Raw genomic sequence first — 144039 nt, forward strand, 5'->3', positions numbered from 1 at the left:
TTTCGGGTCGAGTGACCCCAATTTCTCTCTGCTGATGCTGCCAGACCAACTGAGCTTTTCCAACTGTTTCTGTTTTTGTGTCTGATTTACAGCATCCACTGTTCTTTTGGTTTTTATTCCATATTGATATATATCACCTGTAATGTTGGAAAATGGCCCATCATTCCCACAGGAGGGAATTGACCAAAAATGAATAGCTCAATGAAGAAAAAGCTATTGGCAAGAGTGAGCGAGGTATGCAGTAAGGGAGGAAAGAAAAACAAATTGAAGTATTGAATTGAAGGTTCTATCATGGATGAATAATTTTACACGTTTATCACTTCATTTGACTCTTTGGGTTCACTTACATTTTGAAGTCAGTTTACCACCTGTATTTGTTTTACTCACTTGTGGTATGTGGGTGTTGCTGGCTGAGCAGGTGAGAAGGTGTTCATGAGCTACCTTCGTGAACTACTCAACATGTAATGTAGTCTGACCCACAATGACATGAGGGAGCGAATTCCAGGATTTTGACCAAGTGGCAGTGGAGGAATGGCGATATATTTCCAAGCCAGGTTGGTGAATGGCTTGGAGGGGAATCTGCAGGTGATGGTTTTCCCACGAACCTGCTGCCCTTGTCTTTCTTGATGGAAGTGGTCATGGGTTTGGAAGATGCTGTCTAAGGATCTTTGGTGAATTTCCTCCATGCATCTTGTAGCAGCGGAGGAAATGGATGCTTGTGGATATGGTGCCAATCAGGCAGGCTGCTTTGTCCTGGATGATGTCAAGTTTTTTGAATGTTGTGGGAGCTGACCCATCCAGGCAAGTGGGGAGTATTCCATCATATACCCTACTTGTTCGTTGTAGGTGGTGGGCAGGCTTTGGGCAGTGAGTTACTTATTGCAGGATTTCTTGTCTCTAATTGCACTTTTAGCCACTGAATGATATGGCTGGCCCAGTTCAGTTTCTGGTCAGTGGTAATTCCTAGGGTGTTGATAATGGGGGATTCGGTGATGGTTACACCGCTGAAGGATCGGGTATGTTTTGGCACTGCCATTTTGGCGCCGATCATTTGGCCCCACCGTTTTAGCTCTAAACTGTTTTGATGCTCATCACTTTGGCGCTGAGCTGTTTTGGCGCCAATTCAGAATAAAAAAAAGTCTTGTTTGGTTAAAGAAGAGAGGATGACTAAGGACCCGATGTAATTTTCTCAACTAGCAAGAGTTGATAGTCAAAGCTGTAATGACCCGTTGTAGATTCAAATCTCGTTTTGTAATCATTTTCTCATTTAACAATTGTTAATAGTCATCTACTGCCTTGATGATACTTAAGCCCTTCCGTCTTCACATTGGAAAGCTGTAATACAATTTTCTTTCTATTTTCTTGTAGAGCCTATACCAGAAATGGCTAAAAACAGGAAAGACAAACCAAAATTTTCATATGATGGTTATCTATGTGTGTTTGATAAATGTAGCAAATTGTAGAAATTCGTTTTAAGAATTAGATTTATTTCTTACAATGCAATAAAAACGAATTTCTTACGGGCTCTACAAGACTTTTTTTTAGGTTAGAGCCAAAATGATCAGTGTCAAAAGGGCAGTGCCAAATAGTCCCATTCCGGCCACTGAATATCATGGGGTGAAAGACTGTTTCTCATTGGAAATGGTCATTTGAGTGATATTTGTGTGGCACAAATGTTACTTATCACTTTTCAGCCCAAGCCTGGACATTGTCCTGGTCTTTCTGCATTTGAATATGAACTGTTTCAGTACTTGAGGAGTCATGAATTGTGCTGAACACTGTGCAGTCATCGGCGAACAGCCCCACTTCTGACCTTATGATGCAAGGAAGGTCTTTGATGAAGCAGCTGAAGATGGTCAGGCCGAGACACTACCTTGAGGAGCTCCTGCAGAGATGTCCTGGAGCTGAGATGACTGACCTCCAACAACCACGATCATCTTCCTGTGTGCTGGGTATGGCTCCAACGAGCAGAGAGTTTGCCCCTGATACCCATTGATTCCAGTTTTGCCAGGGCTCCTTAATACCACAATTGATCATATGGAACCTTTTTGACATGGGCTATCACACATACCTCATCTTTAGAATTCCGCTCTTTTGTCCATGTTTGAATCAAGGCTGTAATGAGGTCAGGAGCTGAGTGGCCCTGGCAGAACCCAAACTGGATGTCACTGAGCAGGTGCTGCTTGATAGCACTGTTGATGACACCTTCCATCACTTTACTGATGACTGAGAGTAGACTGATGGGATGGTAATTGGCTGGGTTGGATTTGTCCTGCTTTTTGTGTACAGGACATAACTGGGCAATTTTCCACGTTGTGGGGTAGATGCCAGTGTTGTAACTGTACTGAAACAGCACAACCAAGGGTGTGGCAAGTTCTGGAGCACATGTCTTCAGTACTGTTGTTGGAGTGCTGTCAGATTCCATAGCCTTTGCGGTGCCTCCAACCATTTATTGATATCACATGGAGTGAATCAAATGGGCTGAAGACAGGCCCCTAAGATACTGGGTTGACAGTGTGTTGCTGGAAAAGCACAGCAGGTCAGGCAGCATCTGAGGAGCAGGAAAATTGACATTTTGGGCTGGAGTCCTTCAACAGGAATGAGGCTGGGAGCCTTGGGAGTGGAGAGATAAAAGGGAGGGGGGTGGGGCTGGGGAGATAGTAGCTGAATGTGCAGTAGGTGGCTGGAAGTGGGCATAAAGGTAGCTGTGATACTGGGGACCACTGGAACTACAGTTTGTGTCTAGTATGCTCCCGCAAACAGCAATGGTAATGTCAAGCTCATTATGTGCAGATGAATGCAATTTAAACAGATGTGAAGTTAACAGCTCCTGCCACAGAGTTCATTGGTATTTCTTCCATATGTCTGAAGGAGAGTGACATACCTCAGTTTTGGACCCACCCCAGGCACTTGTAGAGGATGCTGAGAGTGAGAGGGCTATTGTCACCCTAATCAGAGAGAGTGTGGCCGGGGGTGGAGCTTCTTCTCCCCAGCCGGGAGGAGAAACCAAGGAATAATCCCCCTCTACACGTGGAAACAGGACATGATGCGGGACTATATCCTGAGGGACACATCAAAGCTCGAGGAATCTGCCACCAAAGCACAGCGGAGAAAAACCACCGTCGAAGATCTTTCTGCAAATTATAGTGAGGGTCTGTTGCCTTTCGAGATCCCCTCATAGCCTTAATTGGGAATGTAGAGTTTCCTTTCATGTTTTGCAAATGCCTTTTGTTGTTGTAACTGGATTGAAGCTGTAATGAGGAATGTCAAAATTCCAATGCATTTTCTGCCAAGTCTGTATGGGCTTGTTTTGTAATTGTTATATTTACTTATAAATTATGAATAAAGTATATTTTTGAAATTTAAAAGAAAATGATCATGCCTGGGACAAAATTTTTAAAAAAATGAAATCCCTCTGGACCAGTGTAAGAACAAGCATACTTGTGTGATCTTTCAGGAAAAGCCCATCAGAATCCTTTCGTTCGATTGCATTTTGCAGCTTCTATCATCTGGCAGGTGACTCTCTTTAATGTTTTACCCTGTTTATTAAAAATAAGTTAATGGGTGCTGCTGACTGAGGCAACACTGGCAAATGGAACAGGAATAGCAGCCTGTATTGGTATAACCTGTCTTTTGTATTTTATTGTTTGTAAATTGACCAGTATCAAAAGGACAGATTTTTTTCCCCTCTTCATATATTGAGTAATTATTGTGAAGCCAGGAGTAGGAGTTTTCTTTACAGTTACCATTTGCATTCTGAATAATCCTGAAATACTTCAAACTCCAGATACCACTTTACAAAGAGAGCGATTTACTCTTTAAAATTGAAAACAGTAGGGCCAACATATCCTTCTGAAAATATTAGCATTTTCAAAAAATTAAAACAATTAACGTGAAATGAAAACTGTTTAATCATAATTCATTATGAGCACAGTCTTATTAAAAAACATACTTTAAAGCAAAGGAATAAATGTTAACTTGAATTGAACATTATTTAATCATGATTGATTTTAGGAGCATTAGCCAGTGAGACATATGAATCTATCCGTATCCACATTCCAAAGCACTATGACAAAGCTAAAACTGAATTACTGGAACTTCTCCAAAATTAAACACTGACATATTTTGAGCTGAAGGCTAAGGGTGAAATAACGAAGTGGGGTGACCCAAATTTATTAGTGGGGGTGGGATTAGTCTTAGAAATTAGAACCAGGCCTTTCAGGCATGAAATCAGGAAATGTATCTCCATACTGTGTAAAAGATGTGAACTCTCCTACAAACAGATGGTTGCTAAATCAATTATTGAATTTAAAGTTAAGATTGTTTGATCTCTGTTAAGCAAATGTGTTAAGGAATATGGAGTCACAGACTGACTATGAGCTTACTGAATGGAAGAATAGGCCTGAATGGAATGCTTGCAATCCTTTAAGAGGTTTGGAAAGATAGGTTTAAACCAAGGTGAACAAAAATGAGTAAAATCCAAATTATGATTGTACAAAGTGAAAAGAAATCAAAGGTAACTCTAACCTAATCTGAGAGGTAGGAGACTGCCATCATTACATTGGCTGCTCGATGTCACCTGACGTTAGTATCAATGCTGCGCATTGTTATATCCCAATCTGTTCGTTCTGACTTTTCATTCTATAACTGACTTTTGATATTAATTTTCTAAATGTTTATCAGAACAGACTGGGATTCTGCAAAAGGTTCATGATTCAGTTGCTTTCCCTCCCCGACTTGGGGGTCCTTTCCTTGGGGAGAGGAGGAATCCACACAGATCAGGATCAGCCATGATTGGTCATAGCCGACCAAAACTGAGAGGGAGTTGAATCCTATAGTCTCGCAACTGGTACAGAAAAAAAAGCCACTAAAAAGAGAGGTAATATGCAGGGAAAAACAAGGGGGTGCAGTCATTAAGGCAAACTTTACAGTCCTGTGGAGAAAGTGAGGATTGCTGATGCTGGAGATCAGAGTCAAAAAGTGTGGTGCTGGAAAAGCACAGCAGGTCAGGCAGCATCTGCAGAGTGGGAGGATCGACATTTTGAGCTTAAGCTTCATCAGGCATCAGGTGGGCACAGCTATCCTGAGATCCAAATACCCTGAGTGAACTTTTCCACCTTTCTCTCACTCTCTTTCCCTATTTTTAACCCAATATCTTACCTCCACTGCTAACCTTTTGGCTTGTTTATCAGGTTTAACTGCCAGCTTAGGGGGATTTTGAGGTAATAGTCCAGGTAGTTAGTGGTTTTAAGCATTTGTATCATTACAGTCCTTAGGATTTTGTAAAGGATGTTTTGTTAGTAATAAATAGTTATTGCAGTTTTACATAAGACAGTGTCACAAGGCTTCACATGAGGTCCACTGAAGATGTTATCTAGTAAGGTAACAAAACGTCTGGAAATGAACCTTTCAGCTCAGCGAGCAAACCTACATCCAGTGTCCGAAGTCTTTATGATAAGTAAAGCTCAGGGGCAGCAAATTGAGGGACAGGTCAACTGGAAGACGTTATTGCAATAACTTCACAAAACTTCCATCACATGTTATGGTCCTGCGGTTCTCCATTTGGTGGTTGTCATGTTGTTGATTCATGACAAGGGGGCCCTTGTCTATGATATGGAACAGTTCGACATCAAAAGTGACACAGGAACTACTGTCTGGAAAGTAGAAACTTCTGGCACTGAGTTTTTTGATGTATGAAATGGCCACAGAAATGGAAGTATCTAAGCCAGCTTGGGACTAACAGAAATCTTTGTTGATACACTGAAGGGATGAAATAGAAAGGATGTGTCAAAAGCTGCAGGAGATATAGGGTTAGCAATTCCAACAAAAACACAAGTCCAAGTGAAGCAACGGAACTGAGGTTGGTAGTGTGAGGGAACGGTAGAGTTGAGTCACTACGATAAGGAAATTATAATGGGAAGCTTAGGAAAGAAGAGAAGAGAGAACACACCATAGAAAGCATTCCATCTAGTTGCATCACAGCTTGGGAAGGCACCTGCTCCACCCAAGACCACAAGAAACTACAGAGAGTTGTGAATGCAATCCAGTCCATCACGAAAACTAGCCTTCCATCCATTGATTCCATCTGCACTTCCTGTTGCCTTGGGAAAGCAGCCAACATAATCAAAGACCCTTCCCAGACTGGGTGTATTCTCTTCCACCCTCTTCCATCAGGCAGAATATAAACAAGGTTCGAACACATCCCATCAGATTCAAGGAAAGCTTCTTCCCCATTATTATGAGACTTTTGATTGGACCTCTCATTTATTGGAGTTGATCTTTCTCTGCACCTTCCCTGTAGCTGTAACATTATATTCTGCATTCTGTTTTGTAACCCTGATATAATTAAGTGAGGTAGGCTTTGTCTGGTTAGCACACAAAACGTTTTGCTGTATCACAGTACGTGTGATAATAATAAACCAAATTAAAAAAAAAATAACAGCACTAAGAAAAATGGAGCTGGAGGTTGAAGCCAGAGAGAAAGAGAAAGAAGTTAAAGTGAGCAGAGATTAGGCTCAAAGCTATGGCAAGGACAAACATAGAGAATCCTGGATGGAAGCTCAATTTTGTGCCAAGAAAATGTTCAAAGTAGTCCAGACACTGCAAGATTTGAGGATAAAAATGTGGAAGTGTTCTTCCTATCTCTGTAAAAAGTAGTGATCTAGATGGAGTTCCCTCAAGACTTCTAGACTTTGCCTCTAGAGCAAAGTTAATGGAAAAGGACAAGCTGTGATTGCATCTTTGTCAGAGGAGTACACAAGAGTTTATGAGAGTGTTGAATAGTGTTTATTACTTAGTAGGAAAGTACCTTCTCAATTGTATAAAGGAGCATAAATGCAAATTGTAGCTTCCACCAACACGCAAATCTCTTATAGTTGAAAAGCAAGATTGTCAAAGGGAACCTGTGTTGTTTGCTTGTGCCTCCTGAGTTTAAGTCTGATGAAGTGATAAAGTGCAGTGAGTGGAATAAATATAGAGGACAGTATGACCAAGAAAGCACAGATAAATTCCACCCAACCCGTGTATTCCTTTTCTTCCTTCTTTGGGAACTCCACCTGTTGGTTTAACATAAATAATTAGAAAAGCATTCATGTATTTTTGAAAACGTTACTTTGTCAGAAACAGCAAGCTAAATGAGCTATCATGCCAACTCCCTTTGTTAACCTGGGCCATTTTTTCTTTTAAGTTCAATGCCCTAACCTTTCCTCATGTCCCTCAATTCCTTTGCACATTTCAAATCTCGGTTATTTGCATCTACACTCAGTATAGAATCACAGAAGGTAACTGCAATAAAAAAGGCCAGTTGCCCCATCATATCTGTCCTCCCTCACTGCAAGAGCAGCTCACCCATTCTCATTCCCCTCATCCTGCCAATTTATTCTTGAGTCCTCATCTGAAGATTCGTTTTTCTTTAGAATTTGTTTTATCACTGGTGTAGTTGGAATTTTAATCATGAACCCTTACCCCTCTAGTGCCAGTAAGAATTATTCACCATTTGCATGCTAATCCCCTACTTATTTTAGGCACCACAATCAGACTCCACTGAGGTCAAGGTACAATAACCAAGATTAAAAACTGAGGTTACTCCATCTCGTCATTAACTATCTCTGATTTCTTTCCAAATAAAGGTCAAATTGCCATCATCCTTCCAGACCACAGGGCTGCTGTCTCATTAGAGAGAGATGACTGGTGGCAGTTCAACTGGGGGGGGGGGGGGAGGGGGTCACCATGCCTCAGGTGAGGGAGGGGTTGAGGAGAATTCTTCATGGTAACCTCAGCTGGTTTAGGAATGGAACACGAGCCATTGTTATCACTTTGCTTTACCAAGTGACCATATATTCTCTGAGGCTAGGATTTCTCCTTTCTAGATCACTTACATTATCTTCAATCAGTTCAGAACTCGATGCGTACAATCTTTCCACTGCTGTGTTCTTAAGAACGGGGGATCTTGATCTGATTGGCATTCTAATTAATTAGGAACAGTCAAGGACTCACTTAGAACCATAGAATCGGGCCCGGGTGTCCTTGGAGAAGGAACACGCGGTGTCCACCAACACCCTGGAGTTGTTCAGGGAGAGGTGGGCGCCGCAGGGAGTGGAGTGCATCATTTCCCCCTCCAACGCTATTTTGATTTAGTCCTTGCCCTCCCCTTCACTGTTTTGATCGCACAGCATTGCCCTTTGATGTGAAGGGCACTGCTTGTCACAGGCCACTCGGGTGTTTTCCTACTTTTCCTGGTGGTGGAAATTGAATAAAGATTTGTACACCTTGTGTCTCACTGTGTCTCACACCTGCACACACGCACCATGGGTGCTGGGGATAAAAATAATAAGCACTACCGCAGTTAGGCGGTAGTGTGCGGGAAATTAAAAAAAAATATATATAAAAAAATTAAAACCAGGTGAGCATTGCCAAAAAATAAATTGGACTAAAAAAAATAGAACCATAGAATCCGTATAGTTTAGAAGCAAGCCATCTGGCCCATCAAGTCCACACCGGCCCTGAAGGGAGCATCACACTTAGACCCAACTCTGTCCCCCTATCCCTGGAACCCTGCATTTCCTATGGCTATCCCATCTAATCTGCAATTCAGCATGGCCAATCCACCCAACCTGTGCATCTTTGGACTGTGGGAGGAAACCCACACAGTCACGAGGAGATTATGCAAACTGCACGTAGAATCGAACCTGGATCCCTGCTGCTATGAGGCAGCAGTGCTAACCCCCCACTGTGCCACCAAGCTGCCCACTTGGAGCAAAGATGCTCCATTATCAGGACAGTCCACCCCAACCCCTACCGCCCACCCTCTCCCCAAAAATGGCGAGTCATCAGGAACAGGGAGGTGGCATCCTGGGAGTAGGCTTCAAGCCACATGAATGCAAAGACCACAGCCTGGCCTTCAGCATTCCTGTGGAAGGGATGCCTGTCAATATTGTGTCACTAATGGATGTGCCTCTTCTGAATTTTCAATTCTGAGACAAACCTCCATTTTTGAATGCTTGCCTTTCTGCCTTACCAGTGCATTCTCTCTCTCTCTCTCTCTCTCTCTCTCTCTGCTGTCATCTGGCCATTACCACAGTCCCTCCCTCTCTCAGCCCTCGAACGTAGAGCCTGCTTGTTGTTTGTAACAGGACAGTGACCCAACTGGTCACCTCCCAGGAGACCCCCTGACTCACACAGGACTGGGATCTACAATTGCCCCAATTTCTGAAAATTTTCAGACAATTCCCCCCATTACTACTGCAGGCATTGACCTGTTTTTCAATTCAGTGGTTCACTTAATGTAACCTATGATCTCATTTAACTTGTTGAATCAGCAATCTGACATTTCCCTACACAACTACTTGAAGTCTTAATCCATTTGTTGTCTTTCCCCTCCTTCTGTCCTTCCCATGTCCTTAATGATGGCAGACCCTTCAATCACCTCCGAGGGACTTGCCAGAACTTGAGACCCTGACCCCCATTCCATTTGGATTACTACATTCAATTCTGGTCTCTGCTATGGGAAGGATGCTGTTAAACGTCAAGGGTTCAGAAAAGATTGACAAGGGTCCTGGCAGGATTGGAGGGTTTGAGCTATAGGGATAGGATGATTCGGCTGGGGTTATTTTCTCTGGAGTGTCAGAGGCTGAAGGGGTGACCTTATAAAGATTTGTAAAATCATGATTTATAGATACCTGTGTTGGACTGTGGTGTACAAAGTTAAAAATCACACAACACCAGGTTATACTTCAACAGGTTTAATTGGAAGCACTAGCTTTCAGAACACTGCTCCTTCATCAGGTGGTTGTGCATAGCTACGGTGAACAGCAAAGGTCTTTTCCCCAGGGTCAGGGAGTCCAAAACTAGATGGTGTCAGTTTAAAGTGAGAGGGGAAAGTTTTAAAAGGGACCTAAGGGATAAGGTTTTCATGCAGAGGGAGGTGCATGAATGGAATGAACTGCCAGAGGAAGTGGTGGAGGCTGGTACAATTACAGCATTTAAAAGTCACCTGTATGGGTATATCAATAGGAAGGGTTTAGAGAGATATGGGCCATGTGCTGGTAAATGGGACTAGATTAATTTAGGGTACCTGGTTGGCATGGACGAGTTGGACCAAAGGATCTGTTTCCATGCTGCACATCTCTATGACTGTAACTCTCCTCTTCATTAGCTGCTTTTAAAAGCTGTGCTTTTAATCATGTTTTGATCACCTCCATTAACATGGCCCAGTATTTGTCCTGTATCCATTTATATTTCTCAATCCTATGAAAGGCTGCTAAACATTTTCCCAATATTGCATATAAGCATTAGTTGCTATTATGTATTATTTTCACAGTTCAATGCATGGTCTGTGTCATACTGCCTGCAAGAATGAGGGAGGTTGATAGATTTATAGATTTCTTTGACAAGGGAAGGATGTCTGTCTATCAAGGAAAACTATGGACATTAATATAAACAACCAGGCAGAAGGATTCATTGAATGGCTTTTTCAAAGAGCTAGTATAGTCACTATGGGGAGAATGGACCTCCTTCCCTGCTTTAAGATCCACTGACTGTGCTGAATTTGATCTGAGCAATCTGCATACCTGCAGAACATGGAAAAAACTTTGTTTGTTAAAACAAGGAGTCTCAAATCTTATCAATACAAATGATTGCTGATCCTGAAATGCTAATTCAGAAGCCTTTGGTGTAGACCCAGGACAACAATTTGAGGATGTTAGGAAGGGAAAGGAGGTTAAACATGAGCTGGTCATTGAAGATAATGGTTTTGCTTTGGGTTTGAGGAACAGGATGTTAATCGGTGTCTTGCAAAGAGAAGGGTTGACAGTTGAACCCTAGCACCACTAACAATGTGGACTGAAATCACGAAGGTGAGTGAACAGAGGTTTAGTGGGAAGGGGTTTGAAGTAGCAGGAAGAATTTCCAAAGTAAGAAGTAAGCTTTGAAAGGGTAAGTGAGAGAATCTACAGGGTCCTAATAAAACTGGAAAGGATGTGACAGGTTGGGGATAGGTCTCAATTTTAGAGAAAAATATTCATAAATTGTTCCCAAGTATTGCTAACCATCACCATTTGATCAGGAGTGTGAGAATATACATTAGACTATCGACAAAGCGAGGTGACCCAACATTACCCTGATGTAAATTCCAATTGCTTCTTTGAAATCATTGACGTTATATCACCCAAAGTATCATGGATTGGAATGATGGAATATGTTTGGTTTTGTTTACAGAAGTGCAGCTTCCAAATTGATCTGTGAGGAGCACAAGGGCAGCAGATGCATGGCAATACCATCACCTGCAAGTTCCCCTCCAAGCTACTCACCATCCCTATCCTTCAATGTTCCTGGGTCAGAATGCTGGAACTCCTTCCCACCATGCATTGTGACAGTTCCAGCAAATGGCTCACCACCACTTTTTGAAGGGACGATTAGGGGCGGGCAATCAATACTGAATTCAGCAGCCTTGCCCACGTCCCCATGAACAAATTTAAAATAATAACTGAACTTACTGTAGCTGTACAGCATGGAAATAGACCCATCAGTCCAACCCATCCATGCTGAACAGATATCCTAAATTAATCTAGTCCCAATTGCCAGCACTTGACCAATATCCCTCTAAACCATTCCTATTCATAAAACTAATCAGATGCATTTTAATATTGTAATTGTACCAGCCTTCACCATTTCCTCTGGCAGGTCATTCCAACATGCACCACAGTCTGCATGGAAAAGTTGCCCTTTAGGTCCCTTTTAGGTCTTTCTCCTCTGACCCTAAATCTGTGCCTTCTAGTTCTGGATTCTCCCACCCCAGGGAAAAGACCTTGTCTATTCACCCTATCCATGCCATCTCATGATTTTATAAACCTCTACAAGGTCACCCCTCAACCTCAGATGCTCCAGGGAAAACAGTCCCAATCAATTCAGCCTCTCCCTATAGCTCAAACCCTCCAACCCTGGCAACACCCCTGTAAATCTTTTCTGAACCCTTTTAACAAACATCCTTCCGATAGGAGGGAGACCAGAATTGAACACAGTATTCCAAAAGTGGCCTCACCAACGTCCTATACAGCCGCAACATGGCATCCTAACTCTTAATGCACTGATCAATAAAGACAAGAAGAAAGTTTTCTTGGAGATATTAAATAAAATACTCAGGCTGTATCTCAATAGGCAAGGTACATACGTAATTAGGATCCCAGGCCTCATACGACAGGTGAGATTGAATTTCAGTTGCAACAAAGGTCACAAAGACTGAAAGCAACAGTAAAGGGCTGATAAATCTCCAGGCCACTTGCCAGTAAAAGTTCGGTCGTCGACCAGTCATAAACTCCAAATCATCACAGAATCTGAGAAGAGAGAGGGTATAATTTTCCCGACATGTTTGGTACAATTTCAAATAAATGGCTTATTCTGTTCTCTCTCTGTACATTTGATAATCCAACGTAGCCAATTCAGTGAGATATAGTTTTTGCAATTATCTTGCCCTGCACGGTGAGGTGTAACCCACATTACCAACATTGGTTGATTTGGTTTCAGGAGAGAAAGGACACAACAATGTAAGCATTAGGAGGAGGAGTAGACCATCCGGCCTGTTGAACTTCTTCTGTCATTCAATATCATCATGGCTGACTTCACCTCTAATTTCTTGCATACTCCCAGTATTTTTTGATTCTCTGAGAGACCAAAACTCTGTCTCAACCTCTTCAATATACTCAATGGTGGAGAATTCCAAAGATGCACACTTTGAGTGAATTCATTTTCTTCATCTTGGTTCTAAATGATTAACCCCTTCTCCAGGGACCATTCCATTTGTTTTCGATTCTCTCAAATAGCAGACACAATCACTCAGCATCTAACTAGTCAAACGCCTACAGAATTTAGCATGGCATGATGGCTCAGTGGTTAGCACTACTGCTTCATAGTGTCAGGGACCTGAGTTTGATTCCATCCTTGGGTAACTGTCATTGTGGAGTTTGCATGTTCTCCCCGTGGTTATGTAAGTTTCATTTTGCACTTGGTTTCCTCCCAAGGATGTGCAGGTTAGGTGGATTGGCTTTGGCAACTTTTTTTAAGATTAGATTCCCTACAGTGTGGAAACAAGTCCACACCGACCTCCAAAGAGTAACCCACCCAGACCCATTCCTTCTGCCTAATGCACCGAACACTATGGGCAATTTCCCATGGCCAATTCACCTGACCTGCACATCTTTGGATGATGGGAGCACACTGAAGCACCCAGACACAGGGAGAATGTGAAAACTCCATAAAGAGATTTGCCCAAGGCTGGAATCAAAACTGGCGCTGTGAGGCAGCAGTGCTAACCACTGTGCCACTGAGCCACTCTTGTAGTATCCAGCGATGTGCAGGCTAGGTGAGGTAGCCATTGGAAACACTGGGTTATGGGGATAGTCATCTTGCATGGATCTGGTGGGGATGCTCTTTGGAAGGTCAATGCAGACTTGATGAGCCAACTGGCCTCTTTCTGCACTGGAGGTATTCTAGAGCCTTGTATGTCTCAATGCCATGGCTGGAAATAAGAACTACAAGGAGGAGAGAGTGTTGTGATTCTTAGATGATTGGGCCGGCAGTTTAATCTACAATAATCTGCCTGGGAAACCAGTATTTGTCACTTATTTTATGGGATGCCTCCTTGTTTTCTGAGGGAGGTTATCGGCCTAAATTACAGAATGCTGGAGGCAAGCCTCCAATCCTTTGTGGATACAGAATGCTGCCAAATTTATTTAAAATTGCAACTGTTTGAGAAATGGAAGAAACTGGCCAATAATTTTAATGTAAGTGGTAGGGAATTTTTTAGAAATGAGAATCCGGCCTGTTTGATGACCATGGACTTGTAAACAATAACTAGTGTGGACTTGTTGAGCAGAAATTGTGTCTGATGAACTAAATAGAGGTTTTTTCTATTAGGTGATGTGGACAGAGTAGCTGATATTGATTTCTAAAGGTATTTGGTAAAACAATCAGACATTAAGCTTGTTAGCAAAGCTGAAGTCAACGGGATCAAAGGAAAAATAGAAGAATGAGTTGACAAATTGGCAAGGAAATAGGAAACAGAGAGTTGTGGTGAATCGTCGTTTAACAGTCAGTGGAGGCATATACTCTGTCTCCCTATGATTCAATACCAGGACCGCTCCTGTTTCTGATATCGATCAATGAGTTGGACTTGGAAGTCGAGGACATGTTGTGATATTGGGAGATGGCATACAACTTGAAAGTGGAGTAAGCACTGAGGAGAATGGTAATAAAACCCATTGGCTGATGGGATGGATGGATATATGGAAGATGAAACTCAGTGCAGAAAAGTGTGTAAGAGAGATAATGGAAACATTTTGGACTCCCTGCTTTGGAGAGATGTTGTTCAACTTGAAAGGGTGCAGAAAAGATTTACAAGGATATTACCAGCATTGGGGAGTTTGAGTTATAAGGAGCAGCTGAATAGACTGGGGCTGTTTTCACTATAGCATCGAAGGCTGAGGGGTGAACTTATAGAGATTTATAAAATCACGAGGATAGGGTGAATAGCCAGGTCTTTTCCCCAGGCCAGGGGAGTCCAAAACTAGAGAACGTAGGTTTAAGGTGAGAAGGGAAAGATTTAAAAGGGATCTAAGGGGCAACTTTTTCACGCAGAGGGTGGTGCATGCATGGAATGAGCTGCCAGAGGAAGTGGTAGAGGCTGGTACAATTACAATGTTTAAAAGGCATCTGGATGAGTATATGCATAGGAAGGGTTTAGAGGGATATGGGCCAAGTGCTGGCAAATGGGAGCAGATTAATTTAGGATATCTGGTTGGCATGGACAAGTTGGACTGATGGGTCTGTTTCTGTGCTGTACAGCTCTGTGATTATAAATGGTACAACGTTAACGTGGTTGCTGGATTATAGAGAGTTCAGACAATACATAACCTATTGAGGACACCAGGACAGTTTCATAAAACAGTTAATAAATCCAATGGGATTTTAGCCCTTATAAGTCAAGGTAGAGAGTACAAAAGCCTGAAAATTAGGTTAATCTCATATAAAACATCAGTTTAGCTTAGGCTGGAGCCCAATAGTGGGCACCAAATTTTAGGAAGGATGTTTCTGGAGAGACTATGGATCCAGGTGTAAGGGATTGCTGTCATTGATAGACTGGAGAAGCTGGGGCTGTTATTTTCCTTAGAGCAGAAAAGGCCAAGGATTCATGATTTTAAATATACAAATGAGAACTTTGCATGCAGATTAGCAATAGGGAAAGGCCATTCCACCCCTTGAGTCTGCTCTGCTGGTCAATAAGATCATGACTTGATCTGTCTGTGTTTTGAATTCCACATTACCATCAACTCCCAATAATCTTTGTTTCCCTTGGCTAACAGAACTCTTTAAACCCTGCATTAAAAATATTTGATAACCCTGCCTCCTTGAGAGAGAGAGAGAGAGAGAGAGAGAGAGAGAGAGAAGATTCCAAATATCACAACACTCTCAGGGAAGAGAAACACACTCCTCATCTCTGTCCTGAAAAGGTGAAACCTAATTTTAAAAGTCAAAATTAGTGTAGTGCTGGAAAAGCACACAGGTCAGGTAGCATCCAAGGTTGAAAATGTGTTGCTGGTTAAAGCACAGCAGGTCAGGCAGCATCCAAGGAACAGGAAATTCGACGTTTCGGGCCAGAGCCCTTCATCAGGAATTGACCTGGGGGGTGCAGTGAGAGTGAGACTCACTGAAATCCTTGTAGAGGGAGGAAGAGAGCTTCTTCAAGGAAGGCATCCTTGCAAGAGGATTCGCAGTAGGTTAAAATCTTCGAGTAAAAAGTGAGGTCTGCAGATGCTGGAGATCAGAGCTGAAAATGTGTTGCTGGTTAAAGCACAGCAGGTCAGGCAGCATCCAAGGAACAGGAAATTCGACGTTTCGGGCCAGAGCCCTTCATCAGGAATGAAGCATCCAAGGAACAGGAAAATTGAGGTCTTGGGCATAAACCCTTCATCAGGAAACTTTCTTCATTAGGAGACTTCCTGATGAAAGGCTTATGCTCGTAACGTCGATTCTCCTGCTCCTTGGATGCTGCCTGACCTGCTGTGCTTTTCCAGCACCATACTCTCGACTCTGATCTCTAACATCTGCAATTCTCACTTTCTCCTGCTTAGAAGGAGGATATGTTACAGTGTGACATTCCTAACAACCTACTGTTGGATGAATCAAGGGCTTCAGAAGCTAACAAGGTTTAAGCAACTGATAGTTAAATGATATTATTGTGACATTTAATCCAGCGAGAGCTGTTTAAGGGGAATGGGATTAAATTTCCGATTTAAAAAAATTAAAGATCACTGTTTGGAAACACCGTCTGAAAGAAGTGGTAAATAGTGACAAGTAGGTTTGTTACTTACTTACGAAACCCATAAACATAAATCACCCCAATCAGCTCAAAGAAGGCAACGATCAGAAGAGGCAGAGCAGTTCCATAATTGTCAAAAATTGTCAGCCAGTAACTCCCAGATGCTGTTGTGAAAGTAAGTGCTACTGAAAAGCATATCAGGCATATTATGGCTAAAGAAAACATAAAAACAAGAGTTGATTAGAACATACATTGCCGAAACATTTTCTTAGCAATGTTCTTGAGGTAGCAAAACAACTAAGTGTTAAAAAAATGTACAGGCTTAACCTGGGTGAGTGTTTCCTCCACGTTAAAGGAATTGAGAAGCAGAAGTCAACAAGTCTAAAGTGCTTTGGAAACGAAGCAATTGCACGGTTTTTCATGCATCAAGTAGTTAGGGTCTGGAATTGTGCTGGAGGCACATTCCGTTGAGGACATCGAATGTTCATTTTAAATGGAAACAGTGACAGAGTTATGGGAAGAGTCAGTGCAGAGTTGATGGGCTGAATGGCCTCCTTCTGTACCCTCACAATTCTGTGAAACTTCAGTGAAAAAGCTGAAAAAATGACGTAAATGGTTTCCATGGTTGAAATTCATCCCTAAGGAGTCATTGTAGCTGAGTTATAACTTTTTTAGGAATGTAGAGTACAGCTGGACACATCCCCACCCTCCTCTAGGTAAGAGGAAGATTTGCACTGGTTGGGATTGTAATAGAAATGCTGGTTAAAGTGAACAGTATTGTAATTTTGCTGATGAGAAAAATCTTCAGGAAGTAGAAGGTATTTTTCACCTCAGCATAAAGGTCCAAGAGCGGTGTGAAACTAGGCCTCAGGCCTCAGTAACTGTTGGCCTGCCAGCCTCTACAAGGAGTCCGTCCTTTTGAAGGCCATTAGTGTCAAGTCCTTTCTCCTTGTTAGCTGTGGCCTGACGGTCGGTCTTCAGCAGTGAGATGGAGTGGTGAAAAGGGAAAGGGGCAAGGGAGAGGGAGACCACAAGGCTGTATACTTCCTAAGCATTATTTCATGAATGAAAGTGCATCTGTGTCACACATTTTGATGTGTAAGACCACACTGGACCTGAACCATGTTCCCTTGAGCACTCAGTTGTCAAGATGGATGGAATTTGTGAATCCTAATATGGAGTGGGTTTGAGATGGCTCTCACATATGAGGTAATTGGCAGCAATGGAAGAAGGCAAAGTTGACCATAAGTTTAAATAAGAATCCTCTGACAAAATAGAAATGGTGAAAGTGAGAATATTTCAGCTCTGTCAGAAATAAGACCATTCAGCAACATGTAGGTTGACAGGAAGATACTGTAGGAGGAGATAGGTTCACATTCATACACAGATTGTGGCAGATTTGCTAAATGCCCTGTATGTCTTCGGGCTATATCTTCAATAGAGGTCAGGGAGAATTCCTGTGGACAGGTGGCTAGCATATGTTATTCCGATATTTAAGAAAGAGGTCAAATTACAGCCAAGGAACTACAATGGCATCAATTCTCCCTCTTCCTCTGGGAAGATGTTTGAAGGGATTCTAAGGGATGCCATGGGAATAAGAAGGGACCTTTGGAAATGCACAAAATGGATTGTGTAAAAGAAAATCACTTCTCATGCAAAAAACTAGGTTTTATAATGCACAGATCACTCCAAAGATTCATGAATAAAGATGGAGATGTTGGAATTAAAGCTAAGAGGGTGCGAAAGTCATTCATGATGAACCAAAGGAGAGCATTCTGTCATGACACAGGCCTCTGGTTAGAATACTGGAGTACAGTATCCAGCTGTGGTTCCTCATAATGTGGGTTAAATAGAGGCCGTGGAAAAGGTTCAGAAGAAAGATTAGATTAGATTAGATTAGACTTACAGTGTGGAAACAGGCCCTTCGGCCCAACAAGTCCACACCGACCCGCCGAAGCGCAACCCACCCATACCCCTACATTTACCCCTTACCTAACACTACGGGCAATTTAGCATGGCCAATTCACCTGACCCGCACATCTTTGGACTGTGGGAGGAAACCGGAGCACCCGGAGGAAACCCACGCAGACACGGGGAGAATGTGCAAACTCCACACAGTCAGTCGCCTGAGTCGGGAATTGAACCCGGGTCTACAGGCGCTGTGAGGCAGCAGTGCTAACCACTGTGCCACCGTGCCGCCCATAGACATTAGAATGAATCCAAACTTAAAAAATGTTGTGTGAAGTTGACTTGTACTGAGTTCCATGAAATATTGAAAGGACCTGTAGATTATTCCAGTTTAACAGACAATAGAGAACCATGGCAGGGGATCTTAATGGACCCCTGGAACATCTCCCCACATGTTGGAAAGAAGCAACGCTACAAGATTAGGGCAGAGATTGCATCATAATGTCATTGAATGGTTTTACAGGCCACACTGTTCATGTAAATTGTGCAGTAAGAATAACCAATTACCTGAAATAATTTCTTTGGGAACACATTTTGGAAACACCTTTAGATCTAACAACGGAGTAAGAATGCCCACTACATTGCCAAACATGGAAGACAGTCCCAGGTTGAATAGCATGACGAAAAACAGAACCGCCCATATCTGGGATACAGGCATTCGAACAATCGCTTCAGTAAAAACTATAAAGGCAAGGCCAGTACCAGACGTACTCTGTACAGGAAAAGGAAGAAAAATAATATCAAACTTTTTATATCTTGCATGAACAAATCAACAAGAACAATGATTGATGACAAGCTTTGGTTGTTCCTTGCCCTAAGACAAACTATTTCCCAGGTGTGACACTCGTTTAATGTCCCAGACTTTGCGTGGCCCCTGATCAGGAGTTAACTTCAGCTGCTGTGGGGAGTGGCGACATGGAAGGACAAGTTCAACATGGTGAGAATTTTTTAAACTGCAAGGTTTTGTTTGCTGAACAAAAACCTACCTTTCCCTGGCCTTTATTTATTACAAAAGCAATTAGGCCTGTCCACTAGGCCACAGGCACTAAAGAGACACCCAAGGATTTAGAGGGGCCTTGACACTGTTTTCGTTCAGATCCTAATCTATGTTGCTGCTTAGCAACAGCACAATTCAGTCATGTGATCCCATTAGGGGTCATGATCCACTGTTTGGGAACCAGCTGCACTAAGACATATAGCAGTTCAGCTTTGAAAGGGTTGCTTTAATAAAGCAAGAAAACAAAGTTTATCTTTGCATTTCTTCACAGCGGTCTGTGCATTCACCTGCACAGTATTCTTCAATATCCTTCTGATAGCAAGGAGCTATTGCTGCAGACCTTATTTCAACTAAATTCTTATGAAGTTTGCATTTCTGGAGCGAAGGAGCTCTGACACTTTGATGGGATTCAGCATTTTTTTACTATATTCCTTATCCAGAGGCCACCCTAGTTAATACATTTGGATCCATGCTATAAGAGCATAAGATATAGGAGCAAAATTAGGCCATTCACCCCATTAGGTCTGCTCCATCATTCAATTATTTCTCAACCCCATTCTCTTGCCTTTTCCCCATAGTACTTGTTCCTCTTACTAAGCAAGAATCCATCTATTTCTGTCTTCAATACACTCAATGACATCACCTTCACAGCTTTTAGTGGCAATAAATTCCACAGAATAACCACCCTTTGGCTGAAGAAATTCTTTCTCATTTCCGTTCTGAAGGGTCATCCCTTCATTCTGGATCCTTGTCTCTCCTACTAATGGAGATATCTCCTCCAAGTCCACTCTGAGCAGGCCTCTCAATATTTTGTAAGTTTTAATGAGATCCTCTCTCATCCTTCTAAACTCCGAGTATAGACCTTGAGTCCTCAACCACTCCTCATATGATAAGCCCTGTATTCCTGGGATCATTCTTGTGAACCTCCTCTAGATCCCCTCCAATGCCAACACATCCTTCCTAAGGTATGGGGCCTAAAATTGCTCACAATATTCCAAGTGTGGACTGACCAGAGCCTATACAGCTTCAGCAGTACATCTCTGCTCTTGTATTCTTGCCCTCTCAAAATGAATACATATTGCATCTGCCTTCCTAATTGCTAGCTGAACCTGCATGTTAGCCTTGAGAGAATCCTGAAACCAGTCTCTGGTTGTGCCTCATATTTCTGAAGTCTTTCTCTTTTTAGGAAATAGTCTCCACTCTTCCTGCCAAAGTGCATAACCTCACACTTTCCCAAATTGTATTCTATCTGCAACCTCTTGCTCTCCTAGCCTGTCTACGTCCTTTCGCAACCTGCCCACTTCCTCAACACCACCTGTCGATCCATCTATCTTTATGTTATCTGCAACCGTAGCAACAATGCCCTCAGGTCATTCAGATCATTAATGTATAACGTGAATAATTGTGGTCCCAACAGTGAGGTGTGCAGAGCTCCCCAAGTCAACGGCTACCATCTGAAAAATACCCCTTTATCGCCACTCTCTTCATTCTGCCAGTTAGCCAATCTTCTGTCCATGCAAGTGCCTTGCCCCTAATACCATGGTTTTCATTTTATTTAACAGTCTCCTGTCTGGCACCTTGTCAAAACCCTTTGAGAAATCCAATTAGATCACATCCACTTACTCTCCATTATCTAACGTACTCATTACCTCCTCAAAGAATTCTATCAGATTTGTCAGGCATGACCTCCCCATGATGAAACCATGCTGACTCTGCTCTAGTTTACTGTGTGCTTTAAGTACTGCATAATCTTATCCTTAATAATGGACCCTGAAATCATCCCAAAAACTAAAGTCAGGCTAACAGGCCTATAGTTTCCCAGCTTCTGCCTTCTTCCCTTCTTAAACATTAGCCATTTTCCAGTCTTCTGGAACCCATCCTGACTTCAGTGATTCTTGAAAGATCACCACTTAATACCTCCACAATCTGCTCAGCTAGCTCCTTCAGAACCCTGAGGTATAGTCTATCTGGTCCAGGTGATTTATCCATCTTCAGAACTTTCAGCTTCCCCAGCACCTTCTCCTTAGTGATGGCTACCACATTCACCTCTGCCCTCTGATTGTTTTGAAGTTCTGGTATGTTACTGGTGCCTTCCACCATGAAGACTGATGTTAAGTATCTATTCAGTTCCTCTGCCACTTCTTTGCTCCCCAGTACTATGCCTCCAGCCTTACTTTCACACAGTCCAATAAGAACTCTTGCTCTTCTCTTATCTCTCTCTTTTAATTTATGTAACTAATTAAACCTCTTGCTCATTTCTTTTATAGCACTAGCTAGCTTGCCTTCAAATTTCATCTTCTCTCTCACTTATTGCTTTTTTAATTGTCCTCTGCTGGTTTGTAAAGGCTTCCCGATCCTCTGACATCCTACTAAGCTTCACCACATTCTTTTTTATGCTTTCCTTGACTTTACTTGTCAGCTTATGGTTGCCTCATCCTCCCCTCACTGAGGAATGCTCTGGATCTGACCATAGCTGTAGGATCAGGTAAGGAAGAGATGTTGAGCTGGGTCAAGGTGAAGGGTTGCAGATCTGATTGAATGAAGTGATGTTGCAGGGCATCCAATCCCTGATCCCAGAGATAGCTACATTTCCAATGGGCATAGTCCTCAATCCTAAAGTGAGAGGGAAGGGAATGAAACGGATGGTGTTTGATTTCAGGCATGATATTTGGTAATCCAGGCAAAAGCACTCCTGGTCCCCCAAGCCCACTCACAGGATTACTGGGGCACATCACCAGCTTACCTCTCATCAGGTTAGGGGCAGCATGGTGACTCAGTGGCTAGCACTGCTACCTCACTGCGTTAGGGACCACGGCTCGATTCCAGCCTCAGGTAACTGTCTGCTAAATTGCTAACAGTGTGCAGGGATATGCAGAGTAGGTGGGTTGGTCATGGGAAATGCAGGGTTACAGAGATAGGGTAGGATGGCGAGACTGTGTGGAATGCCTTTTGGAAGGCCGTTGTGGACTCGGTAGCCTGTTTCCACACAGTAGGGATTGTATGATTCATCCTTTCCCCAAAATGCTCCATGTCTCCCTTCAGTTGCCAGATTTCCCAAGGCCTGGGAAACAGGGCCACTCAACAGTAAAACTGATTTAATACGAGGTTCCCAGCGTTATCGTAACATGTAAATATCTAACCTGCCTCCTGAGAGTGGATGGATTATCTTGAACATTCCTATGAAAGGTGGAATGGCTGTGTTGAAGGCAGGTTGAGGTTGAGTTTGAACCTTTCCTTGTTGCTACCCATCACTCAACCCCAACTCACCCATTTTTACGGGTTAAAACTAAAGCCCACAATGTTACTATGTGGAAATAATTTCCCATAATGCTCGCTTCTATTCACAGATTAGCCATTCATTAATATTCCTTCAAATTCTCTGCTCCCAAATTGCACCCAAACATTTACAACACTGATATAATTCCAATCTTCACCTCATCGTTAGGCCTTGTTTCTCACCATGTTTATTCTGCTCCTCCTCTTCGACCCTCTGCTGAACAGTAATAAAACCCAGCCCTACCTTTTTGTTGTCAGGGGGGATGAAAATGATGCAGTCATACAGCACTTTTCTAGATTTCAGAAGGTCTCAAGCAATCTAAAGGCAAGGTGCTTTTGAAGTGTAGGTGCTGTGGAAACATCACAGCCAGGTTGTACACAAGGTTCCATGAACACCTTGAGATAAATTTGAGGGTCAAGTTCCAACATGTCAATTGCCTGTGTCAAATCTAAACTGGGCTGGACTCAGGTCAGTCTGTTTTGGTACAGAGATGAAAAGGATTTTGAGAAGCCTTTTGTTTATATGTAAACAGATGAGACTTCAGGCCAAACTGGTCATGTTTTAGATGTGACCTGTATAACGAGAGGGGAGTGGTCAGCTCTCTAGCTGAGCTGAGCAGTTTTAGTTCAATCTTGAGCTGGGAAGTTCAAAAGGGAATTGTAAGGAAACTCTCTCTATCTGCCTTCAACTTCAACCTGTATGCATGTGTTCCATTTATACTGTTTTTTAAAGGGAATTTGCTGATTGGGACTGTTGTGTGCATTCAGAACAGCATGATTAAGTCTAGCTGGATAGGTTGAATTCTGTAGGGGTCCTTTATTCTGTTCTTTGGGTTTCATTGTGTAATTTTGTGAATACATTTTTAGTCTGTCAACTAGCTATCTTACTCCAGGAAATTTTCACTGTACACCTACTGAAACAAATTGCAAAGTTAGGTCTAGGGCTGCCTGCTTAAGAATGTTTTGAGTGGTCTTGGTAGGCTAAAGTTAGGAAACACCCCTTCTACAAGCATGCACAAGGTGGGAACAGGGTTGAGTAGATGTTGAGGTTCAAGGTTTGAGCGAATATTTGTAGCTCGGGTGCTCGTTGTTGTGGTTCTGTTCGCCGAGCTGGAAGTTTTTGTTGCAAACATTTCGTCCCCTGGCTAGGCGACATCACCAGTGCTCTGGAGCCTCCTGCGAAGCGTTTCTTTGATGTTTCTTCCGGTATTTATAGTGGTCTGTCCTTGCCGCTTCCGGGTGTCAGTTTCAGCTGTCCGCTGTAGTGGTTGGTATATTGGGTCCAGGTCAATGTGTTTGTTGATGGAGTTTGTGGATGAATGCCATGCCTCTAGGAATTCCCTGGCTGTTCTCTGTCTGGCTTGCCCTATGATAGTAGTGTTTTCCCAGTCGAATTCATGTTGCTTGTTGTCTGCGTGTGTGGCTACTAGGGATAGCTGGTCGTGTCGTTTCGTGGCTAGTTGATGTTCATGTATGCAGATTGTTAGCTGTCTTCCTGTTTGTCCTATATAGTGTTTTGTGCAGTCCTTGCATGGTATTTTGTAAACTACATTAGTTTTGCTCATGTTGGGTATCGGGTCCTTTGTTCTAGTGAGTTGTTGTCTGAGTGTGGCTGTTGGTTTGTGTGCCGTTATGAGTCCTAAGGGTCGCAGTAGTCTGGCTGTCAGTTCTGAAACGCTCCTGATGTATGATAGTGTGGCTAGCCCTTTTGGTTGTGGCATGTCCTCGTTCCGTGGTCTGTCTCTTAGGCATCTGTTGATAAAGTTGCGCGGGTATCCGTTTTTGGCGAATATCTTGTATAGGTGTTCCTCTTCCTCTTTTTGCAGTTCTGGTGTACTGCAGTGTGTTGTGGCTCTTTTGAAAAGTGTCCTGATGCAGCTTCGTTTGTGTGTGTTGGGGTGGTTACTTTAATAGTTTAGGACTTGGTCTGTGTGTGTTGTTTTCCTGTGTACCCTTGTGGTTCGGTGTTCTCTGTACTATCATGTCTAGGAATGGGAGTTGGCTATCCTTTTCTTCTTCTCTCGTGAATCGGATTCCTGTGAGTGTGGCGTTGATGATCCGGTGTGTTTTTTCTATTTCCGTGTTTTTGATGATTACGAACGTGTCATCGACATATCTGACCCAGAGTTTGGGTTGAATTTGTGGTAGGGCTGTTTGTTCTAACCTTTGCATAACACGGAAATAGAAAAAACACACCGGATCATCAACGCCACACTCACAGGAATCCGATTCATGAGAGAAGAAGAAAAGGATAGCCAACTCCCATTCCTAGACGTGATAGTACAGAGAACACCGAACCACAAGGGTACACAGGAAAACAACACACACAGGCCAAGTCCTAAACTATGAAAGTAACCACCCCAACACACACAAACGAAGCTGCATCAGGACACTATTCAAAAGAGCCACAACACACTGCAGTACACCAGAACTGCAAAAAGAGGAAGAGGAACACCTATACAAGGTATTCGCCAAAAACGGATACCCGCGCAACTTTATCAACAGATGCCTAAGAGACAGACCACGGAACGAGGACATGCCACAACCAAAAGGACTAGCCACACTACCATACATCAGGAGCGTTTCAGAACTGACAGCCAGACTACTGCGACCCTTAGGACTCATAACGGCACACAAACCAACAGCCACACTCAGACAACAACTCACTAGAACAAAGGACCCGATACCCAACATGAGCAAAACTAATGTAGTTTACAAAATACCATGCAAGGACTGCACAAAACACTATATAGGACAAACAGGAAGACAGCTAACAATCTGCATACATGAACATCAACTAGCCACGAAACGACACGACCAGCTATCCCTAGTAGCCACACACGCAGACAACAAGCAACATGAATTCGACTGGGAAAACACTACTATCATAGGCAAGCCAGACAGAGAACAGCCAGGGAATTCCTAGAGGCATGGCATTCATCCACAAACTCCATCAACAAACACATTGACCTGGACCCAATATACCAACCACTACAGCGGACAGCTGAAACTGACACCCGGAAGCGACAAGGACAGACCACTATAAATACCGGAAGAAACATCAAAGAAGCGCTTCGCAGGAGGCTCCAGAGCACTGGTGATGTCGCCTAGCCAGGGGACGAAACGTTTGCAACAAAAACTTCCAGCTCGGCGAACAGAACCACAACAGATGTTGAGGTTAAATGGTCTGTCTCTGATATAACAGCCCTGTTCTACACAAAAGTGTTAAGCTCTTATCTCTCACAGTCATCCCATTTATCATGGCCCTCTATACAGCCATGTCCCTCCATGTTCACTCACTCCATATGCCAGGAGCTCTTCAGCTCCATAATATCCTTGGGAAATCTTTAGAATGGTTTCACAACAGTCAAAATAAATAATTCAAACATAAGCCATGCAAAAATCTCTTCAAAGGCTTTGTTCCTATCATGGCTCATAAAACTGTCATACAAACATAACTATTTAAACACCCTTTCAAAAAGAAAATTGCCTACACCTCATTTGAAATACTGCCTCAATAGTGCATTGAATAGTCAGACTTGGTGCAATGCTATAGAGTGGAATTTGAACCCATGACCTCCTTCTTTAGAGGTAGGTAGCTTCCGCTGAGAGAAGGCTGGCACCTCATCATCTGCTTTGCTCACTGACATGAACAAGTTACATGTTAAGGACAAGGCAAACTCTAACCTCTCTCTCCCCAATGCTTTTCCTCCCATTCCCTACTTTCTCTATCTCATAGATTGCTACAATGACTCTCTAAATGTTGTTTTGAACACACATATTTTAGAAAGGATGGCATTACGATAGTATCTTGCTATGTGGGTCAGGACTGCTACTAATAATAGCTTAATGTTCCTTTTACTGAGGGAAAATAGGCAGGGTAAAAGTCCTAGAGATACAATGCATACGATGTTGCAACCTAATGGTTATGTTATGATAATTTATATTGCTTGACCTTCTGGTTTATGACATTGACTGAACCTTTGACTTAGTTACAGTCTAATTTCAAGGCCCTAGCTATTCTGTTTTAAACAGACAAGAAAGACTAGCATTTAACATGCACTTTCCATGACTCCTGGACAGCCAATGTGTTTTTCAGCTGATGCGACACTAAGTGACTTATGGTTACTATTATAATGCATGAGACACAGCAGCCATGGTGTGCACAACAAGCTCCCAAACCCAAAAAAGGGATAAAGACCAGATAATCTGATTTGTGGAGATGATTAAGAGATAAATATTAACAAGATAAATTTTGTACAAACTGTTCAAATATGTTCATCAGTTTGTTTGATATCATCATCAGAGAATCACACAATGGTACAACACAAAGGGAGGTTAATTGATTCTGAATTTACGTTTGTGAAGTGTTCAGGGTGAGGGTGGCTTTTGCTTGGGAGCACATTTTTAATATATTTTCTTGTATTCTAGCCCACTGATTTCACTCAAAGCTGAAGCTCTGCATTGATGGTTCACAGCCATCGCACATCACCTGCGCTTCTAACCTAACAAAGACACACGAGTTGTTTACCAGTCTGAGTTGGAACTGGGATGAAATTCTTCTGTTTCACGTGAATTCCTTGCAACCAGCAAGATGTGTGCAAAGTTCCATCCTATGAGTCAGATTAAATGTTTGGTGAAGTAGTAGAGAAGACTAATGAGGGCAGAGCAGTTGCTGTTGTGTACATGGACTTCCAACAGATGTTTCATTAAATTATAGACTTTGTGTATAATAGACTCATTAGCAAAATAGAAACCCGTGGGGTTAAAAGGGGGGATTGCTGCATGAATATGAATTTGGCAAAGGAACATAAAGTAGCAAGTCATTGCGAAAGTTGCTTTATAGACCAGAGGTTGTGTGTTTCTCTGCGTTTGGAGCTGGGATAATTTTTCTACCTATTACTGATCTGAACTCTAGGGTATAACTTCAAACTTTTCATGATGTACTAAACTCATTAACAATGAGAATGCTAGTAACAGATTTCAGGTGGATGTAGAAACACCGGTGAAATGGGGAGACACAAGGCAGATTAAATTTAGTTTTGGGAGTGTGGTGCTGGAAAAGCACAACAGGTCAGGCAGCATCCGAGAAGCAGGAAAACAACGTTTCAGACTCTTCATCAGGAATTAGTGCAGAGAAACATGATTCATTTTGGTAACAAGATTAAAGAGAGGTCATGCGAAAAAAATGGCCCAATCTTAAAGGGGTGCAAAAAGAGAGAAATGTGGGACTGCATGTGCATAAGTCTTAGAAGGTGCCAAGATAAGGATGAAAAGTCTGTAAGAGAAGAAAGGTGAATGGAGTCTTGGCTTTATAAATAGAGGCATGAAGTAAAAAACTAAGTACGATAGGCTAAATATTGATAAAACACCGTGTAGTGATTGGTACAAGGCAGCCAGGTGGCCCTCACAGAGTATGAGTTCCCTGACTGGGGCTACTAATCTGGTCAAGCATATGGACATACATGGAATAGTGTAGGTTAGATGGACTTCAGATTGGTATGACAGGTCAGCGCAACATCGAGGGCCGAAGTGCCTATACTGCGCTGTAATGTTCTATGGTCCAATCAGGGAGTCCTGACTAACAGCTATAAACAGGAGTGTCAGACAATCCTGCACATCCTGAAGGCTGGTTTGGAGGAAGCTGGATCAGTGTCAAATGCTTTGCAGGTGTAAATAAAGGGTGACTTGGTGATAGGATACTGGCTTCTGTGGAATGTTTTCACACTGGGTAGGCCCCTGCTTGAATACTTTTGACAGCAAACTTTAGAAAGCATGGCAAAGGTTTAGAGAGGCTGCAGAGGAAATTTATTAAAGTGGTTCCAGGGAGCAAAGACCTCAATTACACAGAGAAAGCAGAGAAACAGGGACTGTTCTCCTTAGGGAAGAGAATGCTAATGGGAGATTCATCATAGGCATTCATAGTCTGAAAGGATTTTGATAGGTGATAGGAGAAATTGTTTTCAATACCAGAAGATAGGTAATCAGGTTTAAGATAATTGGCAACAGAACCAGAGATGACATGAGAAAAACTATTATTATAAAATAAGTTATTACAAGTTTGAATGCACTGCCTGAAAATACATTGGAAGCTATATTAGCTATCAAAAAGGAATTAGATAAACACTTGAAGTGGAGACATTAGGGAAACAGCAGAAGATTTGGGCTCAGAGACAAAAATTGCTGGAAAAGCTCAGCAGGTGTGGTGGAGAGAAATCAGAGTGAACATTTTGGGTCGAGTGATCCTCCCTCAGAAGTTGAAACGTTAACTCTGATTTCTCTCCACAGATGCTGCCAGACCTGCTGAGCTTTTCCAGCAATTTCTGTTTTGGTCTCTGATTTGCTGCATCCACAGTTCTATTTGTTTCTATAAAGGACTTGGGACAGATTGGATTATTCTACCTCCTCCTGTGTTGTGCCAATTTGTGACGTGAACAGACAAGCATTAATCCTATCTAACTTCTGATTCCAGGGTTTCAGATTTTATAAAACAAACTTAACATCGGCAAAATGTTGCTAAGGAAAAATGAATACAATTACCTGATCAAGAAAGTCTTTCAGGACACAACTTTTCAGAGGAAGTGCCAAGATTCTGTCATGATGGGTAACGTTTAGATCATTCATCCAACTAAAGTAATTATCTCGTGTAACATTTCCATCCTGAATTTCAAATTCATTTGAAATAAGCAGTATATTGCTGTGGACAGAAATCAATGTCAGGACACAAACATTCATTGATTTAGCAGCTGGAAGTCTAGCAAGACCCTTGTCCCCACCTTCCATCCCCCACCAACCCACTTAGTACAAATAATCGATGAAATAAAAAAGCAGGTAAACACATCCATCATTGTCTTGTTGATGAATGATATCTTTCTCTTTAGAAAAAGAACTGCTATCAAGATGCCTGATGTGGCCAAGATTTTGGAGATGAGGAATTTATGGATTTTTCATTGCAGAGATTGTAGCATCCATTTGACTATCCGGTTGCCTGTTTGCTCCCTCAATCTGGTTTGTCCTTCAGCCTTCTCCACTCCATTGCCTCCAGGCTCAGAAAATATTTACAAAGATGTTGCCAGGGTTGGAGGATTTGAGCTATAGGGAGAGGTTGAGTAAGCTGGGGCTATTTTCCCTGGAGCATCGGAGACTGAGGGGTGACCCTATAGAGGTTTATAAAATCATGAGGAGTGTGGATAGAGTAAATAGACAACGGGGTGGAAGAGCCCAGAACTAAAGTGCAGAACTAAGGTGAGAAGAGATAGATATAAAAGGGACCTAAGGGGCAACTTTTTCACACAGAGAGTGGTGTGTGTATGGAATGAGCTGCCAGTGGAAGTGGTGGAGGCTGGTACAATGACAACATTGAAAAGGCATCTGGAGGGGTATATGAATAGGAAGGGTTTAGAGGGATGTAGGCCAAGTGCTGGCAAATGGGACTAGATTAGGTTGGGATATCTGATTGGCACGGATGAGTTAGACTGAAAGGTCTGTTTTCATGCTATACATTGCTATGACTCTATGACTATATCATTTCACTGTACCTCCATCAGCCATTCTAAGCTCATACCTTGTGGAGATGTGATTCATCCCTCAGCCCACCTCCCAGTCCATCTGGTCAGACAAAACATGTTACTCAGCTCACTGAGTTCTGTCTCAAAGAGCCCATAATTTGGACACTGTCGAGTAAGTTTGCCAAGACTGGTGTTAATCACCTTCCCTGAAAAATCTTTCCTGAATCCTTCAATCTTCTCCAACCTACCCTGCCTTTCAAAAATCCTACGTTGCTGTCACTTGACTCAATGCAAATCCCTTTCATTTATTTCTTTCTGAGTTCTGTAAGTTTGCTTTTCAGCATGCTCTCATCATCTGTCAAGGACACTTATAGCGACTGGATTTCAGCACTGTATCTTTTTCAATTTTCCTTGGCTGCCTTGAACCTAACATTGTCACTCCTTTGCAGTGGATAAACTTCCAGCCTTTTCAATCCAAATCTATAATGGTCATAAAATGCTAAGTAATATTATAGTGTCCTGCCTTAGTACCCTATCATCAGCCATATTCCAAAACTGCATCCATGACACCATTTTGTCCATTGATCTTCCACTGAAGTTATAGTGAGCGATCTGAAAAAAGCTGCACAGAAATTCAACTGTTCGTAGTTTAAGAACCCAGCAGGACACTAATTTAGGATCCTAAAGGCTACTATAGGTGTTAAGTCTGGAAATCCTGCTGTGACATCAAGTGTTCTTCAGGGTTAAGGGTAGAAAAAAAAGTACTAGAGTCATAGAATCATCCAGATGCACAGCATGGAAACAGATCTTTCAGTCAACTGGTCCATGACAACCAGATATCCTAACCTAATCTAGTCCCATTTGCAAGTTTTTGGCCCATGTCCCTCTCTAAGTCCTTCCTATTCATATACCCATTCAAATGCCTTTTAAATGTTGCCAGCCTCCACCACTTCCTCTGGCAGCTCATTCCATATACGCACCATCCTCTGCGTGAAAAAGTTGCCCCTTAGGTCCTTTTTAAATTTTTCTGCTCTCACCCTAAACCTATGCCCTCTAGTTCTGGAAATCACAGGAAAAAGACCTTGTCTGTTTATCTTATCCATGCCCCCCCATGATTTTATAAACTTCTATAATGTCACCCTTCAGCCTCCGACGTGCCAGGGAAACAGCCCCAGCCACCCTCCATAGCACAAAGCCTCAAACCTTGGCAACATCCTTGTAAATCTTTCCTGAACCATTTCATGTTTCGCAACATCCTTAATTAGGAACACAGAAAATTTACGGCACAGAAAGATGCCATTTGGCCCATTGTGCCTATACTTTCAGAGCTTCCAGTCCCAGAGTCCAATCCAATCCCACTTTCCAGTGTCAGCCCATTGCTGTGTACTCTGTAGCATTTTAGGCACATACCCATTAGCATGAAAGTGAAATATAATAATTTTATATTATGTCTGATATATAAGGTTCTGAGGTATTACATTTTTGATTAAACTGGCTTGCTTAATGTGAAAGTACACATTAACATGAAAGTATGTTGTGGAGTTTTACTTACGAATCTAAGCAATCCCAATAAGCAGTGGTTGCCTTAAACCCAAGAACGCAGAAGATGGGGACTGAAGCAAAAATCGATGTAATGCTGTTGACAACAGCTACTGTTACCGCATCCACCTCACAGTCATTTCTGAAAAGCAGAAGAGATTCTTTTTTGAAACTATCCATCTAATCTTTTGTAACCTGTTTTCTGTCCTGTTTTACCTCGTTTATTCATTCACCAAAACAACTACCTGACAGAAAGCATTCAAAGACATTCCTATTCAATTGACTGCCTGGTCTATATCATGAAATTGCTTCCTAACCAGGAAAGATAAAGCAGTCAATATTGTATTTAATGCATTGTGGTCAATAGGCATCACTGGTGACACCACCATTTGTTGTCCTTCCTAGATTGCCTGTAAGAAGTGTTTGGTGAGCTGCCTTCTTGAACATCTCGAGTCAATGTGGTGCAGGAACACTCACAGTGCTGTCAAAAAGAGAGTTCCAGGGATTTCACCAAGGGAAATTGAAGGAACAATGATGTGATGCGAGGTCAAGGTGGTTCATGACTTGGAAGGACCCTTAAGATGACGGAGTGCCCAATTGCTTGCTGTCCTCATCCTTTTAAACAATAGAAGTCACAAGGTTAAGAGGTGCAGAGGAAGAAGTCTTGGCAAGTCACTGCAGTGCATCTTGTAGATGGTGTACACTGCAGCCACAATGTGCTGATGGTGGGCATAATGTGGACAATGGATGTGTGATAGATTACAGCCTTCTGCAGTCAATATTGAGTTCAATAACTTTAGGGCTTCTGCACTTCTTAACCTTGTGACTTCTATTGTTTAAAAGGATGAGGACAGCAAGCAGTTGGGCACTCTGTCATCTCAAGGGTCCTTCCAAGTCATGAACCACCTTGACCTCGCACCACATCATTGTTCCTTCAATTTCCCTTGGTGAAATCCCTGGAACTCTCTTTTTGACAGCACTGTGAGTGTTCCTGCACCACATTCTTACCTCGACCTCCACACACCAGGCTTTGTTATCACATCGTCTGCTATTAAACGCACCCATTGATAGCCACTAACAGTGTCCATTAACAGCTATTCACCCTCCTAGCCAGATCGCTGACCATTCCTTTGTTTGTCAACTGCTCTTCTCTCTCTTTGGGCTCTATCCCCACCTATCATTTACTCTTTACCCCAATCCCATCCCTATCCTCTGCAAATAAACCGTCATTGTCCGAGCTACTATCAGTTCTGAGGAAGGATCACCTGACCCAAAACATTAACTCTGATTTCTTTCCACAGCTGCTACCAGACTTGCTGAGCTTTGCAAGCAATTTCGACTTTTGATTCCACGTTCCTGAATTGTGCCTCACAAATGCTAGAGAGAATAATTCAAACTATTAAGTAGTTTAGTCACTATTATGTTTATTCATCTCATCAGTTCAGTTGTCAAAGTCCATTTAATGGGATCTAGAGTTCTAGACTTGGTCCAGAGTATGAGTTGTCATAGTGATAGGTGCAAATCACAGTAATTGTTCAGTTCGGTTTCCATTTAAGATTATGATATACTCCTTATTGCCATTCGGAATGAATGTCCTGTTAAAATAATAACAGACGAAAAGTTGCTTTCTATTATGATCCGCTGATATCATTCATTGTATATTCTGTTTGAGAGATTTCTAGTATGTCAGGAAATGAAGGGAGTGGACAGCGAAGTAGAGTTGAGGGCAAAGATTGACCATAATCAAGTTGAATGGTGGAGCAGGCTCAAAGGGCAATATAATCTTCTTCTATTGCCATTTGCTTCATTCTTAAGAATAGCCCAAGGTATTATTGAGTGCACCCAAGTACTCAAACACCTATTGTAAGGTCATTTTCTAAAATTGGACTTTCTATCCCAAACTGCAGTGACTCAGTGGTAGAACTCTCCTCATTGAATCAGAAGGTGTTGGTTTCATATTACACTCCAAAGATGTGAGCATGACATACAGCCTAGCGTATCAATCTGACTTTAAACCAAATGACCATCTTCTCAATCAGTCAGAAAATGAAGACGTTTTTCTAGTATCACAGTCAGTATTTAGCTCTCAAACTAAAAACATTAACATGAATTCCCCAGTTGTTTATTGTGTTTATGGGAGCTTATTATGGGGAAATTGGTCACTTCACTTTTTATATTAAACAATGGCTGCATTTCAACGTACAATTGATAGTGAAATGCACTGGTACGTCCTGAGGTTGTGAAAGATCACACTGAAATGCAACTTATTCATATTAATTGCTCTTTAATTCGATTTGCTCAAGTCCATACAATTTGGTGTGATCTATAAGTTTAATTTGTATATGTCCTCTGCCAGATAAACATTATCAATAATGCAGAGCTTGCACTGGAGGTTGGAGGTGTGATGAAGGCACTTGTGATGGGATATATTGCACTGGGAAACTGCCTCATTTAAAAAAAACCATCTAAGATTCCTCATTTGTTTTGTCTTCAACACCATGATACTTCACATTGATGGACAATCTCTCAGGTGGCACTTTCTTGAAAGATTGTTGGAATTTTATACATTGTGAGATATTAATGTACGGGCATCTAACTCATTTATATGAACTTACTTGGTCTGCAATGCCTTCTTCCACAGGCATGGCAATCTATAAAAGTGGCATGAACATGATAAGCTAATGTGACACAGTGTATTTTCCAAGTTAACTCTGAGAAAGTCTTTACTTCTTGTAATAGTCCTCCTTCCCTTCTGGTGTGCAAGTTTCTTTACTTGAGGAGCTGAATACAGGAAAGACCATTGTTACATTCATGCTTACTTTGGTGAATTATAGCTGGAGAATGCAATAAGTCCTCCAAAACCCAAAGACAACGAGAAAAATATCTGGGTTGCTGCATCTAACCACACTCTTGGCTGGGTCAAAACCTTCAGCTGGAATAAAACAAAATAGAATGAGATACAAAAGGCACTTGCTAGAAATAATCATCGGTCATTAATATCAGTTGTTATCATTAACTGACATGCCCAGTACATAAGGACACTCATCACAATCTCAAATCTCAAAATATAAGACAGTAAAAGCATACAACTGGAGACCTTAGTCATGGTTTGTCAAGTTTCAGATATCTGAATTGTAGGCAGTTTCTTACTGGAGTTTGTGACTGAAACGGTAAAGTTTACTAGCACAAAGCAATGGAATATATGAACACATGGTCTCACTGGACTCTAAATAAAAGTCTGATGAAGAGAGGTAGAATAGTTTGGACCTGTACTCATTGGAATTGGAAAGAATGTCACGCAGCCTCGTTTAAACATATGAAATTCTTAGGAGGACTTGACAGCGTAGATGTGGAAAGATTGTTTCCCTTGTGAGAGAGTCGAGGACCAGAGGGCAAAATCTCAGGATATGGTTTCATATATTCAAGACAGAGATGAGGAGGAATTTCTTCTCTCAGAGAGTATTGAATCTATTGAATTCTTTATTGCAGAGGGCTGTTGAGGCTGGGTCATTAAGTATATTCAAGGCTGAGATAGACAGTTTTTTAATCAGTAAGGGATTTCAGGGTTATGGGGTAAAGATAGGAAAGTAGAGCTGGGGATGATCAGATCAGACAGGATCCCACTGAGGCAGACCAAATCTGATGGTCGAACGGCCTACTTCCACTACCACATCTTATGACATTATGGTCTATAGTTTTCACTTGAAGTGTCCTTCATATGTGAGGACATCAGCCTTGAGTATAGTGAAAATATCTACAAAGGGCAGTTTGAATTGTATAGTTGCCTCCATGTTTTACACACCAGACCGAATTATTGCCACCTGCTATACTGGATTTGCATGTAAAGGATTTAACTAAAGAGATACAACTGTTGTAAGGCTGACTCCTTCTCCCTCCGACTTCATGACATTTCATTGCTCATCAGGATCTTAGCTTCCTTCTGGATAAAGCTGTGCTTTAGTCCAGTTGGACAGAGTTTAGAGAAATAAGCTAGTGAGTTGGTCTGCTTGTGTGTCTTGGAGAGACAGAGAGAAATACTTGTGACTTCCTCAGTTGAGTAAGACATTAAACAGTGAGGATAGAAATGGAACTTCTTTGGTGTTGAGTATCAATAAAGTACATTGCTGGGATAAAAAAAAGGCTGACTCTTTTAGCTGTTCATGATGTGATCTTTCCAAAATTGTCTTTTATAAATGGGGTTATTTTCTTTTTTATAATAAACTTATGTTCTTTTGTTAAAAATAGATTGGCAGCTTCATATGAATATATTCAGGGACTGATCACCATGAGAACCAAACTACAAAAATAAAACTTATGATCTATCAAGCCAGGTGTTACTCTGAAGCTGATCTGTCCAGTACTAGCATTATCTGGGATCATAGTAATGCCTTTTGTTCATCTTGATGTTCTCTAACTTCACTATTTGGTAATGCTGATAATCTACTTCAAAAATATTTCAAGTTGTTCCTTCCAGATTCTTCACCTAAAACATGTCAAACATATTTCTGCCTTAACTCCTCTTCCTATCCTCTCATTCTGTTCTAGGTTGGTTGTGTCTGGGAGTGGGGCTGATCTGGGAGTGGGGCTGCTCATGATTGCAGGAGGGCGTTGTCTTTTCTTTAACGTGCTAAATGCTAACTAAGAATGGGAGAAATCAAGAGTGAACCAGTTCCCAGTAGCTATGGGATCATATACATCTTATTTACATATTCATACTAGCTCTTTACACAATAACTATTAATACCATCCAACTATCCCATTCTTTAGTTGTTCATATTCACCTGACCTCTTTTTCATCTGATTGCTGTGTCCACTTCCTTATCCTTGCTCTCCACCCTGTTCCTTCACTACTAGCCAGTCCTCTTGCCTTTGCCATTCACCATCTCCTATTTATACTCATCCTTTCTGCTTCTCCTCCTATCTATTACTAATAGTGTACAGTATCCCTGAGCAGAGCCACATCTTACTTCTCTGCCAGTTCGTGAAACCTCTTTTCACTCCTAACCTCTCCTTTCTGTTTTGTCATTACCTTGCAATCCACAATCTCTGTCATGATACACAGACTTAGCAAGGATCTCCCATAGGGGATGGGCTTAGAAACAGCAGAAATGTAACTAGATCTTTGGACAGTCCTCCACTTTTGCTCTGTCAATGAACTCACACCTTACAAAAGAAAAGTTCATTATCTATTTAAAACGAGATGTAAATGTAATGTGAGTATAACAGATTGGCACTCTAACACAAAGGAACCTGGTTTCATTGTTCATATGGGATGTTTTTCAATGCCATGTCTTTCTGTATGCTTGGCTTTGCATCTGAATACATATAGAATGTAATTTATCACAGAGATGTCCTGAGGCAGCCCAGACACTCATTAAAAACAATTATATCTACTTACATCTGGAGTAATTAAGTAGGTCAAACCATGAATGGCCCCAGGCAATGTTAATCCTTGTGCAAGAAGAATGATTAGTACAAGGTAAGGGAAAGTTGCAGTGAAGTAGATCGCCTGCAATAAGTAAGAAGTAAGTTTTGAATCATTGATAACATTTTCCCAATACTTGAGCTCGATTATTGATCTTGGAAGTAAATGCTGGAATCATGCCTGGCTTTGCCTCTCAAAACTGAACCTATTCACATTTTGGGAAGAGTGGGTGACCACTTAATCATGGCATCCAGTTGTGTAAGTCACTTTGAGCACATCTCTGGTTCCACAGTGCACAGTGGTTGCAGTATGTACCATCTATAAGATGTACTGCAGCAATTCACCAAGGCTCCTTTGACTGCGCCTTCCAAAACTGCAACTCTAATTACCTAGGAGGACAAGGAGATCTGTTGCATAAACACAAGACCACTTGCAAGAAACTCTCCAAGCCAAATGCCACCCTTGATTGGAATTTTGTTGCTATGCCTTCACTGTCACTGGGACAAATTCCTGGAAGTAGTCCCAACACCCCACACAACAGCACTGTGGGTGTACTTACATCCCAAAGACAGCAGCGGTTCAAGAAGGCAGCTGACTATGTTGTTGGCAGGGTGGTTAGCACTGCTACATCGCAACATCAGCAACCAGGGCTCGATTCCAGCCTTGGACTGTCTGAGTGGAGTTTGCACATTCTCTCTGCATCTGCATGGGTTATAGGGTAGGGGGATGGGTTCATGTCGGATGCACTTCAGAGGGTCAGTGTGGACTTGTTGGCTCGAAGCGCCTGTTTTCACACTGTAGAAATGCCATGTTTCTATATCCACAACTGACATCTGATTCTACTGGGACTTCCTTTGGGTAGATTTGCTGCCACCAGGCCTTCTGTAAGAATAATCTAAGGGACTCTCTCATTTTAAGTAGTGCTAAGTTAACCACTCATAGAGCTTTGCCAGAAGAGATACACTTGATTAACAAGTAATTTACTACACAATAATTAGACAACAGGTTGCATTGGTTTAAGACTGGTTAACCACATTAACACTAGCAAGGGAAAGTGTTATCTTCTAAGTGATACTAACTAGATCTTTACTACATTGGCCGTAGACTCTAGAACCAATAAACAATTTACAACAACTGAACAACTGACTGTACCCCCACCCAGAATGTTAGGAACAGCTATGGCAACCTTTTCAGATCAATTATCAGACACAACAACCATCACCTTCACATGGCCAAATTGTAAAGGGCATTAAATGGAGGCCTAGCCAGCAACATTCTCATCCCATGAAGGAATTAAAACAAAACTCAAATGGTGTTTTGAAAATACTTACCTTTCCCATAGTTTCAATTCCTCTTATGACACAAGCGTATACAATCAGCCAAGCAGCAATAAGGCATATAACCAGCCACCATAGTTGGCCATCTCCTTTCGTAGTAATTTCAGGACTGATATTCAGAGTGTTTCTATACCAGAAGTAGTCCACTGGAGTGCTCTGCTCGCACTCTTCAACAAAGCCTGCAAAAGATATGAATTAGTTTGAGTAAAGGTCTCTAAAAGTAAGGAGTCAGAAACATTGCTTATTGATGGAGGTTTAAAATGATGTGGACTTCATATTAATATAATTATCTACAAGGGCTGGGAATTCTGTGGTGAATAAAGCTCCTCCTGTCTACAATCTATAAGGCACAATTCAGGATTGTGATGTGATACTTTCCATTTATCTCACTAAGTGTGAATCCACAATTCTCAAGAAGCTCTGTACTATTCAGGATAAAGCAGTTTATTTAATCAGCATCTCATCAACAAGTTTAAACATGCCATCGCTCTACTCAGCACTGCATAATGGCGGCAGTATACATTAGAAGAAAGATGCACATCAGCAACTTGCCGAGACTCCTTCAACAGCATATTCCAATGTCATGACCTTTACCACCCAGCAGGACAAGGACAGAAGATGCCTGGGAATCCAACCACCCACTAGATCCTCTCCAAGCCAGAAGATGGCTTACCATTGCTTCCAAATCACAATCCTGGAAACCTCTTCCCGAACAGTGGCAAAATAATTTGTGAGTACCACTATGCTAAAACATTCTTTAATGTTCAACATACAAAATCTTGGCTCGCTTTGAGTGTGGATAATCTCATCATCCTTATCATCTGACAGGATAACTTTGCTAGACATTTTTAGATATTGTTGTTATGATATTTGGCATGTGCTCTTCATTGGTTGGAATACTATATCTCCTAACATTTTGATGTGGCTTCTCATAACATGAAACACTTGGATTGACCTTTGTTTTCTGTATTGAGAGCTCCAGTGTCTTCTGGTGCCACTTGTTTTGCACACACGGTAGATTTTCTGGACTCATGTTTGCCCACAGTGCTTAACAACTTGCCTGCATTAGCCAATGTGTCAATGGTGGACAATTAGGCACACCCTGGAGACTAGGAGAAAGTGAGTTGCTGGAGTACCAGACTTGAAAAATGTGGTGCTGGAAAAACACAGGCAGCATCAGAGGAGCAGGAGAATCGACATTTCGGGCATACGCCCTTCTTCAGAAATCACCCTGGAGATTGTCAATCCATTATTATAACTTCCTATTATGTCCACTTTGTAATAATGCTGCCAAAGTTTAATCTTTGAGAGGGCCCAAAATGTCATTGTCACTTCCACTACTATCATGAACTTGATTGTTCGGTCAGCTAGTTCTACTGCTGTGAACACAAAACCCCTTGTTTCTACATCTACTTACAATATGGTCAATGGCCCCTTTAAGGTGTCTCAGAAACAAGTGCTCTATTCTGTGTATTCTGAAGTCAAATTTCACTTGTAGTTGATCTTTGAATGTTGATAATAATTTTTCTGGATTTTTAAGATGGTAGACAGACAGACCTGATGCATGCAGTCAGTGGAGACATTGATTGCCTGTAGTAATTTTAATTCTAATGTTCTGTTCTATCTGATTTTGAAATAATAAAGTCAGAAAGCACAGACTGCATGCTTTCAAAACAAAGTAAATTCAGATATCTGATCCAACACTTCCGTCTGAGTATTGGAAATTTTGTGCTAATTTTGCAGCAGTTTTCAGAATTTTAAAAATGCTTTCTGGAGCGTTTGACAGCCACACTATTCTTTGTTAAGCTTTGTTGGATTTAAATTCGCTCTGAGCTGCAGTACCTTTAGTGGCCACTGCCGTATTTAGTTATAGATTCCTTCTTGGTTACAATGATGGTGTTGTTGAGTTTTTTCACTTAACTCAGTTTAGCTCTGAGGCCTATCTACGCAATAGTGAGTTGGTGAGAAATTAGTCACAGGATTAAAGAATTAAAGCAAACAACAAACAATAAAGATATTTTTACAGACTTCTTCCATGGTTTGGGAACTACTGGGTAGATTCTTCTTCCCAGCCCAGTTTATTTTGGTTCAGCAGTATGATTTCTCTTTAAACTGAGACCAGAGGTGAAGTTACCTGTTTAGTTTCTGTTTTTGCTTAACCTTTACAGGAAATCTATTTTAGCAGATTTGAACATTTCTAGAGAGGCGTGAAGCTGGCTGGAGTGCTGCCCCAGAATGATGGTACAGTGTATCGAGTCCCTACAAAAACGCCAGATTAACTCCACATAATTTGGAGATGTTGGTGTTGGACTGGGGTGTACAAAGTTAAAAATCACACAACACCAGGTTATAGTTCAACAGGTTTATTTGGAAGCACAACCACCTGATGAAGGAGCAGCGCTCCAAAAGCTAGTGCTTCCAGATAAACCTGTTGGACTATAACCTGGTATTGTGTGATTTTTAACTCTAACTCCACATAGTGATGCATGATAGTCGTTTCACTCACACAGGAGCTCCTTACCTCTGTCCTTACCTCCTTAATTCTGCTTAATCAAGTCATACAGCAAGTATGTTACAGATGGTGCAATCATAAATTAAAAATCTCCAGACAGCACAAATTGCCACAATATTATATATGGTGTACTTAGGCAATAAAAATCTTCAGATACCACAACCTGCCACCATGTTTCATTCTTCTGTTAGTTGTAAATGTATCCTTCACACACAAGGATTGTGAAACTATAATATGGTTTCTTTATTTTGAAGATAAGACTGTACACAGATATTATTCACAGGAAGAGAGTATAGTAAAACTGATCTCTATTACTGCTGCTCCAGCCTGACTAACAAGTAATGGAGCAATTTTATCATATTGTCTTGATGATGGTGGAGATTGACAGTAGTTTAAGATATGCATCCTCAAAGATATATCCACATCATATCACAAGAAATGCTGACCCAGACTTTATGTTCAAAGGTAAAGAACACTCCTCATTATGATCAGGAGCCAAAGTGAATTATTTGGCCAGGTCAATGCAGAAGGGCCAGTTATTTTTACTGGGTCTTGGAATATATACTTGGGAATGACAGAGCTCATTCATAGTCTTGGACAAGATATCAAGTTCTCCACAAACGTTTTAATTTTATGGGTTATTTCTTTGGGTCACTCACCTTTCGTTGATCCAACCCTTTAGTTTAAACCTCCGTGCAGGACTTTTTTAAAATCTCCTACCAGTAAAGGAATGTCATTTGAGTTCAGGATCATGCAACTAAAGTTAGATACGAGATCTCATTTTATGAACATTTACATTCTGGCAGATCTTAAAGCTGTGATAACTGATGTAAAAATGACTGAATCATCCATTCCAGAGTGTGAGCATTTGGCACAACACGCCTGTACGGGCACTTTCAGAGAGGTTATCCAATTATTCCCCACTGACCTTTCATTTTCCCATCAGCCTGCAAAATGTCTTTACATATTGACATATTTACAGAGCAGGCCATTCAGCCCCTCAAGCCTGTTCTTCCAGGCCATTTTATGGTTGATCTATACCTCTCTTGACATTCATATTGAACTAAGTTCAATTTATCTCAGTTTGCAAAATTTCAATTAACTCAGCATTTGTCTCAGTTTTGGGTGGAGAAAGTTCCAGATATCTGTGTGTGTGGGAAAGTGTTTTTCAGTTCACTTTGAATGGCACAGCACCAGTTTAAGATTTTGCCCTTTGTTCTGGACTCATTCCTGAAAGAACAATCAACTCTATTAAAACCATTATCAGCTGAAAGACTTTGACTGGATTCTTCCTTAACCTGAGGGGACACCAAATGTGTTTGTAAAGCCTATATGCAAAATTAACATTAGGATTTGGAAACAAAATTCAGCTGTTGGCAAAAATCTTCTGCCCCTGCAGGGGGCAAACTAACAGTTGGGGAGAGCATTTATTAGTGGTGCCATATGTAAATCCTACAACAGTCAGAGTTAGCGTCTGGGCCCCACAGTCAACTTTTTGAGATATTTTGAATCAATCTGGTCATACAAATTACAAAATGCCTCTACAGCAGGTGGGGCTGTAATTCAGACCTCCTAGCTCAGATTTAGGAATGTTACCACTGTTTCAGAAGAGGCCCCCAGTCAATGTTTTTAGATATTGTTCTATTCAGCCTGTTCAGACAAGTTATGACACCTGCAGTGAGTGGGACTTGGAAACCAAGCCTCCAGGTTCAGAGTTAAGACACTACCACTGCACCAATTGAGCCTGCAACCCCCCACCACCGTCAACTTTCCTGCTCTGCTGCCAATTGAGGCCCTTGTAGAGGCCAATGGAGAACCACTTGGGGCCTTATCTGCCTGCTACTGGGACTGAGCTCTCCTATCACCATGGTGCTACTGAGCACAAGAGCTTTTAAATTAGATTAGATTACTTACAGTGTGGAAACAGGCCCTTCGGCTCAACAGTCCACACCGACCCTCCGAAGAGCAACTCACCTGGACCCATTCCCCTACATTTACCCCTTCACCTAACACTACAGGCAATTTAGCATGGCCAATTCATCTAACCTGCCCATTTTTGGACTGTGGGAGGAAACCAGAGCACCCGGTGGAAACCCACGCAGACACGGGGAGAATGTGCAAACTCCACACAGACAGTTGCTTGAGGCGGGAATTGAACCCGGGTCTCTGGCGCTGTGAGGCAGCAGTGCTAACCACTGTGCCACCGTGCCACCCAACCTCTGATTGGCTAGCAACCTCTGCCTGGCAGGACCTCCACCACTGGGGTCTTGATTCCAAGGGGAGGCCTACTGGTGACCTCACCACTGCCCGATTACCACATGATTCAGCGGGTCTTCCCAAAAAGGTGCATTGTGGGTCTCTCACCCAGAGCAAAGTTCTACCTATTCTGGTTATTTGCAATCTAGTGAGGATCAGTGTTGACAGCGAAGGCAACTTAGCCAGCAAAGGCGTTCCCCAGACCTAACAGATTCAAGGTAGAAAATATCTACCTGACTCACCACCAACTGATAGATTGATTAAATGAATCAATATTGTTAACCTGTTCCGTTGTTGTTTAAAGGACAGTTTTTCCATGGCAATGGTTCCTCGACCGAATGAAGAAGGTACCAGAGTATCCAAGCAAGGATGGTGTTATAGTACATGCTCAGCAGAAAGGAAATCAGCAAGGAAGCAATGCCTGTAACATGGTAAATCATAGAAAAATGATCAAATGAATCGTGAGTGCTTCTTCAATGACTTGTGCTAGAAGTAATAAATGACCAGCTTTAAGCTGGAATTGGAGATTAAAAGTACAAACATAAACATGCTGTAGCATTAATTGCTCTTAACATTAAGTGATAAGCTGCATTTCAGAAACCTGGGCTTTTACCTCACTTTAATGGCTATTTGGTTTGTGGAATATATCAACTAATGGCCAGGGAGGACCTACTTATCCTCCTCATTTCTGCTATAAAGCTTTCATTCACATGAGTGCACAGCAGATCTATAAAGTGTTTGGAACAGGGTCAATGTTTACTGCACATCGTTCAAGGAATCAGGGTTGACAGGTATTGAAATTGGGAGTTTTCGATTTTTACAACAGAGAGCGTTCCCAATGTAGTTATACATTTGAGTAATCTGATACAGATTACCCAGAAATGCGCAAAGTTTCTCAATGACAAGTGAAGATACATTGTCGTTTATGGAGTAGACCATTAGGATTTGAGACTAACAAGAGACACACTTGAACCTGCACCAGCTTCTCCTCTTGGGGTTCTCCCACAAGCTTAATTTCAAAAATTAAACCAAGTGAGGACTAATGGTAGCAACTACACAAGTGTTTCCTTTTAATTTATTTAGGGGAGGTGGGCTTCCCTGGCTGGGCTAACATCTACTGCCCATCCTTGGAATGTGGTGGTGAGTTGCCTTCTTGAATGCTACAGTCTATTTGTTGAAGGTAGACCCACAATGCCATGCAGGAGAGAATTCCAGGATGTTGACCCAGCGACGGTGATGTATTTCCAAGTCAGAATACTGAGTGGCTCAGAAGGGAATTTGTAGGTGGTGGTGTTCCCTATATCTTGTCCTTCTGGAGGGTAATGGAAATGGGTCTAGAAAGGTTGCCTCAAGAGCCTTTTCTGTACTGCCTCTTGTAGCTGATAAACACTGCCGCTACTGAGTGTCGGTGGTGGAGGGAACAAGTACTTGTAGATGTAGTGCCAATCAAACATGCTGCTTTGACCTGGATGGTGTCAATCTTCTTGAGTGTGGTTGGAGTGCACCCATACGGGTAAATGAGGAGGATTCCCCACACTCCTGACCTGTGCCTTGCAAATGACGGACAGGCTCTAGGGAGCCTGGAGGTGAGTTAATCACTGCAGGATTCCTAGCCTCTGGTACGCTCCTGTAGTCACTGTACCCACATGCTTGGTCTGTGCAATTTCTGTCAAGATTAGAGTAGTGCTGGAAAAGCACAATAGGTCAGGTAGCATCTGAGGAACAGGAAAATTGACATTTCGACATGCTCATTCCTGATGAAGGGCTCCTGCCCAAAACATCGAATGTCCTATTCCTCGGATGCTGCCTGACCTTCTGTGCATTTCCAGCACCACTCTAACCTTGACTCTAATCTCCAGTATCTGCAGTCCTCACTTTCGCCAGTGCAATTTCTGGCCCATTATAATTCCTAGACTGTTGATAGTAGGTGATTTAGTAATGATGATGCCATTAAATGTCACAGGGTGATGCAAAGATTCTCTTCAGTTGGAGATGCCTGGCACTCATGTGGTGTGATTGTTACTTGTCCCTTATCTGCCCAGGCCTGGATATTGTCCAGGTCTTGTTGCCTTCAGACATGGACTTACTCAGTATTTGAGGAGTCGTGAATGGCGTTGAACATTAAGCAATCAGCTGTGATCAACTACTTCTGATCTCAGGATGGAGGGAATCGGCTGCTCCAGTGAGTTGTTTAATTTCTCCACAACATTCACAACTGGGTGTGGCAGAATTGCAGAGATTATGCTTGACCCACTGGTAGTGGAATCATTTAAATCTGTCTGTCATTTTCTGATTCTATTGTGTGTTACACCAATGATCCTGCTTTGTAGCTTCACCAGGTTGACCCCTCATTGTTAAGTATGCCTGATGCTGTTGCTGGCATCTCCTTCAGCACTCGACATTGAACTAGGATTGATCCACAAGCTTGATGGTAATAGTAGGGTGGGGCCATGAGGTTGCAGATTGTGCTTCATGGGTACCCAAACATCGGTGGTTAAACTATTCGAAATTTTACTGATATGGTCATGGACAGGTACAAATGTGGCAGGCAGACTGGCGAGGATGGAGTCAGGTTTGTTCTTCCCTTTTGTAAGTACTTTCGTCATCTGCTGCAGACCCTGCTTAGTAAGTATGTCCTCTGCGTCAGCAGCACTGTTGCCAAATCTATCCTGGTGATGGTCATTGAAGGCTCCCATAGATCACACTTTCTGCTCTTGCCATTGTCAGTACTTCCTCCAAATAATGTTGAACAAAGAAACACTGATTTATCAGCCGGGGTGGGCATGTGGTAATTAACAGGAGGTTTTCTCATCCAATATTGACTTGATGCCATGGGGGCAATGGGCATCCAGAGTCAATGGCCAACTGTATGCCACTGTTCCACCAAGTCTACTGGGTTGATCCTGTATAGGATAGGACACACTCAGGAATGGCGATGGTGGTATTTGGGACATTGTGAGTAAGGTATGTACCCAAGTGTATGAGAATGTCAGGCTGTAGCTTGGCTAATCTGTGAAACAGCTCTCCCAATTTTTGGCACTAGTCGCCAGATGTTTGTAAGGTGAACTTTGAGGAACAATCATGTTGTGTTTGCTATCGCCAATATCCATTCAGTCTCATTCTTTTCGAGTCATAAAAATATACAGCATGGAAGCAGAATCTTTGGTCTAACACACCCATGCTGTCCAGATATCCTAAATTAATCTAGTCCCACTTGCCAGCACTTGGCCCATATCCCTCTAAACCCTCCCTATTCATATACCCATCCAAATGCCTTTTCAATGTTGTAATTGTACCAGCCTCCACCAGTTCCTCTGGCAGCTTGTTCCATACATGCACCACCCTCTGCGTGAAAAAGTTGCCCCTGAGGTCCATTTTAAATCTTTCCCCTTTCATCTTAACCTATGACCTCTAGTTCTGGACTCCCCCACCCTGGGGAAAAGACCTTGTCTATTTACCCTATCCATGCCCCCCCATAATTTTATAAACCTCTGTAAGTTGACCCCTCAGCCTCCAATGCTCCAGGGAAAACAGCCCCTGCCTATCAGCCTCTCCCTAGAGCTCAAACCCTCCAACCCTGGCAACATCCTTGTAAATCTTTTTTGAAACCTTTCAAGTTTATGACATCCTTCCTATAGCAGGGAGACCAGAACTGCATGCAGAATTCCAAAATTGACCTAACCAATTTCTGTATAACTGCAACATGATTTCCAAACTCCTACACTCAATGCACTGATCAATAAAGGCAAACATACCACATGTTTTCTTCACTATCCCATCTACCTACAACTTTACTGTCAAGGAACTATAAGCCTGCACTCCAAGGTCTCTTGTTCAGCAACTCTCTCCAGGACCTTATCATTAAGTGTATAAGTCCTGCCCTGATTTACTTTTCCAAAATGCAGCACCTCACATTTATCTGAATTAAATTCCATCTTCCTCTCCTCGGCCCATTGGCCCACTTGATCAAGATCCCATTGTACTCTGAGGTAACCCTCTTCGCTGTCCACTACACTTCCAATTTTGGCGTCATCTGCAAACTTACTAACCCTACCTCCCTATGTTCACATCCAAATAGTTTATATAAATGACAAAAAGTAGAGGGCCCAGCACCGATCCTTGTGGCACTCCACTGGTCACAGGCCTCCAATCTGAAAGGCAACCCTCCACCACCACCCTCTGTCTTCTACCTTCAAGCCAATTCTGTATCCAAATGGCTAGTTCTTCCTGTATTCCATGTGATTTAACCTTGCTAACCAGTCTACTATGGGGAACCATGTCAAATGCCTTGCTGAAGTCTATATAGATCACGTCCACTGCTCTGCATTCATCAATTCTCTTTGTTACTTCTTCAAAAAACTCAATCAAGTTCATGAGACATGATTTCACATACACAAAGCCATGTTGACTTTCCCTAATCAGTCCATGCCTTTCCAAATACACGTAAATGCTATCCCTCAGGATTCCCTCCAACAACTTGCCCACCACTAATGCAGGCTCACCAGTCTATAGTTCCCTGGCCTTTCCTTACCCCTTTCTTAAACAGTGGCACCACATTACGCAACCTCCAGTCTTCTGGCACTTCATCTGTAGCTACTGATGATACAAATATTTCTGCAAGGGACCCAGCAATCACTTTCCTAGCCTCCCACAGAATTCTAGAGTACGCTGATCAGGTCCTTGGATTTATCCACCTCTATATGTTTTAAGATATCCAGCACCTCCTTTTCTGCAATATGGACATTTTTCAAGATGTCCCTATTTATTTCTCCACATTGTCTATCTTCCATACCCTTCCCCACAATAAATACTGATGCAAAATACTTGTTTGGTATTTCCCTCATCTCCTATGGTTCCACTCATAAGTTGCCTTGCTGATCTTTAAGGGGCCCTATTCTCTCCCTAGTTGCCCATTTGTACTTATTGTATTTGTAGAATCCATTTGGATTCTCCATAACCCTATTTGCCAAAGCTATCTCATGTCCCCTTTTTGCCCTCCTGATTTCCCTCTTAAGTATACTCTTACTGCCTTTATACTCTTCTAAGGATTCATTCAATCTATCCTGTCTATACCAGACATATGCTTCTTTCTTTTTCTTGACCAAACCCTCTGTTTCTCTAGTCATCCGGCATTCCCTACCAGCCTTTCCTTTCAACCTAACAGGAATATACTGTCTCTGGACTCTCATTTTTGAATGCTTCCCATTTTCCAGCCATCTCTTTACCTATGAACATTTGCCCCCAGTCAGCTTTTGAAAGTTCTTGCCTAATACTGTCAAAATTGGCCATTCTCCAATTTAGAACTTTAACTTTTAGATCTGATCCATCCATTTCCATCACTATTTTAGAACTCTTAGAATTATAGTCACTGGCCCCAAAATGCTCCCCCACTGACACCTCAATCACCTGCCCTGCCTTATTTCCCAAGAGATGGTCAAGTTTTGCACCCTCTCTAGTAGGTACATCTACAGACTGATTCAGAAAGTTTTCTTGTGCACTTAAATTCCTCTCCATCTAAACCCATAACACTGTGACTGTCTCAGTTGTATTGAGTCTTTTTATTGGTTAAATGCAAATGAGTGTTTTGCTCAGCCATTTTAGAGGGCATTCCAAAGTCAGCCACATTGCTGTGTGTCTAGAGAGTCGTGTAGGCCAGATCAGGTCAGGATAGCAGATTTCCTTCCCTCAAGGACATTAGTGAACCAAATGGGTTTTTAATGACAATAGTTGTACGGCCATCATTGGACTTTTAATTCCAGATTTTCAAAAAATTCAAATTCTGTCATTAGTTGTGGTTAAGAAGTTAACAAGCCCACCAACATAACACAATCATAATGCCATGATATGAGGGAATTTCCTGGATGGAGAAATCTCCACGTTTCTCCTCCTGGCAAAAAGTAAGCAAACCTGCAGAACAAATGGAGCCAGAGGTGTGTCAATCTTATGTTGTGCCTGACTATCAGGATGTTAGGATGCCATTAAGAGATATGGTCATGATGTCATCATTGAATCATAGCCTATGACCTCAGGGTATAAAGGCTTCGGACTCCATCTTACCCTCAATCACTGGAAGCATGGCACTCTACTGGAAGCATGCTGCTCTGTTGTAAAATCGAGTTACTATGTCAGGTACTTATGTACATAATATTTGTACATGATAGCTAGTTGTAATAAATGTCTGTTGGATTCTTTAATATCATGATGTTGATAGCCACTTTCTCATATTGTGGACTACAAAGTAAACTCCATTTTCTGAACGACAAGGATGGGGAGTATTTCATTTGGTTAATTGAATTTCGGATAATCAAATGCCGGATAACATAGTTTAGCCAAGTATCAGGAGCATAAGATCTTGCTGATCTGAACGGTGGCTCAGTGGTTAGCACTGCTGCCTCACAGTATCAGCGACCCAGGTTCGATTCCCGCCTCAGGTAACTGTCTGTGTGGAATTTACACATTCTCCCCGTGGCTGCATGGATTTCCTGTGGGTGCTCCGGTTTCTTCCCACAGTCCAAAGATGTGCAGGTTAGGTGAACTGGCCATGCTAAATTGACCATAGTGTTCAGGGATATGCAGGCAAATAAAGGGTAGGGGAATGGGTCTGGGTGGGTTACTCTTTGGAGGGTCAGTTTGGGCTGAAGGGCCTGTTTTTATACTGCAGGGATTCAAATTCTAATAATCCAATATCCGGATAATCGAGGTTCCTCTTGTGTAATATAAACATTGCTGCATCAAATAAAATGCCTTGTTTGAGGCAAGCTCACATCACTGACCACTCTCCTAATCCTCTCAATGGTTATTTCAAGATTTCTTCCATTTCCACACAGTTGCTCAGAGTTAGCCAGGAGGATCATGACAGTCTCATGATGCTTGTTATTAGTACATAAAAACTACAGGAATCTGTGGTGAGGGACAGGTAGCATTGAGGAGGTGGGAGGCTGCAGAAGGATTTAGAGAGTGGGCAAAGAAATGGCAGATGGAGTACAACATGGGGAATTGTGAGGTCATGCACTTTGGTCGGAAGAATACAGGCATGGACTATTTTCTAAATGGGGAGAAAGCTCAGAGTGCAAAGAGGCTTGGGAGTTCTAGTCCAGGATTCTCTCAATGTAAACCTGCAGGTTGAGTCAATAGTTAGAAAGGCAAATACAATGATGGTATTTCTTTCGAGAGGACTTCAAAATAAGAGCAAAGGTGCACTTCTGAGGCTTGATAAGGTTCTGGTCAGGCCACATTGGGAGTATTATGTGCAGTTTTGGGCTCCATATCTCAAGGAAGGATGTACTGACTCTGGAGTAGGTTCAGACGAGAAGAAAATGATCCCAGGAATGAAAAGCTTATATGGGGAACACTTGAGGCCTCTGGGTCTATACTCAATAGAGTGGGGTGGGGAATCTAATTGAAACTTACAGAATATTGAATGGTGTTGACAGAGTGGGTGTTGGGAAGATGTTACCATTGATAGGAGAGACGAGGACATGAGGACATATCTTTAGAATAAAGGGAAGACCTTTTTGAACAGAGATAACAAGAAGCTTGCACTTCTAAATAAACGTGTTGGACTATAACCTGGTATTGAAAAGCGTGGTGCTGAGAAATTATAGCAGGTCAGGCAGCATTCAAGACAGCACTATAACCTGGTGTGTGTGATTTTTAACATTGATTTAAATGACAAACAGCAGTGGACCCAGAACCAGTCCTTGCCGCACACCGCTGATCACAGGTGTCCAGTCAAAATGACAACCCCCTACCACTACTCTCTGTGTTCCACCATCAAGCAAACTTTGTATCCTCTCTCTCCCTGGATCCCATGTGATCTAATCCTACTAATCTGTCTACCATTCAGGACTTGCTAAAGACCATGTAGGAGATCTCCCACCCACAGCTTCCTACCTCATAGTCCGAGAACCCCGCACTGCCCGGGTCTACCTCCTTCCCAAGATCCACAAGCCTGACCACCCTGGCCAACCCAATGTCTCAGCATGCTCCTGCCCCAATGAACTCACCTCTACCTACCTCAACACTGTCCTATCCCCCCTAGTCCAGGAACTCCCCACATATGTTTGAGACACCACCCACGCCCTCCACCTCCTCCAAGACTTCCGTTTCCCCGGCCCCCAACGCCTCATCTTCACCATGGATATCCAATCCCTCTACACCTCCATCCGCCATGACCAAGGTCTCCAAGCCCTCCGTGTTTTCCTCTCCAGACGTCCCCAACAGTACCCTTCCACCGACACTCTCATTCGTTTGGCCGAACTGGTCCTCACCCTTAACAATTTCTCCTTTGAATCCTCCCACTTCCTCCAGACCGAAGGGGTAGCCATGGGCACACGTATGGGCCCCAGCTACGCCTGTCTCTTTGTTGGCTACATAGAACTGTTGATCTTCCCTAATTACACCGGCACCACTCCCCACCTCTTCCTCCGCTACATTGATGACTGCATTGGCGCCACCTCGTGCTCCCGCGAGGAGGTTGAGCAATTCATCAACTTCACCAACACATTCCACTCTGATCTTAAATTTACCTGGACTATCTCTGACACCTCCCTCCCCTTCCTGGACCTCTCCATCTCCATTAATAACGACCGACTTGACACTGACATTTTTTACAAACCCGCCGAATCCCACAGCTACCTGGATTACACCTCTTCCCACCCTACCTCCTGCAAAAATGCCATCTCGTTTTCCCAATTCCTCCGCCTCTGCCGTATCTGCTCCCAGGAGGACCAGTTCCACCATAGAACACACCAGATGGCCTCCTTCTTTAGAGACCGCAATTTCCCTTCCCATGTGGTTAAAGATGCTCTCCAAGGCATCATGTCCACATCCCGCACCTCCGCCCTCAGACCCCACCCCTCCAACCGTAACAAAGACAGAACGCCCCTGGTGCTCACCTTCCACCCTACAAACCTTCACATAAACCAAATCATCCGCCGACATTTCCGCCACCTCCAAAAATACCCCACCAGCAGGAATATATTTCCCTCCACACCCCTTTCCGCCTTCTGCAAAGACTGTTCCCTCCATGACTACCTGGTCAGGTCCACGCCCCCCTACAACCCACCCTCCCATCCTGGCACTTTCCCCTGCCACTGCAGGAACTGTAAAACCTGCGCCCACACCTCCTCCCTCACCTCTATCCAAGGCCCTAAAGGAGCCTTCCACATCCATCAAAGTTTTACCTGCACACCACTAATATCATTTATTGTATCTGTTGCTCCCGATGCGCCTCCTCTACATTAAGGAGACTAGGTGCCTCCTAGCAGAGCGCTTTAGGGAAGATCTCCGGGACACTTGCACCAATCAACCACACCGACCCGTGGCCCAACATTTCAACTCCCCCTTCCCAATCTGCCGAGGACATGGAGGCCCTGGACCTCCTTCACCGCCGCTTCCTCACCACTAGACGCCTGGAGGAAGAACACCTCATCTTCCGCCTCGGAACACTTCAATCCCAGGGCATCAATGTGGACTTCAACAGCTTCCTCATTTCCCCTTCCCCCACCTCACCCTAGTTCCAAACTTCCAGCTCAGCACTGTCCCCATGACTTGTCCGGACTTGTCCGACCTGCCTAGCTCCTTTTCCACCTATCCACTCCACCTTCTCCTCCCTGACCTATCACCTTCATCTCCTCCCCCACTCACCCATTGTACTCTATGCTACTTTCTCCCCACTCCCACCCTCCTCTAGCTTATCTCTCCATGCTTCCAGCTCGCTGCCTTTATTCCTGATGAAGGGCTTTTGCCCGAAACGTCGATTTCGCTGCACTTTGGATGCTGCCTGAACTGCTGTGCTCTTCCAGCACCACTGATCCAGAATCTGGTTTCCAGCATCTGCAGTCACTGTTTTTACCATGTAGACAATGCCTACAGCAGTAAGTGTTCTCATTGTCAATTTACAAAATTTAAGAGTCTCTGGGAATTAAAGATGCAACTTAGTTAATAAAAGAAAAACTGATTTCTTTTCCAATGTTAGAAGATCTTACCGACTCCTCCCAGGTAGGGGGAGATGGAGTTCCAGACACCAAAACTGCCTTTCCGGAGTCTCTGTCCAATTGCCAATTCAATGTGAAGTATTGGAATCCCCTCAAAGATCAGTGCAATAATGTATGGGATTAAAAAGGCTCCTGTGACCACAAAAGAAAGAATTTCAGCCTTTCTTTCACTTTTCTCTCCACAAGCCTTCACCTCTTCGATATTGTTACCTTTTCAGCGTTTTTGTATCACTATTTTTGACCACAGGAGGGATTTGATAAATGTAGTTATGTTTTAAAGTCAAGCATGTTTCCACAATTTGAAAAGAAACTGAAAGTCAGTAAAAAGCCACCGAGCTGCAATTTGATTGCTTTCCCCAAACACAGTCATTAAGGAGCATTTTAAAAAATCTATCATCATAATGGATAAACACCTCACAACCACTGTGTCGGGAAGTCTCAGATCCATTTTGGCTACAAACTGAGGGGTATTAAAAAAAGAGATGCAAAGGAGCTGGCAGTTAGTCAGGATTTTTAAACCAAAATGAAGGCTGTGAATCCTAGCGGAGGTTACAGAAATGGAGGGAACCAGGTGGATCTTGTTTAAGCACTAAATAGGCATTTGGATGTGAATAGCTTTCTCATTGTTTTATGTTATTATAAGATACTGCACTGTTACTGAAGAAGTGTCACTGCACTCAAAATGTTGACTCTGCTGTCTCTCCACAGATGCTACCAGACCTGCTGAGTCTCTCCAGAACCTTCTGCCTTTTTCTAGACTTACAGCATTCACTGCTCTGAGTTTTATTACACTATTTTCTATTCCCTTTTGGACTATAAACCAGACTACTGTATACCTAAACATACCAGGAGAGGTTTTGCAACTTGAAGATCAAGTGGAATTGGGTGATTTGTATGTTAGCTGCACAAGGTTATGTACGTTGGATACTCTGTGAGATAGAATGGCACCATGAGTCTTGAATTAAGGAAAACTGCCTAGTGACAGCTTCAGATTGATCTCGCTGCATTTGTTATGGACCTGCGCAGACACCCAGAAGCTGGCAAACAACAGCATATCTCACCATCCCTCTCTGGGAGTGAAAAGACAAAAATTGAAGATTAAAAATAAAAGAATTTGAATACAAGGGAAAGTCCAGGTCCACCCAGTTTGCTAACCTTTGTAGTTATAATGTTCACAGGCCGGTCTGTTTTGACTTTCCTCTTCCCCTTTGAAGACTTCTTGTTTGAATTCCCTTTGCATCCTTAGGTGAGGCATTCTGTGAGTCTCACTGTAGATAGTCACTTCAATTTTGATTAGATTAGATTCCCTACAGTGTGGAAACAAGCCCTTTGGCCCAACAAGTCCACACTGACCCTCCGAAAAGTAACCCACCCATCCCATTTCCCTCTGACTAATGCACCTAACACTATGGGCAATTTAACTTGACCAATTCATCTAACCTGCACATCTTTGGACTGTGGAGGAAACTGGAGCACTCGGAGAAAACCCACGCACACACGGGGAGAATGTGCAACCTCCACACAGACAGTTGCCCGAGGCTGGACTCAAACCCAGGTCCCTGGTGCCGTGGCAGCAGTGTTAACCACTGGGCCACCGTGCCGCCCGTCTCTTTTTGTTAACAAACACATTTTGGAAGCCCAAGTTAAAAATGTCGATAGTACTTTGGTTCAAGCTATGGTCATGACACCAGTACAGCAGTCCATCTGGTAAACTGATCATCTTGGTGATTGAATTGGGAGATGGCTTGTGGGATAGTGGGGCCTGATTACCGGCACTCTCTTACCAATTGAGTCACAATATTATTCATCTCATATAAAGTCCAGCCCCCTGCTATGCTGGATTTGAACCCATGTCCTCATTAAGGCCAATTGGAAGATACAAATCAAAACCAAACTGTTGCCCTGCGCATTTACTTTGTATAAACTAGCAACCAATCAATTTGCATCTGTCCCTATCTCATTGGTCATCGTCAGAGATATCATCTCTCTCTACCCTCAAACTACTTGGAGTCATTGTCATAGAGTTGTACAGCATGGAAACAGACCTTTTATTCCAACTTGTCCATGCTGACCAGATATCCCAAGTTAATCTAATTCTATTTACCAGCAATTAGCCCATATCCCTCTCAACTCTTCCTATTCATCCAGATGCCTTTTAAATGTTGTAATTGTACCAGCCTCCATCACTTCCTCTAATAAGGAACCCTGATGAAGGGCTTTTGCTTGAAACGCCGATTTTCCTGCTCCTCGGATGCTGCCTGACCTGCTGTGCTTTTCCAGCGGCACTATAACCTTGAGACTTATATGTGTGTTGAGAGTGTAAGGGGCGGAGAGAGAGAGAGAGAGCGAGAGAGAGAGTGTGTGTGTGTATGTGTGTGTGAATGTGTGTATATGTGTGAATGAGTGTGCGAATCTGCATACTTGATAGTGTGTGCAAGTGTGTGTCTGAGACAGAGCGTGTGTATGAGAGAGGGTCTGTGTGAGTGTGTAAGAGTATGTGAATGTGTGTGTATGTGTGCATGCTTGATGGAGTGTGTGCACGAGTGTGATGGAGTATATGCCTGTGAGAGGGTGTGCGCATGAATGAGTGTGGGTGTGTGTGTCTGAGAGAGAGTGTGTGTATGAGAGATGGTCAGTCTGAATGTGTAAGAGTGTGTGTGTGTGTGAGAGTATGATAGAGTGTACAGTGTAGTGGGGTCACCTGTAGTGTGACATGAACCCAAGGTCCCGGTTGAGGCCATCCCCATGGGTACCAAACTTGGCAATCAGCCTCTGCTCGGCCACTCTGCATTGCTGTGTATCCTGAAGTCCACCTTGGAGGATGGTCACCCGAAGATCCAAGGCCATGACCATTGATGTGTTCCCCGACTAGGTGGGAACATCCCTGTCTGCTGATTGTTGCATGGTATAACTCAAGGATGGGATTCCAACACACTCTTACTTCACACCTTTAATGCATTGTCTGAGCTGAAATGTCACCATTTTTTTTGTAAAACCTTAAGTTATCTCAGGAATGTGACTTGAACAAAGTTCTGGGATTTACATATTTATCAGTTGAAACCTGCATCCCCATTCAAAGTGATTAAAGACTAAACAATGATCTAGGTTTGTTCAATACATCACATCAGTTGTATGACACCATGATCTTTTACTATAAATTCTGTGTCCTATGACCCTGACCCAGTAGCTACATGGTGAAGGAGCAGCACTCCAAAAGCTAGTGCTTCCAAATAAATCTGTTGGACTATAACCTGGTGTTGTGTGATTTTAACTTTGTTCACCCCAGTCTAACACCGGCTGCCCCACACCACAGCCTGAGAAAGGCAGCTCCTTGGTGACTGTTCACTGAACCAACATGTTTGCTGCAGGAAGGGCTAGGAGATATATCCCAATCCCAATTCAGTCGGGACAGGAATTGAATTCCCCTCTTTGGGTGTTGCATGTATGATGTACAAGCGCAGTATCTGAGTCCCTCAAGCCTCCTCAGCCTTTGGTTAAACCCCTTCTAAATTAAACATTGGAAGAATAACGTTGCCCAGTCATGTATTTAGTTCAGGCCACTCATGCAAGTTATGAGCGCTGCTGTGCCCAAGAAAATGCCTCAGGCAAGACTTGAGATTTATATCAGGAGAAAGTGAAGGCCACAGATGCTGGCGATCAGAATCAATAAGTGTGGTGCTGGAAAAGCACAGCCGGTCAGGCAGCATCCGAGGAACAGGACAATCAACATTCCTGATGCAGTGCTAATGCTTGAAACGTTGACTCTCCTGCTCCTTGGATGCTTCCTGACCATCTATGCTTTTTCAGCACCACACGTTGAGATTTATAACAGCGCACTTTTGGCTGGCCTACCCTGTGTACCCTTGTGATAGTAATTCAAAATCAAAAAGCATACTGGGCAGGATTAGTGACAGTTCAAACACCAAAGAATACTTAAACTTGACTGTCCAAGGAAAAAGAGACCTGCACCTGAAAGATAGTTTAACTCACGTCTGAAACAAGAAAGGGAGGAAAAAGCCTTTTCCCTAGATCTGATCGCATGAATGAGATTGGAACTGGATGAGTGCGTTCCAATCCAGCTGGACAATTGTGGAGAGATGGTGGACAAAAATAGTACGATCAAGTCTACGGGCAGTTTGAGCCCATGAGAAGGGAGTGCGTGTCTTATTCAGAGTCATATAGGATATAATTTATGTTTTTGACTCAGTGGTTAAGACATTAGATCAGACGTAGGCTATTTGAGCCACCAGGTCTACTCCACCATTCACTGAAATAAAAGCCAATCTGATAATCTTCAGCTATTATTGCCTGCCTTATTTCCATAATCCTTAATGCCCTTAATAACTAAAGATCGGTCTGTCTCAGCTTTTAATATAGCATTATTTTTTATTGTTATGATTTTAGATTTTATTGTCTCGTGCATTCAGGAATACAGGAGCACAATGAAAAGTGTATAATGTGCACTTTTCGGTACCAAGGTACCTAGGTACAAAGAAAAACAAGGTACAAAGTAGTCAGAGAAGCAAGAGTTTAAAAGTTAAGTATTACTTCATAAAATGTAGAAAAGTAAAGAAATAAGGTAATAATTAACATTAAAGTCTTTTGTAGTTTGAACGAGGAAAATAATGGAATAAGTTAAAAGTTCAAGAGTCTTTGTTGAGTCCTCCATTTAGCTCACTCCCCAGGAGACCTCAGCTGTCTGTTCTTGATATCACCACCACAGATACCGTCACTGCTGCTGAAACTAATATTCCTCATGTTCTGGCCTCAACACTCCTTTGTGGTAAATAATTCCATAGATTCACAACCCTCTGAGAGAAGATATTCCTCCTCATCTATGTCTTTAATGGGTAACTCCTTACTCTGAGCTTATGTCCTCTGCTCCTGAACTCTCTGAGTGATTGTGGTAAAGGTGGGAGACTCCTTATGGAATTCAAAAAAGCAGCTCCAGCCCAGCAGTACTAATGCTTGAAATGTTGACTCTCCTGCTCCTTGGATGTTTCCTGACCATCTGTGCTTTTTCAGCACCACACGTTGAGATTTATAACAGCGCACTTTTGGATGGCCTTGGAGAGGTGACAGCACGGCAAAGAAATTTGGTGAGGAAACGAGGTTGGAGATGAGGCAGAAGGTTACAGGACACAGTGGGTCAGGTTTGTTTTGAGAAGGATGATGGTAACACATATAAAGGACTGTGGAAAAACACTTAAAGTGAAAAAAGCATTACCAGCATAGTCTGACACAGATAGCAGGAAGAGGATTTGGGTCATCAGTAGTTCAGTGAAAATAAGGGTGAAACAGCAGTGAATGGGTCTCATGGACAAGATGAAGGGGAACAATTCCAGATTCTTTCTCTCTACATTACTGCAATCCCTCAGCTCTGACATTGCTATTTTGAATTGGTTTGTAACCTCTCCAGTGCTTTGAACTAGCTGCCTAAAAGGGAGGTAGAGGCAGGAGCCATCTCAACATTTAAGAAGTATTTGGATGAACACTTGAAATGCCATTGCACAAAGCTTATCGGCGAAATGCGGGATAATGGATTGAGAGTAGATAGGTGCTGGATGACTGGTTTGGACATGATGGGCTGAAGAGCCTCTTTCTGTGTGGTAAAAAGAAAGAAATTGCAGGACCCCTAGCAGAGATATGGGTGAAGTGCCAGAGGACAGGAAGGTGGCTAATGTTGTGCCTTTATTTAGGAAAGGCAGTAAGGAGAAGCCTGGGGACTAAAAACCAGTGAGTCTGACATCAGTGGTGGGTGAGTCATTGGAGGGGATTAGATTAGATTACTTACAGTGTGGAAACAGGCCCTTCAGCCCAACAAGTCCACACCGACCCCCGAAGCGCAACCCACCCATACCCCTACATTTACCCCTTACCTAAGGGCAATTTAGCATGGCCAATTCACCTAACCCGCACATCTTTGGATTGTGGGAGGAAACTGGAACACCCGGAGGAAACCCACGCAGACACGGGGAGAACGTGCAAACTCCACACAGTCAGTCGCCTGAGTCGGGAATTGAACCCGGGTCTCTGGAGCTGTGAGGCAGCAGTGCTAACCACTGTGCCACCATGCCACCCTGAGAGATAGGATTTGCATGCACTTGGAGAGGCAAGGATTGATAAGGGATAGTCAGCATGACTTTGTGCGTGGGAAATCAAAACGCACAAACTTGATAGAAGTTTTGAAGGACATAACCAAAAAGATTGATGAGGGCGGAGACGGTTATGTTGTCTACATGGGCTTTAGTAAAGCCTTTGACAATGTTCCGCATCATAAATTGATTAGTAAAGTTAGATTACATGGCATTCAGGGAGAACTTGTCAATTAGATACGAAATTGGCTTTATGGTAGGAGACAGAGGGTGAAGGTAGAGGGGGATTGTGTGTTGGACTGACGGCTTGTGACCAGCAGTGTTTCACATGGGTCGGTGCAGGGTCCATATTTATACAAATGGTTTGTGTGAGAATTTAGGAGGCACGGTTAGTAAGTTTGTAGATGACACCAGAATTGGTGGAATAGTCGACAATGAAAAAGGTTAACTAAGATTATAAAGGGATCTTGATCAAACGAGTGAATGTTTTGAGGAGTGGTAAATCAGGTTTAATTTGGATAAATGCAAGTTATTGCACTTTGGTAAAGTAAACAAGGGTAGGATTTATACAGTTAATGGTAGGGCCCTGGGTAGTGTTGTCGAACAGAGAGACCTATAGATTCAGGTACATAGTTCTTTGGAAGTTGCATTACAGTAGCCAGGGGGTGGGGGTGGGAGGGGTTAAGAAGATGTTTTGCATACTTGCCTTCATTGCTCAGACCATTGAGTATAGGAGTTGGAATGTCATGTTGAGGTTGTACAGGACATTGTTGAGGCCACTTTTTGAGTGCAGTTTTGTTTGCCCAGCTATAGGAAGGATATTACTAAATTGGAGAGGGTTCAGAAAAGATTTACCAGGATATTGCCAGGACTGGAGGGTTTGAGTTAGGGGAGGCTGGACTTTTTTCACTGGAGTTTAGGAGGTGAGGGATGATCTTACAAAGGTGTGAAAACTCATGAGAGGCAAGGATAAGGTAAATACCAAAGGCTTTATTCTGCCCTCATCAATCTTTTTGGTTATGTCCAGTCTTCAAACTGACGGACATATATTTAAGGTGAGAAGAGTAAGTCTTAAAAGGGATCTGAAAGGCAACTTTTTCCCACAGAGTGGTTTGTATGCGGAATGAACTGCCAGAGAAAGTGGTGAATGCGGGTGCAGTTACAACATTTAAGTGACATTGAGGTAAGTACAAGGTTTGAAGGGGTTTTGATGAAATGCAGGCAAGCGAGACTAGTTTAGTTTTGGAAACTTATTCAGCATGGGTGAGTAGGTCTAAAGGGTCTGTTTCTGAGCTGTATGTATGATTCAATGACTCTATGATTCCATGATTTTATGGCTCAAGTTCATCCTGTCTATAATTCTTCAGCTGAGGCACTTTCCATTTAGCTCTCCAGGATGACCAGCTCACTGGGAGAAAGTGAGGTCTTCAGATGAGATCAGAGTCGTGAGTGTGTTGCTAGAAAAGCACAGCAGGTCAGGCAGCATCCGAGGAGCAGGAGAATCAATGTTTCGGGCCAGAGCCCTTCATCTGGAATGCGCCTGGTCATTCATCAGCTCACTGGTCAAGTGCAGTTTTAAAGTTGGTCCGACCCATTCCGTGCCACCCACCATGTCACCTAAATCTGCCGGAAAAACTGTAAGCTGAAATAAAAGCGAGCTGTAAAGAGCAGAACCATGTTAATATTTTACAAAATGGTGCACAAAAGGAACATGCATTTTTGTTTTCCTTTTGTGCTGGATGTAAATCAGAACCAACAGCTCTGGGAGCAGGAATTAACCCATCCATCTTGCGATTTGCCAAGACAGTCATGTTGAAGATGTTCTGCTGGATTGTGGATGACATCAAGGGGAGTTCGCAGGCCCCATTGCGTCAAACAGTAAATCTCTTTATTTGGCTAAAGAAACTGCCAGGTCAGTGGATATTTTGGGCAGAGTCCATTAAATGCTTTGAGGTGATGTGGATGAGAGGAAATCCGATCAGATCAATATTCTCTGCTCCTGAGAATAGTAAGATTTCTATCAGCTACTAAACTGAACTGATACTTCCGTAAGTCATTCATTCACATTTGTTAATAATCATTTACAAGCTTCACACAACAAACATTTCAGTCTTCGTGGATTTCATCACCCACTCCTGTCCCTCACCAATTGTAGGGTCAACTGAAAGTGAATAACTCACTTAAGTGGAAATTTGAGAAAGACACTATTGAAGTAGAGTTTCTTCAAAGGTGTTTCTGCCTGCTTTCTGACAAAGCTACTCAAGTCAATCAGCTTGAATAACTCTAGCCAGAATTGTAAACAATTGCCTGACAATTTCTACTTTGTAAATGTAATTTAAGTCATGGCTATCACAGCATCAGGTAAAGTAACAGTCCCATTTCCACACCTTTATGCCGGACTGCCTCTCATTGTTGGAACCTTCGACATGGACCAGAAATCATTGGAATTAAAATCTGAGAGAAATGTAAAATGTGCTACTGATTTGTATTACTCTCACACAAAATCAAAATTGCCTCAATAACTTCTAACTACCCTTTTAAACCACCATGAAACTCATCAAAACCTGACTCCCGGTCTGTGTCTGTCTCTACTTTTTAATCTATGTCCACTACTTGTATAGAAGTTTTATAACTGACAACCCACACAGGAACAACACTGCCTCCAACACACTGACTGTGAGGTATCCATCATTTACCAAGACAAGCTGATTAAGCATTATTTAGAGTCTATCAAAATAACATTAAAACCTTATTAGTTAGTACTTCACCCGTCTTTCATCTCAGTACCTTTTTTAAAACTGCCATGTAAATATATTCTTTGTTTCAAAACACAACCTTTAATTATAATTTTCAGCTTTTAAATCTTTTTCCTGGCATGATTGTCAATGATGTATGAGGATGATTGAGGGTAAGAAACGATGGACTAACATATGTACATCATTAAAACATGTTAAATGTTTATATATTGGGTCAAATTAACTCCTCATCATCACATAAACAGTCACCTTTTCTTAAGTTTATTAAACAACAATTTGTCGACAGACCATCAGTTAGAGGTTGTCTAATTCACAGAGACAATCACATTAATAAAAACTGAAAGAACTGTGGATGCCGTAAATCAGAAACAGAAACAGAAGTTGCTGGAAAAGCTCAGCAGGACTGGCAGCATCTGTAAAGAGAAATCAGAGTTAACCTTTCAGGTCCGGTGATCCAAGAGTCTTAGAATCATAGAATGCCTACTGTGTGAAAACAGGCCATTAGGCCCAACAAGTCCACACTGACCCTCCAAAGGCTCTGCTGAGCTTTCCCAGCAACCTCTGTTTTTGTTTCACGATCACATTGGTACTAGGTGGAAGAATCGTCATTGTTTTACAAAAATGAATTCATGAAAGTTACCTCATTGTAGAGTCTCGTAACATTCTGAGTATACTTAGAAAAGTATCAAGGAATTTGTAAATTATACTCAAAAATAACCAACTGAAAATGACCATTATTTCAAAATAATGATTGGGGTTTCTTCTAGGCAGAAGACGGCTTGATGATCACAGCACTTCAGTCAGGTTGTCATGCGAAAAGCCATTATTGAAGACCCTTTCATTTTGAAGTACCATGGGGGCTATTGATAGGCAAACACTTACAGTATTTTATTGATGCTCCTTTGTGCATTATTTCTATGTAGACATTAAACCTCTAACTTTGAGTGCTTCACTGTCTCTGCTAAAACAGTGAACGGAAGGATATTTTCTCCCGTGCTAATGGTCATTCTCTATCCTCTAACTGTGCCGTAACACAAAGTGACTTCGGAACTAGAAATACCAAAAACTCAATCAATTCGTATAAGCTTCTCTGCAGAGAAGGTGCTTGTGTACTCACCACCTCCATACGTCTGACAGAGGTTGGGGAACCTCCATACATTTCCCAGTCCCACAGCAAGTCCTACACAGCTCAGGACATATTGGAACTTATTGTCCCACTTTGGTCTCTTTTCCTTCAGAACATCATTGGCTTCGCCTACAACACAATCATTCTCCTTTCCTGCTGCCATCTGGTCCAACTGAGGTCAAGTGAAAGGAAACATTCGGATAGCCAACTACCTGGTTTTCTTTCATTTAATGTGTCATGTATACTGGATAATCTGGCACTGAGAATAATCTGAAAATTATATGCAAACAGAGGACAACAGAGGGTCAATGCCATTTGCTCAGACATCCTGAATAAACACTGAGAGTATTGTGTGCTTAAGTGCTAATTAAAATATAACACTCTGCCAGAAAAGACAGCTTCAGGCTGTCAAATAAATAATGACATTTGTTAATGGATAACAAGGTGACAGAAAGTTAAAACAGCACGATGGCTCAATTGGTGGCACGGTGGCTCAGTGGTTAGCATTGCTGCCTCACAGTGCCAGGGACCCGAGTTCAATTCCTGCCTTGGGAAATTGGCTGTGTGGTGTTTGCACATTCTCCCTGTGTCTGCGTGGGTTTCCTCCCACAGTCCAAAGATGTGCAGGTTAGGTGAATTGGCCATGCTAAATTGCCTGCAGTGTTAGGGGCATTAGTCAGGGGTGAATGTAAGGGAATGGGTCCAGGTGGGTTGCTCTTCGGAGGGTCGGTGTGGGCTTGTTGGGCCAAAGGGCCTGTTTCTGCACAGTGGGGGATCTAATCATCTAATCTAAACCTATTTCTGAGAATAAAACGGGTGTGAGGTGGGGAATATTTAACAAATCACATCTTTGAAGATGTTCTTAACTACCCCTTGCATGTAAATTCATTCAAACACTAGCAAGTACCCCTAAAATGTGCCTGTCACCAGATTATCTAGTTCTCTGTGATGAAAGAAATATGTTAAGAAAAGCAGATGAGCCTTAACCTCAGGCTACTTGGCTTGGAAGGTTAGAGACACAATCACTGCACCACAAGAGCCCTTTTAGGCCTTGGGATTGGAATGGAGTTCATGTGTTTCACGGGAAGTATTTTCAGAGACTGTGTACTGCAGGATTGAGCCTGCCACAGCCACCCTCAGTATAATTTGCCAACTGCTGAATCTTTACTTTTGGATGCTGTTGGGTATACTGATAACTTTGGGATCCGCTGATAACTTTGGGATCCGCTCAGATCAAGTGCTATGACCAGATTCCAAAGTGCATACACATGTAAATACTTACACAATGGAAAGGTGCCTTTTTAGAATCAATATTCCTTGCTCCTGGAGGAACTCTCCTGGTCCGTCAAAGGTTCCGTTGAGAGGCTGGGCTGGGAGTAAAGTTGGAAAATAGGCCACCGGGTCAGCGAACCAATGCATTCTGCCCCCTGAGTGAACTTTCTAGGGTCAGGGTGGGGACTCTGCATGTCAAAAGTGACACCAGGGGAAATAGGCAGCCCCACTAGAATTGTTCTGACACTGATTTCCACCCCGCCCTTACCCCCACCCCAGCCACCCCTCCCCACCCCTCCCCGGGAGCTTTGAGCCCCCGCAGGCATTGTATCTTCCTAGTGGTGGGCTGCCAATGATGTCCTCTCTCAATTTCCCTAGCTCCAACCTACTGGGATGGATGATCACAGCAAGGACTACGGAAAATGCCATCTCATACTTTCCCGGTCAGGTAAGTATTGCCTTCACTTCCAGGCATCCTCCTGGTCTGTTGTCAACCTCACTCTCAGTTGTACCCATCTCTCCAGATGGTGTTGCCAATTAGACACTGTACTGGATGTCCCAGCAGGTTCCCCATTCACTGGCCTGTCTGCTGTTCTAATCAAATGAGACTGGAGTTGACCGGTTCTTAATTGGTTGCCCACAACAGGGTAATGAGTGATGTCTCGCCAAATCCAGTACAGAATTGAGGTCAGGTTGTTATTGTCCCAGCTAGGCGGCACGGTGGCTCAGTGTTTAGCACCACAGCCTCACAGTGACGGGACCTGGGTTTGAGCTTTGGGCGACTGTCTGTGTGGAATTTGCACATTTCCCGTGTATGTGTGGGTTTGCTCCGGTTTCCTCCCACAAGTCAATGATGTGAAGCTCGGGTGAATTGGCCATGCTAAATTGCCCACAGTGTTAGGTGCATTAGTCAGGGGTAAATGTAGGGGAATGGATCTGGGCAGGTTACTCTTCAGAGGCTCGGTGTGGGCCAAAGGGCCTGTTTCCAAACTGGAGGGAAACTAATCTAATCTAATTCACTCTGTAGAGTGGTGAGACCATGTTCCCAGGGTGTGACCTCCCCAAAAACACTCTGTGGAGTTCCATTCCCTGTTGTGAAGCATGGGGTGTTTCTCTATAAAACCACAGATGATCATTGTTTTGATAGTACGGAGCTTAAACACTGCTGAAAAGTGACACAAGGTGAAGATGATTCAACTTGCATTCATCAGGATTGGAATGCAAGAAACCAAACTTTGAAAGAGATCAACAATTCACATAGCATGATGAGAAGGAACTGATTGGTTTTGTGAGAAACTAAGCTCACACACTTCAATAATTTCAGTCCGAGACAAAATCTGAATCAGTAGTGTCCTTTATTTTACTCTTGCAAGAGGGTGTGATGTCCACTGTCTACAAGGCAAGGGACACACACACCGAATTCAACGAATACTCGATATTTATGTAATTTGGTTTCTATATTTTTTGTATTTCATTGCTCCTCCCGTTTACATCTTCCACCTCCCTAAGACCGGTACCCATTACTCCTGTTTATCTCTTGCCTTATCTGGCCTCGTCTGTGACAAAATGCTTATTTCTGGCCTCACAAGGCCATTTGACCTCATCCCGCTGTGGGTCATTGTTAGGCATATCCTTTCCTTACCATTATCTACTCCCTCCATCTGTGCCTACCCTCTCAGCATCTTATCATTAAGACCCTTTTAATTGGGGTTTGTTCCTGCGTTTCTGTAAAAGTGGGAAACAGATGTTTATACCTATTGTTTGTACAGGTTAACTGCCTCCCCTCACAGCATCTTATCCAGTCGCCTGTAATATCTACCATTGTTTTGCGGTCCCATTTCATTCTTGCATACAATTTTAGCTAATACAAAAAACAATTATGCATTTCCTCCACATAGTTTCCATTCTTGTTGACGCAGCTCTTGGCTGAAACAATTACACACTGGTGTGAGTTCATTTACTTTGTATAAGTAATTATAATTGCAGAAGTAACACTACTTTACCTATATCCCACAGTTTCATCATGATTGGTACAGAGATGTAGTAGACACTGTTAACTGTCAATTTTAGTTAGTTGATGAAACTCAGACCAGGCACTTAGATTTGTATTGGTAATAGTATCAGAATGGGGAATGCAACAGGGATTGGCAGTCTCAATAACCCTTTCCTCAATGGAAAGTGGGCAATGTCTCCTCAAATTCCTTTTGCCTACAAAAAGCAGGATCCATTTTGTGGATACATGTATCTGCCAGCATGCACAATTGCATTGCACCAAAACTTCAACGAGCAATCTTAACTTAGGTTGTAGTGTAATTCTTAGCACAGTCAGGATTATTCAATAAATGTTATCCAACAGCAAAACACATCTCAAATCTAGACTGGCTGAGCATGTTTAACTCTGGAGACGGTCAAAGAGATGTGTCTGCGAATCATTGGGATGTACAGCCTAAACACCTGGTGTAATGTGGGGCCTGAGACACATATCCCATATTATTTGCTTGTGCAGTGGGTAAAATTCCTGTTTGTGTTGATGGGGGGTCAGCATCTGTTAATGGAGAATATCACTTGTGTGTTTTCAGCATCATAGCAGCACCTGGACCTGTTGCTCAAATCTTCTGACTCACTGTCTCTGTCCAGAATATTCTGAGGTAAACTGGGATTCATTTCAGGTCCACTTTTAACTACCAAATGTCCTTTCCTGAGTTTGTTCAAGATACAGTTGAGTGCCCTAAGACCGGACATGAAACCTGTTAAAGATTATCAGTCAGGCTCGCGCCAGAGATTGACTTACACAAGGCAGACATTCACACATTCACACACAGGACCCTGCCCTTTGTACAGAAAAGGAATTTATCCATAACTTGCATCTTTCTCATTAAGGAAGCAGCTATTGAAATTGTTATTTGCTGAAGAATTACCCTGTTTGGTCTGAGTTTAATCAGCTCACCAAGACCAACAGTTAACAGTTCCTGCTGTGTCTCCATGCCAACCATAATCTAACCAATCAGCATTTCTTCTTCTCTCTGCATAAATTATTGTTTCCTTTCTAAGTTTGGTTTTCTTGTGTCCTAATTTTGATAGAGGCCAAAAAAAAACAATTTAGCTTTGCATCTTTTTTTTAGCAACAGTTGTAATTTTCATCTTATAATGAAAATCATTGTGCCATAGATGGGCCTTGGTAAAACCTGTTACCATGATCACATTTAGAAGGACTTTCATGCAAGTTCTTAACAAATTATGGTCAATGCAAATTTTCTTGAGAGCACGAACTTTATTTTGGATCAAAAGTTAAAGTAGTTATCTCCTAACTTTCTATCAAACATTGCTGAAATGTGAAGGAAATAAATACGCAAAGTTATTCTCTGCATTCACTTTAAAAAGAAAATTATTCATGGAATGTGGGCCTTGCTTGCAAGGCAATTAACAGTGCTATTAAGAAGGGATCTCCAGAGTTTTGCTCAAGCAACAGCGAAGAAATGGTGATATGGTTCCATGTTAGGATGGTGTGTGGTTCGGAGGGGCACTTGTGTGTTGTGGTGGTGCTCTTGTGATTCTGCTGTCTGATTGTTTCAGGGTGGTTATGGATTTGGAAAGTGCTGTTGAAAGGAACCTTGACGTGTTTCTGTAGTGCATCAAAAATCATCAAGATTCAGTCAGGCAGGATGATTAAGATTTATTGACTTCAATATGGTCTGTACAAGAACCTGCAAGTGCTCTCAGCTTTCTCTTTGTTTTCCACAGTCCCCTGTGTTGTGAGCATGTTCACAATTCTCATTGTTTCATGTCTGACTGGTAAGTACAAACAGCAAAGTCCACAATATCATCACTGGCCCTTCTAGCCTTTTGAATCATTAACCTTTGGTTTTGCAAATCAGAAATTGGAAGAGGTGTCCTTTCCAGGTTGGTCTCGCAACGTATCGAAGAGGCTTTTTTGGGCTGGTGTCCAGGAGGAGATAGCACATCAATTCATACGGGGGGGCCCCCTAAAACATCTGAATTGAAAGTTGTCTTTTCATTGCAATTCTAGGAAAGGTCCTGGCTTAAATTGGTAAGAAAGCCATGTTGCATCACCTCCGCTCAGCATATTAACAACAGTGACAGGAAAGAATTGTGCATGTTTTACTGGTTTATGGCTTACAGATATTGGTCCCCTGACAAATGCCGATCTGAAATAACAACATCGACACCAACAACAACAACCTGCATTTATCTAGCACCATATGTACAGTGAAATATCCTAAGGTGCTAAAAACATGAATTTAAAGGCTGCAATACTTCAATGGCAGTATAAATATCCCTTTCACTTAATGGTCCAACCTAACAATTCAAAGGCATCCAACCTCTGTTTCTGACCCGTTTCTCCATTAAGATACAAATAAACAAGTGGACATTTCTTGAAGCAATGATGAGCCAGGAAGTTGTGCACAGCATCATCATATCGAAAAATACCGCTTTAAAATAAAAAATATGAAGAAATTTAGACATTTGCCACATTCCAGTAATGCACTTTTTTTTGGGTTTGAATTCAGCTTTTGTGAGATTAAGCAAGTAGTGCAAATAGCCTTTGTTGGTTTGTGGAGTTAAATCTTATTCTGTGTTCCATTCACTGAGGCAACCGATGTTGAATGGACCAGACCCTGCTTGTCGTCATTCTTCCGGCACCGATTCCTGATAAACATGTACAAGGCTGTACAAGGTACGGCTAAACTTGGCACTCCAGCCAGAATGACAATGACCACCGTCACCCATGAAGGATAAAGCTTCTCCTCGAGGTTGGGGAAATTTTCCTGTGGAGAGATGCAGAAATAGCCACCAGTTACAAAGTCAACATGTACACCAGGGTGGCCAAGATGGCAGCCTTCTCCAAGGGACTCATTCACACATTCTAAATAGTCACAACTGAGCAGGATTTTATGGTCATATGTCCTTGAGGTATTGCCCCTAAGATTCCTGTGTGACCTCCTTATTCCCCACCATGACCTGTCTGCAATTGTACGGTGAAATGGGCAAGGTCTAGGTCGCCATGTACACCCTCGCATCAGTTGAGGCCCCAAGTGAGCAACATGGCCACTTCTAGGACTCTTTCTTGCTTATCTTCAAGGGTCTCCTTTCCACATCAGGCTGACATCTCTCTAAGAGACCCTGCCATCTAAAAAATCCCATCCATAAGCAACCACTGTTGTGGCAAAAAACAGTAATCTGAAACATTCAGCAGAAATTCCATGCCGATTTCTCTGCAGTGGGGTTGGGTGTGGTCAACATGGAGCTCATGTGCGCTGTTTCCAAAATCCCTCCCCCTTTTAAAACTGGGGAAAATGGCAGTTTATATTGCTCAGAATTTTTCCCAGTCGAATAGTCACTCTATGTTTGTTTTCTAATAGACATTGTATTTTGTAAGAGACTTCACTTAAGACATATTCAACCCAATGCAGAGAATTAATTTGATTAGATTACTTACAGTGTGGAAACAGGCCCTTCGGCCCAACAAGTCCACACCGACCCGCCAAAGCGCAACCCACCCATACCCCTACATTTACCCCTTACCTAACACTACAGGCAATTTAGTATGGCCAATTCACCTGACCCGCACATCTTTGGATTGTGGGAGGAAACCGGAGCACCCGGAGTAAACCCACGCAGACACGGGGAGAACGTGCAAACTCCACACAGTCAGTCGCCTGAGTCGGGAATTGAACCCGGGTCTCTGGCACTGTGAGGCAGCAGTGCTAACCACTGTGCCACTGTGCCGCCCACAAACACTCCTCACAGTTTCAACTATGTTTATAAAAATCAAATCTAGACCCAAATACAGGGCGACCCCCCCCGAATCTGCTGAATCGTTTTCCACGTTTCAGTTACCTGCAGATTACCACGCTCCAAACCTATTATAGGGAACCAGGGACCAGGAGGCTGCCGGGAAGGTACATTTCCCATTGAAATGAATGGGTTCACTCCTATCCGCAGTTTTGGGCTTCTATGGTAGGTCCTGGAACATATTCCCTGTGGGTGTGGGGGGGGAACTACTGTACAGACGGTGAAAATATTATAATGGTCAGTACGTAAGAGAAAAACCAATGTGGAGTCAGATTATTCTGCGAGTGGTAATGGAACAGCAAATTAAAGGAGGTTTCATTATAAACATGTTTTTGATTAAAAATTCAACTTGCTGCTTATAAAAAATGAGCTTTATTAACTTCAACGTATACTTACATACTCTGGATTCCAGACAATGTACGTCAGCTTCTCTCTCACTTTAATTACAAAATAAAACAGGAATATGACCAACATTATGAGAGGACTAATGCCTCTCCACATGACTTGCCAGAAGATATTTGGCTTGTGCCCAATCATCCATTTGATGTCATTATTGAATCTGTGAAGAAACAGGGTAAATCATTGGAAACATGTATCAAAATCGCAAGGAGATTCCACATCCGTCCTGAGCAGGAGACCATAACCCAGGACCTTCATGACTATAACTAACATAACTGCTCTCTTCCACATATCGAGACAAACTAGTGCACCTTTTGGGAATGACTGACAAGTCACACATTTGGGGAGATGAAGCTCATATGTAGGAATAATTTTAAAAGCAAATTTACTTTTGGTACCTTCCCCAGTCACTGCCAATTTTGTTTTTTTTTTCTCCTGTAGTCTCCCCTGTATAGAGTGCAGTCCATTTCCACAGCCAAGTATCTGATGTCTGATCATCCTCACATATACCAGCCTTGGGTCCAGTTACTAGTGGTGTACCTCAAGGATCTGTTTTGGGACTACTGCTGTTTGTCATTTTTATAAATTACTTGGACGCAGGCATAGGTGGATGGGCTAAGAAGTTTGCAGATGTCACTAAAGTCGGTGGTGTAGTGGACAGTGTGGAAGAATGTTGCAGGGGACTTGGATAAACTGCAGAATTGGGCTGAGAGGTGGCAAATGGAGTTCAATGCAGGTCAATGTGAGATGATTCATTTTGGTAAGAATAACAGGAAGGCAGAATACTGGGTCAATGGAAAGATTCTTGGGAGTGTGGATGTGCAGAGGGATCTTGATTTCCATGGAAATAGATACCTGAAGGTTGCCACCCAGGTTGATAGTGCTGGGTGCTAAGATAGTGCTAAAAAGGCATACGGTGTGTTAGAGAAGAAGGAAAAGAGAGGATTTGTTAGAGACATACAAGATAACCAGAGGATTAGATAGGGTAGACAGTGAAAGTCTTTTTCCTAGGATGATGATGTCAGTTTGTATGAGGGGGCATAGCTACAAATTGAGGGGTGATAGATTTAAGACAGATGTTAGAGGCAGGTTCTTTACTCAGAGAGTGGTAAGGGTGTGGAATGTCCTATCTGCCAATGTAGTCAACTCAGCCACATTGGGCACAGTTAAACAGTACTTGGATAAGCATATGGATGATGATGGGATGGTGTAGGGGGATAGGCTTAGAATAGTTCACAGGTCTGCGCAACATTGAGGGCCAAAGGGCCTGTTCTGCGCTGTACTGTTCTAAGTTCTATGTTCTATACTTGTATCTTTGCTCCCTAACCTGTAGGTCAGTTATATTCTAGGTCGATGTGCTGAATGCAAATTTTGCTTTCTGTTTTCAAAGGAAAAGTAAGATTTCAAAATTCAAGCACAATAGTTGGAAACCAAACAAGATATCCAGATAAGATAAAGATGGTTCCTATTAGGGTCAATACTATATATCTCATCACTTTATAATGTAAGCTAATCTTGTTAATTCAAAGTCAACTTGCTCAATAAATCAAGTTACCCAATGGTTTAAAATAAGCAATTTGACAAAATAGTGGCTGTAAATAGCAGGTTAACATGAAAAGATGTCACAAGGCACTTAACTGGAGCATAACAGATAAAAATAATCAGACTAAAGAAAAGACAAGAATAGAAATTGCTGGAAAAGCTCATCAGGCCTGGTAGCATCTGTGGAGGGAAATCAGAGTTAAAGTTTCAGGTCAAGTGGCCCTTCCTCAGAACTGGCTTCTCAGATGCCGCCAGCCCTGCAGAGTGTTTCCATCAATCTCTATTTTTTGTCTCTGTTCTACAGCATCCACACTGTTTTTTCATTAGATTAAAGAAGGGATTGTTAGGAAGGGTGACAACAAGTTTTGTCAAAGAAGTAGTCTTTAAGGATGATCTTAAAGCAGGAGAGAAAAGTTGAGAGATGGAAAGGCTTACAGATGGAACTCTAGGTATGACAGGGCAAAAGGATCTGGGCGGAGGGGTGGTTAGGGCTAGATGATTGTGGAGGAGGCTTGACAGAGTGGTGATAGGGAGCAATTAGACCATTTGAGGTCAAAGATGGGTTTTAAATCTGAGGCAGTGATGGACTGTGAGGCAATGTAGGTTGGTTCGCTCAGGGCTGGTGATTGATTGGAACTTGGTGATGAGCTAGAATAAGGCAGCAGACTTTGAAGGAACACAAGTTAATGGAGGTTGCTGCTGGGGGGAGGCTTGTCAGGTGAGCATTGGAATAGTTGAGACTGAAAGATAGAATGATGGTGGAATCCATAGAGGTTTCAGACGTGGTCTTTGCAGTGAAGGAAGTGTGGAACCAGTTACAGATATTTGACAAGTGGCTTGACAACACAGCGCTAGTGGAGTAATGGATTCACTTGTCTGTGTCAGTGTAAATGTGGAATCCCAGGAGCTGCACACGATGCAAAATAGGAGGAGGCTGAGGATAAACTCTTGCAGGGTAGTTAGGGGTCAGAAATGAGGACGTGTGCTATTTTGTTGACAAAGTTACATGGTGAAATCTCCAGGAAGCCGACCCCAAATATACTGTCAACTAAAAAAAATTATTTAAAGATTTGTGTTAAATGCACAAAGGAGTTAACCAAGCAGCATAACTTGTGAAGAGAATCACTGATAATACCTAACATCTACAAACAAGGAGCAAGACAAATGATGATCAATTCTTTCAGAAACAGTAGGCAAAGAGAGGTGGAAACATTCATTTAAAAAATTCTGAAGGCATAATGGCCTCTTAACAAAGAAAAATGAACCAAACTCCAATGGGAAGAGCATAGTGTCATTACCTGTCAATGCCATAAATATACGAGATGGACATCATCTCACAGAAAGCGATGATCAGCAGGGGGATAGAGCCAGCGTAGGTGTCAAAAAGGGCCAGCCAGTAGTTTCCCGAATTTATGATAAATATGAAAGCAATGAAGAAGCACACTAGACAAGTCAGGCCTAGGAGAGAGAACAACAGAATTTGATTTGCTGGAATGAACAGAGCCATCATGTTCCAACACAGCAAGGAGTAAGAACAAATTTGTGTGGGAAAGTGAAACGCTGACTTATGGTTTATTGCCCATCTCTTTGGATTTTGTGACACACTTCAACCCTGGCAACCAGAACTCCCACTCAAAACAGTTTTGTATGTCAATAAACATTGGGGTTATGTAGTTAATGCTTCTTACTGTCATTTTCATCTTTACTCATGTGGCTATCAGTAACTCCATCTGCCACTCAGCAAACATGTGAAAACAGGGGCAGCCATTTTGAGTGACATTAAAATGGCAGAATAAATAAACACCAATTGCTATAAAAAACAAGCCATCATTCAAGGCTGTCTACATTCACATTTGGGAAGCCATATTTGTGTGAAATAAGTATTTTTCTCGAAGTTCATTTTCTTGGTACGGACCTTTACTGTCTATTAAAATATTTCAAAAACTTTCAAAATGATTGCATAGTTAACACTGTAAGGTTGGTTGAGGACAAGCACCCAAAGACAAGGATTCTTTAATAGGAGGTGGTCCACCAGAGGGGCAAGGCAGTGGATTGAGTGGAATCAATTAAAAAGAATTCAATGATATTTCCAGTGACAGCTCAGACATACAGACAGGGGATGTACCAGGATCAATCCCTGGCCTACTTTAAAATAGCTGATCTCAAACAGGTGGAAGTACGGTGACATTACTGTCCCCAGGTGAAAAAGAGATTCTCAGTAACACTCCTGATCTGTATCCAGCAAACTCTGCTCATCATGGGCAAGGCTACAGAGGATCAGGCTTGACTGGAACTAATTTGCTATGATTGTAGAAGGAGGTCATTTGGCCCCTCTTGTCTGCACTGGCTCTTTAAGAGTAAGCAATTCACTTCCAACTCATTTACAAATATTTTAATTTGACCTGACCTCACCATACCATCAGGCAACGTATTCCAGACCTTAACCAGTGACCTTTTGTTCACTTTTGCTTCTTTTGCCAATTGTTTTAAATGTATACCCTCTTGTTCTTTCAAGAGTTCATTCTGAGCTGCAGTCAAGGAGAGATGAGGTCATTTATTCATATGCCTATGGCCTTCAAAGCTTCCAGTTTATAATCCTCTTGCTCCCGTGTGCTACAAAGAAAATTTCTCCCTGTGACTAATAAACTGCATCTTCCTTTCATCTGCCACCACTTCCACTCTGTCACTTAAAGATGCTGTGGGAGACCAGCTCTATCAGTTTTAATCTGATGCTCAAAAGGAATGAGATTCACCCTGGTAGTCACCACAAAGTCTAACCTTATAGTCCACCTGCTGCTGTATTAATATCAAACCCAATCTGACCCACACAGGGAGTGGCTCACTCCAGTCTCACTGGAATTTAGATAAATGAGGGGGCATCTCATAAAAGTATATAAAATCCTGATGGGGCTGGACAGGCTAGATATGGGAAGAATGCTCCTGACATTGGGGATGCTCAGAACTAGGGGTCGTAGTCTACAAATGCAGGGGTAAACCATTCAGGACTGAGATGAGGAAGAATTTCTTCACTCAGACAGTCGTGAAGCTGTGGAATTCTCTCTCACAAGAAGCTGTTGGGGTCAGTTCATAAGATACATTCAAGAGGGAGCTGGTTATGGTCCTTGTGGCTAAAGGGATCAAGGGATATAGAGAGAAAGCAGAATGGGATACTGAGCTTCCATGATCAGCCATGATCATTTGAATGGTGGTGCAGGCTCGAAGGGCCGAATGGCCTTCTCATGTGTCTATTTTCTATGTCTTTATGTTTCTATGATGCTGCTGGCAAAGTAGCAGTGAAAATAAACTGGATTTCCCTTGTGATTTTTATTTAACAGGAGTGAACAGTGGTCAACATCTCAGCAGTCCTTGCATGAGATTTTGTACACTACATTGGTTTTGCTCATGCTGGGTATTGGGTCCTTTGTCCCGGTGAGTTGTTGTCTGAGAGTGGCTGTTGGCTTGTGTGCTGTTATGAGTCCTAATGGTCGTGGTAGTCTGGCTGTCAGTTCAGAAATGTTTTTGATGTATGGAAACAACATGATGTACAAAACACTACATAGGACAAACAGGAAGACAGCTAACGATCTGCATCCATGAACATCAACTAGCCACGAAACGACATGACCAGCTATCCTTAGTAGCCACACACTCAGATGAGAAGCAACATGAGCTCGATTGGGACAACACTACTATTATAGGACAAGCCAAACAGAGAACAGCCAGGGAATTCCTAGAGGCATGGCACATTCCACAGATTCAATCAATAAGCACATCGACCTGGACCCAATACACCGGACACTGCAGCGGACAGCTGGAACTGACAACCGGAAGCGGCAGATACAAATCACTATAAATGCCGGAGGAAACATCACAGAAGTGCTTCATAGGAGGCCCCAAGCACTGAGGATGTCACCTAGACAGGGGACGAAATGTCTGCAACACAAATTCCCAGCTCAGCGAACAGAACCACAACATTAAATAGAATCCCTACAGTGTTGAAAACAGGACATTCAGCCCAACAAGTCCACATCAATCCTCCAATGAGTAACCTTCCCTTACCCTATTACTCTACATTTACCCCTGACTAACGCACCTAATTTACACATCCCTGAACACTTTGGGCAATTTAGCATGGTCAATTCACCTGACCTGCACATCTTTGGATTGTGAGAGGAAACCAGAGCAAACCCACACAGATACAGGGAGAATGTGCTAACTTCTCACAGATAATTATCCAAGGCTGGAATTGAACTCAGATCCCTGGTGCTGTGAGGTAGCAGTGCTAACCACTGAGCCACCATGCCATAAAGTAAGATTACTTGATAAATATGACTCAAAAGGCGATAACAATAGTTCTTTTGTGGTTTTAACAGCTTCAAACAGTAGAAAAGTAAATGCAAGGCTTGTGCTCACCAGTAATAAGTTCTTTGGGCCACTTCTTTGGGAAGATTTTCATATCTTGAATTGGTACCAATACACCTTCTATATTCCCAAACATTGACGAAAGTCCAAGACAGAATAACATTACAAAGAACAAGATGGACCACAATGGAGAGACGGGCATTTTTGTAATAGCTTCCGTGAAGACAATAAAGGCCAATCCAGTGCCTTCGACACCCTGTGAGAAAGAGCAAAAGATTTCGGGAACATGTATTTGATTCCATGCCCTATCCAGTTGGACAAAGGGTCAGGGTGAGCCCCAATGCCCCTGGTCATACATCATCTGTAGCAAGAAGGGTTGAATCTATATTGTGCCAATATACATCTAATGAATCCATATTGGCAAACATTGGATTTTGTAGAAGATGATAGAATTAATGGAGCTCAGTTGAGAAACACTAAAAATGCAGTGAAAAAATATAAATACCAGCAAGGGCTACCTTCCTCATTTGGGAATTGAATGAAGGGTTGGGTTTTTGTGATGTTCCAGGACCACAGACCATAAGATATGGGAGCAGATGCAGGCCATTTAGCCCATCAACTTTGCCCTGCCATTCAATGACATCATGGCTTATTTGATCATCCTCAACTCTACTTTCCTGGCTTTTCCCTGTAATCCTTGATTTCCTTACTGATTAAAACTCTGTGTGTCTCAGCCTTGCCAGTCTTCTACGGTAAAGAATTCCACAATTCACAACCATCCAAGAGGAGAATTTCCTCCTCATCTCTGTCTTAAATGGGCAATCCTTTAAAGTGAGATGATGCCCTCTGGACCTAGACTGTCCCACAAGAGGGAACAACCTTTCTGCATCTATTCTCTTAAGTCCCCGAGGAATCTTACATGCTTTAATAGTTTAGCTTTCATTCTTCCAAACTCCAAAACATACAGGCCCAATTTACTCAACGTCTCCTCAAAAGACAATCCCCCCATACCCTGGATCAACCCTAGGGCATCTGCTTTGGATTGCCTCCAATGTTAGTACATCTTTCCTTAAATAAAGGGCCCAAAACTATTCACAGTATTTCAGGTGCAATCTAGCTAGTGCCTTGCATGGTTTTAAGTCCTTCTGTGCTGTAGCTTTCTGTAGACTTTCTCCATTTACATAATATTCAATTCCCCTACTCTTCCTGCCAAAGTGCATCACTTCATATTTTCCCACTAAGGTTTTGCCCACTCGCTTGACCTGATTATATCACTCTACAGATTTTTTGTATTTTCCTAGCTACTTTTATGTCATCTGCAAACTTGGTTATAGTACATTCACAGTCCTCAATCAAGTCATTAACATATTGTCAATGAATGTGACCCCAGACCTGTGGCACTCCACTAGTTACAGATCGCTATATTAAAAATGCCTCACTTGTCCCAACTCTCTGCCTTCTAATCATTAGCCAATCCATGTTAATACAGGCCCTCCAATACCATAGGCTCTTATTTAATTGAGTAGACTAACATATGGCACCTTATTAAATGCCTTCCAGAAATTCAAATATATAACATCTACTGCTTTCCCTTTATTTATCCTATTTGTTACCTCCTGAAAGAGTTCTAATAAACTTCTAAGGCATGATTTCCCCTTTATGAAGCCATACTGACTCTATTTCATCATACTATGTATTTCTGAAAGTTCTACTATATATTTTAGATTTCGACTCTAACATTTTTCAATGTTAAACAAACTTGCCTATAGTTTCTTTTTGTCTTGCTGCCTTTCTAAATAAATGTGTTATATTGATCTTCTGGGACTTTTCCAGAATCTAAGAATTCTTGGAAGATTATTACCAATAAACCTACTATCTCTGTTACTTCCTTTAATAGCCTAGGATGCTTTTCATCATGTCTAGGGCACATATTGGTCCTTAGCCCCATCACTTTTTTCTCTATTAATAGTTATTGTTTTTATCTCCTTTCCTCTGTGTGTCCCTTGATTATTTAGTCATTTTGAAATGTTATTAATCCTTCCGCCATGAAGGCTACTGTAAAGTATTTATCCCACTCCTCTGTCATTTCCTGGTTCTCCAGTCTTGTTTTCTAAGAAGTCTATGTTCACTTTGATTTCTGTTTTTCTTTTTCTACATGTGAAGAAGCTCTTGCTGTCTGTCTTGACATTCCTTGCAAGTTTAGATTAGATTACTTACAGTGTGGAAACAGGCCCTTTGGCCCAACAAGTCCACACCGACCCGCCGAAGCGCAACCCACCCATACCCCTACATATACCCCTTACCTAACACTACGTGCAATTTAGCATGGCCAATTCACCTGACCCGCACATCTTTGGACTGTGGGAGGAAACCGGAGCACCCGGAGGAAACCCACGCAGACACGGGGAGAACGTGCAAACTCCACACAGTCAGTCGCCTGAGGTGGGAATTGAACCCAGGTCCCTGGCGCTGTGAGGCAGCAGTGCTAACCACTGTGCCACCGTGCCGCCCTCAGTTTATTCTGAAGGTTTATTTTCTCCCTCTACATTTTGTTTTAATCACATTTCTTATTATTTTTGTAAAATGTTTCCCAATGCTCTGTCTCACTGCTAATCTTTCCCACATTGTATGGTTTTCCTTTCAATTTGGTGCTATCCTTAACTTCCATTTTTAACCATGGTTGGCATGACCCCTTCATAGAATTCTTGTTCCACATTAGGATATTGGTTGTGAGCCTGAACTATTGTCTTAAACACTTTAAACTTTATAAAATAGAAATGCTTTCTCAGTAAGAGGTGTGGGTGTGCCTACTTTTCCATGTACACTTATAAATCTACAAGGTTATATATACACAAGCAGATAACATCTCTTTTCATAATTTGCTTTTGGAAACAGGAGAGGGATGAACTAAACAGTTCTTTGCATTCTTGGTCCTTAAGACATAACCCAGAAGTCAAAATGGATATTAAATGGATTATAGAGATGAGCATTTATAGTTAAATACTGTTCTATGTATGAGAGAGTTCACCATTAAGGACTCCATATACTCTGTGTGTATAATGTTGTGACTCTGCCTGGCAATTAGTCTGCTGTGGACCTGTTAGCTGCGCACACAGAAGTCGGTTGATTTGCTGTATCATCTACTTTATAACATGTAATATGTTTACTGCTTCAAATAAATTAATCCACAGATTTAAGCAATCACTGACAAGAGATTGATGATAAGACAATTGTTATTAATATGACAGATACTACTTATGAAACTGAGTTTATGCAAGATTGAATGAATAGAAAGCACTGACCATTAGTTTGGACATTCTTATCTGCCTTCCAAAGGCCAAACCTCCAACAGGTTGGAAGGGCCCAAGCAGAATGTGAGGACAATCACTGTTTAAGGCGGTTTGTAATAAACACAGCTAAAGTTACCTGATTGAGAAAGGATTGCAGATGACAGGTTTCCAAATTCAGCTCTGAAACCTTCCCTGGATAAGTCCTGTTCAAGTAGTTAAGGACATCTTCATAGTTCTCTCTGGTCAGATTGGTTTCTGCCAGATCAAAAGCATTAGTCAAGCTCAACATATTGCTGAAAGAAAAAAAAAATCATATCTTAAATTATGTTACATGATATTTTATAGCATGCAGCATTTTCAAATGCTTTCTAGTATAGTAGACCATGCATTATATAATATCAGCTACAAAAGAATACTGACCACTATAGAATACGGTGCAATATAAAAAATCATTCACTGTAGAATACTGTCCACTAGAGACTACTAATCATCACAGATAATTGACAATATATTATATACTTCTATACATCATAAGTTATCCACTATTGAATACTACCCATACATTATAGAATACATCCGTTATAGACTGCCACCATGAGTGAATGGCATCCACTACAGAATATTGTCCACCAATTCTTAATGATCTTTATTGCAGAGATTGCAGTGAAAGTGATTGCTGACATCAAGGAAATATTTGACTGAATGTGGCACCAAGGAGCGCCAGTATAATTGAAATCTTTCCACTAGTTGGATCCTTGATTAGCAGAAAGGCAGATGATTGTATTTGATGGAAGTCACCCTCAGGATATTGCTCTTAAGGACAATTTTTCAGAACCAACTGCATCTAGCTATATCATCAAAGCCCTTCCCTCCATTATAAAATCAGACATGATAATGTCTGCTGGTGATAGAAATGGTCATCTCCATTCACAACTTCTCACATTTTTAAGTCGCTCGCAGCTTGAATACAGCAAGAACTGGACCACATTCAGGCCAGGACTGAGAACGGCAAATAACATGCATGAGAAACAACAACCGTCTCCAAACAGAGAAAGGTTATTAATCTCTCTTCTACATTCAATGAAATTACTGTCACTGAATTTCCAAGTATCAGCACTATTGATCAGAAACTCAGTTGGACCAGCTACATGAATAAATATAGCAGCTCAGAGAGCAAGGCTCTTCCACTGCAGGGCATTACTCCTAACTCCCCAAAGACTTGACATCAGCTACAAAAGATGAGTTAGCAAAAGATGAGTCAGCAATGTGACTCGCCACCAGGTTGAGTGCATTTGGAATGACACTCAAGAAATCGTCACCATCCAGGGCAAAACAGCTGGGCTTGATCAGCAGACTTCCACACCCACTCCCTCCAGTGCAGTGGGGGCTGGATTGGGAGCTGAACACTGGATGCTACTGTAAGAACTGCCTGAGGTTTCTTTGGCTGCACCTTCCAAACTAGCAACCTCCACTAAGCAGAAGGAAAGGCGAAGCAGATACAGGAGGATACTGCCAGCTCCAAGTTCCCCAAAGTCCCAACTTGAATGTACTTTGCTGCTCCTTCATAATGCCTGAAAAGAAAATTCTAAGCTTACTGAGTGGTCTTGTTAAAACGTAGCAAAAGCAAACATTTCAAATTGTCTTCATGTTTCTTTCTACACACAGGGCTGCTTTTTGCTAGCTTTCCCAGGGATATTCTGGGAGTGGGACAGGGCAGGTGAGCTGGAAAGGGGAGGGGAGCAGAATGATGTGCTCATGGTTTACCTGCTGTCAAATCCGCTTACTGGTGGCACGGAAGATGGAGGACAACCCAATGGCTAGAGGTCAATGGAGCTACTCGTGTGACCAAAAAGGGCCTCTTACAACTGTCACCGAAATTTTGGCAGTGGCTTGTTGGACGTTTTGCCAAATGGTGAACCCTTGGTGGCCATCTTGTGGGCTCTGATTGGGGGAATGGGTCCTCTCCTGTTCTATGGCCCATGGAATGGTAATGGCTGCCTCCTCTGTTCTCACCAGTGTGGCCGTCCCTACACCCCACCATCAGGTCCTGCCAGTCTGGCCCCAGCCCATATTAGGGAAGGCGATGACCTGGTGCTATTCTCTTTAGATTGTGCATCAGATACCCCAATAATGTCTGGGGACTCAGTGTGAATCCCAATGTGGCAGATGGCGCATTTGAATTCAATAAAGTCAATCTGGAATTAAGAATCTAATGATGACCATGAATCCATTATTGATTGTCAGGAAAAACCATTTAGCTCACTAATGTCCTTTAGGGAAGTAAACTGCCATCCTTACCTGGTCTGGCCTGCATGTGACTCTAGACCACAGCAATGTGGTTGGTTCTTAACTGCCCTCTGGGCAATTAGGGATGGGCAATAGCACCAGAACACTACATGCCCCACTAGGGGCCTGAACATTTTAGACCACTGCAACACCACTGTGAAAGATGCCTACCGCTCCATCTCCCGCCCTCATTTCGGGAACTCCGACCACAATGCCATGTTTCTTCTCCTGGTTTACAGGCAAAAGCTGAAGGTCCAGTGTTGGTCGGAGGAGGCAGAGGATCAACTCTGGCGCTGTCTGGAATTGGCTGATTGGGCCATGTTCAAACAGTCCACAGGTACCTTGGACGAGTACACTACCACTGTCACAGACTTTATCAGCAAGCGTGTGGAGGACTGCATGCCGAGGAAGGCAATCTGGGTATTCCCCAACAGGAAACCCTGGATTAATCAGGACATACAAAACCTGCTAAAAACCAGGTGTTAGGCCTTCAGGTAAGAAGACCCATTCAAATATAAGGAATCTAAGTATAACCTTCGCAGAGCCATAAAGACAGCCAAGGACCAATACCGATCCAAACTAGAGACCCAGACAGATACCCAGCGACTATGGCTAGGACTGAATGACATCGCAGGTTCTAGAAAGAGACAGTACAAGATAGCAGATGATGACATATCCCTCTCAGATCATCTCAACACCTTCTATGCTCGCTTTGAGCAGAATTTCAGCGGAGAGGTCCTGATTCGGACAAGTCCTGATGAACCAATCCCAACAGTCACTGCATCAGAGGTCAGATCAGTTTTCCATAGTTTGAATCCAAGGAAATCTTGGGACCAGATGGAGTACTAGGCTGTGCAGTCAGAGCATGCACAGATCAACTGGCAGAGATCTTCTTGGGCATTTCAATCTCTCCCTGCCTGTTTCAAGAGGGTCAACATCATCCCTGTGCCTAAGAAGGCTCATACAGCATGTCTCCATGACTATCACCCAGTGGCTCTAACCTCACGGGTCATAAAGTACTTTGAAAGGCTGGCCATGGCATTAATCAACTCCAGCCTCCCCACTACTCTTGACTCACTCCAATTTGCCTATCAGACAAACAGATCCACGTCAGATGCCATATCACTTGCCCATCACTCCTCCCTAGAATGCCTTGACACCAAGAACAGCTACTTAAGCATCCTACTCGTTGACTGTTCAGCCTTCAACACTATTATCCCCTCGGGACTGATTACTAAGCTTAGTGATCCTGGACTAAGCCCCATTCTCTGCAACTGGATCCTCAGTTTCCTGACCCACAGGCCACAATCAGTGAAGATTGGGGACAATATTTCATCCTCACTAACACTCAACACTGGAGCCTCCCAGGGGTCCAAACCCAGCCCCCTATTGTACTCACTGTATACCCATGACTGCGTCACCAAATACCAGACTAATGTTATTTACAAGTTCACTGATGACACCACCATAGTCGATCGAATCTCAGATGGCAATGAAACAGACTACCAACGGGAGGTGGAAGACCTGGAAAAATGGTGCACTGAGAACAATCTAGCTCTCAATGCTGGCAAAACCAAGGAACTCATTATTGACTTTCGACAGGATGTTACTCATGCCCTGTATGCATTAACAGCACAGAGGTGGAACGAGGGAGAGTGTCAAGCTCCTGGAAATGGTCATCCACAACAAGATTTTTTGGACTCTTCAAGTGGATGCACTCGTTACAAAGGCCCAACAACGTCTCTTCTTCCTCACGCAGCTGAGGAAATTTGGCATGACGGTGAATACCCTTGCCAACTTTTATAGATGTACCATCGAGAACATTCGGTCTGGATGTATCACCACCTGATATGGCAAATGTAACATTCAAGATCGGAGATGGTTACAGAGAGTGGTGAACTCAGCCCAGATATTCTCAAAAGCCAACCTCTCATCTATAGAATCCATCTACCAGGCCCACTGTCAAGGAAAGGTTGCCAACATTCTCAAAGATCCACCCCATCCTGGCAATGTTTTTCTACAACCTCTACCATCGGGGAGAAGGTACAGTAGCCTGAACATGCACCAGTTTCTACCCTACTGTTGAGAATACTGAATGGACTCACAAACGCTTAACATTCGCCTGTACCTGTGTTTTTATTTTTGCCACTGTTTACCTATTATTTACTTATCCATGCTATTTAACTCTGTGGCAAAAGTGAGGACTGCAGATGCTGGAAACCAGAGTTTAGATCAGAGTGGTGCTGGAAAAGCACAGCAGGTCAGGCAGCATCTGAGGAGCAGGAAAATCAACGTTTTGGGCAAAAGCAATTCATCAGGAATTATTCCAGCTTTATTCCTGATGAAGGGCTTTTGCCCAAAACGTTGATTTGCCTGCTCCTCAGATGCTGCCTGACCTGCTGTGCTTTTCTAGCACCACTCTGATCTCTACTTAACTCTGTGATCTGCCTGCAAGACAGAGGTTTTCACTGTGCCTCAATAAATTCAATAAATATTGGCATTGCCAATGATGCCCTCATCCTGTGAATGAATAAAAGAATAACTTTCCATCTCCCAGTGAAGTTCCATGTGTCTGACTGACCCTCAGGTGGGGGCACCCACTCTCACAATGGATAGCGGTGCCAACAGCAACAGTTAGTTGTTTGACTCTTATTGCACTTAAGGAGTCCTGCAAGTGACTGAGATGGGCAGTGCCAGTTTTCTGGCTTGCCCTCAGGGCACTCATCCCCCAAATAAAATTCAACCCCATGTCTGCTGATTTGAACAGCCATGAGCTAAACTATTTGAAATTTCCAACAATGCATTGCAGCAAAGTACGAAAGAAAAACTGATAGTTATATTCAACTGGAACTTACTTACTTATCAAAACATGTGTCAAATTTCTCTGTTGCTCGGAAACCTATGATGGTATATATTACTGTGGCTGCATACACTGAAGTGAAGCCATTGACCACAGAGATTATCACAGCGTCTCGCTCACAATTGTTGCTGTGGGATAGAGAGGAGAGGGAAGCAGTCAGACTGTGTGATCGTTTCTAAGTGGTCGGCTTGTGTTTTCACTCAATGAGTACGCATCGGATACTACTTACTGAACAGAATTATAACTGGAGAAGGAAATGAGACCCCCAAAAGCCAAAGAGAATGAGTAAAAAACTTGTGTTCCGGCATCTAACCATGTAGTTGGATTTGCCAATTCTTCCACCTGTGAATTATAAGAATAGAAATGTTACAGACACGGAAGAGACAGCAAATCTCTACTTTTCACCTTGCCTTCTATCTGTAAACAGAATGGTTTAATTTGGAATGGACTGAGATGTGTCTCCCAAACCCTTGTTTGCAAAAAGTCAGTTTTAAAGTGATGTGCTGCAGAACTCTCTTAGATTTAAATCAGGAGTATTACTTAGTGCTCACCTCAGAGCAGTCTTACAAAACATTACATACACAAAAAAAAGGCATACATGCATACACACAAAAATATATGCACACTCACACACACACAATGCAACAAGGAATTTCTTCTCCATGAACTTGAAACCAAACATTAATTTTCCATTCAGTTAAAGACCAGAGTCCAAATTGCTGGAGTCAGGATTTGTTAAATTCCTTCAGAGTTGGTGAGGAGGTGAGGAGGCAGTTCCTGGTGAAGTCACTAGACCCAGCTCAGTTTGCTTTTCCCAGTGAATTCAAGATTCCTTGGAATACAGGTTTCAAGGAAATTCTGGCTAGGCGGGTAGTTAAGACAAGCATGGTGTTAGCCTGGAGGTCTGCTTCTCTTTTCTGGTGCTAACAGGACCCTGAGTTAATCATTGTCAATGTGTAATGCAAATTCTCAAAAAATCTAAGGGAGTTTCAATCAAGTTATGCTAGTCGCCTATGGATCACGTTGGTCATTAATGAACTGTCCAGTTTAAAAGGAGGCCATTGTGGTCAAATTCATTGAATATCTTTGGAGATGGATAGTTGCTTTTAGCATCTCTGCAGGCACAATGAGTCTTCAAGATGTCTCTTCGGTTTCTGTGATAGTTGCAGAAACCAGACATTTGCTGTTTTCCATAATGTCTACCCGATTACACGTCCAAAATTCCATAAGGGTGACCATAAGGGTTGTCTCCCTCTGCACTTCTTGCCAGAAGTTTCCAAAACTTTAGCCATTTGTTAGTCATGCAATGTATGGCAACCATTTTAAAAATCTGTCAAAGTGATTTTGTTTTAAATGAAAAGGAAGATGCAATATTTTAACAATTTGAAATATCTTCATGGCCCCCTGGTCATTCTCACTGAAGGGGGTTCAACAATTGTAACTTTTAGCATGGGAAAATAGTTGTGTTGAATATAGCAAAACTTTATTTTGAATAAAATATTTTTGAAGAGTATTTTCAGATATTAAAGACCTTAAAGATTTGCCAATGACACAAAAATAAGAGCATCGCCAAGCAACAGGTAGGACTGCAAAGGATCAGAATCCAGGGGAGATCATTTCGTCACTTAAGCTTGTTCCATTCACTGAAATCCTGCATGACTTCGCTCCATCTATTCATCTTCACCCCAGATCTCAAGATGTCTTTGGAAAATGACTGTAGCTATTAGTTTGAAAGACAACACTTCATGCAGTAACCATTGTGCATTTTGGAAGAGGTTTCCAAGATTCCACCGCATTTTATGTGATTCCTGACTTCACTCCTGAAAGATATAACTCTAACGTTTTGATTAATCCCCCTGCTCCTAGACTCCTGAACAAGTAGGAAATGGTTTCCTCCCTCTATTCTAGCCATTTCTCTCAACAACTTGAAAATTTTGATCAAGTTATTCTAGTATGGGTTCTTCAAGCTATCAAACAGCTCAATTCAGATTTGCGAGTTACTCCTTAACCATGTTGATGAACAGACTCCATGTGGTGGTAAGGCTGTGAGCTGTACAGTTCAACCTTCTAGCAGAGTAATAATACATGATGAATGAAGTCACAGTTCCTTTACAGTTTACTTGAGCAACTTGTTAATGTATTCCATAATTCTACACCTCCCTCCAAGTACTTTCTTAGTTTCCAACCATTTAATTCTGAGTATATCTCTTGACTTTAGTATACTTCTAACCCACCTCCTCCCAAATTCCCTGAAAGACTGCTGCTCATGGGTTGAAATGCTTTGGGGATTTCTCAATTCTCCCTGATCTGAGTTTGCAAAAGATTGCAGGAAAGCAATGAACTGAAGTCTGGCATGGGACTGTATTTTTCTAACAGGCTGTAAAGAGTAAGACCAGTAACAACATCCCAAAGGTCATAGCATTGAAAGGACTGGGTACCAGTGGGCTGCCACTTCAGCATGAAGACAGTTAGCTGCACATCGTTCTGTTTTATGGGGAAAAGGTAGGAAATTGGAGCTGAGGCTAGCCATGGTTTCATTGATTGGTAGAGCAGACTCGACAGGCCAAATGGCCTACATCCGCTCTGGATGAATGGTCAAAGGGTGATGATTGGTGAAGATGCACCATCACCATGAGCTGATGAGAATCACCATTTAGCTGCAACAGCAGTAACACAGTGAGGCTGTAAGGTTCTTGATCCATATCCTCAGATTTAGGGTGAAGTGAGAAGTGAATCATTAGGAAGATGGCAGGGACTGTGACTGATTAACAGGAATCTCCTCAGCTTGCCGACTGATCAGGAAGGTTTCGAACGAGGACTGTCGAGACTGCCATTGTGAACATTCTGGGCGTAAAGGTGAGAGGACAGAAACTTCAACATTGACGGCTACCAATTCTAACAGTGTGTCTACAACACTAGATGAGAATAAAGAATAGCTTGGGCTCTCATTTAAAGATAGAACTTTACTCCGAATACTTTAGATGATTCTGAACAGAACAGATCCACTGGACTCTGTTTATTACTGGCTAAAGGTCGCTGTGACCAACCTGCAAAGGTGAAACTACTAAAGGTCCGATCACTTTTTCCTGAGGTACATATAGTGACATTTTGTTAGCACTGTCAATCTCAGAAACTGGCAATACCACAGGAGTAAGTGAAAAACTATGATCTGGGAGAGTATCAGAGGATATTGATGGACCGAAGGGACCACAGGGCTTTCTTCCTGAACTGATGAAAATGGGCTGGACAGTGACATGTTTTAAAGTTCACCGTGTGGCTGTGCATCCCAGTGAGGAACCTGGACCCAGAGCTCTCAGTCTACCAATACTAGGAGGATATTAAGTTAATTTCTGTGGAGGAACATTTCAGTCTTGGGGTTGAGGGGGCTTGGATTGGTGAGAAAGGCTGATGATCTAATGGGATGGGGTATAAAGGTGCTCAGAAACCCCAGTCTTGGGAGGAGAGGGATTCAGTCATGGGGGTGTGTGGGGGGGTGGGGCGGGGTTGCTGGTGGTAAAGAGGTGGGGAGGTGCAGAGATGGGTGTCCAAATTCCTGACGAAGGGCTTATGCCCGAAACATCGACTCTCCTGCTCCTCGGATGCTGCCTGACCTACTGTGCTTTTCCAGCACCACACTTTTCACTTCTGATCTCCAGCAACTGCAGTCCTCACTTTCTCCTAGAGAGATTGACAAATCTGGTGCACTGCCAGAAGGTCTACTTGCTCCTTTAGGCCCACAAGACGTGCTATAAAAACCCTCCCCTTCCCAAGGCCAGAGAGACCTGGTCAACCAGGGAAAGTCAATTTAAACATAAGCCAATCACCCTCATGATGATATTCAAATAACCACCCAGTTTGCTGAGTTTTCACATTTTCTGCCTCATCCTGTCTCCGTTAAAAACTGCAAGTGAACAGCTTTGGAGGCAAACTACAATTAGATTTAAGATTTAGAATATTTTCACATCCCATACGATCCAACCCTTCTTTTAGACTAACATTTATTGCACTAAAACAGAGGGTGACACAGTGGCTCAGTGGTTAGCACTGTTACCTCACAGCATCAGGGACTGGGTTTGATTCCAGCCTTGGGTGACTGTTTGTGTAGACTTTACACATTCTCTCTGTGTCTGTGTGGGTTTCCTCCCACAATCCAAAGATGCGCAGGCTAGGTGAGTTGGCCATGCTAAATTGCCCATAGTGCTCAGGGAGGTGTAGGTTGGGTGCCTTAGTCTGGGGTAAAAATAGCTTAGGAGTTTGGATGGTTTACTCTTTGGAGGGCCAGTGTGGACTTGTTGGGCTGAAGGGCCTGTTTCCTCACTGTAGGGATTCTATGATTTGTTTTCTATGAAAAGGAAAACAAAGTCTGCACTTACTTTTGGTGTAAAGAGAAATTTTATTCCGTCGACAGATCCTTTTAATGTCAGTCCTCGAATCAGGAAGATGGTAAGGACAAGGTAGGGGAGAGTAGAGGTAATATATACAGCCTGAAGGAAGAAAAAAAACGATTAAATCAATCATATCAGTTCAGTCAGATATGTCAGGTTTCTTGCTACTTTCATTATTGTTGGAATTCTACAGCTAGGTATAAATACAAAGAGCTTGAAGTAGCCTCCTATTCAAATTATAGTCCACATTATTTACATGGTAATTGCAAGCGGGTTACCATTTCTACTAACACAGAAAAGACAAGGAAGGGTTAATGTTAATAGATTTATCGTTCATGTGATACCATTGGTGCACTGATGATCATCTTTCAGAATTGTATAAACTTTGGCGTAGTTTCTACAGATTGGAGAACAAGTTGTGCAAACACAGCTATTTAAGGAGGGAGGGAGACAAACAAAAGAGAGAATTACAGACCAGTCAGTTCAACATCAGGAATGGGGAGAATGCTAGATTCCATTCTAAAAGACATGAACACTTGGAAAGATTAATGAGGTTAGACAAGTCAGCGTGCACTTAGGAAAAGGAAATCGGGTTTAACTAATCTCCTGGAAATATTTGAGAATGTGACTAGTAGAATAGACAGGGGAGAACAAATAGGTGTGATGTATCTACATTTGAAGAAGGCTTTTAATAAGGTCCAACCAAAGAGACTAGAGAGCAAAATGAAAGCCCAAAGGTTGGGTGCAATACAATGATATGGATGGGGAATTGGTTGACTGATCGGAACAGAGTGGAAATAAATAGTTTTTTTTCTAAGTGGGGGCAGGCAGCGCGTAGTGGGGGATCAGTGCTTGAGCCCCAGCTATTCATGATATGTATAAGTGACTTGGATGAGGGAAAAAAATGCAATATTTCCAAGTTTGCAAACTAGGTGGGACTATGAGTTGTGTAGAGGTTGCAAGGAAGCTTCAGGGTGATCGAGACCAATTTGAGTTTGTGTGAACAAACACATAGAAGATGCTATATAGCTTAGATAAATGAGAAGATAGCGAGAAAAACAAATAGGCAGAGTATTAGTTAAATGGCGATACATTGAGAAGTGTGGATGTAAAAAGGGATCTGGGCATCTTTGTGTACCAGTCAACATATGCAGACAGGCAGATGCAAATAGGAAAGCAAATGGTACATTTGCCTTCATTGCGAGAGGATTTGAGTTCAGAAGCAGGAATGGCTTATTGCAGGGCCTTGTTAGACTGCACCTGGAGTATTGCATGCGGTTTTGCGCTCCCCCACCTAAGAAAGGATATATTTGTCATAGACAAAGTTCAGCAAAGGTTCACTAAGCTGATCCTGGGATGACTGGACGGTCGGTCCCATGAGGAGAAATTGATTTAATTGGCTTTTATTCACTAGAATTTAGAAGGATGAGAGAGGATCTGAAACATATAAAATTCTAACAGGAATAGACTGACTAGATGTATGCAGGATGTTTTCTCTGGTTGGGCAGTTTAGAAGCAGGAGTCACAGTCTCAGGACATGGGGTAAAACACTTAGGACCAAGATAAAGAGAAATGTTCTCACTCAAAAGATGGTCAACCTGTAGATTGTGGAGGCCAGGTCACTGCGTACGTTCAAGGAAGTGTTTGGGTATTAAAAGCATCATTGTGTATCGAGAGAAAGTGGGAATATGGTATTGAGATAAGGGAACAGGGAAAATATATAAGCCTGTAACAAAACTTGTTTCAACTACATGGAGAGTACTTGGCGCAGTTCTGGTGGCCACGTTATAGAAACAGATGTAGTGGCACTGTGGAGGATTCAAAGAAGATCAAAGAGGATTAAACCAGAGATGTGGGAGTGTACATGTGAGGAAAGATTTGACACGTTTGGCCTCTTTTCACTTGGAAAAAAGGTGATTCATTAAAACATTTAAAATTGTGAAAGGTTTTTGTTTGAGGATATAGAAAGTACTTTTCTTCTTGTAAATGCCATTAATATGTCAGTGACAAACAAATCCAAAATGGAATTCAAAGAGAGAAGAATGTGTTACTTGTTATCATAGTTGGCTGCAATGAATGGTAGAGATGTTCTAAGGAGAAAGGAAAAGTGGTTACGATGGTTGATTGAGGTGAGAAAGTTGGGACGATTGAATGAAGCATACAGTACAGTTTAGACTGGTTGGGCTGAATGGCCTGATTCTGTGCCATCTATCCTATGTAACCTTCCATAATCCAAATTAAGGTATTTCACTACACGAGTGGCTGAAATGAAATGGCACTCAACCTTTTGCAGATCCATCAATATCTGCTGGACACTCCTTAATGATAATTCTGAGCAGGAGGAAAAACATGAAGGCGCATTGCACTGAGGATTTTGTTAACTCTACAATGGAAATCTTACATTTGTACAAACAGCAATGAATGAATGAACTGTACCTTGCCAGTTGTTTCAATGCCTCTGATTGTGCATACATACAGCACTGCCCAAGCACTTATCAGACAGAGTAATAGCCACCACTGGATGTCACCTGAATCATTGATTGTAGCAGAAATGTTTAAGGTTTCCCTGTACCAGTAATAATCTACTGGAGAACTCCTGACACATTCGTCAACAAATCCTGTCAAAACATAATTAAAAAATCAAAGATACTACTCAAGTGGTGAAAATGCTACAATGATAAAATTCCTTCATGATAAAATTTCAATCTTTTCAACCAATTAACACTCAGACTTTCTTCAGCAAATGCCCACTTTAATGTTAATTGATTTCAAGTTGCAGATTATATTGTGGATTGGTGTCCGTCGGGAAACTTGATTGAGACTTGTCAAATGTGTATCATTACAGCCAAGAGATAAAAGTTCGTGTGAAGTTGTGGTAATGCCCTTATCTCTGAGCCAGGAGACCCAGGTCAAAGTTCCACCTACTCGAGAAGTATGGAAAAATATCTCTGAGCAGCTTGGTTAGAAGATTTTGACAGTGGCAGTTAGGAGAGACTTCAATCCCATCACTCTGGACTGGGTTTGAACTCAAGTGCTCACAGCAAAACAGTTGGGAGTAAATATCCAAGAATGGAATGTTGCTACTTATAAAAAAGGCTGAGTTACATCGCATTTATCTAGAGAGGGGTAGTAATTCAACACACAATGTATAGCATGGGTCAGACCAGTCAGCTTCACTGACACTTGCCAGTTTATGGTCCATACAAAACACCCTCCTACCTTTCTTTATCTAGCCTCAAGAGTCTATCCTATTCCTTTCCTCTTCATGTGTTTGCCACCCTCTTCAACATGCCTGAGCCTTAACTACTCTTAAGTTTCACTTATATGATTCATAGTTTATTTATAGAGTCACACAGCATGGAAACAGACCCTTTGGTCCAACCCAGCCTACACTGACCATAATCCCAAACTAAACAAGTCCCATCTGCACATGCTTGGCTCAAATCCCTTCAAACATTTCTCATTAGTATACCTATATAAATGTCTTTTAGAAGCTGTAACCATAGCCCTATATATCACGTTCTCTGGAAGTTTAATCCACACACAAATCACCCTCTGTGGAAAAGAATCATCCCTCATGTATTATTGAAATCCTTCTCCTCTCACCTGCCAATCCCAAGAAAAAGACACCTGCCATTCACCCTATCGGTACCCCTCATTATTTTATAAACCTCTATAAGATCACCTCTCAACCTCCTACGTCCCAGTGAAAGGTTCCCAATCTCTACGTAACTCAAACTTTCCATTCCTGGCAATATTCTGGTAAATCTCTTTTTGTGATTACCTTAGCTTTAGGTCCCCAGCTTTGGTCTCCCATGCATTCCAGATCTTTAACCACTTCTGTAAAGAAGTTTCTCCTCATGTTTCCATTATATCAGCTGCTCATTACCTTTAATCTTTACTCTGTTCTTCTCAATCTTTCCATCAATGAAAACCGTTTCTCCCATGCTACTCCACACAGACTTTGAAGATATCAATAAAATCTCCTCTCAACCTTCCCTTCTCCAAGTAAATAAACTTCTTGAATTTAACTATTTAAATGAAGCACGTTGTCCCTGCAGTCAGACTCACAAATCTTAACTGCACTTTAACCTTTTACTGCATGGTGCCCAGAACTGGATAATGTGCTGCACCTGAGAATAACCATGTGAATTTGGAGAATGCAATGTTAATCTGTACCTGTCTTGTTTTCTGTCATTGGGCAGATGCTCCAGGGCAGTGGCTCTTGGAATGAATTGAAGAAGTACCACATAACCAAGGCGATTATACTGTTGTAATATAAGCCAACCAGGAATGAGACCAGCATTGATGCTATACCTAAAGAAATGACAATCAATGTAAATAATCTGACTCTATCAAAGTGAAGAAACAGCAACTGTAAACATTTACTGTATAATAGGAAATTATTCTAAAAGAAGTGAGATAAAATATTTGTTGTCTATGATGAATTGTGTCAGATGCATTTACAACTTTGATTTAACAGTCTTTATCGATCAAGGCTATGATTTGGAGTTCACATTTAGTTTAGACAGCACCAAGTTCAGGTTTAGAAATTGGATGTTTTGTGATGATTCCCAATCAACTGAAAAAAAATTAGAACTTGAGATATAATTTGATGTTACATAATTTAAATTGTATCCTAATAACATCTTGGTCATTCAAGAGAAAATTGGATTTTTATCTGGAAAGGAAGAAAGTGAGGCTCTTTCTTTAGGGATCCATCATTTGATGAATGTTATTCTATACTTCTCCAACATGCATTTCATGTTTCATGTGACAAAGGCATTTTGGTACCTAAAGGGTGACTGACTCAGGCACGTTCTAGGTGAAATATTAATATCTACATGCTTGTCCTTGCTCTTGAAACCTTTTTGGCAGAATACTCATATGTATGTTTTTAGCATTTCATTTGCAATTCCTCTCTCTGCTATTTTAATCTGAAGAACCGTTCCATTTGAACTATGCTAACATGAGGACAATAGGACTTCAGGTGAGCTCAGCAGATGTCGATATTATTCCATAGCATAAATTCATTGCGTTAATATTCTGAGCTCAGAATGATAAGCATACTCGTTAATATGATCATAAAGCCCCAATATTTTGACAATATTGCAAAAACTGTTTTCTTTCTTGTTTTACAGTACTGTGCAATTACTCCTACAATGGAGCACCTGTGACAATAAAAGGATATTCAATTCTATTCCATTCTATTCTATCCTCTAGGCAGGCCAGATTGTAGAATATGTAAGACTTTGAAGGAGGCCATTTGTGTCCATGCCAACCCTAGACAATAAAAACACCCCGAGTCTCATTGCCCTGCTCTTTCCCCCATAGCCCTGCAATAATCTTCCCTGGATGACTGTCCAATTTACTTTTGAAAGTCATGATTGTATCTGCTTCCTGCTCTCTTCCAGATCCTAGCCACTCACTGCTTGAAACTGTTTTTTCCTTCATGGCATCATTAGTTCTTTAGTCCATCACCTGAACTCGATGTCCTCTGGTTCTTGATGCTTCTGTCTGCAGGAACAGGTTTCCCCTGCTGGGGCACCTCATGTTTCGAAACACCTCAATCAACCACATTCTCAACCTTCTCTTCTCAAAGGAGAACAACCCCTGGTTTCTCAGTCTATCCATGTGGCCGAAGTCCACATCCTCGGAACCATGTTCATGTCTCACGGATACAATAAGTCAATCCTTTCAAGAAAGTTGGAGTCCTGTACCCTTCTTAACCCTCACTCACAACCCTGTTCACACACCTCCAACCAGCCGGACATTTTGTGTTTGAAGATGGAGGCAGAGCCAGAACAGATATGCTGAGCCTGCAATAATTGGGAAGACAGCTAAGGTCGGTACATGTGGCTAGTTCTCAGATCTCTCTCCTTGGAAGTGAGGAAAGTATTCAGGATTTAGGTTTAGCTGTGATGCTTTTGTGGTCTGACGATACTATGGCTTTAAGAGGTTTATTTGTTTCTTTCCTTTTCTGAAGAAAGGATGAGATAGTGATGTAAAGCTGTCTATTTGAATCCAAAAAAGTAAGCAGCTTGTGAGGCCTTTGTTTTTAAAAGTTGGATCAATAGAAGCAGCCTGGATGGGTGGGCCCAAGATCCCACAGAACTAAAACTTTTAGCTTTAGTTTTACAGTAGCAGTTCTTGCTGGGGTCTTGAAGCTGGGGTGAAGGTTGCAGTACATCACTCTCTACTACTATCTCTTTCAGACTTGTCTCTTGATGTTTTCCCTCCTGGACTAGAGAATTACATGTGAGTCAATCTATTAGAGTGTGTTTATGGGGTGTTATTATATTCGAATTTACTCTTTAGTAGTTAAATAATCTGTTAATTATGCTGTTAAGTTTTCCAATAGAGTTGTTATTCCAATTTCTTCTTTCTTTTGGTGTATGTTAACTATATTGTATGAGTAAAGTGTGTTTTGCTTCAAGATTGATAGTTTGACCCATCAAATCGCATCCAGAATGCAACATGCCCTTGCCTTTAAAATAAGGAAATGTTGGGGAGTAGGCTATATTTTGAGGTGGTTTGATGTGGTCCATAACAGAGATCAGTCAACCGAGTCTATCAAGTCTAGGTTCACCCCTAAGTAATCATAACATGGACGAGGTAGCAGAACAATACTGCTAGTGTTGGGGGTGAACTAACAACTGCTGCATTTACTCCTCCATTGAATTTCACATAAAACCTCAATATCAGATGACTTTGAACAGGAGAAGCATCTGTTTGTCCCTGAGCTTGGTAACATTGTTGGAAAACACAGCCCACTGTCAAATGCGACAATGAGACGGCTTCTGAAATTCTCCTCCAGTGAGCGGTCACCAGAATTTTGCATCCTAACCCTGAACCTCATCCTGCTACTTGCAAAGTGGACTTTCTGGGGAGAGACAAGTGTCTCCAAATTTACTCACAATTATCACATTGGAAATGAGCCTATTATAATTGTGATGGGAGATACTGTAGATGGGTTTGTTTTAGATGGATGTCATACAGAGGCTTTCACTGGACACCAATATTGATTGTTCCCTTCAGTATCTTTCTTGGCCATCAGTTGTGCCATAACATCTTTAAAGGTTTGTCAGAAAACTTGTGGGCACTTGCCACTGAAGATATCCTCCTCTATTTGCCAATGCGAGCTGGATTCTACTGTTTTTTTTAGATTAGACTTACAGTGTGGAAACAGGCCCTTCGGCCCAACAAGTCCACACCGACCCGCCGAAGCGCAACCCACCCATACCCCTTACCTAACACTACGGGGAATTTAGCATGGCCAATTCACCTGACCCGCACATCTTTGGACTGTGGGAGGAAACCGGAGCACCCAGAGGAAACCCACGCAGACACGGGGAGAACGTGCAAACTCCACACAGTCAGTCACCTGAGGCGGGAATTGAACCCAGGTCCCTGGCGCTGTGAGGCAGCAGTGCTAACCACTGTGCCACCGTGCTGCCCTAGATCTGTCTCCTTCTCCAATTTATGTACTTATAATCCTTTATTGGTCTGAATTAGCCACAAATGCTGGGTCCAAAACTGCAGATCAACCAGGTCTTTGGGCTCCTGGTGTTTTCTATCAGATTTCAACAGATTTGTTTGCTAATTCTGAATCTAGAAATAGGACTAAAAGAATTGTGAGCTGACGGAGGATCTCGGACCAATTCCATGCTTCAGCAGATTGCTAAATTTTTGGACATGTCGGAAAAAAGTGGCTGAAATACCAAGGTCAAATAACAGAAAAAGCACCTGCATTTGAAAAGCACCTGCATTTGAAAAGCCAGGTCATTACAATCAGATCATTGTCCAAAAACAGAAGGTACAAGCAGTAGCAGGCCATTCAGCCCTTTGAGTAAGTCTTCTTTGCCATTCAATAAGGTCATGGCTGATCTTTGACCTCAATTCCAGTTTCCTTCATTATCCCATATCCTTTAATATCCAACAAATTCATCATTTGTGTCTAGTTCATACCCATAAAGGACCACAGGTATATAAAATGGAGAAGGAGACAGAATCATGTACTGAAAGGCTGATGGCCCACAGCTCTCTGGTCAGTGACGAAATTATTCCTCATTTCGGTCCTAATTTGGCAACTTCTTCTTCCTGATCTAGGACCCTTCGTTCTAGAATCCTTGGCAAGGGGAAATATCCTCAGGCATATACCTTCTCAAATTGCTTCGGAATTTTAAAGGTTTCAATTAGATCAGTTTTCATTCCTCTGAACCATCGGGGACATAGGTCAAGTTCATTTCATTTCTCCTCACTGGGAAATGCCCTCTCCCAGGAGTCTATTTAGTGAACCTCAGTTGCACTGGTGCAGAAATGACAGGCTGAATGGCCTCCTTCTGCCCCATAAAAGATCTGTAATTCTGATTCACTTCTTCCAAGGCAAATATATTCTTCCTTAGAGAAACAACTCGAAACTCTACATAATACTCCAGATGTGATCTCTCCAAAACAGTGTACAACTGCAGGAAGACATTTTCAACTTATACTCCTATAATTTCCCAATAAGAGCTAATTTATCACTTGCATCCCTAATTGATTTCTGTACCAACAAGTTAACTTTCTGTAATTCCACCCATATCCAAGTTCACCTCATAAGAGATTAGATTAGACTTAGATTAGACTTACAGTGTGGAAACAGGCCCTTCGGCCCAACAAGTCCACACCGACCCGCCGAAGCGCAACCCACCCATACCCCTTACCTAACACTACGGGCAATTTAGCTTGGCCAATTCACCTGACCCGCACATCTTTGTGACTGTGGGAGGAAACCAGAGCACCCGGAGGAAACCCACGCAGACACGGGGAGAATGTGCAAACTCCACACAGTCAGTCGCCTGAGTCGGGAATTGAACCCGGGTCTACAGGCGCTGTGAGGCAGCAGTGCTAACCACTGTGCCACCGTGCCGCCCAATATTTTGTTGTTTTTTACTTCCCTTGCCTAAGTGGAATATTTATCAATTCACCATATGGTATTCCATCACTCACCTTCTTGCCTCATCACTGAACCTGCTTATTTCCCTTCGCAGCCTCTCTAAGCCTCATTCAGAGCTGACTATCCCATCTAACTCTGTAGTAGTCAGTAAACCTGGCTCCACTGAGCACTTTGTTTGCGGTTTCAATGCTGGTATCTTACCCATTCCTTTCAAGTATGGGTGAATGGAACTCCAGACACCCACACTGCCTTGGCGTAGCCGCTGTCCGATGGCAAACTCCATGAGTAACAGAGGAGCACCCTCAAAAACCAGTAGGATGAGAAACGGGATCATGAATGCCCCTAGCAAAGAGAAAAAGGGCAATAATGAAAAATGGAACAGTTCTTTTAACTTTTTTTGTGCTTACTGAGGATTCTCCATGATGGGGACTAGAATAGTATCCACTTTGATTTTATTTCATTGTCATTTGTACTCAAGTACAGGAGTATAATGGAAAGTATATAATGTCGCCACATAAAGTGGTATCTTAGGTACAAAGTAACTAAGTACAGAATCTGAAGAATAAGGTATAAAGAAAGAACATAGTCAAAAGTTAAACATTGCAGTGACTATAGTATAGTGTAAAACATACAAAATGAGGTTAAAGGTTACATATTTGGACACCCAGTGTGAGACCAAGCACACCCATGTAAGAAAAGGCACCTTTGCTCTGCCTCAGCAATATGCCTCAGTGTTATTCTCAGCAGAGCTCCTCCTAATACATCAGTGTGCCATCCCTTTCCTCTTCCCACTCCAATTGCCCTATGTCTAGAAAATTGTCAATTAGAACCATATTTGATGTTTAAGGTACTGTATGACTTAAGGTGAGTTGAGATTGGAGTCCAGATGGAGTCCATACAGAATTCTTTGAGCCAACAGATAAAGAAGGTTATGAGTGCATCAATCCAGGCTGTATTTTTAACAGAAGTTAAAAATCACACAACACCAGGTTATAGTTCAACAGGTTAATTTGGAAACACTAGCTTTCAGATCATTACTCCTTCATCGACCACCTGGTGAAGGAGCAGCTCTCTGAAAGCTAGTGCTTCCAAATAAGCCTGTTGGACTATAACCTGGTGTTATGTGAATTTTAACTTTGTCCACCCCAGTCCAATACCAGCTCTTCCACATTATAACACAAGGTTAGTATTTAATCGGTCAAGGTTCCATCCTTGCTGATTGAGGTGGGTTGATTCAATTTTTTTTATTCACTCATGGAATGTGGGTGGCGCTGGCTGGCCACCATTTATTGCCCGTTCCTAACTACCCTTAAACTGAGGGGCTTGCTAGGCCATTTCAGAGGAAGTTGAGATATTAGTGAGCCACATGGATTTCTCCTGACAATTAGCAATAGCTTCATCGTCATCAATAGATTCATCATTCGACCCTATGCTTCCAGTAAGAACGACAAATTTGAAAAATTCAGAAAGATCTCAATGTTTCAGAAATTTAATAGTCAATACAAATGTCTTTCAGTGTGCCTTTTCAGGATGATAATGCAACAGAACATAAAATGATACATTGTGGTCAGCAATGTCTTCAGCAATGTCTGGCTCATCTCCCACACTTTAGCACCTCATTTAGGTACTTTCACAGCCTCAGGTCTCAATACTGAGCTCAATGACTTCTAACTAACTTCTGACATTGTTTTCTAAAGTTCTTATCTTCTCTACACCCTCTCCCCCCATAGTCTTGTCCTGTTTGTGTCTTGTTAATTTTGTTTGTCGTAGAGAGGACCCATTCTCTCTCTGTCACACCTTAATGCTATATCTTCTTATTTCTTTCTCCCCTATTAGCAACCTCTTTGTCTTTCACACTGGGCCTCCCCTCTGTCAAAAATATTAAAAAGAAACATTTCCAACACCTTCCATCTGCGCTATTGACTCTGTTTCTCTTTCCACAGATGCTGCCAGACCTGCTGAGTTTTTCCAGCATTGTCTGTGCTTGTTTCAGATTTCCAGCATCCAGTTATATTCTAGTTGCTCAAAACTTAACTTCGTTTTACATGAACTGATAATAAATATATCTGCATCACATGAAGCACTTGCACCAGGACAGCCAAGAGCCTGATTCACTTACAATCAAAAAGATCACCAGTTCTCCACAATATGTCATACGTAAAGCACATTTCTGCTCCGTAATATGTTAAATACCTTTATCAATGAATAATTTTAAATAGATACTGCAAGTATGAAACTTGTTAGAGAGAATTCTACTTTTATACACTCTAATGGAAAATTATTCACAGAGAATTTCCAGCCATTTCACAAACATAAGACATGAAAGAATGTATTTAAGTTGAATTTGTCAATAGAGGTAAAGACAACAACAGGATAGCAATGGAATTGAAGCAAAGAGTCGAAATAAAAAAAACGATTTTCAGGAGTATTGAGCTGCTTTACACCAGTGAGTTTTCTTTATAGATCAGACTGCCATCTAGTGCAGTGCAATTGAACTGGGATGATGCATTTTGGTCTAAACTTATTGATTCCTGTCTTAACGGGACTTTGAGGCATGAGAACGTGGCATTGAGGTGATCTGTCATTGCTGCCATGCTTGTTTCCAAGGGTTGAGCCATCGGTTTCCATTAAATTGGCCCACAGTATGGGCAAGTGTATTGCAGCCGGTTTCCAACCCACTCACACAGCATTCCTTCAGGTGAACTGAACTGGAAGGTTTTCTAGGCAGCAAACCAACCTGTTTGTCATGTTACAAATGTACCAGCAAACCCTTTGCAGGACTCAAAACCAAAGTATCGGACCCAGGAGTATCACTGGACATAAGGACACACCAAGGTAGGAGAAAGATGGAAATAGGCCTACTGGGACAGGTTATAGCCTTAAAATATGGAATATTTTGGATGAGGATATGACATAATCATCATTTAAGTCTTCCTTATAGTTTCCCCGGTGAATTTGGCTACTTGCACTGGCTGCGGTTCTATTTTGATATATGTCCCAACTGTCTATTCTTCATGTGTAAGATCCCAGATAAGAACAGAGATAGAATCACAAAATCAAGAATGGTTACAGCAGCAAAGCAGAGAATTTGCCCCTTTGTATCCATGCTGGTTGTCCAAATGCCATTGTGCCATTTCCCAGTCTCCTCCCTGTAACAGTGCACAGTCTTCGTTATAACAATCCAATTCCCTTTTGAAAGCCTCCATTGAACCACACTGTCATGCATTCATTCCATTCTAAATCTTAACCATTACCGAAATGGTCAAGTTTCCCCTCAAGTCACTGCTTCTTTCAACAATTCCCTTAAATCTGTGCCTGCTGTTGTTTTTGATCCTTCCATCAGTGGGAACAGTGTCTCCCTATCTACCCTGCTGAGACCCCTCCTGATTTTGAGCACCTCTATCAGATGAACTCTGAACCTTCTCTTCCCAGGGAAACAAATGCTAATTCTCCAATCTGTTTTCGTAACTGAAGTTCCGCATCCCCAGGACCATTCTTATAAATCATTCCTGCACTTTCTTTGAAGCCTTTCTAAAGTGTAGTGTCCAGAACAGGATCCAGTTGGAACTAAACTAGTGTTTTATGCCATTTCAACGTAACTTCCTTCCCTTTACACTCTCCATCTCTAATATTAACATCCAGGATGCTAAATGCTCCATTAACCACTTTCTAAACCTGTCCTGCTACCTTGGTGATTTATGCTCATATACACTCCACCCCTATCCCTCTACACCTGCATTTCCTTTAGAATTTCATCCTTTATTTTCTCTAGTTTTTCTGTTAAAATGGGTCACTTCACACCTCTCTCCATTAAATTTTAATGTTTCAATTGTTTCTGGAATGTTTTCCACCTCCAAAATTAAACTCCCTGATGTGTAAGGCTGGGTTTATCTCTGTATGTTTCTCAGAACAAGGGTGTGTAACCTTTGCAATTCTCTCCTGCTATTTTGCCATCCCAGAGTCTTTAGGGAAAGCTGGAAAATTATGACACTATCTTTACAATTTCCACTCTCATTCTTTTTTTTACCTTGGATGCATCTCATAAAGCCTGCCACCTTATCAATGTTCAGCTCAGACAAATCTAAAACTCTTCCTTATTTGTTTTAAATCCTTCAAGTGCCTGGATTGCTTCCTCTTTCAGTATAATGTGCACAACATTGTTTTCCTTGGATAATGAGTGGTAGAAAGTAGATACCTCAGTCATAGAGATGTACAGCACGGAAACAGACCCTTCGGTCCAACCCGTCCATGCTGACCAGATATCCCAACCCAATCTAGTCCCACCTGCCGGCACCTGGCCCACATCCCTCCACACCCTTCCTATTCATCTTCACATCCAGATGCCTTTTTAATGTTGCAGGAAAAGATAAAATTTTCATAGTTTTATTTTAACATGGACACCCCTAGATCAGCCCGCTCCTTCTTTTGCCCAACATCTACAAGTTTATGTGCCCATTGAAGCTACTTAAAGTCCTCCTTGATGTTTAGCTTCCAGCCTCAGTGCACTTTCTCTTCTTACATTTCTTATTTTCTTCACAATTCCCCTTCGAACTTTTTATATTGAACTTGGTTCTGGGTTTTATTATCTGAATGACATTTCTCATAACCTTTCAGTTTTTTAAGCAAACACTTTTAACTGAAGAGTCTTCCAAAATAAAAACCTAAAATGAAAACTGTTCAGAGCAACATGACTGAAATCCTGCATTTTCAAGTCAAATGGGCACAGTGGTTAGCACTGCTGCCTCACAGCGCCAGAGACTCAGGTTCAATTCCCGCCTCAGGCGACTGTGTGGAGTTTGCACATTCTCCCCGTATCTGCGTTTGTTTCCTCCGGGTGCTCCGGTTTCCTCCCACAACCCAAAAATGTGCAGGTTAGGTGAATTGGCCATGATAAATTGCCCGTAGTGTTAGGTGAAGGGGTAAATGTAGGGGAATGGGTCTGGGTGGGTTGCGCTTCAGCAGGTTGGTGTGGACTTGTTGGGCCGAAGGGCCTGTTTCCACACTGTAAGTAATCTAATCTAAATGATTGGAAAATTGCCAAATATCATTCGTCGAATGCATAATTCACAAAAACAAAGAAAAATAGAAACTAAAACAAATTCACTGTAATTGAATTATAGTGGTTTTAAATTGAAATTATTTGGCCAGTAAAATAATTCTTTATGTAAACTTTAAATTACAATGTATTGAACTAAAACATTTATTTTTAGTTGTTGATTCTCATGATGCCATCACTTCCAAAAATCCCTTCCAAACATCTGAGCTACATAAGGAATAAAAATGCTTACAACCATTAGATCCCAAGGAATTACACAGTTGCACCTCATCAAGTTTATTTAGAGTACAATAATGCTCTAGAAATTATTCATGGTATATATGTATTCCTGGCTGTGGCAGCATTTATTGCAAATCCCTAATGACCTGGGGGTGGGTTTAGTGTAACAAACTGCTCTCTGGAAACTCTTGTAGCAATGGGGTGCTGGTGGTAGGTGGCTTTTGGTGAATTTCCTCCTCTTCATACATCTCTTGCTCCTGATTCTCTTCACGAGCCCAGGTGGTAACATGGGCCCTTTTCTCATGACCCACAACTACTGGAAAATGGCTGACAATCACAAATGGGTGTGTGTACATAGGGCTGCACAAGCCCTCCTGTGCAGCCCAGACAGTAGAAGATGTCACTTGTCCACACTTATCATCTACTCACTGACATTCATGTGGCAACATGAGCTACCTGCACCTAGATTCCTGACAAGAATCATGAGCCAATAGTCCACAGAGGAGATCCAATAGCCAAAATATGACTTGATGGACTGGTGTCTTCCTTGCTGCTTCACCTAACATTTCCAGCAACATCCTTCTAAAGCTTTTCTGAACCTTTTCAAGATTCACAACATCCTTCCGATAGAGGAAGACCAGAATTGCACTCAACATTCCAAAAGTGACCTAAACAACATCCTGTACAGCCGCAACATGACCTCTTAACAACCATACTCAATACTCTGACCAATAAAGGGAAGCATTAAGATCCTACCCATGGAGATAGTTAACAATTGAGAAGGTAATCATTAAAATTCCTGCTGCAGTTACAGATCAGCACATACCAGAGATGAAGTAGAAGTAGAGATTTGCAGATCAATCAAAGAGATATATGAACATTATGTTTATAGTTTAAACCATCTCAGGATAGATTACAATCAAGGGAATGTTGTAGGATCAAAGCTGGCAACTTTTCCCGCATCTAATGAGGAAGGGACCATTGTAGGAAATTGGATCAATTCGTACTCGGGAGAAAAAGAGAACAATTTGGCAAAAGTGCAAAAGGTTTTTCCTTCTTTTTCTCTCCCCATGCCCAGGGGGCACATGAGACACATGAAGCACATGTGAGTTTCCTTAAATTCTCCTGGAAAGGTCACTAACTTGTCACAGACGGGTGCCACTCTATATGAAGCATGACGGGCCAGGAGACTCTCCTGATCTTACCGCCTGCCACTGGCATCTTGGAAGGACTTATAGGTTAATAATCAACTTACTCGGTCACATCACGAAAGCACCTTCCATTGTCATCAAGTCCCAGAGCAAAACCCAAACCCTGCCCAGAGGAAGGGATGTTACACGCTAAGATTTCCATTGTTTAAAGGGAGAGTAAAGTTTAATGGATATGGACCAAACTAATTAAGCAGAACAATGAACAGTGAAACAGGTCCCATAGTAGAAAATGTTCAAACGTAAGATGTGAAGAAACCTGATATAAATGGATCGAGGTTAAAAAGTGGGTGCATCAGAATGTTGGGCACTGTGGGTGAATGGAGAAATGAAAATCAATCTGAAGCAGAGGCAGATGGAAAAGCTGTCTGCCACAATGCTGAAGTAAAATTCAGAGAAATATGAGAAGGTGCAGTGAGGAGGAGGAAATCAGGAGAGCTGAAAGGAAATACAAAAATGTGAGGCAGATAAATAGAGAAGAAGTAGTCAGGCTTTGTAAAAGAAAATCAAAAATAACAGATTGGTTAAAGAGTGGGCAGTACTAGTGAGGGTGAATTTGTAGAGGATGAAGGTATGGGAGAGATAAAGAAAGAATATTTCCTATCAGTCTTTACAAATTTTGGTGAAAATGAGATTGTAGGATATGAGAGAGAGGCACACGCATCAGTTCGCAGAAATCATCAGGAAAAACAACCTGTTCAGAAAAAAAACATTCTGCAGGGACATCAGAAATTCCTCATTGCAGAAGAGAGAAAAGGATTAATCATTGACCAAATGCTCTGATATTAGTTAGGGGTAAAACATTAGGAAGTAATTTTTAATATAGGTGAGGGCTTGGAATTAGCAGGGATGTTAAATTGCAAAACATTCTCAAGTGAATTGGGAAAATGGCTCCAATCCATCAACTTTCAGCTTTTACTGAGTCTGGACAAGGGATGGGCAGCCAATCCAAACCCAGAAGAAGGGCATTAAAAACCATAGTAAGGCTGGCAATGTAGACACCAAATTTTCAGGTTTCCCAGGAGCATTCATACTGCTTTAGCCACAAGCATCCTCTCATCACAGCCCCACTCTACAACTTAGCTCTCCCTACCACTGCCCTGTGATCCACACACCACCATCCTCAAGGACCGCGAGCACAGATTTGTTAAAGGCAAGTTGTGCTTGGCAAATTTCATACATTGCAGGTCAGAAAGGAAAGTACAGCAGATGTACTGCGCACAAATTCTCAGAAGCCACTTGGCGATGTTCCTCCCAAAGGGTTTGTTACAAAAAGGGCAAAGAATGCAATACTAGATAATTTTTAATAATTGATTAGACCATAGTTAGAGTATTGTGTGTCATTGTGGATTTCCTATTATGTAATGACAATAAATTACATTTATATAATGCCTCTAATATCCCAAGACACTTTGCAGGATTGGAAAGTATCAGTAACTAGAGAAATGTGTTTGAGGCAGGAGTGACGATAATAGATTTGGTCTTCCCAATATTTAACTGGAGGAAATTTCTGCTTATACAATTCAAGATGTTAGAAAGGCAATCTGATAGTTTAAGAGACAGTTGGGGGGGGGAGAGGTTATCGAGAGAGGGGGAGGTGTGTTAGAGCTGGATGTTGTCAATGAATGTATGTGAAAACCAGCCTTGGCTTCTGAATGGCATTGTTAAAGAGCAGAATGGAGATAAGAAATAGGATGGTGATGCAGGATAAATACCAGATGCAATGGCAGCAAAAGAAGTAGATACTTCCTGGTAATAATTAGAAAGATAATCATGGGAGTGGGTGGGAACAGCCCTCCTCAGCTGGGCATGTGCATGAAAGGAGCATGGTATGTTCAGCAGTGTCACAGACTGAGACAGGTCAGTGAGGAGGAAAAGAAAACATTCACATTTGTCACAGTGGGATGAGATATCAGTTGTGACTTTAATAAGAGTCATCTAGCAACAGTGATGGGGTAGAGTCCTGATCGAAAGCATTCAAAGATGGAGTTTCAGGAAAGAAGAGATTTGGGAAGTGGCAAAACATTCAAAAAAATTCACAAAGATGTTAAATCTCTGCCATGAATGCAATATAAATTTCCCAAGATTATTCAAGGAATGGGATCTTATATTTGTGAGGAGAGTTTTGAATGTAATGGATTATTTCTGATTAACTAAAGAAGTGATGAGTTTGTAGAGGATTTTTAAACGCTGATAATTTTGAAGTGGCTGAACAGGGAAAGACCATTTCTGTGAATTGGCGATGCATCATAAAATATCAATTATACCTGAGAGAACGAGGATCAGAAGTTGCAGAAATGCATTTACACGATGGATTGTTGAAGCATGGCATTTTTTTACCTGACTGAGGTGGATACAAGTGCACCTTTTCTTGCAAACCATTGGAAGCAGAAAGCAGAGGGAAATGAAAAGAATGTGCAACAGTTGGATTAGGTTTCGTTAGCAAAGAAATACAAATGGCACTTTTTACCTAAGGTGTGTTTCGGTGGCTGGAACATTGAAATGGTTGAAGAATAAAGAAGCTTAGGAAAGAAAAAGCTAAGCTGTTACCTTATGCTACATGGAAAGTACCTGCTAAAAATGATCATTCTGTTCTAGAAGTGTTTTTGCCACATTTTCACATTAAAACGCGACTCATCTGAGCTTATCTGAGATTACATCTATTGGCAGCAACTGTCAGAACTGTTGACAAGGCACAGCATCTTATGCACTGTCTGGAGGAATAGCTGTATAAAAGCCTGAGTTAATAATCTACTGTAAAATGCTCAATAAAGCAAAGTAAAGTGCTCTCCTAGAAGCCTGTTATGGTTTTAAAACCTAATTAAAAGGTAGCAAAGCCCAAGAATAAAATCCACACACAAAACCTGATGTAGCTATAATTTTTCATAAAATGAGCTTCCTCCTTTAGATATCTAAAACAGTAGCAAAATTGTTGGAAACACACAGAGGTATTATAAACATAGATTATGTGGGATTATGTAGTTTGCATAAAAATACTGCACATATAAAGCATTTTATATCATCAGCTCATTACAAAGAAACATAGAAAATAGCAGGAAGTGTAGGCTATTCAGCCCTTGGAGACATCTCTACCATTCTATATGATCATGGCTGATCATCCAAACCAGTCCCCTGTGCCTGCTTTCTCTATATACGTTTTGATCTTTTTGGCCCTAAAAATAGTAAGATTAGATTAGATTACTTACAGTGTGGAAATAGGCCCTTCGGCCCAACAAGTCCACACCAACCCTCCGAAGCGCAATCCACCCATGCTCATTCCCCTACATTTAACCCTTCACCTAACACTACGGGCAATTTAGCATGGCCAATTCACTAACCTAACCTCCATCTTGAAAAGTGCTTACAGTGCTTATGTTCCACTCCAATCTCCCACCATTTGAGCTAACATTGTAACCATCTATTCCCTTCTTCTCCATATACTTGTCAAGCTTCCTTTTAAATGCATCATTCCTGCATAATCAACCATTATCTCTAGTATCCTCACCACTCTTTGGGTAAATTTCTTCTGAATTCCATATTGGATTTCTTCTGACATTGATGGTCTTTAGTTCCTCCCAAACATTCCCTTTGTATCTGCTCTATCATAATTTCAAAGATTGTCCTAAGGTCATCCATCAACCTTTTGTTTTCAGAAGTGACCCTTTTGATATGCCCACACATTTCCGATAGCAGCCATGTAAATCTCCTCTAGATCTTCTCCAAAGCCACCATATCCTTTTGTAATGAAAGTTCATAACATATGGTGATTGTTTCTGAATTTAAGTTCCCAAAGTGATGTAAAGCTTTAATTTTGTTTTGCATTTCTACCTTGTATGTGCTATGAAGGGAAGGATATAGTTGCACTCCATTTTTGAATTTCGTGAATGGCAACAAGTTATCTGACGGTTTGTTTAAATGCATTTAACTAAAAGGTTTTTGTAACACTTGATGTGAATAGCTTAGTGCATTTGAAAGAAACGTGTAGAAGAACAAAATATAAAGCAATTGCCTTCCTACAATTTTCCTATAACACGGAGAAAGAGACAGAAGCAGGATTATTTCGAAAGGTAGTCCCTTTAGACGGAAAAGATGGAGTACTGTTTTGCAGTCTCCAAACAGTTAGAGCTAAGATAAGTAATCCCACAACCAATGGGTCAGATCTAAGCTCTACAGTCCTGCCAATCAAATAATTCACTGAACGAGGAGGCTCCACAAATATTCCCATTCTGAAGGATGGAAGAGCCCAGCACATCAGTGCAATAGATAAGGCTAAAGCATTCATAATAATCTTCAGTCAGAAGTGGCGATGATCCAGAACTTGCCACTCCCCTAGCCAAGCTCTTCCAGTACAGCCACAACACTGGCATCTACTCAACAATGTGGAAAATTGCTCAGGTATGTCCTGTTCAAAAAAAGCAAGACAAATCCAACCCATCCAATTACTGCTCCATCAGGCTATTTTTGATCATCAGGAAAGTGATGGAAAGTGTTATCAACGGTAATATCTAGCAGCATTGGCTCAGCAGTAACCAGCCTGATCCTGCCAGGGCTATTCAGCTGAATTTATCTTTCCCACATTTTCAGGCAGTCTTTTCCACAACATAACAACATGCAGCATTAAAATAAAGTCCCTCTCACATTGCCTCTTGTTCTTTTGGTGATTATCCAAAACCAAATACATTTTTGCTTCCTTGGTTTCAACGGCACAGTGAGTCTTCCAAGTCTTCATAAAAAAAATTGTCATTACATTTCATATCATAATGTAAATTCTCAAAAGAGCAACGTTAAAATTGGAATTGGAGAGAATGACAAGGAATCTTTTCAATCTCCCAGGAATGCTATGTACAGCTAAATTCTGCTCAATGTAACCCACCTATCTTTCCAGCTCAGACAGGGAACAGTCCAGATCTTCCCTGGAGTCATACCCACTCCAATGTGACCAGAAATTTAACAGAAACTGGTTTTTGTGAATAGTCAAACTTCTGCCCATTTTGAAAGAAGTTATAGCAGCAAATTAGAGGCTTCAGGCAATGAAAGCTTTGAGCTGATAGATCTATAATTAGTACTACACTGCTTAAGTGATGAACCCATAGGAAATGCCTCATTTAGCAGCACTATCAGACCTCTTTTATTAAACTTGTTTAAAATTGCGTGCAAAATACTTTCATATGGATAAATTCATTGCTAAAATTGAAAAATAGATTTTAACCCTTAACTTTGTCACATTTCATTGCATTACCCTTACATTAAGCACCTTCTCAAGGACAATGAAGAATAGGCAATAATTATTGACCTGAAGAAAGTGAGGACTGCAGATGCTGGAGATCAGAGTCAAAAAGTGTGGCGCTGGAAAAGCACAGCTGGTTGGTCAGGCAGCATCTGAGGAGCAGGAGAGTCCACATTTCAATCATAAGCTCTTCATCAGGAATATTCCTGATGAAGATCTTATTCCTGATGAAGAGTTTATGCTCGAAACATCGACTCTCCTGCATCGCAGATGTTGCCTGACCGACTGTGCTTTTCTAGCACCTCACTTTTTGACAATAATTATTGACCAGGTGAGTGATGCCCACACCCTGCACAAAAATGATCTTCTAGCACGACGTTTTGATATTTCCTTGAATTTATTTCTGGAGCAAATTGGTATCTTGAGGCATTCCGAGCCTCACAGTTACTATCCACAAGTTGCAGCTTATTCCAAGTATGGAAATTACAGCTAAAAGATTGAGGAATGAGTGAGTCCTAAATTTTAAAATAGAGACAAAGAGAGTTGGAAAACTGTAGTAGATCCAGCAGCATCTGTGGAGAGGAAAATAGGATTAACATTTTGAGTTCAAGGTGGAAATGAACAAGGCAGATCAGGAAGTTAGCAAGATTGACAGTGTATTGTGTTGAGTTGGTTGGTTTGATTTACTGGTTGGTCTGGGATGGAATATTCCAATTTATGGTGTAGGCTTCCCCTGACCAGACAGAGGAAGAAAACAGTCAGACTTTGCTTTTACTGTTGTTGGAAAATACACTAATACAATGTGCACAAGTTGAGCTGCAAGAAGGTGACTGGTCCTTGAAGATCCCTACCCCAGCGTGAGTAAAGTCGAACAGGGGAGAAAAAAGTGGTGGCAATTAGGAAACAATTCCAAAGTCTCTGCTTATTCACGGGATCTGATTGATGTTGGGACAATTGGAGTTGGAAGTTAAATTAGATAAATTCATGCAGTGGAGAAAGATATAATGTTATAGAAAGCATGGATGAGAGTAGAACTAATTCCAGGTTTCTCAGGCTTAAAAGTGTGCAGGTGTAATAGACTAAACCATCTCTTCTATGCTAGAAGTATACTCAGTTCTAAGTAATACCAGAGCAAAAACAAAAGACATTTAGTGCTCTTGCTTTGCTATTGAGATGCTCCTTGAGTGGGTGTGAAGGAATTTTTCTTGATGAGGAAGTTCTTACCTCCTCATATTAAAGTCATAGAGTTAGCTTTTACAGGATGATGGTGACCGGACCATTCAGGTGAAAATGGCAGGGGTGACCTCACCCTTACTCTGTGGCTTCTTCCATAGGCATTCTACAGCTGTCTCTACATTGATTTGCTTCAGGCAGGATGTGCCTCCCACTGGGGCATAAGATGCCTCAGACAGTTGCTGGCCATTCAAATGGCTCACAGCTTACTGGCCCTAACAGTGTCACCAGGAGCTATGGACACATCTGGAAATACAGCAGGCTCCAACACCAAGGAGCTGGAGTCAGAGTAAGGGCGTTGCCACCAGGGCCATTCTGAAAGGCCACAATGAACAGATTGGTTGAGGGTGGGATGAGGGGGTGGTGCAGAAAGGTCACTGGGGGACTGGGGTGGAGGAGAGACCATCCAATGGGCCTGGGATGACCAGTTAGGATGAACCGTAGCCTGTGATCAGCCAGCATGGCGAAAGCTATAGAGAGGATGATTGCCATGGAGATCTCCTGCCACTGGTCAAATCTCTGAAATGGCACAATTTGTAAGGACCTTAATTTGTCCAACAATGGTTAGGCTACACTCCAACTGCAGTGAGCGTAAGTGTGGGAGACTAAGCAGTGGGAGGCTGCTGGTAACATTTTATAGCTCCCTCTGCCTGTAACTCTATTATCATCAGGGCTACAAAATCTAGCTGATCGAATTATTTACAGCACAAATAGTGGGGTCATTCGGCCCATCAAATCGATGCCTGGTTTTAGTTCAGAAATTGCCAGAATTATTTACATTCTGCCCCCTTTGTCAATTTTAGTCCATCTTCTTGATGATGCCAGTTCCTGAATCAGCAATGTGTTTATGTTTTTGTTTTGCTTAACAACCAAACTAAACACCCAGCCAGACCGCTGAGACAAATGCATTTTTGGATCAGCTTTTACTGTAAAACTCAATTGAAAATCATACATCAGTGTACTTTGTATTTTAATTTGAGGTCATTTTGAAATTTTATGGTAACAGTCCTTCACAAAATAAAGACCACCACAGCAACATATAAACACCACAGGAACATAATAATGGCACATTAGGGATTGACCTGGATGCACAGTGTTCCTTCAAGTCACTTTAACATCGTGCAAACACATCAGATATTTCTTTTCTGTCCTCTTGCATTATTAATAAATTTCACTGGGCTATTCAGAGCAGATCTTTAAGATTACCAGGAATATTACAGATGTTTAACCTTGCTGTTTACAGTCTTATGAGCAGCACCATCAAACCTTAAGAAAGTCAAACTCCTGAATTGTTTCTCCCGACTCTCATGCTATCCCTTGTGGAGTTACTTTTGGACTGGAAAAGCAGCTTACTGACTGAGTTCCATTAAAAAATGAAGTTGATCTTTCAGTTGGAAACATAAGCTGCTAAATTAATAGATTCCAGTGAACTCGGACATGTTAGCACTCTATACACTTCTGCAAAATTGCCCTGGATAGCAATCACTTTGTGACATAAACTCTTTATGTCCATCTTACAATTTAGAGTTATTATCACTCTGTATCTTACTGTTCAATTTAATTAACACATTTTTGCGATTATAATTTATTGAAACGAATGCAGAAAATGCCCATATAAATACTTATCTTTGTTCCTTTGCTGATTATGTTATGTTACATACCTCCACCATGGCTCTGACACAGATAGGGGAAACGCCACACATTTCCTAATCCCACACAAAATCCAATACATGTTAGCATGTACTGAGCTTTGTTGTCCCATTTGGGTCGGTCATCTACTTCCTCTACCTCCTTCCTCTCCAGCTCTTCATGGGAGAGAATTCGATCTTCCAAGCCAGGATTTGGTAAAACGAGTCTTGGCATTGTGGATCAGAGACAGATAACGCTGCACACCACAAGCGCACACTGTCCCTGACTGAGAACAGGCAGCCAAAGGGGGTCTGAATAAAGTGGAAGGTGCTGCTGTTGACTAGATGCTTTTATACTGAACCTTTAGCACCATCACCTGAAAGTGTGTACACTGTAGATTGTGGTGTCAGCAGAATGCTTGATTACGCGCGGTAAATTTGAAACTTATTAATGTATTTATCACCCGCTCTGAGCCTCAATTGTACGTCTGGTATCAGGAGACCAATCAATTTTGATGGAACTGCTTCCTAGGAATGAGGAATTTATAAAAGATCTTTGTCCTCAGCACTGCTTTAATTTAGAAATTTTGTGCTGCAAATGTGTCTTTCACTGGCTGAGAAACAGTAAAATTGCTACTTTTATGTTGGAAGGTCAAACATTTCAGAGACCATTTCAGAGAAATGGTCAAACATTTCAAAAATGGAAAGAGTGAAAACATCATTACTGTGGGATCATTTCATTAAACCACTCCCTCCTTTTACAACTGGTAATGCCATTCTTAAACTGCGATCCACGTAAAATAATCAACTTGATAAAAACTTAAGGGCATTAAAATAAATAAATTCTTATTGTACAGTTTTATTGAATTAAAAATACTGATGCGTCCTATCTCTTCCATTTTTCGAGCACTGCATTAAATCTGAGCGATAGGGTTCAAGGGATTATTGTCAAACAAGTAGACCTTGGAGTGCAGGTTCATAGTTCCTTGAAGGTGGAGTCGAAGTTAGAGAGGGTGGTGAAGAATGCATTTGGTACACTTGCCTTTATTGCTCAGGGTGTTGAGTATAGGAGTTGGGAGGTCATGTTGCAGCTGTACAGGACATTGGTTAGGCCACTTTTACAATGCTGCATTCAATTCTGGTCTCCTTGCTGTAGGAAAGATGTCGTTAAATTTAAAGGGTGCAGGAAAGATTTATATGGATGTAGCCAGGATTGGAGGGTTTGAGATATAGGAGACGGTGAATAGGCTGGGGCTATTTTCCCTGGAGGCTGAGGGGTGACTTTACAGAGGTTTATCAAATCATGAGGGGCATGGGTATGATGAATAGTCAAGGTATTTTCCCCAGTATAGGGGAATCCAAAACTGGACAGCATAGGTTGAAGGTGAGACAGGAAAGATATAAAAGGGATCTAAGAGGCAACTTTTTCACACAGAAAGGGGTGCATGTATGGAATGAGCTGCCAGAGGAAGTCAGATTAGATTAGATTCCCTACAGTGTGGAAACAGGCCCTTCAACCCAACAAGTCCACACTGACCCTCCGAAGAGTAACCCACCCTCTGACTAATGCACCTAACACTATGGGCAATTTAGCATGGTCAATCTACCTAACCTGTACATATGTGGACAGTGGGAGGAAACCAGAGCACCCAGAGGAAACCCATGCAGACATAGGAAGAATGTGCAAACTCCACACAGTCAATTGCCCACGGCTGGAATCAAACCTAGGACCCTGGTGCTATAAAGCAGCAGTGCTAACCACTGAGCCCCACTTGTAGAGGCTGATACAATTGCACCACTTAAAAGGCATTTGGATGGTTATTTGAATAGGAAGGGTTTAGAGTGAAATGGGCCAATGCTGATAAATGGGACTAGATTAATTTAGGATACCTGGTCAGCATGGACGATTTGGACCGAAGGCTCTGTTTCTATGTTGTACATCTGTATGACTCTTCGAACAGCTGGCCAATGAGGTTGCACTTTCTTATGACGCTTCTTTTCTCTATGGTGCCTTGAGTTGTGCCTTCATTTTTCATATGCCACAGATGTACAAAGTAAGAGGAGTGGCATGGTGGCTCAGTGGTTAGCACTGCTGCCCCACAGCACCTGGGACCTGGGTTCGATTCCACCCTTGGTGACTGCTTGTTTGGAGTTTGCACATTCTTTCCATGTCTGTGTTGGTTTCCTCCCACAATCCAAAGTTGCTCATGTTAGGTAGACTGGCCATGCTAAATTGCCCATTGTGTGGGTTAGCTGTGGGGAATGCAGTGTTACAAGGATAGTTACAAGGGGGATGGGTTTGGGTGTGATGCTGTTTGGTTGGTGCGGACCTGATGGGCCGATTGGCCTACTTCCACACAGTAGGGGTTCTATAAATCTGAAGGCTTTTCCATAAGATTGATGGAGGAAGAGGCATTTGAAAAGAGAATCTTCCAATTAGCAATCTCATGTCACCCAGGGACCATACTGTCGAAGTAGCCTTGGTGCAGGTGTAGGTAATGTAGCTAGCACAAAGAACCAGCACAGGAGTAAGAAAAACACTGAAACGAAGGTGTGGCAGATTATTGTTGAAGCTTGATGATGTAGCCTTCTCAATCTGTGAACGTTTGCAACTTAAGGTGGCTTTGATGATGGCAGGTAAGAGGGTGATATACCTGTTTTCTAAAGGCAAAGGGTTAGAAATACAAGTCATTGTAAAGCTGAGCAGAGAAGGTAAAGATGATTCACTTTATATTATGAGAAAATAAGGGCTGGGGAGGGAAATGGCAGTCAGAAATATTTCCAAATTCAAACCCACCCCAGGGGGAATCAGTCACGCTTTGGAATATTCTCTCTCTAATGGACACTGAGATAGATTCTCTGGTGGTTTTTGATACCATGCTTTTTAAGGGCAGTCCATCTTCATGTTGTTTGATTTAGTTATTTTAAAATAGTAGTTTTAAAAAGCTGCAGGACTTCATCAGAATCTTTCTCTCTCAGGTTCCAACAACATATGATCTGACATCACCCAATGATGCAAACGAACAAGGAGTTTAGTAATTATTAATTCTTTATATCACAACAATGATTTGTCTTCCAAAAATATACTTAATTCATAAGATTAATAAAGGTACATTACATAACCATACAAAGTTGACATTACTTAAGATGTAAAACCTAATCAGTTTCTTCCTATGCTGTATGTACTTATTGTATTTACAATTATAGACAATATGCGCAATCTTCATTTCATGTTAAATGTGCACATCCTGAAAGGATTTAGACAATGGTCTTTCCTCAATGCACCTCTTTGGTGTGTTTAAGTTTAATGTGATCCACAGCATATAGAGGGAGGTGGTGGCCAAGTGATATTATCACTGGATTATTAATCCTGAGATCCAGCTAATGTTCCAGGGACCTGGGTTCAAATTAGCAGATGGTGGAAATTGAATCCAATAAAATTTTTGAATTAAGAATCTAATGATGACCTTGAAACCATTGTTGATTGTTGTAAAAATCCATCTGGTCCACTAATGTATTTGAGGGAAGGATACCACCATTCTTAGCTGGCCTGGCCTACATGTGACTCCAGACCCACAGCAATGTGTTTGACTCTTAACTGCCCTTTGGGGCAATTAGGGACAGACAATAAATGTTGGTTTGGCCAGTAATGCCCACATCCTAAGAATGAATTATAAAAAAAAGGACATTGGAACAGTTGTTCATGATCAGGTGTTGCAGATACCAAGCCTCATGAAAATTATTAAAACAAATTTCTAAACCTATACTTCATTGATAACATTTGCAAAAGTACATTACAGAACACTTTGACTTGTAAATTATGGAATCTATAACAAATTTTAATTTGTGTTCATTTAGTGTGTTCCACTGTTAGGTGTCCCACGATAGTTTAAATACTCTTGATGTTGATAATGTTCACTTCACATCAGGCATACTGTCTGAGGGTAAAATGTTTCAAGTTGGAAACTACAAGATGTGCAATCAAAATAAATTGCTTGCTATCTGCCATATTCTACTCTCAGATGCCTCAATACCATGTTCACAATACTTGCTCTTTGTCAAGTACACAGACTGAGGGGTTCTGCAGTTTCCAGCCCGTCGGGGTACTATTGTTAAAAGGCCTTAAAAAGCAACTTATTCTTTCCATTGTGGCAGTTGCTATAAGCTATAGTGCACTCCTCAGCACATTGTCAGGGACCTTGGAATGTGCCAGCCTGCACCACTTGTTACAGGACTACTCTTTGCACAGGAAAACCTGAGAGTTTCAGGCAGATGAAAGAGCGCCTTTCACCAAATTTCCACAAGTTACAGCTGATGTTTGTCTCAGTGTGTGCCAATAGGGATAGTCCCCAGAACAGAGAGACCTGCATCACGGGGCTATGAGACGAAGCTTGACAAAATCCACCAGATCTCTCTCCAGACTCTCTTTGCACAGGCACATTCAACAAGAACAACTTCCCCACTCAAATAAACGCAACATACTGCGGATGCTGGAGGTCAGAGATACAAACAGAAAATGCCAGCAAAACCCAGCAGGTGAGGCAGCATTTATTGGGAAAGAAATGGGTTAATGTTTAATACGATCTTGGGAATCGAAGGTGGCAATGAACGTGATGACCTTAATGCTGCAGGAAATTATGGGAAGAGAAGCAACTGGAAGAGTTGGTGAAGGTGCCTCACAGCACATGGTAAAGGGAGTCCGCATGGTGGGAATGAAGAGGTGGTAAAGAGAAAATGTTAATGGTTGGTGTTAATAGCAGAAATACATCCTCTTTATTGGAATGAATACCATGAAAACAAGAGTCTAGATGGGGTTAATAAAGGGAGAGGACACAGGCAGTGAGACAACTTGTTTGAAGAAATGTTTAAATGAGAACATGCTCGCTGGTGACTGGGGATTGTTCAGGTCTCTTTGCAGCCACCTTGAGAGCAGTCTGTGGAAGAATTTTGACTGCGGGCCTGTGGGAAGGCTCTGACAGGAAGGGTCTTTCCTAATGCCAGCTAAACTACAGCTTTGATGCTTCTTGTTCAGTTCTGGCAATGACGCACTCTGCCAAATGTCTCTGACCATCGAGTCCAGGAACAAAGCTACTGCATCCATCTGTCCCATTTCCTACAGAATGTGAGGGTCTGCTCTCAACCTGTAACTACTCACTCACTCACACATACACACTCACATATGCACTCACACACACAGTCATACACTCACTCTCTTGCTCACTCATGCACACACTCACTCTCACACACACACATACTCACTCACACACATACTCACTTACTCTCTCACTCATGCACACATTCGCTCACACACTCATGCACACATTCACTCACACACTCACTCACTCATACATTCACTCACGCATCTACTCATTTACTCACTCATATGTTCACTCACTCATTCACTCAGTCACTCACTCACTCACACACTCACTCATACATTCACTCACAACTCATATTTATTCACTCATTTGCTCACTCACTCACTTTCCACACTTAGTTAAAATTGCAACCATATAGTTTTCTTATCTGTTTAAGGCGAAGGTTTCTTAAGCATAATTTAAGAAAATGAAACTCTATCTTATGATTACTGTAAACGATTAACCAAATCATATCGACCGAGCTCATGAAATCATTTTCAGTGCCTCAGCAGTCCCTTGAATCTATGTTTCTGAAATTTAGCTTGTAAACTAATTTAAATCCTCTTCAACCATCTACATTCTTTTTAAACTGCACTAATAATGTTGCTCTGTAAAACATTTACAAGAATAATCACTTTTTAAAAATGCACCCTAGTATCCTTGAGATCTGAGTCCCTCCAAACAAGCTTCAGATATTTCACTGACGGGTTTAAAAAAAAATTAAAAACTCAAACGCTCAAAACAGCTATTCATAAACAGAAGCCCTGTTTTCTTTTATTTGAACTTTATCACATGGATAAGGTGCATGTTTAGAACACCTTGCAAACTCACGACCACTTCCATCCAGAAGGACAAGGGCAGCAGATACATGGGAACACCATCCCCGGTAAGTTCCCCTCCAAGCCACTCACCATCCTGACTTGGAAATATATTGTCATTCCTTCACTGTCGCTGGGTCAGAATCCTGGAACTCACTCCCTAATTGTGGATCTATCTACAACACATGGACTGCAGCAGTTCAAGAAAGTAGCTCACCACCACCTTCTCAAGGGGAATTACAAATGGACAATAAATGCTGGCTCAGCCAGTGACACCCACAGCTCACAAATGACTGAAAAGGAGCGCCGTTTACCTCTGCCACAGGTCAAATTGTCACATCTGGTGCTGCAGGATGAACACTCCACTTTTCTTAAAAGGTCACCTGTGCTGACTTTTTTTGAAAGAGTTTCCTCTCTGGCCACGGGGAAATACCAGAGCGCTGAAGGACAGTTGACGTGGTTCCACCTTATGAGAGGGATGTTGGAGAGAAAGCAGCTAGTCACAGACCACTGAGTCTCACAGCAGTGCTAGGGAAACAACTGGAGGAAATTCTGAAGGAGGGAATCAATCAAGGGATAGTCACCCCTAACAAATCTGGTGGAACTTTGCACAGAGGTGACCAGGTATGTAGACAAAGGTTGATGTGGTTTTTATGGATTTCGGCAAGATCATTACAAGGTCCTGCACGTGAAACTGACAAAGATCTGACAAAAAAGCACAGGGAATCCATGGCAACTTGGCAAATTGGATCCAAACATGGCCTAGTGTCAGAAGACAGTAGGTGGTGGTCGAAGGCTGTCTCTGCGACTGGAGCCTGATGTGCCGTGGCGTGGTGTACCACAGGGATCGATGCTGAATTCTGAATTATTTATGATATATATCAAAACAATATAGATGAGAATGTGGGGGAATGATAATTAAGTTTCCGGGTGACACAAAGATTGGGGCAGGTGGTTGACAGTAAGGAAGAAGATCTTAGATTATAAGAGGATATAAAAAGAGTGGTCAGATGGCAGTTAAGTGGTAGATGGAATTTAACCCTGATAAATGTGAGGTAGTGAACTGTGGAAGAAGGAGTAAGGCCAGGGAGTACTTAATGAATGGTAGGACACTAGGAAACTCAGAGTAACAGATGGATCTTGGGGCTACTTGTCCACAAATCCCTGAAGGTAGCAAGACAGTTTAACAGGGCAGTTAAGAAGGATGATTATAAGAGCGGGGAGATTATGTTGGAGCCGTACTGAACATTGGTTAGATCACAGCGGGAGTATTGTGTGTGGTTCTGATGTCCACAATATAGGAAGGATGTGATAGCATCAGAGAGAGTGCAGAGGAGATTCACCTGGATATTGCCTGAGATAGAGAGCTTTCGCAATGAAGAGGGGCTGGATAAGCTCAGGCTGTTTTCTTTGGAACAGCAGGACATGGACAGAGAGAATAGAAAGCAGCTATTCCCCTTAGTTGACAGGTTAATATAGGGGCACATGCTTAAGGAGGAAGTTAGGTGATTTAGAGGAGGTTTGAGGAAATTGATTTCACCCTGAGGGTGGGGTGGGTGTTGCGGGGTTCTGAAATGCACTTACTGGGAGTGACGTTGAAGCAAGCAAACTCACAACCTTTCAAAGTTACTTGGAATGAGCATTTGAAATGTCATAACATCTTATGACATTTCTTATGTCTGTGGTCAGCAAAGTTTTGGAAAGAATTCTGAGGGACAGGATTTATGACTATTTCGCAAAGCATAGTGTGATTAAAGTCAGTCAGCATGGCTTTGTGAGGGGCAGGTCATGCCTCACGAATCTTATTGAGTTCTTTGAGGAGGTGTCAAGACAGGTCGACGACAGTCAAGCAGTGGGTGTAGTGTATATGGACTTCAGCAAGGCATTTGATAAAGTTCCCCATGGTAGGCTCATTCATGAAGTCAGGAAGTAAGGGATACAGGGAGATTTGGCTATCTAGATTCAGAATTTGCTGGCTGACAGTAGGCAGAGAGTGTTTGTAGATAGAAAGTATTCTGCCTGGAGGTCAGTGTTGAGTGGGGTCCCACAGTGCTCTGTTCTTCGGCCTCTGCTCTTTGTAGTTTTTATAAATGACTTGGATGAGGAAGTTGAGGAGTGGGTTAGTAAATTTGCAGATGACATCAAGGTTGGAGGTGTTGTCAATCGTATAGAGGGCTACTGCAGGCTGCAGCATGACACAGACAGGATGCAGACCTGCGCTGAGAAATGGCAGATGGAGTTCAACCTGGATAAATGCGAAGTGATGCATTTTGGAAGGTCGAACTGGAATGCTGAATACAGGATTAAAGACAGGATTCTTGGCAGTGTGGAGGAACAGGTGGATCTGGGTGTGCAAGTACATAGATCCCTCAAAGTTGCCACCCAAGTGAATAGGGTTGTTAAGAAAACATATGGTGTTTTGGCTTTCACTAACAGGGGGATCGAGTTTAAGAGCCCCGAGGTTTTGCTGTAGCTCTACAAGTCCCAGGTGAGAGAACACTTGGAATATTGTGTCCAGTTCTGGTCGCCCTACTATAGGAAAGATACAGAGGCTTTGGAGAGGGTGCAAAGAAAGTTTATCAGGATGCTGCCTGGACTGGAGGGCTTGCCATATGAAGAGAGGTTGAATAAGCTTGGACTTTTCTGTCTGGAGAGAAGGAGGTAGACAGGAGACCTGATCGAGGTGTACAAAATAAAGAGAGGAATAGATAGAGTCAATATCCAGAGACGTTTCCCCAGGGCAGGATTGACTGGTATAAGAAGTCATAGTTTGAAGATATTAGGAGGAAGGTATAAAGGAGATGTCAGAGGTAGGTTCTTTACGCAGAGAGTTGTGAATGCATGGGATGTGATACCACCGGTGGTGGTGGAGGCAGAGTCACTGGGGACATTTAAGTGACTGCTGGACATGCACATGGATAGCAGTGAGTTGAGGGGTGCATAGGTTAATTTTTATATATTTATATATTTATATTTTACATTAAGATTAAGTCTTGGCACAACATCGTGGGCCAAAGGGCTTGTTCTGTGCTGTACTTTTCTATGTTCTATCGAAGGCTATGAGCCTAGTTCTGGAAAGTGTAGATTTAACAGTTTTGGTGGTCGAGACGTGATGGGTGAAAGAGTCTGTCCTATATTGTGTGATCCTATGATTATATTGGACAGAAGCGTAGCATTATTGATAAAGTCAAAGGACGAAACTGATAAGTGGGTTTCACTATTGGCAAAAATGAGGCCATTCAGTTGAACTTATAAAGGATAGAATGTGAAAAGCTAAAAAGGATGCAGATCCAACAAGAGGTGCAGGTACAGAAATCATTAAAGTTCCATGCCCAAGAACACAAACTCATTAAAAAGACCAAAGGAACGCAGCAGATCTGACAGCATCTGCAGGGAGGAAGAGCTGATGTTTCCAGTCCAATAACTCTTTTTTTTAAACTCAAGAGAAAGGTGCAAAAGTGATACATTTTATGCTTTTGTAATGGGTGGAGGCAAGTGGAACAGAAGAGAAGATGAGGGGCAGGTTAGAATATGAGGGAAATTAGAGATCAAGAGGTGAGTCAAAGGGAATGATAATGGTGTAGAGCAGAGAGTAGAATTCTGGCCTTTGTGGTCATAAACTTCACATTATTTGAGTATGTCCAAGGTGTGTGTGACTTCACCATCGGCAGTGACTCCTGACTGAAGAGTCTGATACATGGGCTTCCACAGAACTGGCAGTTCATGTTGTTGTACTGGACAAATTTCCCTGACGGAGTTACCCTGTCCGTCCTCTGGTCATGTTGGATGTTTCAAGTTTGCTGCATATGGTCCTCAAATCATGGAACTGGGCTGTAGTGCTTGCCTCTAGCTAGATCAGTCAGCTGCAGATGAGGCTCTTTTATAGCCAGCCCTTTCATCACTTGCACTGACCACTCCAGTGCTGTTTATATCTGCTAAGATGAACTGAGGTGAGTTTTCTGGAGAATTAGAAACCAGCACGATGAAGAACCTGGAGGTTTCCTTTGCCATCATATTCTCATGATTGATGCCATGCCTCTTCATTGAAAGGATTTCAGAGCTTTGACCTGACATTCAGGTGCCTATCCAGCCTCATTTTACATGATTTCAGAGTTTCTGACTCTGTCACCCATTTGCGCAGTGAATTTCAAATGTTGAAGTAATTGTCCTCATCTTCTCTCTAATCCTTCTACCAATCATGTTAAATCTACGGTCCTAATCACTGACCCCTTTGCTAAGGGGAATCGGTCCTTCCCATCTATTCTACGCAGGCCTCTCACAACCTTGTACACCTCAATTAAATTTCCCTCAGCCTCCCATCTCCCAAGGAAAATACTTCCAGCCAGTCCCAAAACTTCCTCGTTGTGGCAACATCCTCATGATTCTCCTTCACATTCTCCCAATCACGTCCTTTCTGTAATGAGGTAACCAGAATGGCACACAATAATCAGGTTGTGATCTGATTAGTGTTTTGTTTCAAAAAAAATTCTCTACTCTTACATTCTATGCCTCAGCTAATAAACGATCCCATTCGGCTTCATAATCATCTTATTAACGTGACCTGTTAGCTTTAGGAATCTGTGGTCATCATCCAAAATCCCTCACACTACATTTCTCAGTATCCTCCCATTTATCATTGTGACCACCCAGGGTGGCTCAGTGGTTAGCACTGCTGCCTCATAGTGCCAGAGACCCGTGTTTGATTCCTGCCTCAAGTGACTGTCTGTGCGGAGTTTGCACATTTGCCCTGTGTCTGTGAGGGCTCCGTCCACGTGCTCCCGTTTCCTCCCCACAATCCAAAGATGTTAGGTGATGTGGTGATGCTAAATGGCCCATGTTGAAGTGAATGACCCAATGACCAGACTATCTTAGTCAGAACAAACTAATCCAGATGCTGGAATCTGTACTGAAAATAACAAAGGCTAGTGATCACAACAGGTCAGACAGCATCCATAGAGAAACAGGAAGCTTACACTTCAAGTCTAGATGACTCTTCGTTACTGTGATGAAGAGTCATCTAGACTCAAAATATTACCTTGTTCTCTCCCCATGGATGCTGTCAGAACAGACTACCTTACTAACTAACCAGAATGTAGAATCACAGAACAGTTACAGCACAGAAGGAGGTCATTTGGTCCATTGTGTGTGTGCAAGTGCCCTTCAAGAGTGACTCAATTCATTTAAATATAGGAACTAGGAGCAGGAGTAGGCCATTCAGCCCTTCAAGTCTGCTCTATCATTCAATATGATCATGACTGAATTTGTTCCACTTCTTTCCAGTAGCCTAACTGTCTTTTTCTGTGGGTGGTTATCCAAAGCCCTTTTGAAAGCCACAATTGAATCTGCATCCACTACACTCTCATGCAGTGCATTCTGAATCCAAACCACTCACAGCCTGAGAAAAATGTTTTTTCTCTTGTCGGGTTCTTCAGGGGAATTAATATATCATGAACTCACTGGAATAATCCTTCACTGTCCCTGGTGACCTTGGCAAGTTGCACAGCAACTGCTAAACAAACATGCAGTTTTGTTTAAGCCCCAAATTGTATCCATCAGCTATTCAATAACTGAGGTTAATTCTATAACGTGAGGGTAATTTGATTTCTTGCACCATCGCAAGGTTAGCAGTGCCACTGTAGGCTCGAATGAATCCCAAATAAAAAACTCAGCAAATCAGATCCAATCTCTCTATAAAGTGTTGAAAGACTGTACTGATAACAAAGATGTAGATTGCAACTACAATAAAGTTTATTGCGTTTAAAAGTATCCAAGCGCAATAGCTTCCTGGCAAACAACTCCAATACAGGATAATTTGCCTATTCTTGAATTTTGAACCCATTTTCCCTCTGTTAGTTCTATAAATTTCTTTATGCTTTCGCCAATGCATTTGGCACAAGGTCTTAGTGGGTGGTTTCAGCTGCAAATAGCACCTACACCAATGTTTTCTATGACAAGGCATTATAAGATAAATCTGTGAGCGTTATATGACATGAAAGCCAATCACTCCACCTTCATGACGCAAGAGACTTATAACACAGTTAAAGCAACAGTTATTCCTGATAAAATGAGATACTACAGGTTACCATTTCATAGTGAACTAAAAACATGTAGACTTAAAAGTAAAGCATAAGGTGTATCAACTGAAAGTCAAAATATTTACACTTGACGTGACATTACTGGGCATGCATCTTTGCCATTAAGACAGAGAGAATACATACCTAACAAAAGGGCATTCAGTAGAGTGTAGTCCTGTGACAAGTTAGGTTGCCTTAACTTTAGTTATGTGGTTTTATATTGTATATTAATTATATGGTTCTTCTATGAGTTTTTTTCTCCTGCTCAGTCAATGCCTACAAAGCTGAAAACATTAATCTCTTTATTAAAACCCTGCTTCTTTGATTTCTTGGCGGCTCTGTGTCATACCCTGCCCTCAAAGTGACATCTTCAGTGTGCATGTAAGCATCTGGTATGAGGAGTGCCAAACACCACTGTAACAAATGTTTTCAGGCCAGTCTACATCCAACAATCTGCTTTCAAGACTCTGCTCATAATTTGAAAGTTGCGTCAAATTCTACTATATAGCTCAAAGAATCCAGAATATTCTAAAACAATCAAAATTCCAAGTCACATTACCCACACATTCTTATACAAAATGTCAACTTCCCCTACGTCCAAAAATAATAGGTCCTTCAAAAGAAATTTTAGTTCAAGATCCAAATCTTCATCATTATCAAAAACCAATTTGTCCTAACCATAAATCAGGTTTATTGAAATTTGTTGATTAGTTTTAAGGTACATTGTTACTAGACAAATAGACTAGCCACAGAGGTGAAAACATTATTTTGACAGAGGTACATAAAATCATGAGAGCCATAGATAAGATAGATAGTGGGCTGCTTCTCTCCATGGTAGGCATATGTTTAAGGTGAGAGGGGAGAGATACAAAAGGGTTCAGAAGGGCAATTCTCTCACAAAAAAGGGTGGTGAGTGTGTGGAACGGGCTGCCAGATATAGTGGTTGAAGCGAGTACAATTTTGACTTTTAAGAAACATTTAGACAGGTACATGGATTGGATAGGTACAAGAGGGATATGGACCAAACGCAGGCAAATGGGACCAGTTTAAATTGTGAAAACTAGGTGGCAGTGACAAGTTGGACTGAAGGGCCTGTTTTCATGCTGTAGACCTCTGTGTCTCCATGACTTCGTCTGCCATTAGTGGTGGAGTCAATGATGAAATTCAGGCTGTGTATTTCTAATGAAATGTTAACAATGAAGGTGCAGCCTCCATTTTTCTCAATGAGATATAGGAGCTGCGACATTTGGCTCCTTAGTACCTATTGTTTTGGGACTCTGAGTGGTATCCTGCCCTTAAAATGACATCCTCAAGATGTGTACAAGCAACTGGTGTGATGAGTGCTGGATATCATTTTAGCAAGGGGATTCGCAGATGTACAGTGCATCTGTTGCAAACATGCAGACTAAGCAGATCATCATATTCCTCAGTGTGTGAAGCTGATTTGGTGCCAGGGTGTCCACGTTGGAACTCCATCTCATAATCAGGCCATTCAGCCCAACCTGTCCATGCCAATGTTGATGCTCCTCTCAAGCTTCAGCCCATATTTCCTTTATGCAAATCTACTATCACAAACACCTAATCCCTTCTCTATTCAAATGTTTGTCTAGCTTCCACTACAATTTGACTTTGTACTCTTCACTTCAAGCTATCCCTGTGTGGTCATGCTTTCCATATTCTTACCACATTGTTTTGAATTCACGAATGGATTTCTCAGCAGTTAATTTAAATTGGTGGCCTTTATTTCTGTTAGGTCACTCATCAGCCCAGCTTTTGTTTAAGAAAGCAATGCAGCATATCAGTGCTTTCCATATATGTATGGCCTGGTAAAATCCATGAACATATTCTGTGCATCCTCCCCAGTGCCTCTTTTTCCCTTTTCAAATAAATGAAACCTACAACGGGCGGCACGGTGGCACAGTGGTTAGCACTGCTGCCTCACAGCACCTGAGACCCGGGTTCAATTCCCGACTCAGGTGACTGACTGTGTGGAGTTTGCACGTTCTCCCTGTGTCTGCGTGGGTTTCCTCCGGGTGCTCCGGTTTCCTCCCACAGTCCAAAGATGTGCGGGTCAGGTGAATTGGCCATGCTAAATTGCCCGTAGTGTTAGGTAAGGGGTAAATGTAGGGGTATGGGTGGGTTTCGCTTCGGCGGGTCGGTGTGGACTTGTTGGGCCGAAGGGCCTGTTTCCACACTGTAAGTCTAATCTAATCTAAAAAAAACCTTAGCAATGTTAGCTCCATGCCCTAGTTATGCAACCATAGTCATTCAAATGCCCTTACTTAAGATCGTACAACTTATCAGAGCAGGGCAAGCTATGGAAGAACTCCTGGGAAGTGTTGCTGAACAAAGAGACTTTGGAGTACAGGTTCATAGTTACTTGAAAGTAGAGTCACAGAAAGATAGGATCGTGAAGAAAGCATTTGGTATGCTTTCCTATACTGGTCAGAATATTGAGTACAGGCGTTAGGAGGTCATGTTGCGACTGGTTAGGCAACTTTTGGAATTTTGTGTGCAATTCTGGTCATCCTCCTATGAGAAGGATACTGTGAAACTTGAAAGGGTTCAGAAAAGATGTACAAGGACGTTGCCAGGGTTGGAGGATTTGAGCTACAGGGAGACGCTGAATAGACTGGGGCTGTTTTCTCTGGAGTGTCGGAGGCTGAGGGGTGACCTTATAGAGGTTTATAAAATCGTGAAAGGCATGGATAGGGTAAATAGACAAAGTCAAGATTAGAGTGGTGCTGGAAAAGCACAGCAGGCCAGGCAGCATCTGAGGAGGAGGAAAATCAATGCTTCAGGCAAAAGCCCTTCATCAGGAATTTCTGATGAAGGGCTTTAGCCTGAGGTGTCGATTTTCCTGCTTCCTGGATGCTTCCTGACCTGCTGTGCTTTTCCAGCACGACTCTAATCTTGACTAATCTCCAGCATCTGCAGTACCCACCTCTGCCTAAATAGACAAGGGCTTTTCCTTGTGTTGGGGAAGTCTAGAACTAGAGGGCATAGATTTAGAGTGAGAGGAGAAAAATTTAAAAGGGACCTAAGAGTCACCTTCTGCACACAGAGGGTGGTACGTATATGGAATGACTGCCAGAGGAAGTGGTGGAGGGTGGTACAATTACAACATTTAAAAGGCATTTGGATGTATATATGAATAGGAAGGGTTTAGAACGATATGAACCAAGTGCTGGCAAACGGGACTAGATTAGGTGAGGATGCCTGATCGACATGGACAAATTGGACCAAAGTATCTGTTTCCATGTTGCAAATCTCTATGACTCTACGAGTGGTGGTGCTGAGGTGAGCTGGGAAGGAGGCAGGTGCAGGGTGAAGAACCCCCAGGAGGAGACAAAATTAGCCCAGCGTGTTCAGAGAGCAGTCACTGTATCTCAATGTCAGCAAGGAACAATGTGTGAGACGTCTACCACTTCCCTCACTGGAATCTTCGACCTGCTGCAATATGATCTCCACATTCAGGGCAGAAAAGGGACTGCATTGTATCTTCCAGCTGGCAACATGCTTGAATCATCTGTAAGAGCAGGAAGTATCAGGTTTGAGGCCACAGGTTTAGGATAATCAGGCCTAAAAATCCCTGTGCCTGTTTTTGAGCTCTGTCCAATTCCATGGCCATAGTGAGTATATTTCACAATGCAACATGGTATGGGTATGGTTAATAGTGATGTGCATTATTAACGGTGAAATGTGGCATAGATAATGGGTTTATGTTAACTGTCCCATCAACATTGACACACTGGTGCTCAAGGAAAATTGCTTCATTGCCTTTTCCTTGGAGACTCACTTGTTTCAGAAAGTACTCTCTTAGTATCCAAAATGGCCATCCATGATACAGTTACTATCCCATTTGCAATTTTCAGAAACACAAACAAAGCATCCTTCGTCATTGTGTCACTGGGTATTGAGTGATCTAACCAGCGGTTGTGAAAGAGAATGTTGATGGGCCTTCTGAAAATGATCTCAGTAAGTGGGTTATACTTTGTAAAGCTTTGAAAGTATATTAGCTCTTACTATTCTTGACTTCCACAAAATGTAGAGGGTTGTTCCCAGTGGAGGTCTGATTGAGGTCAAAATCATATGCGGGCTGTACAAAGCAGATAGGATGAAACTGTTCCCACTTGGAAAAGAAACAAGAACTACGAGGCATAGATTTAAAGAGAAAATGAAGCCAAGGTGACCTGAGAAAAACCTTTTCCTCAGCGCAGCAGTTCGTGAATGCACTGCCTGGCAGTGTGGTGGAGGCACGTTTTTTTCAACAGGTGTTGGATTTTTTTGGATAGTAACGGTGTATTGGGCTCTGGGGAGAAAGCAAGGAGATTGGCACTAGATAATAAAACCAGTGTAGACACAATTAGCTAAATGGACTTTTTCTGCACCTTAACAGTTCTGTGATTCAGCACACTCTCATTTCCCAATGATGTGTGAGGATCCCAACTGCCACTTGCATTTCGAGTGTGCACCTCACCTTTAACCAGCTTTATTGTTAATACAGCTGAAGTGAACACGGAAACATAATTTTTTTTTGTGGAAGCAGGGGTTTCCCTAAGCCCCAGCCACATCATAAATACCATACTCCCCAAGATGAAGTAGAAACCGAGTTCCCAATAAGCAGCTCTGCACCTACATTGGGAATGCAATTATTCATCATAAATACTGTTGTTCCATAACAGGCTTTCTGGAAGTAATAAATGACATACTTTACATTAAAATTTGCACATTAAATCTACAGTAAATGACACCTGTCATAACCAGATATTTGCTAAGCTCTTGGATCAAAAGGATTACTTTCTCCTTCACAGTTAACGAGCTCACTTGTACAGTACATTTCCAATCACCCTTAACAACTCGTAAACAAAAGAAATAACATTTAAATTCAACAGTTAATGTACCTTATCAGTGGTGATAAATGACTTTTTATCTAGAAGGTCTTTGACAAGGTGCTGCACAGGATGCTGTTAATAAGAGCCCATATTGTTGGGGGGCAAGGTACTGGCATGGATAGAGGAGTGGCTGATTAGCAGAAGGCCAAGATTGGGGATAAAAGGATCCACATCAGGATGGCAGCCAGTTACTAGTGAAATGATGGTGGGGTCTGTTGGGACCACAACTATTCACGTTAGATAGTAACGATGTGGATAAAGGAACTGAGGGAATTGTTGCTTTGTTTGCAGATGACACAAATATAGATGGAGGGATAGGTAGTGTTGAGGAAGTGGGAAGGCAGAAGGACTTGGACAGACTAGGAGGATGGGGAAAGAAGTGGCAGATGGAATATAATGTGGGAAAGAGTGAGGTTGTGCACTTTGATGGGGAGAATAGAGGTGGAGATTATTATTTAAAGGAGGTAAGGCTTTGGAAATCTAAAGCACAAAGAGACTTAGAAGTATTTGTTCATGATTCTGTTAAGGTTAACATGCAGGTTCATTTGCCAGTTAAAAAGGCAAATGCAACATTAGCATTAATTTTGAGAGGATGAGAATGCAAGAGCAGGAATGTACTGCTGAAGCTGTAGAAGGCTCAGGTATGACCGCATTTGGAATATTGTGAGCAATTTTGGGTACCATATCAAAGGAAGGATGTGCTGGCATTGGAAGGGATCCAGAGGAGCTTTACAAGAATGATGCCAGGGATGAAGGGATTGTCATATGAGGAGTGTTTGAGGACTTAGGATCTGTACTCAATGGAGTATAAAAGGATGGGGGGTGGGGATGTCCTAACTGAAAGTTACAGAATACTAAGAGGCCTGGGTAGAGCAGATGTGGAGAAGATGTTTGACTAGTAGGGGAGACTAGGACGTGAGGGCCCAGCCTTAGAGTGAAGGAACATCCTTTAGAGCTGAAATGAAGAGGAGAAGGAGAAATGAAACAGAAGGTGGTTGATCTATGGAACTCCTTGCTGCAGAAGGCTGCGGAGACCAAGTTGTTGAATGTATTTAAGACAGAGATAGATAGGTTCTTGATTAATAAAAGGATCGAGGGTTACAGGAGAAGGCCTTGAGAAATAAATCAGCCATGATTGAATGGTGGATCAGACTTGATGGGCCAAATGGCCCAATTTTGTTCCTATATGTTATGGCCTTCTGGTCTTATGGATTTATGAGACGTGAAAGTCCATGGCAAGACCAACATCTGTTGCTCATCACTAACTGTCTCTGAGAAGGTGGCAGTGAGCTGCTATTTTGAACCCTTGCAGTCCATTTGGTGCAGTTGTCTACAGTACAGCACCCACAGTTCTATTAGAAACATTCCAGGACTTTGACCCAGTGACAATGAAGGAACGGCTATATATTTCCAAGTCAATTTCTAGGATGCTGAATGACTTAGAGAGGCACTTGTGGTGCTGGTGTTCCCATGCATCTGCTTCCCTGTCATTCTGGGTGGTAGAGATTAGAGGTCTGGGAAAAAGTGAGGACTGAAGCTGCTGGAGATCAGAGTCAAAAAGTGTAGCACTGGAAACACACAGCTAGTCAGGCTGCTCCACAGATGCTGCCTGACCCGCTGTGCTTTTCTAGCACCACGCTTTTCAAGGTCAGAGGTCAGGACTTGCGAGTTGCAGCAGTGTATCCTATAGATAGTAGACACTATTCTCACGGGGTTGTCTGTTACTGTTCAAGTAAATTGGGACATTGAGTTCATGATTTCTTATGAGCAAAGTAAGGTGATATAGCCATTGGATTGTTGGAGACAATAGGGAACTTTCCCTTTGGCTGTAGAAATAGGAAGCCCTGTGTCACCTCATTTCGCAGCCACCAAATGATTGACTCTTAACCAAGCCTTCCCAGCATCTGAGACCCCAATCTTCAGAATTGGTTTCTCTATTGAACTGCGATGCCACTAGTTGGTGGAGGTGGGCAGTGATGGCAACACAGTTCCAACTGTTGGTATCATGGCTGCCTGAGGCTAAGTATCATCACTGGATCCAAGGTCATGGGTGAGTGATGGTGGGGGTGTATTCACACAGTTGAAGATCAGCAGCAAGGGCTGCACGATGACCCTTAGTGGTCTGCTCTCCCCTCCCCCACCATCCTGGCCAACCCTTCCTGATGCCATGCAGGACACAGAATGCCTATGAATGAGGGAGGCCCCTGGGAGTTGAAACTTCTCAGGGGTTTGTCTGTCACATTCTGTACCTGTGAGTGCCCTCCACCAACCCAATGGTGATTGACCATTTTCGAGCCTCACTTGTTGGTGGGACAGAAAGATCCACCATGGGCCTTCCCGCCATGGTAATAATTGGGGTGGAGGTGAGAAGATGGTGTGTGGCCAATGTGCCAAACATCCACCTGCCGCCTCCTCTGACTACTACAAAAATCCACACTTCCCTGATCCTTCTGTAGCTTATATAAAAACAAGGAGAATTATCAAGAAATATCAGTGGAAATCTGTGTGTCTCAACCTAACCCTTGTTAAAGACATTTTTCAAATTTCTGCAAGGATTGGAAGTATCACCGGCTTGGCCAATATATCCAGCCCATTTTCAATTATTCTTGAGAAATGGGAAGAAAGGATTTCTGATTATTATACATAATTATACACATTCAACAAATTCGACACCCATTGTACAAAGGGGAATGAATTTTATTTTAGCAAACAATAATCATCCAAGACTCTGAATAATAAGAGCACTTTATTGACCAAAATGTAATAATTAATGTTAGCAGTTGTGTTAAGATGGTTCTCAGTTGAATTTTTCAAGTAAAGAAATTATTCGGTCTTTTAAGGATTCTATTTTATCCTTCATTCATTCACAGGATGTGGGTACCATTGGCTAGGCCAATATTTATTACCCATCCACAGGGCAGTTAAGAGTCAATCTCATTGCTGTGGCTTTGGAATTACATGTAGACCAGGCCAGGTAAAGTCAGCATTTTCCTTCCCTTAGGGATATGACGTTAATGAACCAAATGATCGTTTTCCACCAACAATAGTGACTATTGGGCTTCTATAGATTTTTTTTATTGCATTTAAGTTCGACCCAGGATTTAAACCAAGATCCCCAGAGTCCTGAGTCTATGAATGAACAATCTAACGATAATACCATAAGGCCATCATCTCCTCATCAATCTGAAACATAAAAATTGTCTGCGGTTGCCATGGCTATGGTTCAGATTGGTACAACTCAAAAGTGCTTTTCTAGTTTGAATCTTGAGACTCAACATTAATTTGAGAAGCTGTACAAGATATTCTATTAATTTAGTTAATACAGTCATTGAGTCAGAGTCATACAGCATGGAAACTGAACCTTTGATCCAATTAGTCCATGCTAACCCAAACTAAACCAGTCCCAGCGGCCTGCGGCAGTTGGTAAAGTCATTAGTTAAAAAAAAACTGCCTAACTCACTTTGCACCAATTAAACATTACAAAGCCAATCGTGTTTAGGTCTGGTAAATACCTATTAGAAGCAAGGACACTATACTGTGGCTCTGAGTTTTGTAAATAATCCAGTTGGACTGATCAATAAGTCACAGGAGTGGGGAAAATGAGGAGATATTTGGTCAGATATGTAAAGGTTCATGAAATATTGCATTTTAAAATGGTCAAAGGTAGCATGGCTGCCAGGTGATGTGAATAATGTATCAGCATATTCCTTTTTATTTGTATTCCAGTAATGGGCGCTAGAAATGTTGCCAAAATCGAGTGTTATTATGGTGCTGGAGGTTGGTTAGAATAGAATACCTACAGTGTAGATACAGGCCCTTCAGCCCAACCTAACCCTCCAAAGAGTATCCCACCCAAACCCATTACTCTACATTTATCCCTGACTAATGCACCTTAATCTACATGCCCCAGAACACTTTGGGCAACTTAGTTTGCTCAATTCACCTGACCTGCGCATCCTTGGATTGTGGGAGGAAACCTTCACAGACACAGGGGCAATGTGCAAACTGCACGCAGACAGTTGCCTGAGGCTGGAATCGAACGTCAGTCTCTGACACTGTGGGTAGCAGTGCTAATCACTGAGCCACCATGCCACCCCTACTAGGGGGGCTGAATCTTTTGAGACTTTTAGATTTTGATGTGGTTTGGGGAGATATGATTAGTAAAAGAGGAAATGGTTACCATGCTAAAAATCACAGGTCACAGTGTGCTTTATCAGGAATTCAAGTTCTGCTGCAGTGATGTTCCTCAGGATGAATTCCTTTACAGAGGCAGAAATACATTGACAAGAGAGATGGTGGATGCAATTCAAGTGGTACATTTTCGCAGAACGAACATAGAGATGCAGTACAAAACAAAGTGTATACTAAAGTGTACGTAGGAGCAGAGAAACCTGAGGGTTCATGTACAGAAGTCAGTAAAGGTGGCAGGCTGTGAAGACTGAGCATTCAATCAAACATACAGTTTTCCTGGCTTTATTGTTATGGATTAGACCAGACCAACCCCCTTCAAAACATATTAAGAAGGTAGCCTCAACCCTAACTTTCTCTTATTTAAAGGTAAATGTCAGGTGCTATGTTCCAGATGCAATTCGATTCATCAATCCACTTGATGTTAAGCAAAATACAAGTTGTTCAAACACTATAGTTAAAATAAAACAAAAGAAAGAATTGGAAAAACTTGACTCTATTGGAAAACTTAACAGAATAACAGATACAGTATCTCTCTAATGAACTATTCTATTACAGTAACATCACATATACACACCATTGGCAAAAGGCAAGTTCAGAAAACAGATTGTCTTACATGCAGTTCTCCAGCGGCCTAACGTCCACTTTTGTCTCTCTTTATGTATCAAAAAAAACTCTTACATTCTTCCTTTATATCACTGGCTAATCTACCCTCATATTTAACCTTATCCCTCTTTATTTCTTTTTAAGTTGCCTTCTGTTGGTCTTTGTAAGCTTCCCAATCCTCTGGTTTCCCACTGTTCTTTGCTACTTTATATACTTTCTCTTTTGCTTTTATACTTTCCCTGACTTCCCTAGTCAGCCATGGTTTACTCCTCCTCCCTTTACCATGCTTCCTTTTCCTCGAGATGAATCCCTGCAGTGTCCCCTGAATTACTCCCAGAAACTCCTGCCATTGCTGTTCCACTGTCTTTCCTGCTCGGCTCCTCTCCCAGTCAATTCTATCCAGCTCCTCCCTCATGCATCTGTAGTTGCCTTTATTCGGTTGAAATACAGTTACCTCTATCTTCCTCCTCTCAAACTGCAGAGTAAAGTCGATCATGTTATGATCACTGCTTCCTAAGGGTTCCTTCGCCTTAAGCTCCCTTATCAAGACTGTCTCATTGCAGAACACTAAATCTAGGATTGCCTGTTCCCTAGTGGGCTCCAACACAAACTGCTGCAAAAAGCCATCTTGTAGACATTTCACAAATTCCTTTTCTTGTGAACCACCGCCAACCTGATTTTCCCAGTCTACTGCATATTGAAATCCCCCATGATCACTGTAACTTTGCCTTTCCTACACATCTTTTTCCATCTCCTGGTGTATCTTGTGCCCCAGCTCCTGACTACTGTTTGGAGGCCTATGCATGACTCCATCTCTGTTTTTTTTTTAACCTTTGCAGTTCCTCAATCTACCCACATAGATTCTACACCATCTGACATTCACTGCCTTCCAACCTTGCTGACACCCAGCAATAACTATTGAAAGCTAACTAAAAATCCTGGATCTGTGAGAGCTTAACCACACCCGCTCAGGCTGCTTCTATTGCTCCAACCTGAAAAAAAACCCAAGGCATCAAAATTTGTTTCTCTTTTCATCTACCCAGCACCTGTCCCACAATGTCTCTCTAAAAGAAATCAAGACAAAACATACCTCTTAAAACCACAATATCATCACATTATTAATAGGAGTATCGAGTATAGGAACAAGAAGGCTATGTTGAACTTGAATAACATACCAGTTAGACCTCAGCTGCAGTGTTATGTCCAGTTTAGGGATGATTTAGATGCATTGCAGAGAGTGCAGAAGAGGTTTATGTGAACAATTCCATGATGGAAAACTTTGACGATGAGGAAAACATTGAAAAATTTGGGATGGTGTTCCTTGGAATGGAAAAGGCTGAAAGGAGATTTGATAGTAGTTTTCAAAATCACTAGGAGATCTGAACTGAAATTGTTCTCTCTCATAAAAGGCTGAAGAATGAGAGGGTACAAATATAACATATTTTTGCAAAACATATGAGAATTTTTTTTAACACAGCAAGCAAACAGAAGGCACTGCCTGAAAGTGTGGTGGAAGCAGTTCAACTGAGGCATTCAAGGGGGCATCAGATGATCATTTAAACCAAAACAATCTGCAAGGTTTGAAGGGAAAGGCAGGTGAATGCTCACTCAGGATGTTATCCACAGCCAATTAGTTCTCCAAAAGGTTCTATTTACAAATGGTTCAATTAGACCAGCCTGTGTCTGCGAAAGCAACAGGATTGCATGGTGTCAAAGTAGGAGAAGGAAACATAAAGATTTGTAGTAGTATTGGAATGTTTAATACAATGGCAATTTTAGGTTTCTACTTTATCATTTTGCAAGAGTAAATATAGTTTATACCATTTTTCCATGTTGTTAAATTTGCTTGCTACATGTAAATAACCTTTCCACTTGTTCCAAATGGCAAGACAAGTGTTAAAGATTGGCATTGTGTATCTATGAAACTTCATGCCATCAGATGCTATCTTCAGGATTTGGCTGCCAGATGGGTTCATTGTTTTTGCCTGACTGAGACAGACCAGATTTAGACTGTCCCAGGTGGCTGTGCATGCTACTGGTTCTGCATTCTTCAATTCCTGGCATTGTTCTCTGATGTGCTCAGTAGCTTCTTTCTCCTTCAGCTTTAATGCTCTTTGCTACACTGTGTTGTGCAAGTCACAGTACACCTATATCACACCAAGCTGGTGTACACTGAAGAGCACCCACTGTTCAGGCACCTGAAGAAAATGCACATCAATGTGCATTGATGTATCTCAATAAGCATTGCTCATTGAGATACATCAGGTGTGAGATTGTGTAAATATGGCCCATGCTAGAATCAAACGTGACACAATTAAGGAGAGTGGATACCGTCATTGCCAATGAACTTTCTGACCTCTTCTAAGAGACTGTACATGTCGGTAACTATTTGAGCCTCTGGAAGCATTGCTATTCAGACCTGATCACAAAGCTAATCCTCTACCAGTAGAACCTGTGATGTAGTTGTCACCTCTTGCCAGTTTACTTCCATGGTCTTTTGCTTTCTCTCTCACTCGCCCTGCTGTGGACAGCTGAGAAAAAGGCAGGTGCTGCTGCAGCTCATCTGAGGTCCAACATAAACCTAATACAGGGCACTAGTGTTTGACAGATGAGAAATGAACTTCAGGTGCACAGAACTCCAAAACACTGGAACCCAGTCTCAGTGCCCTGAAGGAACATTTTCTACAGAAGTTCTTTAAGATAAAGCTTTTGAATTAGGTGAGGAAGCAGCTGTGAGCTATGAATACTTACACAAAGTGTTGCCTGTTCTAGGTTTGGTTCCAAGTTCTACTGTCCTCTCACAATACCTTCACCCTGCAGTTCCAGCAAGCCTGGGAAATCTGTGCATCACAAAGATTGATTTCAAAAATCCAATCCAGAACAGCTTTTTAAATTGCTGTTTAACATAAGCAAAGAGGTAACCTGTCTCTTTTTTATGGGGATCGCCTGAGCTGAAGTGAAAGGTAGAAGTTGGTAAAGGGATGTGTGCCTTCTTGGTGCGTTGTCAGTTGTTGTTTTCAACCAGATACCCGCTTCAAAATACAACCACTTCACTCCACCCTCCTTAACAATTCGGATCTGATTTGGTCCTAGGAAGCACGATCCCTGTAGCATAGGAAGTGCAAATTTGTGACATTGCCTCTCTCCATAACTTGGAGGAGAAAGTGAGGTCTGCAGATGCTAGAGATCAGAGCTGAAAATGTGTTGCTGAAATTGCGCAGCAGGTCAGGCAGCATCCAAGGAGCAGGAGATTCGACGTTTCGGGCATAAGCCTTTCTTCAGGAATGGCTTCCTGAAGAAGGGCTTCCTGAAGAAGGGCTTATGCCCGAAATGTCGAATCTTCTGTTCCTTGGATGCTGCCTGACCTGCTGCGCTTTTCCAGCAACACGTTTTCAGCTCTCTCCATAACTTGTCTTTTAAAAGGAACATACAGATTCAGTCCCTTATTAGGCATGCAGGAAATTCCCAGAAATAGCAGCAACCCATTGTAAATCGTGGGTTCTGCTGGCCCCCTTCAGATTTATCATGCAAAGTTCCTGAAAACTCTAGTGAAACTCAGTGCCATTTTATTGAGTGAAAATTCAAAAGAAAAAAAAATTGCATGCGTAAAACCTCTTTACAACATGCAATTATATTCTTTCTACATTGTCTGGATTTATGGCTTGCAATTTAAGATGATTTCACATTCATTATCAAGAAGGCGTTAGACAAATTAGAGAAGTTGGGATGTTTATTGACATGTGAGTCAGCATTAACGGGATACAGAACATTACACCGTGACAGATGTATGACTCAGAGGGTTCTATAATGGACAATGACCTATCAGCTGATTTGCTTAATCATAAATGCAGGTTTTTAATCATCAAAAATCTTTTTTTAAAGTTTGGGGGAGAGGTGAGTATATTGAGGTGATGAAGTAATGAAAATCTTTGATATAGCCAATCAGAGGATTATTTTAGCTAAGATGAGATGCAGAGCACTGTGGGAAAATAGCGTAAATTAGAACAACACAGGTCCAGATTTTAACTCCCTACCTTTCTTGACAGATATAAGGTGTAGCAACAGCTGAACTAAAGGAAGATCCTGCTGCCTTCTGCTCCACGTTCAGCAACAATGTTATTCAATTTCCTTGAAATGAAATAGTTGATAAAATGAATAAGGAACATTAAAGGGGAAGGATGGGGTTACTTTCAATAAGAGATTTAGATCAGGTAGTCAGCAGGTAAAATGGCAAATAGATCAGCAATGCTTTTGAAGGAGAGACAGTCTCGGTTCAGACACTCCTACGAGAAATCCAAAACTAGAGATTCCTGGATGACCAAAAATATAGAGAGTAAAATGAAATAAAGAAAGGAGAACTTCAAACGATCTCGCATTATTTCAAACACCCCACATCTCTCCTTCATCCCAGTTTCTATGCATTGTCTTGTCTCTCACTACTGAAATCATTCTAGCAAGTCTCCTATGTACCCTCTCTAAGGCCTCAATATCATTCCTCAAGTTAAATGCCCAGAAATTGGATACAACTCTCCAGTTCAGCCTTAACCAGTCTCTAAAGGGTTTTCACAACCTCTATCCTCTTGCATGTATCGTTTGCTAATGTTACTTAATTATAAAGTTACCAAAGGTGTGCAGGTGAGGTAAATTGGCCATGCTAATTTGCCCTAGTTTAGGTGTATTAGATAAATGTAGGGGGATGGGTTACTCTTCAGAGGGTTGGTGTGGACTTGTTGGGCCAAATGGCCTGTTTCCACACTGTAGGGAATCTAATTTAATCAACTACCATTCCAGAATATATTTTTACCAACCTCAGCAACTTGATCTCCCATTTTCAAAAATCTCTGAATCTTGGGTCTGTCTTTTTTTTTGCAAATTAGAAACATACCATTTAGTTTATAATACCTCTCCTCACGATCCACTTCAAAATGCCTCACTTCTTATTTCTCTAATAGATCAGTAGCCAACCAATAACAAACTCACAAAAGTCTTCTTCTGTCATGTGTCTTTCCTCTTAACAAGGTCATGTCATTCATACAGATCAAAAAGAACAATGAACCAATAACATTCCCTCCACCAATATATATTTGCTTCCTTTCTGTAAAGGAACTGTTCACCACAACTCCCTACTTTCTGTCCCACAGCCAATCTTGCTGCTGCCTTCTTAATCACCAGGAGGTTCAATGTCTTGAACCTTTTCCAAGTATCTGCCATGACAAGATTTGAACCTGGATCCCTGGAGGAATAGGCTAGTGATAATATCACTGGGCTGTTACCTCTAAATAGCATCTTTTTCCAGCTAGCCTTTGGGTCCCCAGGTTTATTATTGATGGGGCCTTAACACAAGACATATTGGACAAGGCTATGAGGCGTCTTTACATGGCCTTCCCCTGGCCTGCCATCTGAGTCTTCGATTGCCCCTAGATTGCCTCCAACTGGAGGCTGTATTCCTATAACTCAGCACAGCAGTTGCCAGGGTTTCCTAAACTAGCTCCTTCTCACCCACCAGGGGGTAGGTGATCAGGACATGTCAAGTTGTGGCTCTCCAAGTGGTCACTGTTTAACCCCTTAAAGGTTTTGACTGCTGGTGATGCGAGAAAGTTGGCCATGAATCTTCTCACACAACAATGAATTGTGGACTTGGAGAGAAGGAGGTGTGCTTCTCCTCAGCCTCAATTCTTCCAATTATTTCCCCTGCTCACCACCTCTCTCCAGCATCTCCATTTCATTTCTTCAATCAAAAGGATGTCCAAGTGATTGAAGACTGACATTGTATGGCATATCCACTGCCAGTATCTGTAACAGAAGAAAGGGATAGTAAATAAAATTAACTACAGAGTGGGAAATTTCAGAAATATCCAGGAAGACCCTTTCTGTTGCCACCACACAAACAGTCCCTGCTACCTTCATAACAAATTATTCAATCTTCCAATCTCTATGAACGTTCCTAACTTAAACACAATATGGATATTTCTGTCACACCATATGGCACGGCCACCCAACACTAATCTAAAGAAGCTACTCATAATATGATTTGATGACACTCCTTGCCTTAGTGGTTAATGAATGAAATCTCTGTTAGTTTAGTACATTTATATAAAAATGCCTTGGGAAAGGGAGCCTTGGTTAACAACAATAATCTATTCATCAATAACATATCCAATGATCTCTCTTACTGTGAAATTAACTTCATTACAAGTCCTATATTATCTAATACAAGATTATCATGAGATTCTAAATTAGTCTCCTGGGTCTTTGAATTGATTGTCAAAGTATATTAGAGTCATAGAGACATACAGCAGGGAAACAGACCCTTTGGTCCAACCAGTCCATGCTGACCATAATTCCAAACTAAACCAGTCCCATCTGCCTGCACTTAGCCCATCTCCCTCCAAACATTTCTTATTCATGCAATTATCTAAATACCTTTTAAACTTTCTAACTGGACCTGCATTCACCACTTTCTCTGGACATAGATTCCCCACATGCATCACTCTCTGTGTAAAATAAATTGTCCCTCATGTTTTTTTTTAAATCTTTCACCTCTCACCTTAAAAATATGCTCATATTGTCAAAATACAGTATAGTTTTTGTTGCCATTTTATCCCTGTCAATTTAACAGGATGCAAGTTTAAAATACACTTTGAAAGAAAAAACTTACTGACTCCCCACCCAAACTTCAGTAATTTAGCATTCTGATCAAAGAACTACAGGAATTAGCCCTAATTTCAAACATCACTTTGTTATCAATATTCAGATCCCTTGGCTTATTTCTGCTCCTTGTAAAAAGTATCATGTATTGGTCTGGTCACTTTATGATGTCCAATGTAATCAACACTTGTGACTAATTGTATTTTGATTAATAAATTAAACAATGTAGGTAATGTTTCTGACCACGTGATCACATTAATTTGGCAGGCATTTGTACCTTCATCTTTTGTATTGGGAAAAAAGCATGCAGAGGGTGTGATTTACTGAGTGCACTTTACTTCCTTATGTTTATTGGTTACCTAGTAAAATGATATGTAACATGGATATAAACATTGGACTTCAGCACCAGGGAAACTTGCATAACTCTCTTGGCCAAAGTAGGAACCTGAGAAAAGATTTTTAAAACTGGCATAGTGCAGTCCCTTCTGGCCCACAGCCTAGATCCCAGCAGGTCTGCCCTGATGAGGAAGCCTAGACTCTCATAAAAGTTGAAGTTGAAATGCAATGAAATCACCTTTACCTTCATATAGAAACAAAAAAAAGGAACTGGAATAAGCCATTTGGTCCTTCAAGTCTGTTCTATCATTCAATAGCTGATCAACCTACTCATTACCATGTTCCTGCTTTCTCCCCATATCCTTTGATCTCTTTAGCCCCAGGAACTATAGCTATCTCCTTCTTGAAAACATTCAACATTTTGGCCTTGACTCCTTTCTGTGGCAGAGAATTCCACGATTAAGTCAAGGGAGACACCAGTGTTGAAGAGTGTGGTTCTGGAAAATCACAGCTGGCCAGGTAGCATCCGAGGAGCAGGAATATTGACATCAGACACCTTTCAGTCAGGCACAATAAGTGGAGGGAAGCCTCTGATACCAGTGTAGGGGTCTGGACACAAACTGACAGCCACTTGAGGTGGTCAGGGTTTGATCTTCATCTCACAAGAGTAAGAAGTAAATGTCAAGCAGCCCACTACCCTTCCTGGCACTTTTTGCCTTATTACACACTATTTTTCCTCCTGTAATGAGAGATAGTTATGGAGATGAAAATGGTTGTCACTGCTGTTAGTATTGCTGCAGGTGGGGGAAAGGTGATGAAGTGACCTGAGTGAACAGGCAGTGCAGGGAGATCATGCAGGATTTGTGCTGTGGCTGGGGGGATGTGAGCAGATGAGAATGAATGGGTAAGATGTTGCATGTGATAATGAAAATGGTAGAACATGAGTCTTGATGGGAGGAGGCTTCAACAGCTCAGATAGAGTGAGTGTGAGGTAGCCCAGAGTAGATGATGGCACTCACCTGGAAGAGCGGAATATGTTATTAACCTCTTTCTACGTTTCTGGGCTTGCCTCCATATGGCTGAGATCATACTGATACAGGTGGAAACCTCCGCCCAGTCTCCATGAGCTGGTGTCGTAGCTTCCTTTGTTGGTTCTAGGGTAAGAGGGTCGTCCTGTGCACCATTCGGTCTAGCAGGACTTCCAGGTGCCTGTCTACAACGCTGTGTGCACACTTTCCTTTAAAGATGGTATCAGTTCCAAAAATACTGTCTACTCTGAGCTCTAGTAAAATTGGTTCCAGGTCTCAACATTTCTTATGGATTCCAATGCTAGATCACTTTATTGTCAACTTACTGAGATTTAGCATTTCCCGAGGATACGAGCAATTAACTTATGTATTAAACTTGAGAGTAACATAAGCGAGTCCAAAACATGGACTATAAAGAAACTAATCACACAAATATGAAACAAGAATTGGCTGAGGTAGAATGAGCGCATAGTCTTTAAAAGATATGGCAATAAAAATGTTATATCACTCTTCCCAGGTCAAAAATCCATGGAACCATCTTCCTATGTATGTCGCTGCACGGATGTCAGTGGGTCAAAAAAGCAGCTCACAACAACATTGTCAAGGGCAAATTAGACATAGGCCAATTGGCATATCTATATCCATTGAATGAATAAAAACAAGTTAGAAACATGCCAAGAAAATGATTCAAAATGTTCATCAAAAGAACATTCCATGGATACTATTAAAAGAAAGTGTTTACGAGATGGCAAAGTAATATTAGCATGCCTGAGAAGTGGGAGAGTTTTAGAAACCAGTAAAGATTTACTAAAGGTTGATGAAACAGGATGCAAAGAAATAAAATGGAGTGTAGAGGCTTTTACAAATATACAAAACATCGAGTAGCTCAAGTAAACATTGGCCCCTCAGAGGTAGAGAGAGGTGAAATTACTGTAGCCAGTGAAGAAACAGCAGAGATACTTAGCAAATATTTTGAGTCTACCTTAGCAATGAGGCTAACTAAGAGGAAGGATCAGGGAAAAGTGTTAGGGAAACATAAGGGACCAAAACCCAATAAACTGCCAGGATCAAATGGCCAATCTTCTCGGGTTATATACATCAGAGGCTTAGACAAGGTGTTGGAGAAAGATGTATCTATGTTTGCTGACAGTAAATGCTAGGTGGTAATCTAAGCTGTGAGGAGTACACAAGAGACTGTAAAGAGATATAGTAATGGGCACTAAGGTGGCAAATGGGGCATATATTGTGGGGAACACTGGGATTAGTCACCTTAGTAATCAGGATTTTAAAAACATGAAAATTTTAAAAATGTGTGAATCCATTAATTGTTGGTGCTCAGAGAGATTTAGGTTGCTGGCGTGAAGAAAAGTGAATGTTCAGTTGGATTTTAATTGCAAGACACCAGATTATACACACAAGGAAGTCTTGCTATAATTGTTCAGGGTGTTGGGTGAGACCACATCTGGAGTATTGCACACAGTTTTGAT

The 144039-nt window shown here is 42.0% G+C and overlaps 2 protein-coding genes across 2 annotated transcripts; both read right to left on the bottom strand.

Moving 5' to 3' along the window:
* Window positions 1-6823: 6823 nt before the first annotated feature.
* LOC132832162 (sodium-dependent neutral amino acid transporter B(0)AT3-like) lies at window positions 6824-63265 on the bottom strand. The gene is made up of 12 exons (XM_060849910.1): window positions 63094-63265; window positions 53117-53257; window positions 43411-43548; window positions 38354-38538; window positions 36996-37106; window positions 34417-34529; window positions 31611-31739; window positions 29091-29247; window positions 18785-18989; window positions 16362-16521; window positions 12167-12329; window positions 6824-7055 (listed from the first exon to the last, which is right to left on the bottom strand). Exons 1-12 carry the CDS (start codon window positions 63263-63265, stop codon window positions 6870-6872), a joined length of 1860 nt encoding a protein of 619 aa, XP_060705893.1. The 3' UTR covers window positions 6824-6869.
* A 5689-nt stretch (window positions 63266-68954) lies between these two features.
* Window positions 68955-113056, bottom strand: LOC132832354 (sodium-dependent neutral amino acid transporter B(0)AT1-like). The gene is made up of 12 exons (XM_060850295.1): window positions 112855-113056; window positions 98452-98592; window positions 93492-93629; window positions 91749-91930; window positions 89301-89411; window positions 85157-85269; window positions 84927-85055; window positions 79918-80074; window positions 76543-76747; window positions 73428-73587; window positions 70585-70747; window positions 68955-69161 (listed from the first exon to the last, which is right to left on the bottom strand). The coding sequence occupies exons 1-12, from the start codon at window positions 113054-113056 to the stop codon at window positions 68955-68957; spliced, it is 1908 nt and encodes a 635-aa protein (XP_060706278.1).
* Between the last annotated feature and the right edge of the window lie 30983 nt (window positions 113057-144039).

Source organism: Hemiscyllium ocellatum, chromosome 34 (genome assembly GCF_020745735.1).
Source record: "Hemiscyllium ocellatum isolate sHemOce1 chromosome 34, sHemOce1.pat.X.cur, whole genome shotgun sequence".
NCBI classification, from domain to species: domain Eukaryota; kingdom Metazoa; phylum Chordata; class Chondrichthyes; order Orectolobiformes; family Hemiscylliidae; genus Hemiscyllium; species Hemiscyllium ocellatum.

What these genes read in the sequence shown, in the direction of transcription:
- LOC132832354 (XM_060850295.1), bottom strand. Translation starts at nt 113,056, where the DNA reads ATGCCAAGACTCGTTTTACCAAATCCTGGCTTGGAAGATCGAATTCTC. An exon ending in AATGACAGAAAACAAGACAG is followed by an intron (nt 91,931 to 93,491) that starts GTACAGATTAAC and finishes ATGTTTTGACAG; the next exon opens with GATTTGTTGACGAATGTGTC. An exon ending in TGCAATCCTTTCTCAATCAG is followed by an intron (nt 76,748 to 79,917) that starts GTAACTTTAGCT and finishes TCTTTCTCACAG; the next exon opens with GGTGTCGAAGGCACTGGATT.
- LOC132832162 (XM_060849910.1), bottom strand. Translation starts at nt 63,265, where the DNA reads ATGGCAGCAGGAAAGGAGAATGATTGTGTTGTAGGCGAAGCCAATGAT. An exon ending in CTGTCAGACGTATGGAGGTG is followed by an intron (nt 53,258 to 63,093) that starts GTGAGTACACAA and finishes TTGTGGTCACAG; the next exon opens with GAGCCTTTTTAATCCCATAC. An exon ending in TATGTTTATGGGTTTCGTAA is followed by an intron (nt 12,330 to 16,361) that starts GTAAGTAACAAA and finishes CTCTCTTCTCAG; the next exon opens with ATTCTGTGATGATTTGGAGT.